Genomic DNA, 108,816 nt, shown 5'->3' on the forward strand with positions numbered 1-108,816 from the left:
CTGAGCTGTCAGCACAGAGCCAGATGTGGGGCTCGAATTCGTGAACTGTGAGATAATGACCTGGGTCAAAGTGGCACGCTCAACTGACTAAGCCACCTAGGTGCCCCTGTAGTGTGGGGTTCTGAATTAGGGGGAATGAAAAGATCATGGAATCACTGCACACAGCCCCGTCCACAGCAGCTGAAATTTCTGAAGCTCCACTTCCACAGGGTTTCCCTGGTGACGTTGGTGGCTGCCTCCTCTGTAGCCTACCCTGGGGTCATGTGGCCTGTGGACCCCCTGACCCAGGGCCTCTTATCAGATACATGATTTGCCAAGATTTTCTCCCATTCTGTAGGTTGGCCTTTTCATTCTGTTGAAGGATTCCTTTGCTCTGCAGGAGCTTTGTAGTTGGATGTAGTCCCCCCCTGCCTACTTTTGCTTTTGGTGTCAGAGTCAAAAACTCATCACCAAGATGAATGTGAAGGAGCTCGCTGTTTGTTTTCTCCTTGGGGTTTTGTGGTTTCAGGCCTTACATTCTCTCTGCCTTCCAGAAACCTGTCGAGACCTCTCGTCACCGATGCTCATACACCCAAGCTCTCCATGACATGGATTCCTGAGGGTTTGTAGAAAGAGAGGATGTCTGTTGTCTACAGTTTCTATTAATCCATTTTTCCACAATGGTTCATGTATGGCCAGTTTGCCATCTTGACTTTGAGATACCCGATCTCTTGTTGAATAGAAATAAAATATAGTGAGAGAGAATGTGCAAACTACTTTGATGTTACTTACATGGTATCATTTGTGCCCATTCACAACTTGGAAAAAGAGAAATCCTAATTCAAATTACCAGTTGTCATTATTTCAAATAAGCAGTAATAAATGGACCTATTAAATTTTCCATAAGCAGCTTGGGCTTTTAAAAGCTCCATTGTCAGGGGGCACCTGGGTATCTCAGTCGGTTAGGCGGCCGACTTCGGCTCAGGTCACGATCTCGCGGTCCGTGAGTTCGAGCCCCACGTCGGGCTCTGTGCTGACCGCTCAGAGCCTGGAGCCTGTTTCAGATTCTGTGTCTCCCTCTCTCTCTGACCCTCCCCTGTTCATGCTCTGTCTCTCTCTGTCTCAAAAATAAATAAACGTTAAAAAAAATTTAAAATCTCCATTGTCAAGACTCTGAACGTCAGAGTCAAGAGGGACAGCCCGCACTGGTCATTTTACTCAGTTCAAGCCAGTCCTTAATTAGGCTTCCATGGCAGGTCTGGGTAGGACCTTGCACTTTAGCCTTATATCCTGTGAGGTGCTCAAAACAGAAGGAGATGTGGCAGGAAATGCTTGTGGTGAAGACAAGAAAGAAGTGTGGCTGTGCACAGGTAAATTTAGAACAAACGTGCTTGTTCTGTTGAGAAGGTTCTGGGTGGGGACTTGGTAACATTAACATCGAAGGTAGACTACAGACTTTCTAAGGACTGAACTGTGAGGTGCATAGGGATCATCTTCTCGTCTGTTTACTATGTCATTTCTAGTAGAGGGTTACAGATATTTTTAGATGCATGGGAAGGAGGACATGGGTTGAAAAAGGTGTCAAATTATAAAGCAGAAACAAGAAATGCATAAAGGAGCTCACATTGTAAAAAGGCAAACTGCAAAACCTTTGAGGCTTTGAGTTCCAAGGGCATAGACTCCATCTGTGGATGAGAAAAGACAGAAATTCTTATTGTAACAGGGCACGGACACAGGTAGTGTGACACCTTGTGGCCAGTTTTATATGATTGTAAATCATGTTGGGGCATCAGGGTGGCTCAGTGGGTTAAATGTGGAATGTTGATTTGGGCCCAGGTCATGATCTCATGGTTTGTGAGTTCAAGCCCTGTGTCAGACTCTGCACTGAGAAAACAAGTAGCAAAATATAAACTTTTCAAATAATTAAAAACTTTTTTAACGTTTATTCACTTTTTAAAGAGAGAGATGGAGTGCAAGTGGGAGAGATACAAAGAGAGAGACACACAGAATCCGAAGCAGGCTCGAGACTCTGAGCTGTCAGCACAGAGCCTGATGTGGGGCTCGAACTCAGGAACTGTGAGATCATGACCTGAACTGAAGTCAGACGCTTAACTGACTGAGCCACTCAACCACCCCACTTTAAAATTAATTAAAAAAAAAAAGAAAATAAAGATACTTGGAAAACTAACATATAGAAAAAAAATAATGGGATCCGTGTCTCTAGGGAACTGGGACCCCCTCCCCCGCTTGACAATACTCTCACAGTTTACATTTTCCTGGCAGGTAGAGTCAGATGTTAATGGTTAGCCTATTGCAAATGGTCTGAACACCATCTCACAGGGTAACTTTGGACCTATCCTAATTAGTTAAGATAAGCTACCTTCTCTGGCTTCAACCAGATAATACCTTGGAAATAACAACTCTCCCCTAGTCCCAGGGAGGAAGGAGAGGACATAGTGGCTGCCTACACTGATATAGACCTAAGCAGTAGGAGCAGACGTTGGTCTGAAAGACCCCTGTTGTGCTGAGACGTGGGGTCAGGGAACACAGGCTTTTCAGAGCTGGCAGCTCTCTAGTTTTGACTCAGCAGTTTTTCCAGAATGTCACAGCATAACCCTTATTTTGTCCTTCCTGGTAGAGTCTGCATGGATGAACATGGTATCTACAAGGCAGATGTGGTTGTCTAACTTTAAATTAGTTCGAATAGAGGTGCTTGGCTGGCTCAGTCAGTGGAGTATGCAACTCTTGATCTCCGGGTTGTGAGTATGAGCCCCATATTGGGTGGAGAGATTATTTAAAAATAAAACCTTTACAAATTAATTCAGGTGAAATAAAATTAAAAATTCACTTCTGCCTTCACACTCATCACACTTCATGTTGTCAACAGCCCGTGTGGTTAATGGCTAACTTATTGTACTGCAAAAATGAAATCATTAATTACAGGAAGTTCTATCTGAGAGGCTAGATGACGAAGTGGGCAGGTCTCTTGCAAGAGCAAGTTTGTACAGCTCCTCCTCTCACATCCTCTCTCCTTTCTCTCAACTTCTTAGCTTAGCATTGTCTTCAAAGTTAGAGAAGGGAGCAGGACCCAAACTTTCCAGGTAAGAGAAAAGGGGTATTTGGGGGAGGGAACAAAGGGTAATGTGTGATTTTGATGGAGAGGGGACCTCTCCCCCGGACGTACGTTTTAAACCTCCGGGCAAACATGCTTTCAGACTGTATCTTTCTTGTTGGTTCCTTTTTCCTGTTTTTTTCTGACTTTAGGTTGTAATCTGTTTTGAGGGCTGAGCCCTACAAATCAATTGTCTTTCAGGGCTTGCTGCCCACAGAATACTTGTACAAATGTTATTCCCCTCATTATTAATAGAAAGTATAATTAAACTTGAAGTTTTCAGGGATAGAGTTGGGTGAGCAGACAGAATGAGCTCTATGGGGAGGAGCAGATGGGAGATGAAGAAGCACAGGTCACTGTCCCTTGCCCCAAAGCCAGCACCCAGGTCAGGATCAGAGGCTCTGCTACCCAGCTGTCTGCCTGCTCAGGGCTGCCCCTTTCTGAGCCTCACTCAGAGTTGGGGAAGAGGAACCTCCCCATGCCTTTAGGAGGCAAGATGAGGGAGATGCCCCTCATCTCTAGGTGACCCTCGGCAGTTGGGGAGGAGCTGGGGACCAATGGATGCCTGTTCGTTAGGCAGTAGGAGAACCCAGCCACCCAAGGTCAGCACCCCAGAAGTGTAGTCTTTTGATCTGACATCTGAGCTGGGATACATAGCCCAGAACTTCAGACTGAAGAGAGAGCCCACAAGCTAGAAGAAGGACCTTATGAAACACCGAAATACTTTTTGTTTCCCTATTTCTGTTATCCTCCCCCTCCCTAACACCCATCACCAGCACCAACGTTGTGCCCAAAAATGATTTTTAAAAATTCTGTGCTTTCTCTTCTTGCTTTACAAGAAGCTCTTTCCTATTCCCTGTCCTTAAGGGATAAAGAAAGAACTCTTCTTACAAGAGAAGGGTCTGTCTTGCTCACAGTGTTGTATATTTGTTTTGATGGCTTCCCATCAGAAGAGCTTGTCCTGAACAACGAGCATTTTCAGCCCATCCTAGTCAAAGTCTGCTCCAGTAATTTTGTTATGAAACAAAATTCAGCCAAAAAATTGGTTTTATGGAAGATTCATGAATCAGGCAGCATCCTATCCTGCAAATTGAGGGGTGCTCCACTGAACTACAGAAGAAAGGTCTTTAAAGGCAGGGAGAGGGCATTAAAAGAGAAGACAATGAAAGGAATTTATTAGCAAGGAATGCGTTGTTTAGGCAAGTCTGGCTTCTTAAGGGGAGTGGAAGGGGTCTGTCAGTAAATCCTCAGTATCCCAGGGGAAGGCCACCCTGAAGGAGTGCTAACAGACCACTGGAAGTGCATGATTGTGTGAAGAAAAGGGAACAATCTGAAGATGAGCCCAAATGTGGAGAGCAGAGAAGTCTTGGGAAATAGGGCAGGGAAACCAAGTGGCAAGTGTGCAGAAGAGAAGAAACTGTTGGCTACACGAGGTTGAGGCTTCCAGTACCACTCACCTCCCTAAAACCACACGTTCTGTTTCTCTATGGCAGGAATTCACACTGCAATGGCAACCCCCAACAGCGATCCGTGCTGCAGCCCCGGTGGCCCCAGGAGCAGCTGCGGTGAGATTGGTGATATCCTGCTTGGGTCCCCCCGGGCTGGGTGGGGGAGGACAGCGAGCAGAGGGGTTCTCTTGTGCTGACAGCCAGCCCTCATCCGGCTGGAGCAAAATGTTTCCACCCCTGTATCTATCTGATCTCCTCTTCATGTCCTCTGCTCTTTCTTTCCTGTCCACCCTGTCCACTCCCTCTGGGTAAAACGCCTTTCTGTTTCTCCTCCCGTGATTTCCCTCCTCCTTGCTAGGCAGATGCCCTCAGGCTGTCCCAAAGTTGGAGCCTTGCATAGGGATGCTAACTAAATGATAATCTGAACTCCCATCCACACGTTTCCTTTGATAATCTTAGCCATTCTGTATTCAGTGTTCTCGGTTTCTGGAAATCTACCTGTCTCAGGCCGGGATCTGGTTATCATGTGTGAACTCTGCACTGGGGATGATTTGCTAATCCTTGGAAGGAGGTGGAGACCAACTACAGATTTTGTGGAACCCAGAGCTGGAGCTTCTGCAATATCTCTCCTCTGCTCCACTGGCATTTTTAAAAGAGTATTCCAATTGACAGAGTAGATGGAAGGGGGCCAAATGGAAGCAGAGAGAACAGCTGGGAGACTCTGGAGGCCTGGATGCTGATGGTAGTGGGAGCTAGTGTGGTGGCCTTCAAAGTGGAGGGAGAAAAGTAGACAGATTTGCAGGTGGAGCTCAGAGAATGTGCTGATATGGAAAGGAAAGGGAAAGCAAGGGAAGGGAAGGGAAGGGAAAGGAAAGGAAGGGAAGAATCAAGGGCAGTTGCTGGATTTTGGGGCTAAGGGACTGGATCAATGCTGTTGCTGTGTCTGACAAATAAAATGCTGTTTATAATAGTGTCTCTAATGTTGTGAGTATGATAACATATGCATTATGTTCAAGCAGAAAAGGATGGCCATAATACAGGATTCCCCATGCAGGAATCAGCCTCACTTAGGGTTATGCTGTCAGGGTCTGTCTCCTCAGAGGTACAGGCTTTCAAATGTGATTTCCACCTATGTTCTATAGGGTGGTGGTGGTGGTGGGGAGTTCTGTGTTTAACAAATCCTGAAGACAGAGACTGTATAGACACCATAAGGAGGTATGCAATGAATTACTGAATACAAATGCATAACAGTTGTATAGATGATTTGTTGTCTAACTGAAGTCACAGTTATTCTGAAAAATGTGAGAATTGCTGTGCTGAGCTGGTATTATCTGTCAACCTTCCTAGGAAGTAGAACGCTTAATCTAGTGAAGCTAAGAAAATATAACTCTACTGATGCTCTCAACTGTATCCATTTTTATTTCATTAAGAAATTTCTTTTATATTTATTCATTTTTGAGAGAGAGAGAGAGAGACAGAGAGACAGAGAGACAGAGTGGGAGCAGAGAGAGAGAGAGAGGAAGACACAGTATCTGAAGCCGGCACTGGACTCTGAGCTGTCAGCCCAGATCCTGGTGCAGGGCTTAAACTCATAGACCTCAAGAAGTCGGACGCTTAACCCACTGAGCCACCCAGGCGGCTCCCCAAAGAATTTTTTTAATGTTTATTTAGTTTTGAGAGAAAGAGAGAAAGAGAGACAGAGACAGAGACAGAGACAGAGACAGAGAGTGAGCAGAGGACAGGCAGAGAGAGAGGGAGACATAGAAACTGAAGCAGGCTCCAGGCTCTGAACTGTGAACAAAGAGCCCGATGGGGGGCTGGAACCCATAAATAGTGGGATCATGACTGGAGTTGAAGTCGGGCACTCAACTGACTGAACTACCCACACGCCCCTCAACTTTTTTAAGAGAGAAAGAGGGAGAGGGACAGGGGAAGAGGGAGAGATAGAGAGGAATAGAGAGAGATAATCTTAAGCAGACTCCATGCTCAGTGTACAGCCTGATGTGGGACTCAGTCCTATGACCCTGGAATCACAACCTGAGCCAATATGAAGAGTCCAATGCTCATCTGACTAAGCCACCCAGGGGCTCTGTTTCTTTTATTTTTTATGTATCAAGAGATTTTCTAATAATTTTAGAGATCTGTTGATATTTCCTGTCTATAACTCTTTAATGTCTTAATTAAGAATATGAAAACTTCACTGGACTCTAAGCTAAGGTTTTTAACCTAAGGTTTTTAACTTTAAGTGTAAATTTTATTGTTCTCTCTCGTTTCACAATCCCTGACAGAATGGTTGCACACAGGAAATAGAAAAAGACACTTTCTCTTTCCACACAAGCATCCCTTTTGTACCCTGCAAGGATGGGTTGGCTTGTGTAACCTGCCTAGCTGGCTTCTTAATGGGAGAAGCAAAGTTCCATTCTGAATATAAATGGGGAGGGGAGTCTCCCACTTAGATGCCCCAAAGTCAGATTTTGTGTTACTTGCTGCATTGCCCTTATGAGGAATAGCTACCAGCAGCAGCAGCAGCTCAGAATTCTCTTTGTAAACTACAATATTTTGTTTCCTCTTCTGTGGGCTACTTAGCTACAAAAAGTAAGAGTAAGAAGCTCCAGGAAATCCTGGAAAGTACTTGGGCATTCCCCAAGTATTGCAAGAGAACTTCAGGCTTTCTATAGACTTTGAATAGGCTTCTCTAGAAGGGCCTTCTATAGAGTTCCTGGGAGTGCAGCAGTCACTTATGGGAGGGGACCCTGGGGCAACAGAGGAGGGGTGTGTGTGAGGGGAAATGGGGGGCCATGCAGGAGAAGCAGCTGGATTACCATCCTAATGCTGTGGCTTTTGTTTCCTGATGTCCCAGGGTTTAGAAACCAAGATGGCAGAGATTCACAGCTGAGACTTGTCTTAGTGGGTAAGACTGGAGCAGGGAAAAGTGCCACAGGCAACAGCATCCTCGGAGAGAAAGCGTTTCGTTCCAGCATTGCGGCAACATCAGTCACCAAGACCTGTAAGAGGGGGAGCAGCAGGTGGCAGGGAAGAGAAATTGTGGTCGTGGATACGCCTGGCATTTTTGACACCGAGGTACAGGATGCTGACACCTGCAAGGAGATTGCTCACTGCATCTTCCTGACCTCCCCAGGGCCCCATGCTCTGCTCCTGGTGGTCCCGCTGGGCCGGTACACGCACGAAGAGCAAAAGGCCACGGAGAAGATCCTGCAAATGTTTGGACTCAGAGCTAGGAGATACATGATTCTCTTATTCACCCGGAAAGATGACTTGGATGGCACCAATTTCCATGATTACTTACAGAAAGCACCCAAAGATATCCGAGAGTTGGTGGGCAAGTTTGGTGATCGCTACTGCGTGTTCAACAATCGGGCAACAGGAGCTGAGCAGGAGGCCCAGAGGAATCAGCTGCTCACCCTGGTCCAGCGCATTGTGGCCGAGAATGAAGGAAGATGCTACACTAACAAGATGTACCAAACGGCTGACAACGAGATTCAGAAACAAATGCAAGAAATGCAAGAATTTTACGCAGCAGAGCTAGAGAGAGAGAGAGTGCTTATAAGAAAGGAGTTTGAAGACAAAATCAGAAAGCTGGAAGATAAACTGGAGCAGCAGAGACAAATGGAACAAATGGAGAGGGAATTGGCTGAGAAAGAGGCATTATATGCTGTAAAGCTGCAAAAACACACAGATGAGAATCAGTATAAGATAGTTGACTTGATCATGAAAGCTCTGCAGATGGTTTTTCCTATCTTCTCTCACCTGTTTATGGAAGATTAACCTGAATGAGAAGATCTCCTTATTTGCTACACATTTTCTGCTGGCCCTGCCAAGCCCCCACCCCAGAACTCATTCACCAACCTTGAAGCACTCTCGATTCTGTCTCTCAGACTCTCAGGACGAAGGGGTATAATCAGATTCACTGGTGGTGATTGGTAGATGTTTGATTGACTTACCAGGGGAGGGACACATTCTCAGTTTGTCGAACTCCAGAGTAGAAGGTATTGATGCTCTTCTAAGAAGATGACCCCAAAATTTCTCTATTTGTCCCGAGTGAAATCCAGATTCCTTCTAGATTGGTGGATCCTCTCCCTTTGTTGCTTCTACTCACTTATTTTTGCTTTTAGGACATGGCAATCACCTTACCCATATGGTTTGTTACAAAGATTGGTTCTTCATGTTAGGTAGTCTAATGATAGAGATGCTATTAGAATTCTTTCCAGATGAATGGAAATTTATTTAGTTACATTTTTACAGAGGGACTCAAGTTGTTCCTTATCAGCTGCCCACTGAAGAACAAAGAGTTGTCTGGAAACTAGACCTCTCAGAACTCAACTAAGTGAAATGCCAGAAAGAGCAGTTGAAAGACAAAGATTCAACACAGAAGAGAACAACGGTTTGCTGTATTCAGATATATCTACAGCAACTCTTTGACAGACTTTAATACAACATATTTGCTGAATAACCAGTTCTCTCCTTTTCATGTGAAACCAACTGTTGCCACTTCACCTCCATCACCTCAGACCTTCATACCTCACTGCACATACCACCCTCTCCCAGCTGAACTGCTTGCTAGTTGGTATTATAATAAAAGTTTTCTGTTCCGTCATATTTCCATAAATTTGCAGTCCACTTCTTCTTGGAAAATACCTTTGATATTTATTTTTCTTTATTATTTTCTTTAAAATTTATTTATTTATTTAGAGGCATGAGCAGGGGAGAGGCAGTGATAGAGAGAACCCCAAGCAGGCTCCACACATCAGTGCAGAGCTTGACGCAGGGCTCAAACCCACAAACCATGAGATCATGACCTGAGCTGAAACTGAGAGTGGGATGCTCAACGGACTGAGCCACCCAGGTGCCCTACGTTTGCCACTTCTTCTAAGACTACAGGTGTGAGTTTCAGTTTTTGGTAACAGTTCAAGATGATTTCAGAGCTAGTCTTGCTCTACCCTCAACACATCTCTCCTCCTTTTCCTTGGAAATTCCCAGCCACATTCTCAACCCCTCTGCCAGTCAAACACCACCTTCTCGTTGGATTCATTCATTATGCACTGATAGAAATTATGTGTAAACAAGGCTTTAGAGACCTTTCTGGTTTTCCTGGAGCAAAAATCCCCTTTAATATATGGATAACAGTAGGAGGTGTCTCTCTCTATCTGTTTTCTACTTTTCTATTTGGTACTTCTCACATAATCCATGCGAAGGTTTCCCAAAGCACATTTCCATGTTCTGCCAATATGTTCTGGTGGTCATATGTGACTCATGGCAACTCTCCTCACTCTGCCATCTTGACATTGGCTTGTCCATGCTCAAAGCCATTTTGCCCAAAGGGACATATACCTCTCCCAGTTTTCCTCAAACACCCATGAGTTTAGACTGTACTTTTAATTAATCTCGAGGATAAAGGAAGCACACCACAAAGAAGCTCACAATCCCTCACAATCCCTTCTCCCCAGGAGAAGGGACCAAGATGGTGGAGTAGCATGGAAGTTTTCTGCTTCTCTCATTCCTGAAATTCAGCCAGATCAGCACAAAAGCATTTTTCACACTAGAAAATTTATCTGAGGATCAACATAACCATCTGCGTAACCTGAGCCACAGAACTTGGCAGGTACACAGCACGAGAGGTGATTTGGGGGAGAGAGAAGCCATGGAGGATAGGGAGTTGTTTTTGCTTGTGGAGATAGGACAGAAACAGGGGGTAGAATACAGGAAAACACTCCCCCAAAAGGCAACTGTAGAGAAAGAGAAAGAGTGGAAACACCCAAAAGGGACTGAACAAGAAAGCAAGAAAGGAGAAAGTAGATTTTCAATACCATTAAGAAGAAGGGCCCTATAAACAAGGGAGCCCAGAGTTGGAAACTCTGTATCTCGCTACCTGGTGGTGATCTGGTGGGAAGGGTGAATCCCCAGGAGCGAGTTCCGAGGGCTCCGAGGGCCACGTGGGGAGAAGCAGTTCCCCTGCTAAGAGAACATTTGGTAGAGGTCGTGTGGCCTCCCCACAGGTAAGTGTCCCAGTGGACCCTGGAGAACAGCTGTTTGTTGGTTTTGGAACAATGGCATTATGGGGCAGTGAAGTCTGGCACCAGATGTGTGTTGTGATTTACCACAATCCCTGAGATGCTGCTGCTACATGACTGGGCAAACGTCTTGTGGGGCACATTGGTACCTGGCTGTAGGCTCTGGGCATCTGCAGCAGGTGGTCCCATGAACGTTCGCAGGGGTGGCGAGCACCTGGCCATTGCTTGGCAAGACCCTCCCACGGAGGGTTGGAGTGGGCCAAGACTAAGGGACCTCAGAAATGAGGGGTTTGGAAACACAGCCCCTTCTGAGATGAAATTCAGAAGGGAGGTGCCACCTCATGGCTTGGTCGCAGATAGTGTAGAAGTGGGGAGTCGATGGATGCTGGAGACAAAGGAAGGTTGCATGTTTTTAATGATCAAATGTTTTCCTACTTTTTATTTCTTTTTTTCCCCCTTTCTTTCCCTTTTTTCTCTATTCTGTCAAGCTTCTTTCAACAACCAGACCAAAACATACCTAGGATCCAGCATCCTTCATTTGATTTTTTTGTGTGCTGTTTTAAATTTTTTAATTTTTTTAATAATTCCTTTTCTTCTTCCAAAATGAAGGAATTCACTCAAAAGAAAGGACAGGAGGAAATGCTTCCGACAAATAAGCAAAATGTCTGAACCAGAATTTAGAGTCCCAATAGTACGAATATTAGCTGGGTTTGAAAAAAGCATAGATTCCCTTTCTGTGGAGATAAAAGAAGTAAAATTTGCCATCATGAAATTAAAAATGCTGGAACTGGGATGCAATCTCATATGGTTGTCACGGTGGCAAGGATGGATGCAGCAGAGCAGGGAATCGATGATGCAGAGGACAAACTTATGGAGGTTAAGGAAGCAGGAAAAAAAGAGGGAAACTAAGGCAAAAGAGCATGATATAAGATTTAGAGAACATGGTGACTCATTCAAAAGGAACAACATCCGATTAATAGGGGTCTCAGAAAATGAAGACAGAGAACACAGAGAAGGTTTATGTGAGGAAATCATACCAGAACACTTTCCTACCCTGAGGAAAGACAGACATCAAAACCCAGGAAGCACAGAGAACTCCCATCAGATTCAAGGAACACCAACTATCAACAAGTCATTTCATATTCAAATTCACAAAATAAACAGACAAGGAAAGAATTGTGAAAGCAGCAAAGGAAAAAAGCCCTTAACCTACAAGTGCAACCAGATCAGGTTCTCAGCAGACCTATCCACAGAAATTGGCAGGACAGAAAGGAGTGGCGGGATATATTCAAAGTGCTGAACTGGAAAAGTAAGCAGCCCAAAGCTCTTTATTCAGCAAGGTTGTTTGTTCAAAATAGAAAGGGAGATAAAGTGTTTCCCAGACACAGGAAAACTATAGACGTTTGTGACCAGTAACCAGCCTGGAATGAAATTGTGTGGGGGACTCTCTCAGGGGAGAAAAGGTGAACCAAAGCAAAAAAGACAAAAGCAACAAAGACCAGAGAACACCACCAGAAACTCAAACTCTAAAGGCAACACAATGGCAATAAATTCATATTTTTCAGAACTCACTCTAAATGTCAATGGACTAAATGCTCTAGTCAAAAGACACAGGCTAACAGAATGAATAAGAAAACAAGTTCCATCTTTAGGCTGTTTCCAAAAGACCTATTTTATTATTTTTATTTTTATTTTTTCTCTCTTGTTTTTAATATATGAAATTTATTGTCAAGTTGGTTTCCATACAACACCCAGGGCTCATCCCAAAAGATGCCCTCTTCAATACCCATCACCGAGCCTCCCCTCCCTCCCCTCCCTCATCAACCCTCAGTTTGTTCTTAGTTTTCAAGAGTCTCTTATGCTTTGGCTCTCTCCCACTCTAACCTCTTTTTTTTTCCTTCCCCTCCTCCATGGGTTTCTGTTAAGTTTCTCAGGATCCACATAAGAGTGAAAACATATGGTATCTGTCTTTCTCTGTATGGCTTATTTCACTTAGCATCACACTCTCCAGGTCCATCCACGTTGCTACAAAGGGCCAGATTTCATTCTTTCTCACTGGTGTGCACATTTTCTTAAGCACCAATTCTCTGATACAGGCTTATGGAAATGAGTCCCTTAGACTTTAAGTCAATTGCTTCTTGTGGAGCAGTGTGGAGCACACGGGGAACAGCCTACGTAGCAAAATTAAACATAGACGCTGCACAGCTACCTCATTCTCACCCTCATGGTGAATTCCCTTGACAATCTCCCAACCAAATTTTCATACAATTCTTAATGCTTCTTCATTCCTCCATGAACTGAGGAAAAGACAATATACCTCTTGCTTTCTGAACCTGGAGAGGTGGAATCTGGGACACATGTCTCATTGGTTTACTCTTTCTTCCTCTCTGTTTTCTTTCCCCTAGAAGAAGACAGAGTGTTCTCAACTTCTATTATCTGGACATGTACTATATAAAATTCTATTTTGCAGCAAGGGAGCCCTGGGCTTCGTCATACAAATTGAACAACTGATAGACTATAGGCAATCCCTTGTAAAGAAACACCAACACCCTGGATTACAAGGCTGTCATGTTTTCACAAATCCTTTTTTTTTTTTTTTTTGTCTAGAAGCTGTTTCTTCAGGTTTTTCTCTATACTGTGTGAAGCATTAGCATGTATCAGAGCTATCGGGAAGGCTTGTTAAAGTACAAAGCCTGATTCAGTAGGCTCAGGGTGGAGCTTGAGAATCTGCATTCCCTACAGGTTGTGTTGTTCGCAGGTGTTTCCCACGCTGCTCATCTGGAACCATACCTTCAGAGTGACCACCTAGTCGCAAATAATCTCACATTTGAAAGGGACAAAGTCATTTCAATCATATTCAAGGCATTTCCCTCGTTCCAAATGTTACCAGCTAGATTCAGGATACCGAAGACTCCTCCTCCCCAAGATTCTCCAGTATACATGCAAAGAACTAAATCATAAAGGCAAAATACCAGATTTCTATCCAAAGTCTAGGACTCCCTAGTAAAGAGGGAGTGGAGACCAGAGCAGGGGCCAAAACCCAAAGTTGGAAAACTTTATTCTTCTCCCTGAATGGAACAGAGCTAGTCGCACATCCTGGGGCCATCTGACAACCAGATTTACTGTCCAAGAAGGTGACTCAGCTGGGACCTGCCAGAAAGAATTTCTTTGGTGTGTATACAGAATGGAATAAGGGACCAAAAGTGTGGGTCACATCTGGCCCCAGTAAGCTAAGACGGAGAAATTACCATCTGTTTCATGTTTTTAAAAAGTAAAACATAATAGGAAAAAGTGGTCTACTGAACTATCCTAAAATTCTCACATTCAGAAACACATCAGTCACTGTCTTTCATGAGGAGATCATTTATGAAGGGCTTGCAGCAGAGTTTCTGCTACCCTGGGGTGAAGGTGGAGGGATCAGCACTTTTTCCTCTGAGCCAGAGAGAGGAGAGTCACCTCTTGTATCCTTCTCTGTGAATTTCAAAAAAAAAATGCTAATGAGGTGCCTGGGTGGCTCAGTTGGTCAAGCATCTGACTATTGGTTTCCTTTGCCTGAGGTCATGATCTCATGGTTTCCTGAGTTGGAACTCTGAGTAGGGGTCCATGCTGACAGTGGAAGGCCTGCTTGGGATTCTGTCTCTCCTTCTCTCTCTGCCCCTCCCCCTTTGTCCTATCTCAGGCTCTGTCAAAATAATAAACTTTACGGAAAAAAGGGAGGTGGGATTATACCAGGTGCGCCTGACCTAATCAAAAAATATTTAAAAGCAAGAGATTCTCCCACTGGAGAGAATATCCATGTTGAATATCCATATGGAGAACTGCCTATCAAGAGGGGCAGCCAGGATGACCCTCTGGGAGGAGGAACTCAGTCCTACAACCACAAGTAACTCAATGCTGTCAACAACTTGAATGAATTTGGAAAAGACCCTGAACTCCACAGAGGACACCACTGAGCAGCTGAATCCTTGACTGAAGCTTCAAGCAACTCTGAGCACAGAACCTAGTCAGGCCTTGCCTAGACTCCAGACCCCCAGAGACGGAGCCAATAAGCATATGTTGTTTCAAGTTGCTAAGTTGGAGGTCATTTGTTAGGCACCGATAAAAAAGTAATGCACTTGTTATCTTTATAGTGAGTTTCTTTTAAATAGCATGTGGTTGGCCTTGCTTTTTAATCCAGTCCTACAGTCCCTGCTTTTTATTCCGGGGTGTTTAGACCATTTATCACAGTCTACATGGAAGTACTATTAGACCACTTCACATGTCGTTTAAGGAACTTACACTAGTGTACTTAACAATTTCTCCCTCCCTGGTGTTGTCATGCCTGACTTTCACGTGCATTGTAGGTCCCTCAATACACTATTACTATTTTTGTTTTAGACAATTATCTTTTAGAGCTATAAAATGTAAGCTACAAAATGTCTTTTGTATTATCTTCCTTTTTGCCATTTCTGGAGCTTTTTATTTCTTTAGGTAAATGCAAATTTCTGTCTCGTATCACCTTCATTCCTTGTGGATGAGGAACTTCCTCCAATATCTGTTGTAGCACAGGTAAGTCAACAGTGAAAACGCTCAGCTTCTGTGAGGCAGCCTTTAGCTCACTTTTATATTTGAACACTATTTTTATTGCTTAGAGAATTCTGGGCTGACACTTTTGTTCTTTCAGTAATTTAAAGATGTCACTCAATTGTCTTCCGGATTGCAAGCTCTGACAAGGAATCATCTGTAATTACAATCTTTATTCCTCTAATATAATATGCCTTTTACACCCCAGTTATTTTTAAGTCTTCCTCTTTATCTTTGGTTTTTAGCAGTTTCAGTATGAAGTGCCTAGATTTTTATTTGTTTGTTTCTGTATTTATCCTGCTCAAGCTTCTCTGGGACTCTTGGATCTGTGTCTTGGTGTCTTCCCTTGTTTTTCGAAACGTCTGAACCATTATCTCTTCAAGTGTTTCTTCTGTTCATTTTCTTTTTTTCTCCTTCTGGTACTTCAGATACATGTGTGTTAACCTGTTTGATTTGCTTTGCAGCTCCCGGATACTCTACTCTCTTTTTCTTTTTCTCACTCATTTTTAACTTTTGTTTTCATTTGAAGAATTTCTATTCTCTCTTCTTCAAATTCACTGACTCATGTTGAGTCAACTGTGTTGATTGATGTACCTGCTAGGGAACACTTCATCTCTGATAGTGCTTTTGACTTCTACCACGTATGTTTGATTCTTATGGTTTTCATCTGTCTGTTGAAATTTCCCCATCTTTTATTTCATGTTGTCCATTTTTTATTCAGTCCTTGTTGTTATTTTAAAATCCCTGTTCAGTTTCTGGACTTTTTGTGAGTCTACCCTGTTGATTGTGTTTTATTTTTGTTCTCCTGCTTTTAAAACAAGTTTCATAATTTTATTAAATTGTAGACATAGGAGGAAAGGAGCAAATGAAATAAAAAATATTGATGCCTAGATACAGAATCCCTTGTCCTCCATCAGGCTGTTAGGGTGGGATTTGAGTCAGCCCACAGGGAATTGGACTGGTTGGGATTGTTGCTACAATTATCGATGGAGCAGCTAAGGCCCCATATTTCTCTAGGGTGCCTTGAGCTTAGTGTGGGCACTCAGATGCCATGTGGTTTTACTCAGTGTTCTCATCCCGTTTACCTTCAGCTTCCAGTCATCCCTACACACTCTGCTTCCCTGAGTCTCTCCAGGCCCATGATGGATGGCTGGTGCTTATCAATCATTGCTCCTATGACGTGTGGGGGCAGGGCAGCACATATATCTGTTGTCCTGGTCCAGCCTGAGTCTTAAGCATGGTCTGTGCACCTGGGCCTGGGGACGTGGACTTTCTCAGTAGGTCTGACTGTACTAGGGTTCTCAAGAGAAACAGAACCAGGTGGAAAGATATCAATATCTATACCTACCTCTCTCTCTCTCTTTTTCTCTCTATCGATGTAGATATATATGTATATCTATAGATATTGGTATCTTTCCACATTTGCACTTTGTATCTGGCATCTAATCATATCCTACCTTATAGTTCCACTAGCTCCCAGGAATATACACACAATAATGTGCAGTATTTATTATTGTGAATAATAACCTGTGGAGTATGTATGAGTGTGAAATGTATCTGTTTACGAAATATTTTATTAATTTATGAGTATTTACTATTACGAAAAGTTTCCTCTTGGATTTGATGATTCTGTATCACAGTTTTATGGAATTTAACCTACAAATGGTTTCATCATATTATTTCATCATACACGAAAGCTATCAAGATGAACATTAATGTGATCATGTCAATAAAGAAACGGAACCCCTTTCGGCCCCACCTCTTGGAGCAGGTGCATAGGGATGGCTCTGAGACAGACACAAGTGCGGGGCCACGTGCCACACCCTGCTCTCTCCGCTACTCCTTCTAACACGCCCTCGCGATGTCCCAAGTAGGGGTTTTTACCTGTGGGTGTCAAAGCCTTCCTTTGATTTAAGCATACATTTCCGTATGAGAATTTAAAAGCCATAATACTTATATTTACTTTAAAACTCATTTCTATATGCAAACAAGACAGAAACAAACAACAATTGGAGGGAGTGTGTGGACACGTGTGCACAAGACAACGTGAAATGAAAGAATGATGGGTTAAAGTCAGCCCCACAGTGAGTGCTCATGCACACGCAGCCCTGGAGGCAGAGCTGGGGACAGCGGCCGTCCCCCCAACCCCGGCCCCCTCCCTGCTGCCCCGCGGGTTCCCGAGTTGCCGGGTTACCGAAGGGATCCCGCATGGCTCAGAGCCCCCATGTGAGCCCCGCAGGGCTGCTGAGGACGCTAAAGACGGAGATTAATGGCGGACTTCCGCCAAGCGGCACTTCACCGAGCCCAGCTCACTGCAAGGGCCACCGGGGCCCTCAGGCCTCCTGACCACAGCTCACCACAACCCCGAAGTCCAACGTGCCACCCCCACTCTGGTGCCCCAGGAGCTAGTGGCATCTAAGCACAGGCGCGTGCGGGCCCTTCTAATCCACGTGGAACTGGGATGGCCCTAGGGGTCCCCCCAACAACCACCTTCTCCACGTGGAGCTGCCCCCCACTTCCCGCCAACACCACCTTCCTTCCAGCCCCTGAACCCTGGGCCGGGTGAGTAGGTGCCTCCTGTTGCAACCACACCTCCGGACTAGAGCATGGCTGATTTGAAGAGAGGAGCCAACTTCCTTGAAAGTGTTTTGTCACATTCTGACAGAGCAATAAGGAAAACCTATGGGTTGGTTACACAACCTAAGGATGTCATCTGATTTTCTAATGATGTGGCGGTCAAGCACTTTCATGGGCTGGCCTTCCCCCATTAAACTCCATGGGACCACCATAGCAGTGGAATGTCGGGGTCTGAGGTTTTCCACCCGTGCACCTGTGGCTCCCACTTTCTCCATTGTGTGAGACGACCTCTGGGTTTTGTTTTCTTTTATTTTGTTTGTTTGTTTTGCTTTTTTGCATAGTAATCCATTTGAGAAGCACAATGAAGACATTCCCCAAATTTCGACTTCACTTTGGAAAGACATCAGCCATAATAAATGCTAGAAACTTGGGAACTGTGTTATTTTCACTATAGTTATTTTTCTTTTTTTGCCAGTAAATTATTGTAAAAGAAATAAACCGATGTATCAGAAGTAAACATTAATATGTATGACCCTGACATCACTTTCACCGGTGATAATAAAACATCCAAGGGTCACAAAGGGCCAGATCTAGCTGGGTATGAGTGCTAGGACAGTATTAAGGAGGGTCAGTGTCTGCTTTGGTTGAATGTTTGTGTCCCCCCGCAAGTTTCATATATTGAAAATTTCGTGCCCAAGAGGATGGTTTTAGGAGCTGGGGCCTTTGGAAGGTGAGTCAGTCAAGAGGGTAGATCCCATATTAGTGAGAATTGTGCCCTTCTACAAGAGGCCCCAGAAAGCTGACTCATCCCTTCCACCATGTGAGGACACAGCCAGAAGTCAGCAGTCTGCAACCCAGAGAGGTCTCTCACCAGATCCTGACTGAAATCACATCTCCATCTTGGACCTCCAACCTCTAGAACCATGGGGAAAATTCTTCTTCTATTTATAAGTGGCCCAGTCTGTGCTTTTTTAAATTTTATTTTTTATTTTTTTAATATGAAATTTATTGTCAAATTGGTTTCCATACAACACCCGGTACTCATCCCAACAGGTGCCCTCCTCAACGCCCATCACCCCCTGCGTCCCTCCCACCCACCATCAACCTTCAGTTTATTGTCAGTTTTCAAGAGTCTCTATTGGTTTGGCTCCCTCCCTCTCTAATGTTTGTTTTTTCCTTCCCCTCCCCCATGGTCATCTCTTAAGTTTCTCAGGGTCCAGATAAGAGTGAAAACATATGGTGTCTGTCTTTCTCTGTATGACTTATTTCACTTAGCATAACACTCTCCAGTGCCATCCGGGTTGCTACAAAAGGCCATATTTCATTCTTTCTCATCGCCAACTAGTGTTCCATTGTGTATATGAGCCACAATTTCTTTATCCATTCATCAGCTGATGGACATTCAGGCGCTTTCCATAATTTGGCTATTGTTGAAAGTGCTGCTATAAACATTGGGGTACAAGTGCCGCTATGCATCAGCACTCCTGTACCCCTTGGGTAAATTTCTAGCAGTGCTATTGCTGGGTCATAGGGTAGTTCTATTTTTAAGTTTTTGAGGAACCTCCACAGTTTTCCGGAGCAGCTGCACCAGTTTGTGTTCCCACCAACAGTGCAAGAGGGGTCCCGTTTCTCCACATCCTCTCCAGCATCTATAGCCTCCTGATTTGTTCATTTAGCCATTCTGACTGGCGTGAGGTGGTATCTCAGGGTGGTTTTGATCTGTATTTCCCTGATGAGGAGTGATGTTGAGCATCTTTTCATGTGCCTGTTGGCCATCTGGATGTCTTCTTTAGAGAAGTGTCTGTTCATGTTTCCTGCCCATTTCTTCACTGGATTATTTGTTTTTCAGGTGTGGAGTTTGGTGAGTTCTTTATAGATTTTGGATACTAGCCCTTTGTCTTATATGTCATTTGCAAACATTGTTTCCCATTCTGTTGGTTGCCTTTTAGTTTTGTTGCTTGTTTCCTTTGCAGTGCAGAAGCTTTTTATCTTCATGAGGCCCCAAAAGTTCATTTTTGTTTTTAATTCCCTTGCCTTTGGAGATGTGTCACGTAAGAAATTGTTGCGGCTGAGGTCAGAGAGGTTTTTCCTGCTTTCTCCTCTAGGGTTTTGACGGTTTCCTGCCTCACATTTAGGTCCTTTATCCATTTTGAGTTTATTTTTGTGAATGGTGTACGAAAGTGGTCTCGTTTCATTCATCTGTATGTTGCTGTCCAGTTCTCCCAGCATCATTTGTTAAAGAGACTTTTTTCCATTGGATATTCTTCCTGCTTTGTCAAAGATTAGTTGGCTATACTTTTGTGGGTCCAATTCTGGAGTCTCTATTCTATTCCATTGGTCTATGTGTCTATTTTTGTGTCAATACCATGCTGTCTTGATGATTACAGCTTTGTAGTAGAGGCTAAAGTCTGGGATTGTGATGCTTCCTGCTTTGGTCTTCGTCTTCAATATTACTTTGGCTATTCAGTGTCTTTTGTGGATCCATACCAATTTTAGGATTGCTTGTTCTAGCTTCAAGAAGAATGCTGGTGCAATTTTCATTGGGATTACATTGAATGTGTAGATAGCTTTGGGTAGTATTGACATTTTGACAATATTTATTCTTTCAATCCATGAGCATGGAATGTTTTTCCTTTTCTTTATGTCTTCTTCAATTTCCTTCATAAGCTCTCTATAGTTTTCAGCATCCAGATCTTTTACATCTTTGGTTAAGTTTATTCCTAGGTATTTTATGCTTCTTGGTGCAATTGTGAATGGGATCAGTTTCTTTATTTGCCTTTCCGTGGCTCCATTATTGGTGTATAAGAACGCAACTGATTTCTGTACATTCATTTTGTATCTTGTGACTTTGCTGAATTCATGTATCAGCTCTAGCAGATTTTTGGTGGAATCTATCGGGTTTTCCATGTATAATATCATGTCATCTGCAAAAAGTGAAAGCTTGACTTCATCTTTGCCAATTTTGATGCCTTTGATTTCCTTTTTGTTGTCTGATTGCTGATGCTAGAACTTCCAACACCATGGTAAACACAGCGGTGAGTGTGGATATCCCTGTCGTGATACTGATCTCAAACCCTCAGAAATACAAGCAATTCTCAGGGAATACCATGAAAAATTATATGCCAACAAATTGGACAACCTGGAAGAAATGGACAAATTCCTAAGCACCCACACACTTCCAAAACTCAAACCTGGAAGAAATAAAGAGTTTGATCAGTTATCAAAAATCTCCCAACAAATAAGAGTCCTGTACCACATGGTTTCCCTGGGGAATTCTACCAGACGTTTAAAGCAGAGATAATACCTATCCTTCTCAAGCTGTTCCAAAAAATAGAAGGGAAGGAAAACTTCTAGACTCATCCTATGAAGCCAGCATTACTTTGATTCCTAAACCAGACAGATACCCAGCAAAAAAAAAAAAAGGGAACTACAGGCCAATATCCCTGATGAATATGGATGCAAAAATTCTCAGTAAGATACTAGCAAATGAAATTCAACAGCATATAAAAAGAGTTATTTACCATTTTCAAGTGGGATTCATTCCTGGGCTGCAGAGCTGGTTCAACATATGCAAATCAATCAAAGTGATACCTCACATTAATAAAAGAAAAGAACCATGTGATCCTGTCAATCGATGCATAAATACCATTTGACAAAATTCAGCATCCTTTCTTAATAAAAGCCATGGAGAAAGTTGGTATAGAAGGAACATACCTAAACATCATAAAGGCCATTTATGAAAAGCCCACAAGTAATATCATCTTCAATGGGGAAAAACTGAGAGCTTTCCCAGTTGTTGTTGTTGTTGTTGTTGTTGTTGTTGTTTTAGCAACTCAAGCGACTAAGGCAGTGTCTACGTTTTGATAAATGCTCACACACGCACAAAAATGTTTGTTTCCCTTTGCCATGAATCCACTTTCTATATAAAACACTACCAGTCAATGCACTATTTTTTCAAGAAGGAAAAATACATCCAAACTACTAAAATGAATTAAGGACATTTGAAAGTTCACCACATTTATTTGAATAGTGTACATATAATCAAAAGTGACATTTGAATGCTAAAAGTGAACTTGAGCCTTTGCAAAGTCGATACAGTGTCCAAGGCGTCCTGAGTCATTAAGACTCCCAGTCTGAAACTCCAGGTTTCCTTTGAAATCAGGTTTAAATTCCCCTCAGCGCCTTGACCCAGCCCCTTTACCCTCCAGGCTCCTCGCATTTGGAAGGGCAGCTCCTTCAATCTGGGCCTGGAGCCCCCCGCTGGAGAAGCAGCAGGACAAGTAACAGTGCGCCCCCCAGCAGCAGGAGCGCCAGCGGCCACCCACGCTTCGCGGCCTCCAGCCAGCGCCGCCCCCGCCCCCACTTCCGACCCCACCCCCGCCCCAGACCGCGGGCCGCCAGCCGCTCGGCCACCAGGCGGAGCGTGTCCTCGGGACGCGCGTGGCGCCGGGCCCAGGCCAGGCTGTAAACGTCGTCGGTGAAGGGCGCGCCGTCGTGCTCCAGCGCCAGCCGCTCCACCAGCGCCAGCAGCTCGCCCACCTGCGCATCGCGCTCGGCGCCCGCCGCTCGGTTGTCCAGGGCGCACACGCGGCCGCCGCACTCGGCCACCAGGGCCCGCAGCGCGCGGTTGTCGGTGGCGCGCACGTAGTCGTGCAGCGAGCCCCCCTCCAGGTCCTCCCGGCGCGTGAAGACGAGCACGGCGCGCGCCAGGACGCCGGCGCCGAACAGCTCGCGGACGCCGCGCGCCGCCTCCTCGTCCTGGGCGGTGAAGCGGCCCAGCTGCGTGACCAGCAGCAGCGCGTGCGGCCCGGGCGCCGAGAGCAGGTAGCAGCTGGCCCGCTCGGTGCAGTCCGGGTCCGCGTGCCGGCCTCGGGCGGTGAAGAGGTCGGGGGTGTCGGTGACCTCCACGCGCCACCCGGCCCAGCTCCGGCTCCCCAGGGCGCAGCTTCTGGTCACCGGGGTGGCCGCGAGCCTGGACGGGAAGAGCCTGTGGCCCAGGATGCTGTTGCCCGTGGCGCTCTTGCCCACTCCGGTCCTGCCGGCCAGGATGAGCCTGAGCCTGCGCTCCTGCGCGACCGGCTGTTGGTCGTCCGAGTCTTCGGAACCTGTGAGGACAGAGTAGGCGTGGGCCGCCGGCTTGAGAGCGAGCGTCCCGCTCCACCGGGGCTCCGGGGTGCCTCCTGAACGGAGGAGGGCACCGACGCCTCCCGCTTCTGCTTGTCCAACCAGGCCTTTCCCAGGCGCTCTGGTTAGAGCTTGTGCGACTCCGGGGGCATCTTTAGCCACCTTTCTTCCATCTTTGGCTCCAGTGCGTGCACCTGCCCCCCAGTCAATGCTCTGGCACCCGGTGCACACTGCTCTGGAGGGTCCCCCTCGACGGTCGCAGGCCATGACTTCAGCTGACATTACCTCTGGTCGTCAGCACCTTGCAGAGCTGCTCTGTGCTTGACGACTTCTTTGGCCTCTGCCAGACTTCTCCCAGGGGCCATCCCAGCGAGGAGATGCGGGAGAGGGCCCAGAAGGCCTGGGAGTGAAGGGCTGTCTGGAGTCCCAGACACCCTGGGTTGGAATCACAGCCCCGCATGTGCCAGCTGTGGAACCTTGGGCGAGTTTAGACTAAGCGTTCAACGTCTTCTGCATAATGGGAGGGGTGACAGAGAGTTGTGTCTCCCAGGGTTGCTCAGAGTATTAGATGACAGGATCTCTTTCCTTCTTCCCTTCCTCCACTTCCCCTCCTCCTCCCTCTTCTCTCTAGTAAACCTGCTTCCAGTAAGACACAGTTGACCCTCCATCCTTGTTCACGGACACAGTCTACCTGGTAAACCGTGTTCCCTCTAGTCCATGATCTCAACCCTCCACATCTTCCGTGGGGATCGAGTAGATGTATTGTCCTCATTGTACCCTTTGGGACCCAAGGCACTTAATATCCTACAGTAGGGCAGGGGCAGAGGTCCAGCAAAAATGCAAAGCTGGGACTCTACCTGTTTCACCACAGCATGGGGACATGTCTGGGATTTGTCTCTGTTCAGTCTTTTTTTTTTTAAATGTTTATTTATTTTTTAGAGAGACAGAGACAGAATGTGAGTGGGTTGGGACAGAGAGATAGGGAGACGAATCTGACACAGGCTCCAGGCTCTGAGCTGTCAGCACAGAGCCCAACGTGGGGCTCGAACTCACGAGCTGCGAGATCATGACCTGAGCTGGAGTCAGACGCTCAACCGACTGAGCCACCCAGGTGCCCCAATGTCTCTGTTCAGTCTTGAGTTAGCCCATGGCCTTGGGACCCAGAGCTGACGCCTAGGGGCAAGTACACACTGAGATCAGTTCTTACCATAGGCATTTTCTTCATCTCTCGCCATTTTGCGTCCTCCCATGCCCACCTGAAAGAGTTCCAAACACAACCTGTTAGTTCCTTCATTCCTTCAATCATTCATTTGTTTATCGAATAGGTATAACTACCTAAGGTGGCTCAGGCAAGGTCCAAAGAGCTGGTGACATCCCAATGAAAGGTCATGCTTCCTGCCCTGCGCTGAACATCAATCAGAATTTGGGGAAGAAGCCTGGAAGGACCTGGTTGGTATTGGAACCAAACCGTGAGAACCTTTGGTGAGCCTCATTGGTTGAAAATTGGGAAAGATACCTATCTCCCATGCTGATCTGAAGAACCTGTGTTCTGCTCTCCGAAGACCAAAGAATTCGGCTTGTGTCATTTGTGTAAATATGACCTGTGTGCTGGAGAGATGGGACACTCCCTTCCGGCTCCTGGTGTTCCTGCCCCGAATCTGAGGCCTCTCAAACTAAGCGATGACCCCAAGTCCGGCAGGATTTACTACAGATAGCCACTCAGTGATGCAGTCTGCTTGATCTCACGAGGACCTGGTCACAAGGGCGCAGCTCTGCTCTGTCTGCTTCTCCAGCCCTGTGTCTCACTCACTCCCCTTCTGGGTCAGCTGCTCCGCAGAGGACAGGTTTCAGGGCCTTTCCAGCCCACCTGTGCGCTCACCCCCATGACCACTCCTTCTCTCCCACGTTTCTGTCTGAGTCCTGTCTGTGCTCCGCCATCCATTTCAAATGCTACCTCTTCATGGCAACACCTGGCTAATGCAGGTGACCGTGCTGTGTCCCATGGGCAACACACAAGGACAAGCAAAGGGAAAGGTTGATTGATAACTTGTCTCTGACCAGTTAGATGACAGGTTTGTCTTCTGCGTAATGCCACTTTCGGCTCCCCAAAGCCCTTGGTAACGTTGATCCCACAGGCCTCAGGTGAGTAGTGATCTTGTGTGTAAAAATTAGCAAACTCCCATAACTGACTGCACAGCAGAACTGAAGAAGCAGCCGGAAGATTCAGTGCAAAGAACAAGAATTTAGCTAAAGCAAGAAGTCCTTATCGATGACAGAACTGACCAAGTGTGCTCTAGGAAATCCACTGGACTCCTGGCCCTTATGGGACTTCTCAAAGGTTTGCGATGGTTTGGGATGGGATTTGAAAAATTCTTCCTGAGTTTCTGAGAGCTGACATCTGGGGTTTAGAGGCTTGGAGTCATTGACTGATGTAGAACATGGAGACTCCTAGCATCTTAAATGCGATTAGATATTATGTAATCCCCTGCGCCCTGAACCTGCTGCCTTTTGGAAGTATCTATGGGAGTCTTTAAAATATATATTTGACATTTTGTTTCATAGATCTGTACTTTAATAAGAAAAAAAGGGGTGCCTTTGTGGCTCAGTCTGTTAAGTATCTGACTCTTAATTTTGGTTCAGCTCATGATCTCATGGTTTGTGGGTTTGAGCCCCTCATCAGGCTCTGTGCTGATAGCACAGAGCCTGCTTCGGATTCTCTCTCCTTCTTCATGTGTGCCTCCCCTGCTCACATGTCTGTCTCAAAGAAACAAACAAACAAACAAATAAATAATAAACTTAAAAAACGGTATCTCTCCCCTCCTCCTGAGGGATGTCTTTTTTAAAAAAATGTTTTTTTTTTTTACTGTTTACTTATTTTCTTTTATTTTTTTTTTTTTTCAACGTTTATTTTATTTTTGGGACAGAGAGAGACAGAGCATGAATGGGGGAGGGACAGAGAGAGAGGGAGACACAGAATCGGAAACAGGCTCCAGGCTCTGAGCCATCAGCCCAGAGCCCGACGCGGGGCTCGAACTCACGGAGTGTGAGATCGTGACCTGGCTGAAGTCGGACGCTTAACCGACTGCGCCACCCAGGCGCCCCAGTTTACTTATTTTCTTGAGAGACGGTGAGACAGAGCACGAGCAGGGAAGGGTCAGAGAGAGAGAGGGAGACAAAGAATCCAAAGCAGGCTCCAGACATTGAACTAACAGCACAGAACCCATCCCAGGGCTCAGAGCTTAATGGACCAAGCCACCGAGGCACCCTCCCCAACCTCCTGAGTGATTCTAATGCATCGGGTCCCTGCTCTGAGTTTCTGGGCCATTCATCCTGTCCAAGCCCTTCATTTATAGCCAGTGTGTGGGGATGAAGCTGGCTCCCAGCGCACAGAGCCCTGGGCAGCTTGGGCGGGGGAAGGGATGTGCAAGGACACACAAGCACGTGTACTGCAGAGGTCTGAAGACCATGTTCATAACTGTTGCTGACTCCTGCAAGTCCCTGGGGGTGCACAGGGCAGAGGAGGTGGAGGGTGTGCGTGGGGTTCGGCTCACAGACACGATTTCCACTCTGCGATGTGTTCTGAGGTTAGACCCACTTGTTTGTCCTCAGAAATGTCTCTCTCCTTGGCTGCACATGCCCTCAGAGGGAGTGTCTGCAGCCTTCTCCAGCGTGCTCAGCCCTGGCAGTGCTTCCAGCAAACACCTTTCTGACCAGGTGAGGAGCGGGGCAGGACGAAGTCCGTAGTCCCAAGTAAAAGTGTGCGCACTCCACGGCTGGAGAAGATGCTTACCATTTCTTCTTCCCTTGCTTGTTCTGAAACTCAGAGCTCCCTGAAAAGCCTGCAAGGGTGAAGTTATTCTTTCTAGATCCCGCTCCCCTTCCTGGGAGGTAGTAGAATGCAGGCACCCACTCAGTGAGCTGCAACCAGGCCCTGAACTCCTTAGAGCCAACCTAATCCCCCCCACTTCCTCCACTGCCCTCTGCCCCAGGTGGCTCCCTTCCTCCCTGTGTGTGCTCACCTTCCAGCAGAAGTGGTGACAGGCTCTGCTGTTGGCTGCAGAAACCCGGGACCTGGTGCTGTGCCTTGGCTTGTGAGTACAGAGGCTGTTCCTGCCAGCACAGCACAGGGAGGAAGTCTCAGAGCCCAGGGAGGGAGGGCCCAGTGGTGCCGATTTAAAGGGACAGGACATGGGCCAGGTGGGCCAGCGAGAGGTGCCTTGGCATTGTTTCCACTGCGCAACCCACACCCTGCTTGGCACTGTGCTGATCCTTTCCGAAGGTCGCTGTGGCACCACATCTTGTTCCCGGGAGGGGCTGTAATCTCAGTGAAGGGCAGTTTAGATTTCTGAGGCCTGTTCTCAGTTTTGGCCTCTGCCCACTACTCTTATGTCCAGTTGCCTTTTGCTTTTTGGGTGTTTTCCTAGAAAATGGCCTCTTGAGAGTCTCCTTCCCCAGGAATCAGGGAGGAATCCTTGACTGGACATCAATGTGGACAAGGCCACCAATGTGGTCCTCTCTGCCATCTCTTCATTCCTAAAGAAAAAGAGGTCTTTTCAGCTATTAAAGATCAGACATGGCCAACTAATCTTTGACAAAGCAGGAAAGAACATCCAATGGAAAAAAGACAGTCTCTTTAACAAATGGTGCTGGGAGAACTGGACAGCAACATGCAGAAGGTTCAAACTAGACCACTTTCTCACACCATTCACAAAAATAAACTCAAAATGGATAAAGGACCTGAATGTGAGACAGGAAACCATCAAAGCCTTAGAGGAGAAAGCAGGAAAAGACCTCTCTGACCTCAGCCGTAGCAATCTCTTACTCGGCACATCCCCAAAGGCAAGGGAATTAAAAGCAAAAGTGAATTACTGGGACCTTATGAAGATAAAAAGCTTCTGCACAGCAAAGGAAACAACCAACAAAACTAAAAGGCAACCAACGGAATGGGAAAAGATATTTGCAAATGACATATCGGACAAAGGGCTAGTATCCAAAATCTATAAAGAGCTCATCAAACTCCACACCCGAAGAACAAATAACCCAGTGAAGAAATGGGCAGAAAACATGAATAGACACTTGTCTAAAGAAGACATCCGGATGGCCAACAGGCACATGAAAAGATGTTCAATGTCGCTCCTTATCAGGGAAATACAAATCAAAACCACACTCAGATATCACCTCACGCCAGTCAGAGTGGCCAAAATGAAGAAATCAGGAGACTATAGATGCTGGAGAGGATGTGGAGAAACAGGAACCCTCTTGCACTGTTGGTGGGAATGCAAATTGGTGCAGCCGCTCTGGAAAGCAGTGTGGAGGTTCCTCAGAAAATTCAAAATAGACCTACCCTATGACCCAGCAATAGCACTGCTGGGAATTTATCCAAGAGATACAGGAGTACTGATGCATAGGGGCACTTGTACCCCAATGTTTATAGCAGCACTCTCAACAATAGTCAAATTATGGAAAGAGCCTAAATGTCCAGCAACTGATGAATGGATAAAGAAATTGTGGTTTATATACACAATGGAATACTACGTGGCAATGAGAAAAAATGAAATATGGCCTTTTGTAGCAATGTGGATGGAACTGGAGAGTGTGATGCTAAGTGAAATAAGCCATACCGAGAAAGACAGATACCATATGGTTTCACTCTTATGTGGATCCTGAGAAACGTAACAGAAACCCATGGGGGAGGGGAAGGAAAAAAAAAAAAGAGGTTAGAGTGGGAGAGAGCCAAAGCATAAGAGACTGTTAAAAACTGAGAACAAACTGAGGGTTGATGGGGGGTGGGAGGGAGCGTAGGGTGGGTGATGGGTATTGAGGAGGGCACCTTTTGGGATGAGCACTGGGTGTTGTATGGAAACCAATTTGACAGTTAATTTCATATATTAAAAAAAAAAAGAGGTCCAACTACAAGCAAAAAAAAAAAAAAAAAAAAAAAAAAGAGTGCACATACTGAACCCAGAAAAAAAAAAAAATAAAAAATAAAGATCAGACAGCAGGAAGAGGATGGAATTTTCATAGGAGACTTAGTCTGGCCTCAAGTTGTTATCTCTGACCCAAGTGTCTGTTTCTCCTCTCAGGAGGTCATGAGAGAGGAAAATACCCGTGAGTAAAACAGCCAGACATTGTGTGGAGAGAAGGCTACAACAGCGTATGGTGCTATGTGCCCTGGACCTGGTTTGTTCTGGAATCAACTCTGCGATCTTCCCTAACTCACTTACAATTTCTGGAGTCCACTCTCCCAATGTGTAGTGAGGGCTTTCACATAATCTGAAGCTAGTGTTCTGGGGCGTGATTTTTACCCAGTCTTGCCAGTTCATTCTCTCTAGTGAAGATACCTAACCCATGGCCCTCCACCTTATCCCCCCACACCCTATCCAGCTTTATGGAGATATAATTGAAATGTAACACTGTGTAATTTTAAAGGGTGCAATGTGTTGATTTGATACACTTCTATATTGCAAAATCATTGCCACCATAGTATTATTAGCTAACACCCGCATCACATCACATATTTACCATTACTCGTTTTGCGTGAGAACATTTAAGATCATCTACTCTCTTGTAACTGTTAAGGTATGATACAGTGGGATGAGCCATAATCAATGTGCTGCACGTTAGATACCCAGAACATATTCATCTTATAACTGGAACTTTGTACTCTTTGACCAATGTCTCCCCATCCCCCCATCCCCAAGACCCTGGTCACCACTGTTCTACTCTCCATTTCTATCAGTTTGGCTTTTTAAAATTCCACATAAAAGTGATATCATACAGTATTTGTTTTTCTCTGTTCGACCTGTTTCGCTTACGATAATGCCCTCAAGTTCGACCCTGTTGTTGCAAATGACAAGATGTTCCTCTTTCTTTTCACAGAGCAATATATATATACCCATAGATGGACCTTTAGGTTGCTTTGACATCTTGGCTATTGTGAACAATGCTGCAGGGAGCTTGTGAGTGCAGATCTTTCTTTGAGATCTTGCTTTCCTTTCTTTTGGATAAATACCCAGAAGTGGGATTGCCGGATCATGTGTAATGCTACGTATAATTTTTGGAGGACCGTCCATACTGTTTTCCACAGTGGCTGCACCAATTTGCGTCCCATGCACAGTGCACAAGGCTTCCCTTTTCTCCTCATCCTCCCTAACACTTGTTACCTCTTGTCTTCTTGATGATAGCCATTCTAACAGGTGTGAGGCGATACCTCATTGTGGTTTTGATTTGCCTTTCCCCTGATGATGGTGATACTGAGCACATCTCCATGCACCTCTGTGCCACCTGTGTGTCCTCTTTGGGAAAATGCCTGTTTACTTCCTCTGTCCTTTTTAAATAAATTGCTCGGGTTTTGCTATTAAATACGTGAGTTCTGTGTGTATTTTGGGTATTAACCCTTTATCAAATATACGATTTGCAAATACTTTCTCCCATTCAGTGGGCTGCCTTTTTGTATTGTTGATGGTTTCCTTTGCCAGGTAGAAGCGTATTAGTTGGATGTAATCTCACTTGTTTATTTTATCTTTCGCTGCCTTTGCTTTTGTGGTCAAATCCAAAAAATTATTGCCAAGACTGATGTAAAGGAGCTTACCCCCTGTTATACTCTAGGATTTCACGTCTCTTAGATTTGTGGAGGCCCATTTTATGACCTATTGGTCATATTAGGAGAACGTTCTCTGTGTACCTGAACAGAATGCATAATCTACTTCGTTGGGTAATGTGCTGTAATGTTAGGTCTAGTTGGTTTATCTGTGGGTCACATCTTCTGTTTCTGTTTTGACCTTCTGATTAGCTGTGGTACGCATTGGTCAACGTGGACATTGAAGTCTACAGCTTGTTGTTGAATTGTCTATTTCTCCTTGACGCCCGTTATTTTTTGCTTCCTGTGTTTTGGGGCTCAATTGTGAAGTTCATGTGTGTTTATAATTATTACATCTTCAAATTCACTGAATCTTTGTTCTAGCCATTCAAATCTATCGTTGAGCCCCACTAGTAAAATTTTCATTTCAGTCATACTTTTCCGCTCCAGGATTTCTATTTTGTTGTTTAAAAAAGCAATTTCTGTATTCTTATGGACACACAGACAGCAGCAAATCAAGGCCTAGAAAGGCATAAAGGGAATCAGTATCCAGATTCACTACACCATGTTACCTAAAATGCCCAGTTTTTAAGAATACCTGCAAGATGTACAGCGAAACAGGAAGGTGTGACCCATATACTGGAAAAACTCAGGCCACAGGAATTGCCTGGCAGAGGCCCTGGATATTGGATTCAGAGACAGGGCTTCCAAAGAGCAATTCTAAGCATGTTGAAAGAACTGAAGGAAATCAGTGTGAAAACTCCCACCACTGGTACCATACTGGATGAAAGGCTGAGAGTTTTGCCCCTGTGATCAGAGATAAGACAAGGATATCTGCTCTGGTGCTTCACTGCAACTTTGTGCATGGGGTTTGCATGTTTGGCTGGACTCTCCTGGTGAAGTCTGCTTCCCCTGCAGGGTGAAACCTCTGGTGTCTCTCCTCAGAGGGTGCAGCCTGGGCCTGCACAGTCCCGGGAGTTGACAGTTGTCTTAGCCCCATTGTGTGTTTCTTTCCCTAACCACTCTGTCTGTACTATACCCGGTGGTTAAACCTACTGACTTCCAGCTGATTCCTCCAAAGATACTGTTCTCTTGCTGGAATGCTGAGGGGACAGGGAGCCCCAGCTTCTTGGCCACACCTACCAGAATGCAGTTTCCTTCCAGAGGAGCTGAGTGTGTGTTGGAAGGGAGGAAGCAGCTTATGGTATGTGTCACAGACTCACTGTTCTTACTACTATTTAGTAGACTTTTATTTTTTGAAATTGGTCTTCTTTGTTTGCTGGATCTTAGAACAACTTTAAGAGAGTTTAATATATTTTAAAAAATATATACGTTGCATCACTTATGGCTGTCCCACCAGTACTAGGTCTGTAGGGTTCCTCCAGGACATATGGAAGCCTGTCCTAGTTTTGGTTCAAACTCTGGCCACATTGCCAACTCCCCTCTTCTTCCTTCCTGCTAGCTGCCTGGAGTTTGCCTCCTTTTGCCTTACCCTTGTGGTGTCTTATTATAGGTAAATGAAACACTGTCAAAAGGGAGACAGGCAGCAGTTACCACCGTCTTACAGACAGCCGTCTTTATACGGAGTCCCGCTGTCCTACTAACTGCAGCTATGGTGAACTTGCAGAGGGTGAGAGAGACGCTGGCCTCTCCCTGTATTTCCAAAGAGTCGTTTATATTCTTTCACAGCTTGGACAGGAGTCATTTCAGTGCAACTTTCACGTTCTATATCTTCCTGATAAATAAATAATAGTCAAAATAATAAGGCTGCCTGGCTGTTTGTTAGCTATTTATGTTTTGAGTGAAAATTTTTTAAAAGGGAGGACCTGGGGGGCTCATTTGGTTGAACATCCAACTCATGGTTTCACCTCAGAGTGGTGATCTTGCGGTTCTTAAATCAAGCCCTGCGTCGGGCTCTGTGCTGGCAGGGAGTGTGCTTGGGATCCTCTGTCTCCCTCTTTATCTGGCCTTCCCTTCCTCACTCTCTCTCTCTCTCAAAATTAACAAATAAACTTTAATCAATCAATTAATCAATCAATCATTCAATGAACAAACAACCAGTAGAAAAATTGGTCAAAATTTTTGAAGATAGCAGCATCCGTGCGCATCTGTTCTAATAAAGAGCAGAACTGACTTGTTCAGCCCACGTCAGGGTCAAAAGATCTAGCTGCTGTGCTTGCTTTGAACGGGTCCTTGTTGGACATTCCCAGGAAGACGTCCACCTCATCTTCAGGCCAGCACTAGCCTGGGGAGAGGTGGGAAAAGCTACCTGTGCAGAGGCCAGTGAGACCTCCGTGGTGGGGTTCCTCCTTGGCCCCGCCTTCCTGCCCCAGTCCCTTTTGAGCACAAGAGCAGCCACAAATGAGAAGACATGAACCTGTGACCTTGCCTTTGTGGCCTGATGAGGAAGACAGACTCGGGAGAGGTGAGGCAGGAAATTGCTGGGGCTGAAGTAAGATGTATGTTTTTCTGTGCATGAGTGAATTTACGAGAAATCACCCTGTTGCCCATTTCTTGAAAATGCAAGGGACTGTGGGAAACAATAACAGAAAAAACTGTGCTGTGATATGGTGCCATAAATATAACAGTCTTTCCTTTATCCCTCGTTAAAGATTTACTTACGGTGTTTATCATTTGTAATAAAGCACTCGAGACACTCCACAAAGATATGAGTGAAGCAATAAAAGATGTCAAGTTGAAACCAAAAGAAAGAAATGAAGGTAACAGCAGAAACCGTGCCAACTTTGTTGTAAATCCCAGAGAGGTCAGATCACTGAATGCTGTCAGCTGGTCCTGGCAGCTTGTGAGTTCTTTCCCTGACCCCCATTCTCCCAAGCCGCCTCTTCCACCATTGGTACCAAGGAATGGCTAAGAATCCAGGGGCCATCCAAGCAAAGGCTGTGGGGTTTGGAGGCGTGGGACTGGAAAGTCTAGGCGGATGAGTGAGGAAGGATGCTGTGTGTGGAGAGTAGCAGAGAACTCGGGGTGAAACATGCCTGTGCCTTTGCTTCTTGTGTTCATGGCTGTTGGTGCTGGCTGGTAAATAAAGGTGATGTCCATGACCATCTGTAACTGTCCATTACTCTGATGGCTCTAGGGACGCCAAAGTCCTGGGGAAAGAAGGTCCATACTCGTATTCACATCTGGGTCCTCCAGCCAGGAGTCTTGGGACTCGGCCCTCCTCAGGGTCTCCCTTTGGGGGCCACAGGCCCCTGTTCCACCAGGAGATTTATACCTATAGCCAACCAACACCTGAGGAGTTGTGTAGGTACATGGTCCCAGGCTCATGAATCATGCGGGGGTCAAAGTCTTGGGATTTGTCCTCAATGGGAGAGGCCCAGAGAGTCTCGCATGATCCTGTTCTGTAGGAGGCATTGAATTGAGACAATCTAGGACTTCTTATCCATAAAGATACTGGGGCACATGGGGATTGTGGTTTTTTGGGGTCTGTTTGTGTTTGGGTTTTCTCCAAGCCATAGATCTTGATCATGGCAGAATCAGGCCCACACACTTTTCCACTGACTGATTTTCATATATTAAGGAAACATTTTTGCTGATTAAGAGAAAATAGTCCTTTTGTGCAGTGTTGGTATTCTCTAAGAGTGAGGGATTGATTGTTGCTGCTGGGACTGGGGCCCGCTTTTACCTCAGACCCCCCAGCTCATGGCACCCTGATAGTCTGCCTGTTTGCCTTAAGAGTTCAGGAGGCCTTAACCGCACTCCCAGGCCTTAAATTCCTGTGTGTCTCTTTAAAAGAAACAATTGTTAGTTTTTGTTTTGATGTTGTATATTTGTTTCCAAAAAGAGAATTCTTTAGAGTACTGAAATCTAAATTCTGAGAAAGCCCCAAGCTCTCTCTCATCAGGGAGACCTGGGGTCCGTCTGGGCCAGAAATGTGGTGGGAATGAGGAAGAACGTAGTCTAGATGATTTGCCCGCTCACACTGTGCCACAGAAGGGGAGACCTTTGGGTTTCTCAGAGGATGGGACAAGAACGCAGGCAGGGGCAAGGTGGAGGGGACATGCTGGATGCCTAGCACTGCACAACAGGTCGGTCAAACACCAGTTGAAACAGCTGAGACATGCATTGTGTGGTAGCTCCTGGAGTCCAAAGTCAAGATGCCAGCAGAGGCGTGTGCTCTCTGAAGCCTTGAGGGGAGGACCTTGCTTGCTTCTTCCTGGGCTCTGCTGGCAGCTGGCCATCTTGGTGCTCTTTGGCTGGCGATAAGCCACCACTCTCTTTCCTCACGCATTTCATTAGAAGCAGCAAGGAGACACCAGGCCACATCTTCCACATTGTTCTTGGAATTCTCCCCAGCTAAATATTCAAGTTCATCACTTACATGGTCTACTCTCCACCCAGCAGCCCACCTCAGTTTAGCCCGCCTCCCTGCCCCCTGCCATTTTATAGCAAGTGCCATCATCCCTCCAATGTCCAGCAGCGTGGTCCCCACCTCTCTCTGGGACCTCACCAGAAAGTGACCTTGATGTTCATCCTACCACCGACATCCTCTTAGGCCTTTCTTTTTATCATATACCTCAGAATTCCTCGAGCCTGCATGCATTACTCAATTTCGAAATGAGTCCTACATTTTAGGTAATTACCAGAGCAGGACTCTACTTCTTGGCCTTAAAATCTATATTAATTCCCCCAGGAGCTGCTGTAACAAATGACCACAAACTGTTGCATCAATATTCCAAACAAATAACCACAATGGCACATTTTGAATCCGTTCACTCAGTCCTATGTCATTACTTCTCACTCTGCTGGATCTTGAGTCAGTCGTCTGATTTCCTGAGGTACATATGCTTCCAGACTGAGAGTCCCAGTAGTCCTGGCTTTGCTCACTGGCACAGTCTGAGCATTGAGTCAGTGCTGCCTTCTTGCAAACCTGCTCTGAAAGTCTCTTTGAGGCAACAGTGGTTCAGAGCACGTCCTACGGTTTTTCCCCTGAAGCTCCAAGATTGTGACCTCTGGTGAAGACACAAATTCTGAGTGGTCACTTTTGGTAGATCTTCGGAGAAGCCTTAGGAGGAAGCAGAGACCTGTTTGAGAACAGGACTGAATGGTTGTGGTTCATAACGGAATATAACATCGTGGAAGACAGTAAAAGGCTCTTTGGGGGGCATGGTCCTTATTTCATGAGGGTTTGGTCAATGTTTCCTTTGAGGGATTCAGCCCCAAGTGCACTGTCACACCTAACACCTATATCTCTTTTGTGACAAGGCTGCTATTAGCCTGCAAGAGGCAGCTCTTCTTGCACATCCGTGGAGCCAGAAGACAATTTCATTAAAGACATGTGAGTGCAGGGCTATAGATAATCCAGATCCCTTATCCTGGTATACAGGCTGTGGAGGTGCTGAGTCTTCCTTTTCATGCAGTGCCCTTGTGGGTGGAGTGAGTGGGGAGAAACCAGGAAACCTTGAGTGATATCCACTTAAAAGAGATTGTTACAAAGGAGAAGTGACTAGTTTTATTTGGCACCAAGAGAGAAGGCTCCAGAATCCCTAACCCCCAACATGATGGTATTTGGGGGTAACGTTAGTGGGTTTCCATGAGTTCATGAATCTGGGGTCCTCTCGATGGGATTAGTGCCCTTGAAGAAGAGATAGCAGAGAGTTGCTTCCTCGCTCCATCATGTATGGACATGGTGAGACAGTGCCATTCGCAAATCAGGAAGTGAGCCTTCCCCAGGGAAACAAGTTGGCTGGCACATTGGGCTTGGGTTGCCCAGACTCCAGAACTGTGAGAGATTAATTCCTGTTGTTCCTGCTCCCAGGCTGTGGAATTATGGCTGTCCACGCTGACTAAGACAGCATCTATGATGTGTAGATGAGCCTCAGGATGGTAATCTATGAGACTAGCATTGAGTGTTGAATTATTACTACTAACTAATACCTATTGATCACTATGGTTTGAGTACCACGTCATGTGTACAAATTTATCTGGTTTCACAATGACCGTCTGAAGTAAGTATTCCATTTTAAAGATTAGGGGAGTGAGTTGCAGAGAGGTTAACTGACCCAAATGTGGCAGGCTGAATGGTGGCCCCCGAAAGATGGCCACACTCTAATCCCCAGAGCCTGTGAATGTTACCTTATTCCATAAGCATCTTTGCAGGTGTGATTAAGTTAATGACTTTGAGATGGGGAGATTATTCCGGATTATCTGGGTGGGCCCCAGAGGTAATCAGAAAGGTCCTTCTAAGGAGAGGCATGTAGGCAATGTGATAAAGGCAGCAGAGATTGGTGTGATGTGGCCACAAGCCCAGGTCAGCTGGCAGCTTCTAGAAGATATAAGAGGCAAGGGATGGATTCTCTCCTGGAGCCTCCAGAAAGAACCAGCTCTGCAGGACCTTGATTTTACCTCCATAAGACTAATTCCATGCTCTTGTTCTCCATAACTGTAGAAGATGAAGTGTATATTGTTTTCAGCTACTAATGTTTTCGGAGTTTGTTATGGAGGCAATAGGAAACGGATCCACCAAGGTTACAAAGACGATATGTAGAAGAAACAGGACAATGGGGGAACGATTCTTTTAAACTACTGTTATTATTTCTGCACTATTTTAATAAGTTGAGCTTTGAGATTATCTAGATCTGAGCATCAGAAAACACCATAAGCCCCACAAGAAGACTCCTATAGAATTCAAAGAATGTCTCTTAATGACCCCACACCTTTTGAAAATTCATTATATCCACATTTCTGTGTGTGTGTGAAATGGAAAGAATCAAAGGAAAACAAAAAAAAAGGAAGCTGTGGCTTTGTCCACATGTATCTCTCTGCTTCTATGTGGAAGGAGCAAGATCCTGGGTGGAAAGTTGTGTTTCCAGGGTTGCAGGAGGAGACAAGCGGTGGAGAGGCCTGTGGCTCACAGCATAGGTGCAAGTGGAAGGAAGCCCTCAATGTTCAGGAGCATGGCTAAGTGAACAATTCAGATATGGGGCTACACTGCTTCTATCCAGAATCTTCTAGAAGGAGATCACTCCTAACTTAGGGCTCAGGATGGGACTGATGGGGGCCACATGCTCCTTTTTGACCAATGATCACAAGGCTGTTACCATTTGAGACCCGCATCTGATTTCTTGTGGCATCCATGGATTCTGTGTCAACTAGTCTCCTGTTCCCTCTAGGGAACTTAACAGTGTACCTGAGCATAATACCTGGAGAAGCAATTAGCTGACCATGGAAACATCCAAGGACAAGTTTCACTCAAGGAATATGTAGCTTGAAATGAAACTAGGAAATGGTAGAGATATTTTGAGCAGGAAATATGATTCTAGCTTTCCTCTAGACTTTTATGTATGCAGCCTCACAAGACCAAGTTCATGGGTATGTGACCTGTGCCGTTGCACAGGGCCTTGTACTTAGAAGGGTTTACTGTTCTGTTGATGTCATCTTGAAATTCTTAATTTTTTTTGTTTGTTTTTGACAAAGGGCCTGGCATATTCCTTTTGTGCCAGACTTTGCAAATTACATAGCTGGTCCCGGTCTGTGTCTTTATTGCAAGTTGGAAAACAGTTACCTGGGGCCCTCCAAGTCATTAGCACCAATAACTGGTCTAATGATATGGACCAATAATATAGTATTAATACAATAATTTCCAAATCTAGCTGCTTCCCTCCATGGGTTGCCTCCCCATTGGCCACTACTTCCTGCCACATTTAGTTCTCTTAGTACCCACCTTCAAGTGTGAGCATCAAGTAATCCCATGTCTCAATGTAGTGAACAAAAATATATAATCAAAAACATTATAATTTTATGATGATGCAACAGACAACTGGAACAGCTGGTCAACCATGAGAGGTTTGACCATCTGCCTATCATCTCAAAGTTTCCAGAGCAGGTTGGAGTGGATGCACTGGCTAAATCTGGGAAAATCTACCTGTGCCTGGGTCTGGGGTAGAGGAACGTAGGAAGGTTGTAGGGGAAAGTTTGATCTCCTCCCTGGGTGCATCTTTTCTTGTCAGGTCATGTATATTTTGGGGCTTGAAAGAACCATATGAAGAAAACCAGAGAAGGTGTACGGTCATTGGAAGACTTTTTCCAGGCCACATCTTCCTTTTTTTCTCTTGGCTCCCAATGGTTTAGACTCTTGGCTTTGTACCTGAAGGCTGGTAAATTCTTAATGAGTAACTTGAGACCTTCATGAAAGACTATCATGAACACCCATATGATACAATCACTGGGAAGTATCTCAGGCTCTAAATTTGGACACATCTAACTATCTTCTTCCTAAAATCACCCCAGAGTCTCCCACGCCATGCAGGGAAGATGATCCAACACCATGCCTGGCTCTGTGTGCATGATTTGTGTCATGTAATAAGGGCCTTTGGGATCCACCAGTATAACCCCAAACAACCAACATAGGTTTGGAAAATTTGGTGTGAGAGCAGGCACATGGAGAAAAAGCTTACACCTTGGTAAAACTAAAGCACTCCTCCAATTATAGGGCAATATTTCTGTCTCTTTAAAGTCAAATAGTTCCTTCACTAGCTCCACCCAATCTGAGCTTCCTGCTTCAGAGGTTTAAAGGGTGCAAACACTTTTTCCTCCCAGTGAAAGCAAAAGCAGCAGCTCAAACAGATTCTTTGGAGAACAATGGGGAACTTATTAGCTCCTTCAAAAGAAGGTGAGCCTGGCCTGGGAGCAATGGAGGCGTGAGGGGCAGCAGGACATAGGGGTGTGCATGGGTGTGGGTTCTGGTCCTAGAAGGGGCTGGGTACTGTGCCAACAGCCCAGCAATGAGGATGCTACCACAGGGGTCTTGGTAGAAGGCAGGGTGGGACTGAGGAGATTGAGTGGCCCATGTCCACACCTCTCCTATTTATCAGGACAAACTTGCTGAACAGCATATCTTCCATCAGTTGCTGTCATGACAGAGTGAGTGCTGCCTGACACCCCATTCATTTCCCTTAGTGGGAAACTAGTGTCCTCAAGGCAGGTCTTTAGAGCTGGAAGGCAATTTAGAGACAAGTCTGGCCCAATCCCTCTCTTACCTGAAAGAAAATCTGAATCCCAGACGGTGTGCATGTGGTATTATCAAATTCCCCGGGATACCCAGGTCACAAATGGCACAGGAAGTCTAGAATTCAGCTGGCGGTGTCCTTTCCCACATTTAAGGAGAGAAATGGTGTGATCGACAGTGTAACAGAGGAGGTAAGGAAGGGGTGCCTTGGGGATAGAATGAGCTATTCTATAGAAAACAAATGTGTGTGAAGCCCTTTGGTTGCCTTCCCTAATTCCAGGGTTGCTACTAGTTCACGTTTCTGGAGAGAGAGTGAAATACCTCCCCTGGCCTCCCATGATCTATTTCTGATCCAATGTAAACAGAAATGTAGAATCAAGGACCTGAGAAGGAACCAGGAAGAGGCCAGAGCTTGCAAGGGTTATGCATGAGCATAGGGGTCAGACATACTTTATATTGGATCCCTCCTCTGCCCAAAGCCCATTAGCGCAGTGACCTTGGGCAACTTTCTCAGCATTTCTGAGCCACATCTATTTCCTCATTTAAAAAACTAGAGTGGGGGCGCCTATCTGACTCTGTGGGAAGAGCATGGGACTCTTGATATCAGGGTTGTGAGATCGAGCCCCACGCTGGGTGTAGAGATAAATTAACTAAATAATTAATACACTTCAAACATTAGAATACTAAAAATTACTAAATTACTAGAATACTAAAAATTTTATCATTTTATCAGTAAATATTTACATATGTATGTCTGGGAGATAAGGTCATTAAAATATACCATGATCAGACTTCAGAAAGCAACTAGAATTTTTAAACAATTACCAGGTGTATTCCAATCCCCAGATTGTCTCATAGATTTTAAAATTGAAATCAGGGGTGCCTGGGTGGCTCAGTCGGTTGTGTGTCTGACTTCGGCTCAGGTCATGATCTCACAGCTCGTGAGTTCGAGCCCCGCGTCGGTCTCTGTGCTGACAGCTCAGAGCCTGGAGCCTGCTTCTGCTTCTGGGTCTCCCTCTCTCTCTGCCCCTAACCCACTCGCATTCTGTCTCTGTCTCTCTTAAAAATAAATAAACATTAAAAAAAATTTTTTTTAAAAATAAAATTGAAATCAGCTCCAAATATGGTTTATAAATTGCAATTATTTTAAGTTTAATTTGATAAATAAGTTTTCACCTTTCTGTTTCTTTTTGTAAAATGTGTCTTTTAAAGAAACGGTTGATCTTTATCCAAGAGAATTGGACAGTGTACATTTTGCTCGTTAAATCCTCAAGATGTCATATGACATGTTCTTCTAGTTTCAGTGTTTGTATAAATTTAAATTTAAGGAGAGGCTTGATCAGATTAAGGCTTGCCTGGTTATTTGGGTGGCAATATTTCATAGGTGCAGTTGTAAACGTCCATGAGAAGGCACCTTATATATTCTTCTGTCTCTTTCTGTAATGTAGCAGACAGTAATGATAGCCTAGACTAACTTTGTTTCATTAACGGTCGCAAATTATAATATTATAATTCTATCATTCTTTCTTCATTGATTGGATGGCATAATCCTTTAAAAATAAAGTTCCCCTGAATCATACTTTCATTTCCATAAGGTGTAGTTAATAAGACAAAAGGAATGCTTGATTCTTTTTTGTCCATGTTCAGACTGATGACATCATTTCCTAGCATACCCCAAAGAGAACACTTCACTTCTTTTGCGATGTTGGTATTGTTATGAATTCATGAACTTCAACATATTTGATGAATTTTAATCCATTGAAATTATTATTCTCATTGGTACTCAAATTACCCCATCTCTGTCTGTCCAGTCAGCCTCTTCAAGTTGGCTCTGTAGTCCTTTCGGTAAGATCCAAACATTTTTTTTGAAAGTGATCTCTGCACACAATGTGGGGCTAGAACTCATGAACGTGGGATCAAGAGATGCATGCTGTATTGACAGAGCTAGCCAGGCGTCCCACGGTCTGAGTAGTTTCTGGTAGAATCCTCGCTTTCTAGTATGAGTAGATAGTCTAGGATCCAAGTGTACATTTCATGGCCCACATCTGGAATCGGTACCTTCTCCTAAGAGTCCTAAAGTTTTTGGTGGGAAATGGCATTTGAAGGGCACAGTATGGGTGCTAAGGGTGTTCATTGCCACTGGGTTTGTCCTTGGGCTTCAAAACTACACATGTGCACAAAAACCTAAGTATAGGACAGGATTCCTGAAAGCAATTTAAGATTTTCTTGACGTTTTTTCCCCCTATTTGGCCTTACACTATATCCCATTAGGACATTAGCCAATGAAGCAACTGCATTTTCAAGTTTCTTGGACCAATTCTTTGTGTGGTTTGTCTATTACACCAATTACTATGTATTTAATTTGCTTTTGATTTTTACTAGTTATCTTAAAATATAGTTTTTGTTTATAATTATGAAGCTATTTACAGATGTTCCTCACTTTCCACAAGCAGAACGTTCCTATGAAATCTTTTATGAAACAAAATGACATAAAGGATAGAAGCCATTACTATCAAAGTACATGGAAAAAGGGTGCGCATTCCCAGATCTCCCCCAAATAACCTCCCTTATGTGTTTCTGATACTTTTAGACACAACTTGTTAACAGATGCACAAATTCAATTGAGAGAAAGCCCACATACTCATCTGGCTCACAGCTCTGGTGGCTGGATGGTGAACCCCTGTGTGAGGTTCCCGGGGAAGGTGATTGGCAGCTGGCGTGGACAACGGCCCACTCGGCCTCTCTATTAGCTCAACTGGCTGTAAAACAAATGCGGAACGCTGTATTCGTGTTCAGCTTTTTTTTGTACAAATGAAAAATCCTCTTTGAATTTATGTCAGCCAGCAACAGCAGGTACACATGTAGGTCTTTCATAAAGGAAAAGAGCTGTAATTCGAACTCTCAAAAAGAAGGAAGTACATGCTTTCAAGACAAATCTATGAAATCGAAGTATATTCAAAACAGTTTCCAGCTTCTACCTTGTCCCCCGCCTTATTCCTCCCATCCCTCTGTCAGTAACTTCTTTGGTGACGGTTCAGATGATCTGCCATTGCTTTTTCATGTGCATGAAATATATGTTGCACTTTGTACCTACAGTTCATGTTCCTCCCCACTAGAGAAATGACAGTAAAGTAAATATTATTTTCTTCACTTTGCCTTTTTTTTTTTTTTTTTTTTTTTTTGCTTAGTGAAATATCCTGGAGATCTCTCCATCCTGGCATAGAGAGGTATTTCTTATTCCTTTCTACAGTTGGATAGTACATCACTGTGTGTATATACCTTAGTTTATTCAACCAGACTCCTACTGGTGGGTATTTGGTGGATTTTTTGTCTTTAATTATTACAAATAGTGACACAGAGAATAAACATATGCCAATGTTTTCCTGTGTTTTTGTCAGTGTAGCTCTGGGACATGAGGAAGGGGAATTTCTTCCTCTACCCTTCAATGTCTTCCAGCTGCACTAAGAATTACATTCACTTGAGGCAGATTAACAAGAGAAAAAAAAAGCAGTGTGCACAAATGCTCAGTAATGAAACTAAGACCAAGAGAATTGACCAAGGCAGGAAGTTTTTATACTTTTTAGGCAAAGAGACGATGGATCTGTGAGGGATTGACAAAACAAGGAAAACTTAACTTTGGGAGCATCTGTTAGGGAGGAATTCTAAGGGGACTTTAGGCTGGGGTAGTAAATTAGTAGAAAGTAGTGGGCTGTTTATACAGTCTTCTTGGCTCTAAATCTCCCATCCCTGGTCATAAGGGTGTCTCTTTACCTCCTGGGACAGGAAGGGCACCTTTTACACGGGAGATTTGTTTCCTGCTTGCAGGGGGACAGAAGAGGGTCTTAGTAATCTTCCCATACAGGCTGTATCTTAAGTTACTTTTATTTAAAATAGTCAGTATGCCGGGGCCCCTGGGTGTCTCAGTTGGTTGAGCGTCCGTCTTCGCTCAGGTCATGATCTCACAGTTTGTGGGTTCCAGACCCGTGTCAGGCTCTGTGCTAACTGATTTTTGGAGCCTGGGGCCTGCTTCAGATTCAGTATCTTCTTCTCTCTCTGCCCCTCCCCCGCTCACGCTTTGTCTCACTCTGTTTCTCCAAAATAAATAAATGTAAAATTAAAAAAAAAAAAAAAGAAATAGTCTGTATGCCAACATTGCACGTTTGGAGGTGATATGCCCTTTACCACTACAGGCATAAATCCTAAAATTGGGACTCACAATCCAAGAATAAATGTATATGTAATTTGTATGATATTGCTAATTTCTCCTCTGTAGGTTTTAGACTGTTTTTCAATTTCATTAGCCATGGAGAAGAGAACCTGTATCCTCTCAACCTTTACTGACTGATTATAGCAGCAAATTTTTGGATTTTTGCCAAATCCGTAAGTGGAGAAATAGTATCTCAGTGTAATTTTAATTTACTATATTTAGTTATTTTCTTTTCCTATGTTGAATTTATTTTTCTCTACTTTAAGGGAGTGTTCATATATTTTTATAGTTGAGGAGCATTGGCATTTCTTTTTTTTCTTTGAACTGTCTATTCCTATGTCTTGCTCCATTTTCTATCGAGCTATTGGAATTTGCCTCTCTGCTTTTAGGTATTCTTTGTGTAAGGGGAGAATTAACCCTCTTTGATATAATCTGACATTCGTATTTTAATTGTCTGTGATGTTCGTTGTCTCCCCTTGTCTTTTAGGTCTTTATGTAGTCAGATGTATGAATCCTTTTCCTTACAATCTTTCAAATCTTAGAAAGAGTTGCCCCGCCCCTAGGTTACAAAGGATTTGTCTGAGTTTCTTCTAGTATTTATGTGGATTGATTTTTAGTGTTTATATTTCTAATGTATTTGGCAAGTGAATGGCGTGAAGACGTGGGTGCAGTTTTGTCTTTTTCTGTGTGGTTTTGTAGTTATCCCAATGCTGGTTATTAGTCCATCTTTCTCCCCATTGCTGTGAGATGCTGCTTTACTGAAGATAAATGTAACGTAATACATTTAACTGGATACTCATGAATATAGTAGACCAATTAGGACTATTTCTGAATTGTCTGTTTTTGTTTTCTGTTCTGTCTCTGTTCACACACATGTCATACTGCCTTAATTATAGGGGTAAAATATTTTACTATCTGGTAGAGATGGCCCTCCCTCATCGTTCTTCTCTTTTTTGACTCTACAGGCTAATTTTCTTTCTTCATTCATCCAAATGAACTTAATAGTCAACTATTTTAGCTGCAGAGAAAAAATGGTGACAAATTTGTTAAAATTTATATTTCTATAAAATCACATTAAAGAAGTATCTGTTAAAACAGCATTGAATTTGGGGAAATGTCTGTTCTGCATCAAAGTATTTTTCTTCTTAACTCTACTAAAGGGGATGTATTGTAACAATCCATTTTCTCATATTGAACCACCCTAGTATTTCTGAAAGAAATCACACTTAATTATGGGGTATTACTTTTTAGTGTCTGACAATTTATTTGGGATTTTTGCATTTGTATTCGCAAATGAGACATGTCTGTAGCTTTATTTATTGGTGAAATCTTTGTTAGCCTTTGGGATCAATATCATACTTGTGGCATAGAAAGAACAGGAAAGATTTCCTTTTGTTTTAAGTCATCAGGAATAGTTTAAGAAAGGTTAAGTGAGATCCCCATGAAACCATCTGGATCTGGTACTCTTTTGTAGGGGAACTCTTTAACTACTTTGTTGTTTCTTCCATGGTGAGTGAATTGTTTCATCTTTTTGTCTTTATGGGACCAACATGGATAGTACACTACTGCAGGTTTTCATGGAGAAACACAAAGGAGATAAGAGGAATGTGATGGTTTCCACTTACCTTAATTGACTCTTTTTCTTCTCCTTCCCTTTTTTGACATGGCAGACCCTCAGGACAACAGTCTGAGGATTGTTTTGGTGGGGAAAACTGGAAGTGGGAAGAGTGCAACGGCAAACACCATCCTGGGGAGTAGAGTCTTTGAGTCTAAAGTTGCTCCCAGTGCTGTCACTCCCAAGTGTCAAAAAGCATCCAAGGAATGGAAGGGGAGAAAACTTCTTGTTGTTGACACCCCAGGGCTCTTTGACACCAAGGAGACCCTGAATACCACGTGCAGGGAAATCAGCCGGTGTGTCCTCTACTCCTGCCCTGGGCCCCACGCCATCGTCTTGGTCATCCCTCTGGGCCGCTACACAGATGAAGAGCAGAAGACCGTGGCATTGATCAAGTATGTCTTTGGGAAGCCAGCCTTGAGGCACATGATCATGTTGTTCACTGGCAAAGATAACTTGGAGGGGCAGAGTCTGAGTGACTTCTTAGCAGATGCAGATGTGAAGCTAAAAAACATCATCAGAGAGTGTGGGAACCGCTGCTGTGCCTTCAACAACAGAGCCTCAGAGGCCAAGAAGGAAGCTCAAGTGCAGGAGCTGGTGGAGCTGATAGAGGAGATGGTGAAGAGAAACAGAGGGGCTTACTTTACTGATGCCATTTACGAGGACACAGAGAAGAGGCTGAGGCAACGGGAAGAAGACCTGAAGAAGATCTACACCGATCAATTAAATAATGAAATTCAACTAGTAGAAAAGGAATATGCTGATAAATCACAGGAAGAACGGGAGGAAAAAATAAAATGGCTAAAGAGGATTTATGATGAACAATTAAAAAACATCAGGGAAGAAGCTGAGAAGGGCATATTTGAACATGTTTTAGATGTGATTATGAGGGTGCTTTCAAAAATATGGCATATGTTTTGGTAGTAAAGAACATTTCATTTTTTCTTTTGAATTTATGATGATTTGCGATAGTGGTAGATTGTAGTTTCCATAGATAGCTGTGACAGTAGCTTCTACTTATTCCTCCTATAACCTGACCCTGTTACTCCTACCACTGACTTGCGGGGCCTGTGTCCTCTACCTTGGAACTGGGCAGATCTGGGACCATTTCAATTAATAGCAGATGGTTGAAGCAACACCTTGTGACTCTAAGGTTACATGTGGGCAATGCTTCCTTGCCCTGTTGGGGTTCTTGCCCTTGGAACTTGACTGTCATGTTGTGAGAAAGCCCAGGCTGTCTCTTGAGAAGCCCCCATGCAGAGGGCCTGAAGTCACTGGCCCACTTCCCAGCTCACCTTTCATTTGTGACTCACACCAACTTGCCCGCCACGCAAATGAGGCAACACAGAAGCGTGCCCTCTGGCTGCCCCGCCATCTCAGGCGAAGTTGCAGAAAGCAAAGATGATCCATTCCCACTGAGTCCTGCCCAAATGGCAGCTTTATGAGAACAAATAAATGATGGTTTTTGTTTTTAACCACTGAGCTTCAGAATGGTTTGTTATGCAGCGAGAACTAACCAGAACGAAGCGTCTTTCCAGCTCTCAGTCCCCACCGCCTCCCCTTGCCACCTGTCCCTCTTCACACAAAGTTGGCATAATCAGGCAATGGCATATAGAGTTCAAAGACTCAGGAAAATTCAAATCAGAAATCCTGCACATGTTAAGCATCTGAACCACTGGTCACATGCGTCGTTGCACCGCATGGCCACAAGTACTATGTTAGGGAGGTATCGGGTTTCTCTGGAAAGATTGTTCTGTGGTTCATGGAGATCTGAAAGTCACAGGATTCTCTTACTGTGTTTCTCTCTTTTCTTTTTTTAGGGACCATCCTAACTTAAAATGTCTCCACTTGTATCTGAAAAATCCCATCTGGGCCACATAGTCTTCATTTGCCTCTGCAGAATCACACTTCACCCAGCTCTTTGCCCCCTGAGGCTGATCTAGTTCCACTACATCGGTGGGATCTCTTGCTCTCTGACTTCTGCCTGGCTGGCCAATGGGAAGTCCAAGTCAGAGGCCCTGTGGAAGTAGAAAAGCAAGGCTGGGGTGTCCATTCTCCCACCTCTATCTCTGCAGGGCCATCTCTGACTAACTGCAACCCTACGCCAAAGCTCACAGCTCCTCCCTTGGTGGCCTTTCTACCCAACTCTTCTTCTGCATTCCAGTCTTTCTTCACCCCTTCAGGTGGGACTCAATTTTCTTATCGATACTATCAACGTCACTGTGGTTTCCAAATTCCCTGTGTCCACAGTGTGTAAGAGGCCCCTTCTCTAAACTTTCTCCAAGTACCTAATGAGAGCAAACTATCTTTTTCCCGTGAGAACCTGATTGATAAATCTTATGGTACCCAGTTCTCTTTCAGAGCATCTTTATTGTTGTTGATGGTTTTACATTCCCTCTAGTGCTTGTTTTCTGACACCAGAAAAATCTCTCCTTACCCTTCCATGCTGTGACATTTGCAGTAAGTAGATGAAAGGTTCTGTCTTGCTAAAATAATAGAGAAATTTCAAAGTTAGATTGGTGACTGTCAGTCACTCACAAGGATTGCAGACATCCCAAATCCAAATTATTAGAATTTTTATTTGTCCTTTGTTTTGTCTGTGAACATGACTGAGAGTATTTACCGTATCAGTGACTTTTCAGGAGACAGATTAGAGATTAACTCTGGAAAACTTAAGAATCTAAATACCCGCTCATTCTAAGATTCATCACCAGTACTCAGAACGCAGTAAAAGCAACACGGAAGAAAAATCCTCTCCTGAGAAAACATGTGTCAAAGACAAAGTGAGACCAAAGTACTCTTTGCCATCATGCAGTTCTTATGTTCAAAAGTACTTCCTTGTAAGTGACTCATCTGTGTGATGGTATCTCTAGAGAGGTAAGTATTCATGCTCTCCTGACTTTTTTCATTTCAGAACCGTTTAAAAGATATTTTCTCTCAGAGATATGCAGAAGCATTCTTAATACAATTAACCTGTGTGAGGGCCGTTTTAATGTGCAGCTTATGTGAGCTAATTTCTTTTTTCCCAACCTTAGGTTCTATTTTGGAAGGCAACACATACCCAGAGAAAAATGAGTAAATCAGATAAATCATTATCTCTTCACTTGACAATTGAAATATTGCTCACTCACTTCTTAACATATTTTATGTCCCAGTTTTCCCTGAAGATGGTTCTATTTCAGTGCTGAAGACTGTGGTATTTCCAGCGTTTAATGTGTGCATGATCCCTGTTGTTGAAATATGTGATAGTCATGACTCATGATGGGGCATTTAAACAAGGATTTATAGAAGAAGACCTGAGGAAGGATTTAGGTGTGAAGTCTTCTGTGAAGGATGTGTAGGATGTGTCCATGTGGGTGATGGGTAGGATGATCATGCTTCTGTTCAGAAACAGGAAAGTTCAGGGTGACAGGTAAGATTTTCAGGGGAAGGGTAGAGTCAGGAGCAACAACGTTCAGTTAGGTTTGTGACAAGTTGAATATCAGATGTCAAAGGTAGGGTCCAATATAAATGACCTGCATTAATTTGAAATCTGGGTCCGAAGGTTATGTGAAAGGCTTGGGGTAAATGTGGCAGGATGTTAACATAAATATCTCCAATTTCAGCTGAATCTTTCTAATTGCCAATACCCCACAGTCAAAAGCTATATGCCAGAAGATCCACATAGGATGCCCAAAGGAAGAAGCGGGAACCAGTTTTGTGAGATTTATTCCTTCAACTAATTTGATAGATATTTGAAGGGGTCAAGAGGAAAGGACTTTTTCTTTTTAGGTTTTATTTAAGTAATCTCTACACCCAACATGGGGCTCCACCTCATGACCCTGAGATCAAGTGTCTCATGGTCTTCCAAATGATCCAGCCAGGCATCCCAGGAGGAATGACTTTTAAAAGAGAACGCTTCAATTATAGGGACAATGACAAATTTGAATTGGTCAATTCTTGGGGCTCATCTGTAGAGCAATCATCCCCCCAGTGCAGAAGGTGACCCAGGTGTAACCGTGTGACTATATAAGGGAAGCCCCACAGGGACTCCTCTCTGCGTGCCATGTCCAGCGAGATGGAGGTTTTCTTTTCCCGAAAGCTAGTGAGGTGGCCTCAGGACTTTGATGCTGCCAGACGGATGTGGGTGGTGTATGTTAAGAGACTTGATGTGTGTCTTTTGGAGTTTGGCTTTGCTCCCTGCTGGTTCCATGGGATACATGAAGGTTATTGCTGTGTTCTGTGGAGGGAGCAGGGTACACACGGTGGTGGCTGTCTTGGAAGCAGTCAAAACTTTCACTAAGGAGCAGGGAGGGGGGGCAAAAGTATAGGTTCCTCATATCAAATGTGGGCCATACAGTAGGGAGGCAGCCAAAGCCAGTTTGAAGGGGACTTGCCCAGGGGCCCAGCAGGGATCCCAACAGCTTCTGTGTGGACCAGAGGTCTGGAAGTCCAGGCACCAGGAACAGACATGGAAGCAATCGGCGGGAGGGGAGAGAGTGGCCGTCTGTTGGACTTGTGATTGCAGATTCCCAGGGAAGACTCTCTAAAGACTCATTAAAGGTCTCCTGGGCGGGGGAAGAGGCACTAAGTATGCTGCCACCATCCCCCACCCCCACCAAGGCCAGACTACACCTGACTGGTCTTCAGTGTTCCTGCCTCTTCTCCCCCAGCCCATGAGCAATCAGAGCCAAGGCAAGGACAGGAGGAGAAGGGCAGGTTGGGGAGAGCTCTAAGCAGCCCTGTCTACACTGCAGGTTCTTCTCCGGGAGCAGGCATATGCCAGGGATTGTAGAAAATGTACCCTTCAGTGAAACTGAATAATTTTTAAAAGTGTTTATTTATTTTTGAGAGAAAGAGAGGGAGACAGAGTATGAGTGGAGGAGCGGCAGAGAGAGAGGGAGAGACAGAATCTGAAGCAGATATGTATTTTGCTGATTAATTTTCATTCTTTCTCTTTCCTAATACACACTGAAAGCTAAATTGTAATTTTTCATAGGCTTTGAAATGCAGTAATTTAATTACACTTCATTCCAAATATTGATCAATTTCTGTTTTTGTCTCTTTTTACCCATCAGTTATTTAAAACTGTGTTCTCCAATTGCTAAACTTATGACATTTTATTTACTTTTCTTTTAATTACATTGTGGTCAGAAAATGTTGTCTATGTTATTTCAAAAATTTTAGAGCATTTCTTCATGGACAAACATAAGAACAACGTTAATAAATTTTTCCTATGTACTTGAAAACAAGTGGCTCAGAAATTTCATGAAATAGTCTACATATGCTCATTAGGTCTAACTTATCAATCATGTGTACTTTTTGATTTTTTTGTATCTGCCTGTTCTAGCAACGAGAGGTGTGTGTTAAAATCTGTCACCATACATGGAGATTTGTCTGTTTCCTCTTGTGATTTGATTATTCCCTTTATACATGTGATGCCTCCCTTTGTGGTGCATATCAATGTAAAACTGTGTTTTGTCTTGATGAGTGGGACTACTTACACCTGATGAACAGGGCAGGTGTTTCGAGACCGTGGTGTGCATTCAACTCATCTTCTCTACTCTCCCCACTCTTTACCCTCCCTCTCTGATTTTCCTTCTTTTACAAGGGAACATCTCATATCTTTTGTAATTTACAAATTTGTTTTTTGTTCATGTTCTGCTCCTTCAAGGACCACTAAACGATTCAGAAAGGCAAGGATCCTTACCAGCTCTAATTGCTGATGTATTCAGTTGCCCAGAACAGTGCCTGGCACATGATAAGCTCTCGAGAATTATTGAATGAAAAGTCTATGTAGTTTGATATTCTGTTCTTATTTATTTAGAATGTGCTTGTAGGTTTACCTACACTTTTGCTTTCAAGTTTTCCCTCACGTAACGTTTTTGACTTGGATTTCTTCTTCAGTCCCCTCCAAAACTCTTTATTTTTTTTTAACTGAAAACATTGGTGCATTTATCATAGTTAAAACTTGTGACTTATGGGGATGCATATTTAAAGTTTTAGTCTTTGCTTTTACTTGTCCAACCTGTTCCATATTTCTTTTTCTTCCCCTTCCTCTGTGTGGTTTAACTTGAATGATTTGGATTTTTTTTTTCACATTTTGTGTTTTTCTCTCCTAGTTTGGAAATTATGTATGCTTTTCCTGTAATCACCCAATGATTACAACATACATTCTTAACTGTTCAAAATCTCAAGAAATCTGTTTTAATCTTCTTCATATACAACAAATTAGAACATTTTAATTCCATTCCCACCCTCAACCCCAATCTATATATTGTTATTGTTGAATATTTAATTTTCTCATTCTCCCCGATTAAACCTTAGGAAGCATTAGTATTATTTTACACAGTTTGCATTTGTTTAAACTTCCTTTTTTTTTTCACCTGTGATTTACTATCTGGATTACTTTCCTCTTGCCTCAGATACATTCTTTACAAATTCCTATAATAAGATTGTGCTATTGTCAAGGAATGCCAGTCTGTGTTGCCTGAAATGGGTGTATGTATTTTGCCCTTAGTTTTGACAGCAATTTTCTCTGAGACTAGGATTTCAGGTTGATTGTCATTTTCTCTCAGCACACTGAAAACCTACCTCCACTGTTTCCTGGCTTCCTCTGTTGAGCACCTGGCTGGCTAAGTTGATATAGTGCTTGAGTCTTACTCTCAGGGTCATGGGTTTGAGACCCATGTTGATGGGTGTAGAGCTTACTTAAAAAAAAAGAGGGGCACCAGGGTGGTTCAATTGGTTAAGTGTTCAGCTCTTGGTCTGGGCTCAGGTCATGATCTCAAGTTCTTGGGATCAAGTTTCACAGTGGGCTTTTCACTGACAATTCAGAGCCTGCTTGGGGTTCTCTCTCCCCCTGCTCCCTCCTGCTCACTCTCTATCTCTCAAACTAAGGCAAAAGAGCATGATATAAGATTTAGAGAATTTGGTGACTCATTAAAAATGAACAACATCCGAATAATAAGGGTCCCAGAAAATGAAGACAGAGAACACAGAGAAGAAGGTTTATGTGAGGAAATCATACCAGAACACTTTCCTACCCTGAGGAAAGACAGACATCAAAACCCAGGAAGCACAGAGAACTCCCATCAGATTCAAGGAACACCAACTATCAACAAGTCATTTCATATTCAAATTCACAAAATAAACAGACAAGGAAAGAATTGTGAAAGCAGCAAAGGAAAAAAGCCCTTAACCTACAAGTGCAACCAGATCAGGTTCTCAGCAGACCTATCCACAGAAATTGGCAGGACAGAAAGGAGTGGCGGGATATATTCAAAGTGCTGAACTGGAAAAGTAAGCAGCCCAAAGCTCTTTATTCAGCAAGGTTGTTTGTTCAAAATAGAAAGGGAGATAAAGTGTTTCCCAGACACAGGAAAACTATAGACGTTTGTGACCAGTAACCAGCCTGGAATGAAATTGTGTGGGGGACTCTCTCAGGGGAGAAAAGGTGAACCAAAGCAAAAAAGACAAAAGCAACAAAGACCAGAGAACACCACCAGAAACTCAAACTCTAAAGGCAACACAATGGCAATAAATTCATATTTTTCAGAACTCACTCTAAATGTCAATGGACTAAATGCTCTAGTCAAAAGACACAGGCTAACAGAATGAATAAGAAAACAAGTTCCATCTTTAGGCTGTTTCCAAAAGACCTATTTTATTATTTTTATTTTTATTTTTTCTCTCTTGTTTTTAATATATGAAATTTATTGTCAAGTTGGTTTCCATACAACACCCAGGGCTCATCCCAAAAGATGCCCTCTTCAATACCCATCACTGAGCCTCCCCTCCCTCCCCTCCCCCATCAACCTTCAGTTTGTTCTTAGTTTTCAAGAGTCTCTTATGCTTTGGCTCTCTCCCACTCTAACCTCTTTTTTTTTCCTTCCCCTCCCCCATGGGTTTCTGTTAAGTTTCTCAGGATCCACATAAGAGTGAAAACATATGGTATCTGTCTTTCTCTGTATGGCTTATTTCACTTAGCATCACACTCTCCAGTTCCATCCACGTTGCTACACAGGGCCATATTTCATTCTTTCTCATTGGTGTGCACATTTTCTTAAGCACCAATTCTCTGATACAGATTTGTGAGAAAGGACAATGAGATAGGGAGATTTTAATTCTATTTTTCATTCCTCTTGAGTTAATAGTTGCTTTTGTAGGAAAAATGCTTTGAGCGGGCTTATGGAAATGAGTCCCTTAGACTTTAAGTCAATTGCTTCCTGTGGAGCAGTGTGGAGTATGCGGGGAACAGCCTACCCAGCAAAATTAAACATAGACGCTGCACAGCTACCTCATTTTCACCCTCATGGTGAATTCCCTTGACAATCTCCCAACCAAATTTCCATACAATTCTTCATGCTTCTTCATTCCTCCATGAACTGAGGAAAAGACAATATATCTCTTGCTTTCTGAACCTGGAGAGGTGGAATCTGGGACACATGTCTCATTGGTTTATTCTTTCTTCCTCTCTGTTTTCTTTCCCCTAGAAGAAGACAGAGTGTTCTCAACTTCAATTATCTGGACATCTACTATATAAAATTCTATTGTGCAGCAAGGGAGCCCTGGGCTTTGTCATGCAAGTCAGACAAGTGATAGACTATAGGCAATCCCTTGTAAAGAAACACCAACCCTGGATTACAAGGCTGTCATGTTTTCACAAATCCTTTTTTTCTTTTTTAAGTCTAGAAGCTGTTTCTTCAGGTTTTTCTCTATACTGTGTGAAGCATTAGCATGTATCAGAGCCATCGGGAAGTCTTGTTAAAGTACAAAGCCTGATTCAATAGGCTCGGGGTGGAGCTTGAGAATCTGCATTCCCTACAGGTTGTGTTGTTCACAGGTGTTGCCCATGCTGCTCTTCTGGAACCATACCTTCAGAGTGACTGCCCAGTCGCAAATAATCTCACATTTGAAAGGGACAAAGTCATTTCAATCATATTCAAGGCATTTCCCTCGTTCCAAATGTTACCAGCTAGATTCAGAATACCGAAGACCCCTGCTCCCCATGATTCTCAAGTATACATTGAAAGAACTAAATCATAAAGGCAAAATACCAGATTTCTATCCAAAGTCTAGGACTCCCTAGTAAAGAGGGAGTGGAGACCAGAGCAGGGGCCAAAACCCAAAGTTGGAAAACTTTATTCTTCTCCCTGAATGGAACAGAGCTATTCTCACACCCTCGGGCCATCTGACAACCAGATTTACTGTCCAAGAAGGTGACTCAGCTGGGACCTGCCAGAAAGAATTTCTTTGGTGTGTATACAGAATGGAATAAGGGACCAAAAGTGTGGGTCACGTCTGGCCCCAGTAAGCTAAGACAGAGAAAGTACCATCTGTTTCATGTTTTTAAAAAGTAAAACATAATAGGAAAAAGTGGTCTACTGAACTATCCTAAAATTCTCACATTCGGAAACACATTAATCACTGTCTTTCATGAGGAGATCATTTATGAAGGGCTTGCAGCAGAGTTTCTGCTTCCCTGGGGTGAAGGTGGAGGGATCAGCACTTTCTCCTCTGAGCCAGAGAGAGGTGAGTCACCTCTTGTATCCTTCTCTGTGAATTTCAAAAAAAAATGCTAATGAGGTGCCTGGGTGGCTCCAGTTGGTCAAGCATCTGACGATTGGTTTCCTTTACCTGAGGTCATAATCTCATGGTTTCCTGAGTTGGAACCCTGAGTAGGGGTCCATGCTGACAGTGGAAGGCCTGCTTGGGATTCTGTCTCTCCTTCTCTCTCTGCCCCTCCCCCTTTGTGCTATCTCAGGCTCTGTCAAAATAATAAACTTTAGGAAAAAAAGGGAGGTGGGATTATACCAGGTGCACCTGACCTAATCAAAAAATATTTAAAAGCAAGAGATTCTCCCACTGGAGAGAATATCCATGTTGAATATCCATATGGAGAACTGCCTATCAAGAGGGGCAGCCATTCCGTGAGTTCGAGCCCCGCGTCAGGCTCTGGGCTGATGGCTCGGAGCCTGGAGCCTGTTTCCGATTCTGTGTCTCCCTCTCTCTCTGCCCCTCCCCCGTTCATGCTCTGTCTCTCTCTGTCCCAAAAACAAATAAAAAACGTTGAAAAAAAAAATTTTAAAAAAAAAAAAGAGGGGCAGCCAGGATGACACTCTGAGAGGAGGAACTCAGTCCTACAACCACAAGTAACTCAATGCTGTCATGCAACCCAGAGAGGTCTCTCACCAGATCCTGGCTGAAATCACATCTCCATCTTGGACCTCCAACCTCTAGAACCATGGGGAAAATTCTTCTGCTATTTATAAGTGGCCCAGTCTGTGCTTTTTTAATTTTATTTTTTATTTTTTTAATATGAAATTTATTGTCAAATTGGTTTCCATACGACACCAGGTGCTCATCCCAACACGTGCCCTCCTCAATGCCCATCATCCCTCGCGTCCCTCCCACCCCACATCAACCCTCAGTTTATTGTCAGTTTTTAAGAATCTCTATTGGTTTGGCTCCCTCCCTCTCTAACGTTTGTTTTTTCCTTCCCCTCCCCCATGGTCATCTGCTAAGTTTCTCAGGATCCACATAAGAGTGTAACCATATGGTAACTGTCTTTCTCTGTATGACTTATTTCACTTAGCATAACACTCTCCAGTTCCATGCGCGTTGCTACAAAAGGCCATATTTCATTCTTTCTCATTGCCAAGTAGTGTTCCATTGGGTATATAAGCCACAATTTCTTTATCCATTCATCAGCTGATGGACATTTAGGCTCTTTCCATAATTTGGCTATTGTTAAGAGTGCTGCTATAAACATTGCGGTACAAGTGCCACTATTCATCAGCACTCTTGTACCCCTTGGGTAAATTCCTAGCAGTGCTATTGCTGGGTCATAGGGTAGTTCTATTTTTAATTTTTTGAGGAACCTCCACAGATTTCCGGAGCAGCTACACCAGTTTGCGTTCCCACCAACAGTGCAAGGGGGTTCCCGTTTCTCCACATCCTCTCCAGCATCTATAGCCTCCTGATTTGTTCTTTTAGCCACTCTGACTGGCGTGAGGTGGTATCTCAGTGTGATTTTGATCTGTATTTCCCTGATGAGGAGTGATTTTGAGCATCTTTTCATGTGCTTGTTGGCCATCTGGATGTCTTCTTTAGAGAAGTGTCTGTTCATGTTTCCTGCCCATTTCTTCACTGGATTATTTGTTTTTCAGGTGTGGAGTTTGGTGAGTTCTTTATAGATTTTGGATACTAGCCCTTTGTCTCATATGTCATTTGCAAACATCATTTCCCATTCTGTTGGTTGCCTTTTAGTTTTGTTGATTGTTTCCTTTGCAGTGCAGAACCTTTTTATCTTCATGAGGCCCCAAAAGTTCATTTTTGCTTTTAATTCCCTTGCCTTTGGAGTGTGTCACGTAAGAATTGCTGCAGCTGAGGTTAGAGAGGTTTTTTCCTGCTTTCTCCTCTAGGGTTTTGATGGTTTCCTGTCTCACATTCAGGTCCTTTATCCATTTTGAGTTTATTTTTGTGAATGGTGTATGAAAGTGGTCTTGTTTCATTCTTCTGCATGTTGCTGTCCAGTTCTCCCAGCATCATTAGTTAAAGAGACTTTTTTTCCATTGGATATTTTTCTTGCTTTGGCAAAGATTAGTTGGCCATACTTTTGTGGGTCCAATTCTGGAGTCTCTATTCTATTCCATTGGCCCATGTGTCTATTTTTGTGTCAACACCATGCTGTCTTGATGATTACAGCTTTGTAGTAGAGACTAAAGTCTGGGATTGTGATGCCTCCCGCTTTGGTCTTCTTCTTCAATATTACTTTGGCTATTCAGGGTCTTTTGTGGTTCCATACAAATTTTAGGATCGCTTGTTCTAGCTTCAAGAAGAATGCTGGTGCAATTTTTATTGGGATTGCATTGAATGAGTAGATAGCTTTGGGTAGTATTGACATTTTAACAATATTTATTCTTCCAATCCATGAGCACGTAATGTTTTTCAATTTCTTTGTATCTTCTTCAATTTCCTTCATAAGCTTTCTATAGTTTTCAGCATCCACATCTTTTACATCTTTGGTTAGGTTTATTCCTAGGTATTTTATGCTTCTTGGTGCAATTGTGAATGGGATCAATTTCTTTATTTGTCTTTCTGTTGCTCCATTATTGGTGTGTAAGACGCAACTGATTTCTGTACATTCATTTTGTATCCTGCGACTTTACTGAATTCATGTATCAGTTCTAGCAGATTTTTGGTGGAATCTATCGGGTTTTCCATGTATAATACCATGTCATCTGCAAAAAGTGAAAGCTTGACTTCATCTTTGCCAATTTTGATGCCTTTCATATCTTTTGTTGTCTGCTGATGCTAGAACTTCCAACACTATGTTAAACACAGCGGTGAGTGTGGACATCCCTGATCTCCTGATCTCCATGATCCTGATCTCATCCCTCAGAAATACAAGCAATTCTCAGGGAATACTATGAAAAATTATATGCCAACAAATTGGACAACCTGGAAGAAATGGACAAATTCCTAACCACCCACACACTTCCAAAACTCAAACAGGAAGAAAGTAAAAATTTGATCAGTTATCAAAAATCTCCCAACAAATAAGAGTCCTGTACCACATGGTTTCCCTGGGGAATTCTACCAGACATTTAAAGCAGAGATAATACCTATCCTTCTCAAGCTGTTCCAAAAATAGAAGGGAAGGAAAACTTACAGACTCATCCTATGAAGCCAACATTACTTTGATTCCTAAACCAGACAGATACCCAGCAAAAAAAAAGAGAACTACAGGCCAATATCCCTGATGAATATGGATGCAAAAATTCTCAGTAGGATACTAGCAAATCAAAATCAACAGCATATAAAAAGAATTATTCACCATGATCAAGTGGGATTCATTCCTGGGCTGCAGGGCTGGTTCAACATATGCAAATCAATCAAAGTGATACCTCACATTAATAAAAGAAAAGAACCATGTGATCCTGTCAATCGATGCATAAATACCATTTGACAAAATTCAGCATCCTTTCTTAATAAAAACCATGGAGAAAGTTGGGATAGAAGGAACATACCTAAACATCATAAAGGCCATTTATGAAAAGCCCACAAGTAATATCATCCTCAATGGGGAAAAACTGAGAGCTTTCCCATTTTTTTTTTTTTTAATAGCAACTCAAGCGAACTAAGGCAGTGTCTACGTTTTGATAAATGCTCACACACGCACAAAAATGTTTGTTTCCCTTTGCCATGAATCCACTTTCTATATAAAACACTACCAGTCAATGCACTATTTTTTCAAGAAGGAAAAATACATCCAAACTACTAAAATGAATTAAGGACATTTGAAAGTTCACCACATTTATTTGAATAGTGTACATATAATCAAAAGTGACATTTGAATGCTAAAAGTGAACTTGAGCCTTTGCAAAGTCGATACAGTGTCCAAGGCGTCCTGAGTCATTAAGACTCCCAGTCTGAAACTCCAGGTTTCCTTTGAAATTGGGTTTAAGTTCCCCTCAGCGCCTTGACCCAGCCCCTTTACCCTCCAGGCTCCCCGCATTTGGAAGGGCAGCTCCTTCAATCTGGGCCTGGAGCCCCCCGCTGGAGAAGCAGCAGGACAAGTAACAGTGCGCCCCCCAGCAGCAGGAGCGCCAGCGGCCACCCACGCTTCGCGGCCTCCAGCCAGCGCCGCCCCCGCCCCCACTGCCGACCCCACCCCCGCCCCAGACCGCGGGCCGCCAGCCGCGCGGCCACCAGGCAGAGCGTGTCCTCGGGACGCGCGTGGCGCCGGGCCCACGCCAGGCCGTACACGTCGTCGGTGAAGGGCGCGCCGTCGTGCTCCAGCGCCAGCCGCTCCACCAGCGCCAGCAGCTCGCCCACCTGCGCATCGCGCTCGGCGCCCGCCGCCCGGTTGTCCAGGGCGCACACGCGGCGGCCGCACTCGGCCACCAGGGCCCGCAGCGCGCGGTTGTCGGTGGCGCGCACGTAGTCGTGCAGCGAGCCCCCCTCCAGGTCCTCCCGGCGCGTGAAGACGAGCACGGCGCGCGCCAGGACGCCGGCGCCGAACAGCTCGCGGACGCCGCGCGCCGCCTCCTCGTCCTGGGCGGTGAAGCGGCCCAGCTGCGTGACCAGCAGCAGCGCGTGCGGCCCGGGCGCCGAGAGCAGGTAGCAGTTGGCCCGCTCGGTGCAGTCCGGGTCCGCGTGCCGGCCTTGGGCGGTGAAGAGGTCGGGGGTGTCGGTGACCTCCACGCGCCACCCGGCCCAGCTCCGGCTCCCCAGGGCGCAGCTTCTGGTCACCGGGGTGGCCGCGAGCCTGGACGGGAAGAGCCTGTGGCCCAGGATGCTGTTGCCCGTGGCGCTCTTGCCCACTCCGGTCCTGCCGGCCAGGATGAGCCTGAGCCTGCGCTCCTGCGCGAGCGGCTGCTGCTGGTCGTCCGGGTCCTGGGAACCTGTGAGGACAGAGTAGGCGTGGGCCGCCGGCCTGAGAGCTCGCGTCCCGCTCCACCGGGGCTCCGGGGTGCCTCCTGAGGGAGGAGGGCAAGGATGCCTCCCGCTTCTGCTTGTCCAACAGGCCTTTCCCAGGCGCTCTGGTTAGAGCTTGTGCGACTCCGGGGGCATCTTTAGCCACCTTTCTTCCATCTTTGGCTCCAGTGCGTGCACCTGCCCCCCAGTCCATGCTCCGGCACCGGGTGCACACTGCTCTGGAGGGTCCCCCTCGACGGTCGCAGGCCATGACTTCAGCTGACATTGCCTCTGGTCGTCCGCACTTTGCAGAGCTGCTCCGTGCTCGACGACTTCCCAGGCCTCTGCCAGACTTCTCCCAGGGGCCATCCCAGCGAGGAGATGCGGGAGGGCACAGAAGGCCTGGGAGTGAAGGGCTGTCTGGAGTCCCAGACACCCCGGGTTGGAATCACAGCCCCGCATGTGCCAGCTGTGGAAGCTTGGGCGAGTTTAGACTAAGCGTTCAACATCTTCTGCATATTGGGAGGGGTGACAGAGAGTTGTTTCTCCCAGGGTTGCTCAGAGCATTAGGTGACAGGATCTCTTTCTTTCTTCCCTTCCTCCACTTCCCCTCCTCCTCCCTCTTCTCTCTAGTAAACCTGCTTCCAGTAAGACACAGTTAACCCTCCATCCTTGTTCACGGACACAGTCTACCTGGTAAACCGTGTTCCCTCTAGTCCATGATCTCAACCCTCCACATCTTCCGTGGGGATCGGAGTAGATGTATTATCCTCATTGTACCCTTTGGACCCAAGGCACAGTCTGGTCAAGGCACTTAATATCCTACAGTAGGTCAGGAGCAGAGGTCCAGCAAAAATGCAAAGCTGGGACTCTAGCTGTTTCACCCCAGCATGGGGACATGTCTGGGATTTGTCTCTGTTCCGTCTTTTTTTTTTTTTAATGTTTATTTATTTTTGAGAGAGACAGAGACAGAATGCGAGTGGGTTGGGACAGAGAGAGAGGGAGACGAATCTGAAACAGGCTCCAGGCTCTGAGCTGTCAGCACAGAGCCCAACGTGGGGCTCGAACCCATGAGCTGCGAGATCATGACCTGAGCTGGAGTCAGACGCTCAACCGACTGAGCCACCCAGGTGCCCCTATGTGTCTGTTCAGTCTTGAGTTAGCCCATGGCCTTGCGACCCAGAGCTGACACCTAGGGGCAAGTACACACTGAGATCAGTTCTTACCGTAGGCATTCTCTTCATCTCTGGCCATCTTGCGTCCTCCCATGCCCACCTGAAAGAGTTCCAAACACAACCTGTTAGTTCCTTCATTCCTTCATTCATTCATTTGTTTATCGAATAGGTATAACTACCTAAGGTGGCTCAGGCAAGGTCCAAAGAGCTGGTGACATCCCAATGAAAGGTCATGCTTCCTGCCCTGCGCTGAACATCAATCAGAATTTGGGGAAGAAGCCTGGAAGGACCTGGTTGGTATTGGAACCAAACCGTGAGAACCTTTGGTGAGCCTCATTGGTTGAAAATTGGGAAAGATACCTATCTCCCATGCTGATCTGAAGAACCTGTGTTCTGCTCTCCAAAGACCAAAGAATTCGGCTTGTGTCATTTGTGTAAATATGACCTGTGTGCTGGAGAGATGGGACACTCCCTTCCGGCTCCTGGTGTTCCTGCCCCGAATCTGAGGCCTCTCAAACTAAGCGATGACCCCAAGTCCGGCAGGATTTACTACAGATAGCCACTCAGTGATGCAGTCTGCTTGATCTCACAAGGGCCTGGTCACAAGGGCGCAGCTCTGCTCTGTCTGCTTCGCCAGCCCTGTGTGCCACTCACTCCCCTTCGGGTCAGCTGCTCCGCAGAGGACAGGTTTCAGGGCCTTTCCAGCCCACCTGTGCGCTCACCCCCATGACCACTCCTTCTCTCCCACGTTTCTGTCTGAGTCCTGTCTGTGCTCCGCCATCCATTTCAAATGCTACCTCTTCATGGCAACACCTGGCTAATGCAGGTGACCGTGCTGTGTCCCATGGGCAACACACAAGGACAAGCAAAGGGAAGGGTTGATTGATAACTTGTCTCTGACCAGTTAGATGACAGGTTTGTCTTCTGCGTAGCGCCCCTTTCAGCTCCCCAAAGCCCTTGGTAAAGTTGATCCCACAGGCCTCAGGTGAGTAGTGATCTTGTGTGTAAAAATTAGCAAACTCCCATAACTGACTGCACAGCAGAACTGAAGAAACAGCCAGAAGATTCAGTGCAAAGAACAAGAATTTAGCTAAAGCAAGAAGTCCTTATCAATGACGGAAGTGACCAAGTGTGCTCTAGGAAATCCACTGGACTCCTGGCCCCTATGGGACTTCCCAAAGGTTTGCGATGGTTTGGGATGGGATTTGAAAAATTTTTCCAGAGTTTCTGAGAGCTGACATCTGGGGTTTAGAGGCTTGGAGTCATTGACTGATGTAGAACATGGAGACTCATATCATCTTAAATGCGATTGGATATTATGTAGTCCCCTGCTTCCTGAACCTGCTGTCTTTGGGAAGTATCTATGGGAGTCTTTAAAATATATACTTGACATTTTGTTTCATAGATCTGCACTTTAATAAGAAAAAAGGGGTGCCTTTTTGGCTCAGTCTGTTAAGTATCTGACTCTTAATTTGGGTTCAGCTCATGATCTCATGGTTTGTGGGTTTGAGCCCCTCATCAGGCTCTGTGCTGATAGCACAGAACCTGCTTCGGATTCTCTCTCCTTCTTCATGTGTGCCTCCCCTGCTCACATGTCTGTCTCAAAAAACAAACAAACAAACAAACAAACAAACAAATAAATAAACGTTAAAAAAACGGTATCTCTCATCCCTCTTCCTGAGGGATTTTTTTTAATAAAAAACTTTATTTTACTGTTTTCTTATTTTATTGAGAGACGGTGAGACAGAGCATGAGCAGGGGAGGGTCAGAGAGAGAGAGGGAGATGAAAAATCCAAAGCAGGCTCCAGGCATTGAACTGACAGCACAGAATCCATCCCAGGGCTCAAAGCTTAATGGACCAAGCCACCGAGGCACCCTCCCCAACCCCCTGAGTGATTCTAATGCATTGGGTCCCTGCTCTGAGTTTCTGAGCCATTCATCCTGTCCAAGTCCTTCATTTATAGCCAGTGTGTGGGGATGAAGAGGGCTCCCAGCGCACAGAGCCCTGGGCAGCTTGGGCGGGGGAAGGGATGTGCAAGGACACACAAGCACGTGTACTGCAGAGGTCTGAAGACCATGTTCATAACTCTTGCTGACTCCTGCAAGTCCCTGGGGGTGCACAGGGCTGAGGAGGTGGAGGGCGTGAGTGGGGTTCGGCGCACAGACACGATTTCCACCCTGCGATGTGTTCTGAGGTTAGACTCACTTGTTTGTCCTCAGAAATGTCTCTCTCCTTGGCTGCACATGCCCTCAGAGGGAGTGTCTGCAGCCTTCTCCAGCGTGCTCAGCCCTGGCAGTGCTTCCAGCAAACACCTTTCTGACCAGGTGAGGAGCGGGGCAGGACGAAGTACGTAGTCCCAAGTAAAAGTGTGCGCACTCCACGGCTGGAGAAGATGCTTACCATTTCTTCTTCACTTGCTTGTTCTGAAACTCAGAGCTCCCTGAAAAGCCTGCAAGGGTGAAGTTATTCTTTCTAGATCCCGCTCCCCTTCCTGGGAGGTAGTAGAATGCAGGCACCCACTCAGTGAGCTGCAACCAGGCCCTGAACTCCTTAGAGCCAACCTAATCCCCCCCACTTCCTCCACTGCCCTCTGCCCCAGGTGGCTCCCTTCCTTCCCCTGTGTGCTCACCTTCCAGCAGAAGTGATGACAGGCTCTGCTGTTGGCTGCAGAAACCCGCGACCTGGTGCTGTGCCTTGGCTTGTGAGTACAGAGGCTGTTCCTGCCAGCACAGCACAGGGAGGAAGTCTCAGAGCCCAGGGAGGGAGGGCCCAGTGGTGCCGATTTAAAGGGACAGGACATGGGCCAGGTGGGCCAGCGGGTGGTGCCTTTGTGTTCTTTCCACTGCGCAACACACCCCCTGCTTGGGACTGTGCTGATCCTTTCCAAAGGTCGCTGTGGCACCACATCTTGTTCCCGGGAGGGGCTGTTACCTCAATGAAGGGCAGTTTAGATTTCTGAGGCTTGTTCTCAGTGTTGGCCTCTGCCCACTACTCTTATGTCCAGTTGCCTTTTGCTTTTTGGGTGTTTTCCTAGAAAATGGCCTCTTGAGAGTCTCCTTCCCCAGGAATCAGGGAGGAATCCTTGACTGGACATCAGTGTGGACAAGGCCACCAATGTGGTCCTCTCTGCCATCTCTTCATTCCTAAAGAAAAAGAGGTCTTTTCAGCTATTAAAGATCAGACAGCAGGAAGAGGATGGAATTTTCATAGGAGACTTAGTCTAGCCTCAAGTTGGTATCTCTGACCCTAGTGTCTGTTTCTCCTCTCAGGAGGTCATGAGAGAGTAAAATAGCCGTGAGTAAAATAGCCAGACATTGTGTGGGGAGAAGACTACAACAGCGTATGGTGCTATGTGCCCTGGACCTGGTTTGTTCTGGAATCAACTCTGCGATCTTGCCTAACTCACTTACAGTTTCTGGAGTCACCTCTCCCCGTGTGTAGTGAGGGCTTTCACTTAACCTGAACCTAATACTCTGGGGCCTGATTTTTAGCCAGTCTTGCCAGTTCATTCTCTCTAGTGAAGATACCTAACCCATGGCCCTCCACCTTATCCCCCCACACCCTATCCAGCTTTATTGAGATATAATTGAAATGTAACACTGTGTAATTTTAAAGGGTGCAAGGTGTTGATTTGATACACTTCTATATTGCAAAATCATTGCCACCATAGTATTATTAGCTAACACCTGCATCACATCACATATTTACCATTACTCGTTTTGCGTGAGAACATTTAAGATCAACTACTCTCTTGTAACTGTTAAGGTATGATACAGTGGGATGAGCCATAATCACTGTGCTGCACGTTAGATCCCCAGAACATATTCATCTTGTAACTGGAACTTTGTACTCTTTGACCAATGTCTCCCCATCCCCCCATCCCCAAGACCCTGGTCACCACTGTTCTACTCTCCATTTCTATCAGTTTGGCTTTTTAAAATTCCACATAAAAGTGATATCATACAGTATTTGTTTTTCTCTGTTCGACCTGTTTCGCTTACGATAATGCCCTCAAGTTCGACCCTGTTGTTGCAAATGACAAGATGTTCCTCTTTCTTTTCACAGAGCAATATATATATACCCATAGATGGACCTTTAGGTTGCTTTGAGATCTTGGCTATTGTGAGCAATGCTGCAGGGAGCTTGTGAGTGCAGATCTTTCTTTGAGATCTTGCTTTCCTTTCTTTTGGATAAATACCCAGAAGTGGGATTGCTGGATCCAATGTAATTCTACCTATAATTTTTGGAGGACCGTCCATACTGTTTTCCACAGTGGCTGCACCAATTTGCGTCCCATGCACAGTGCACAAGGCTTCCCTTTTCTCCACATCCTCCCTAACACTTGTTACCTCTTGTCTTCTTGATGATAGCCATTCTCACAGGTGTGAGGCGATACCTCATTGTGGTTTTGATTTGCAATTCCCCTGATGATGGTGATACTGAGCACATCTCCATGCACCTATGTGCCACCTGTGTGTCCTCTTTGGGAAAATGCCTGTTTACTTCCTCTGTCCTTTTTAAATAAATTGCTCAGGTTTTGCTATTAATTATGTGAGTTCTGTATGTATTTTGGGTATTAACCCTTTATCAAATATACGATTTGCAAATACTTTCTCCCATTCAGTGGGCTGCCTATTTGTATTGTTGAAGGTTTCCTTTTCCAGGCAGAAGCGTATTAGTTGGATGTAATCTCACTTGTTCATTTTATCTGTCGCTGCCTTTGCTTTTGTGGTCAAATCCAAAAAATTATTGCCAAGACTGATGTAAAGGAGCTTACCCCCTGTTATACTCTAGGATTTCAAGTCTCTTAGATTTATTGAGGCTCATTTTATGGCCTATTGGTCATATTTAGGAGAACGTTCTCTGTGTACCTGAACAGAATGTATAATCTACTTCGTTGGGTAAAGTGCTGTAATATTAGGTCTAGTTGGTTTATCTGTGGGTCACATCTTCTGTTTCTATTTTGACCTTCTGATTAGCTGTGGTACGCATTGGTCAACGTGGACATTGAAGTCTACAGCTTGTTGTTGAATTGTCTATTTCTCCTTGGTGCCTGTTATTTTTTGCTTCCTGTGTTTTGGGGCTCAATTGTGAAGTTCATGTGTGTTTATAATTATTACATCTTCAAATTCACTGAATCTTTGTTCTAGCCATTCAAATGTATCGTTGAGCCCCACTAGTCAAATTTTCATTTCAGTCATACTTTTCCGCTGCAGAATTTCTATTTTGTTGTTTAAAAAAGCGATTTCTGTATTCTTATGGACACACAGACAACAGCAAATCAAGGCCTAGAAAGGCAGAAAGGGAATCAGTATCCAGATTCACTACACCATGTTCCCTACACCCAGTTTTGAACAAGAACTGTAAGGTGTACAACGAAACAGAAAGGTGTGACCCATATACTGGAAAAACTCAGGCCACAGGAATTGCCTGGCAGAGGCCTTGGATATTGGATTCAGAGACAGGGCTCCCAAAGAGCAATTCTAAGCATGTTGAAAGAACTGAAGGAAATCAGTGTGAAAACTCCCACCACTGGTACCATACTTGATGAAAGGCTGAGAGTTTTGCCCCTGTGATCAGAGATAAGACAAGGATATCTGCTCTGGTCGCTTCACTGCAACTTTGTGCAGGGAGTTTGCGTGTTTGGCTGGACTTTCCTGGTGAAGTCTGATCCCCTGCAGGGTGAAACCTCTGGTGTCTCTCCTCAGAGGGTGCAGCCTGGGCCTGCACAGTCCCGGGAGGTGACAGTTGTCTTAGCCCCACTCTGTGTCTTTCCGTAACCTCTCTGTCTGTCCATACTATACCCGGCGGTTAAACCTACTGACCTCCAGCTGATTCCTCTCAAGATACTGTTCTCTTGCTGGAAGGCTGAGAGGAAAGGGAGCCCCAGCTTCTCGGCCACACCTGCCAGAATGCAGTTTCCTTCCAGTGTTGGAAGGGAGGAAGCAGCTTATGGTCAACTGTCACAGACTCGCTGTTCTTACTACTTTTTAGTAGACTTTTTTTAAATAGGTGTTTCTTAGTTTGCTGAATGATCTTAGAACAACTTTAAGAGACTTTAATATATTTTTAAAATTATATACGTTGCACCACTTATGGCTGTCCCACCAGTACTAGGTTTGTAGGGTTCCTCCGGGTATATGGAAGCCTGTCCTAGTTTTGGGTCAAACTCTGGCCACATTGCCAACCCTCCCCTTCTTCCTTCCTTTTGGCTGCCTGGAGTTTGCCTCGTTTTGCCTTCCCCTTGTGGTGTCTTATTATAGTTAAACGAAACAGCATCAAAAGGGAGCCAGGCAGCAGTTACCACCGTCTTACCGACAGCCGTTTTTATACGGAGTCCCGCTGTCCTACTAACTGCAGCTATGGTGAACTTGCAGAGGGTGAGAGAGATGCTGGCCTTTCCCTGTATTTCCAAAGAGTCGTTTATATTCTTTCACAGCTTGGACATGAGTCATTTCAGTGCAACTTTCACGTTCTATATCTTCCTGATAAATAGGTAATAGTCAAAATAATAAGGCTGCCTGGCTGTTTGTTAGCTATTTATGTTTTGAGTGAAAAATTTTTAAAACGTGGGGGGACGTGGGTGGCTATTTGCTTGAGCATCTGACTCCTGGTTTCAGTTCAGGTCATGATCTCACTGTTTGTGAATTCAAGCCCTGCATCGGGCTCTGTGCTGGCAAGGAGTGTGTTTGGGATCCTCTCTCTCCCTCTTTATCTGTCCCTCCCCTCTTCACTCTCTCTCTTTCTCTCAAAATTAGTAAATAAACTTTAATCAATCAATCAATCAATCAATGAACAAACAACCAGTAGAAAAATAGGTCAAAATTTTGGAAGGTAGTAGCATCCGTGTGCACCTGTTCTAATAAAGAGCAGAACTGAGTTGTTCAGCCCACGTCAGGGTCAAAAGATCTAACTGATGTGCTTTCTTTGAACGGGTCCTGGTTGGAGATTCCCAGGAAGACGTCCACCTCATCCTCAGGCCAGCACCAGCCTGGGGAGAGATGGGAAAAGTATCCTGTGCAGAGGCCAGTGAGACCTCCATGGTGGGGTTCCTCCTTGGCCCCGCCTTCCTGCCCCAGTGTCTTTTGAGCACAAGAGCAGCCACAAATGGGAAGACACGAACCTGTGTCCTCACCTTTGTGGCCTGATGAGGAAGACAGACTCAGGAGAGGTGAGGCAGGAAATTGCTGGGGCTGAAGTAAGATGTATGTTTTTCTGTGCATGAGTGAATTTACGAGAAATCACCATGTTACCCATTTCTTGAAAATGCAAGGGACTGTGGGAAACAATAACAAAAAAACTGTGCTGTGATATGGTGCCATGAATATAACAGTCTTTCCTTTATCCCTCGTTAAAGATTTACTTACCGTGTTTATCATTTGTAATAAAGCACTCGAGACACTCCACAAAGATGAGAGTGAAGCAATAAAAGATGTCAAGTTGAAACCAAAAGAAAGAAATGAAGGTAACAGCAGAAACGGTGCCAACTTTGTTGTAAATCCCAGAGAGGGCAGATCACTGAAGGCTGTCGGCTGGCCCTGGCAGCCTGTGAGTTCTTTCCTTGACCCCCATTCTCCCAAACCGCCTCTTCCACCATTGGTACCGAGGAATGGCTATGAATCCAGGGGCCATCGAAGCAAAGGCTGTGGGGTTTGGAGGCGTGGGACTGGAAAGTCTAGGTGGATGAGTGAGGTAGGATGCTGTGTGTGTGGAGAGTAGCAGAGAACTCAGGGAGAAACATGCCTGTGCCTTTGCTTCTTTTGTTCATGGCTGTTGGTGCTGGCTGGTAAATAAAGGTGATGTCCATAACCATCTGTAACTGTCCATTACTCGATGGCCCTGGAATGCCAAAGCCCTGGGGAAAGAAGGCCCATACTCATATTAAACCCTGGGTCCTCCAGCCAGGAGTCCTGGGACTGGGCCCTCCTCAGGGTCTCCATTTCGGGACCATAGGCCCCTGTTCCACCTGAGATTTATACCTACAGCCAACCAACACCTGAGAAGTTGTGTGGGTAAGTGGGCCCAGGCTCATGAATCATGCCGGGGGGGGGGGGGAGAGTCTTGGGATTCGTCCTCATTGGGAGAGGTCCAGATAGTCTCCCATGATGCTGTTCTGTAGGAGGCATTGAATTGAGACAATCTAGGACTTCTTATCTGTAAAGATAGTGGGGCTCATGGGGATTGTGGTTTTTTAGGGTCTGTTTGTGTTTTGGTTTTCTCCAAGCCATAGATCTTGATCATGAGAGAATCAGGCCCACACACTTTTCCACTGGCTGATTTTCATATATTAAGGAGACATTTTTGCTGATTAAGAGAAAATAGTCCTTTTGTACAGTGTTGGTATTCTGTAAGAGTGAGGGATTGATTATTGCTTCTGGGACCAGGGCCCACTTTTACCTCTGACCCCCCAGCTCATGGCGCCCTGACAATCTGCCTGTTTGCCTTCAGAGTTCAGGAGGCCTTAACCGCGCTCCCAGGCCTTAAATTCCTGTGTGTCTCTTTAAAAGAAACAATTGTTAGTTTTTGTTTTGGTGTTGTATAATTGTTTCCTAAAAGAGAATTCTTTAGAGGACTGAAATCTAAATTCTGAGAAAGCCCCAAGCTCTCTCTCATCAGGGAGTACCGGGGTCTGTCTGGGCCAGAAATGTGGCGGGAATGAGGAAGAATGAGTAGTCTAGAAGATTTGGCCTGTTCACACTATACCACAGAAGGGGAGACCTTTGGGTTTCTCAGAGGATGGGACAAGAAAGCAGGCAGGGGCAAGGTGGAGGGGACATGCTGGATGCCTAGCACTGCACGACAGGTCGGCCAAACACCAGTTGAAACAGTTGAGACATGGATTGTGTGGTAGCTCCTGGAGTCCAAAGTCAAGATGCCAGCAGAGGCATGCGCTCTCTGAAGCCTTGAGGGGAGGACCTTGCTTGCTTCTTCCTGGGCTCTTCTGGCAGCTGGCCATCTTGGTGCTCCTTGGCTGGCAGATAGGCCACCACTCTCTTTCCTCACACATTTCATTAGAAGCAGCAAGGAGAAACCAGGCCACACCTTCCACACTGTTCTCGGAATTCTCCTCAGCTAAATATTCAAGTTCATCACTTACATGGTCTACTCTCCACCCAGCAGTCCACCTCAGTTTAGCCTGCCTCCCTGCCCCCTGTCCCCTGCCCCTTTCCATTTATAGCAAGTGCCATCGTCCCTCCAATGTCCAGCAGCGTGGTCCCCACCTCTCTCTGGGACCTCACCAGAAAGTGACCTGGATGCTCATCCTACCACCGACATCCTCTAAGGGCAATCTAGGCCTTTTTTTTATCAAGTACCTCAGAATTCTTCGAGCCTCCATGCATTACTCAATTTTGAAACGACTCCTACATTTTAAGTAATTACCAGAGCAGGACCCTGCTTCTTGGCCTTAAAATCTATATTAGTTCTCCCAGGAGCTGCTGTAACAAATGACCACAAACTGTTGCTTAAAGGGCAGAAAATTACTTTCTCATTGTTATGGCTACTGTCTCACTGGCACAGGCTACAAGTGCCAAACCGAGACGTTCCCAGGGCCATACTCTCCATGAAGTCTCTGGGGAAGGATCCTTCTTTGCTGTTTCTTAGCTTCTGGTGCTGGCTGGCCTGCTTTGTTCTTTGCCTTCTAGGTGCTTCACTCCACTCTCTGCCTCTTTTGTCACTTGGTGTTCTCTGTGTGTATCTGTGTGTAAACTTCCCTCACTCTGAATGAAACGATTCCAGGCATCGGAGTAGGGCTCAACCTTAACTTCATGACATGACATCACAGAGACCGTCCTCCAAAGAAGGTCACATTATCAGGTATCAGAGTTAGGACTTCTTTAGGAGGACACAATTCAACCTAGGATGGATGGTAAGAGAGGGACAGTGTGTGCAGTGTGAGGGTACAGTACCCCTGATCTCTTCCTCTCCAGTCCTAGTTGCAGTTACCAGGTTAAGCCCATTGGGATAGTTTTCTTAGGTTCTGCTTCTTGGAAATCTTCTACTGCCTAGGGCTTAGAATCCACATTCCTTGGCCTGGTATTCAACAGTCATTATAATCAGTCTCAACTCCTCTTCCAAGAATGAGATTCTTCTAGATATCATTGTTCCCGTTAATATCCGTTTTACACTTTTGTAAGGAACGAAGGTTATAATGATGGAGAGGCAAGTGCCAGGGACACAGTAGGCTCTCAGTAAAGGCTGGTAATGATTCCTGCACTCCAAATTGTTAGCTGTTCTCTGCCTGTGTCCAGTGTTATTTCCACCTCCAAGGGTTGAATCATGCTATTTCTGCCTCTCTTTCTTATCTGCAGTTTTCAAAAAAAGCAAACTCATGACTCCTGGGCAAGTATAAACACATCAAAGATTTTGCTCAACTCATGGCTTAACTAGAGAACCAGTATGATTCTATAATTGGTTCAAAGTTCCTTTGGGTGGCTCAATCAGTTAAGCGTCTGACTCTTGATCTCAGCTCAGGTCTTGACCTTAGGGTCTTGAGTTTGGGCTCCATGCTGGGTGTGAAACCTAGTTAAAAACAAACAAATAAGCAAAGAATAAAACAAAAAACACAAACAGAAGCACAAAGTTCATTTGAAATCAAGGGTTGATGTGTTTAAGAGGGTAGGAAAATGTAATTTTTGAGTTCTGTATTCCACCAGACAGAAAATTCGCTGAGTATCTCCAAGGCAGAGATGTGCAAAAATTCTCTCTGTCCTTAAAGTGTTGTAAAGTATCACAGCTGATCATCAAGCACAGCACCACACAGAACAATAGAACACTCCAATAATCTCTCTTGCCTATTTCTAAATTTTGGATCATTTTCATAGCATTCTCTACTTTGTGATCATAAACAGTCTCCAACAAGTATTGTTGATCCTTGAAGATTATTTTTACCATGCATGGCCTGATTATTTATACAGATGCAGCAAGAATCTTAATTAACTGGAAAAGCCTCCTTGACTTTGCTCGTGAAATCTAGAGCCTAATCATATGAAGCAACTATCAATTCCAAAGGATAAACTTCTTTTGGAAATTTTCAAAATGAGTTTTGAATCAGACGTTTCAAAGCCCCTGCCATTCTTCTATCCTAGGAGTAGGAAACCAAGGCTTAAACACTTTCTCAAGTAAACTTTGCATGCTGTACCCATAAATCTCAATGAATTTCCCTCTTCCTGAGGTCTCCAAAATTTGCCTGGGTTTCTGGACTACCTGGGAGTGGACTTCCTTACTCCCAGAGATTGGGATCCTGGAAGCCAGACATCATATTCGTTTTCTTATGAAGGTTTTGGAGACATTAGCTCCACATGTAACAACAACAATTGCTCCTTAGCAGTGGTCTGATGGTCTTTGATGAAACAACAATCACTCTCATATATCACCCTGTACATATGGCTTTGCTGCAGAATCAATTTTTCCAGTGGTATCTTTGTAAACAAGAGGACAGAATTTTATTAAACCTATGCAAATGGTTCTATCATCATCAAAGTGAATGAAACTCAGTAGAAGCATTTGTTTCTCAATTTTGAGGGTAGGTGAAGATGAGGTAATGTTTAAAGATGGTTGTTGTGGGTTTATAGATACACAGTCTACTAATTCGTTTAAGGAGAAAGAAATAAGGTTTCCACAAATAGTCATACAAGTAGAACATCAAACAGAATGCCATCAATATTCCAAACAAATAACCACAATGGCACATCTTGAGTCCGTTCACTCAGTCCTATGTCATTACTTCTCACTCTGCTGGATCTTGAGTCAGTCGTCTGATTTCCTGAGGTACATATGCTTCCAGACTGAGAGTCCCAGTAGTCCTGGCTTTGCTCACTGGCAAGAGTCTGAGCATTGAGTCAGTGCTGCCATCTTGGAAACCTGCTCTGAAGAGTCTCTTTGAGGCAACAGTAGTTCAGAGCACGTCCTACAGTTTTTCCCCTGAAGCTCCAAGATTGTGACCCTCTGGTGAAGACACAAATTCTGAGTGGTCACTTTTGGTAGATCTTCGGAGAAGCCTTAGGAGGAAGCAGAGACCTGTTTGAGAACAGGACTGAATGGTTGTGGTTCATAACGGAATATAACATCGTGGAAGACAGTAAAAGGCTCTTTGGGGGGCATGGTCTTTATTTCATGAGGGTTTGGTCAATGTTTCCTTTGAGGGATTCAGCCCCAAGTGCACTGTCACACCTAACACCTCTATCTCTTTTGTGACACGACTGCCATGAGGCTGCAAGAGGCAGCTCTTCTTGCACATCCGTGGAGCCAGAAGACAATTTCATTAAAGACATGTGAGAGCAGGGGTGTAGATAATCCAGATCTCTTATCCTGGTATAGAGGCTGTGGAGGTGCTGAGTCTTCCTTTTCATGCAGTGCCCTTTGGGGGTAGAGTGAGTGGGGAGAAACCAGGAAACCTTGATTGATATCCACTTAAAAGAGGTTGATACAAAGTAGAAGTGAGTAGATTTATTTGGCACCAAGAGAGAAGGCTCCAGAATCCCTAACCCCCAACATGATGGTATTTGGGGATAAGGTAAGTGGGTTTCCATGAGTTCATGAATCTGGGGTCCTTTTGACGGGATTAGTGTCCTTGTAAGAAGAGATAGCAGAGAGTTGCTTCCTTGCTCCATCATGTATGGACACGGTGAGACGGTGCCATCCACAAATTAGGAGGTGAGCCTTCTCCAGGGAAACAAGTAGGCTGGCACATTGGGCTTGGGCTGCCCAGTCTCCAGAACTGTGAGAAATGAATTCCTGTTGTTCCTGCTCCCAGGCTGTGGTATTATGGTTGTGCAAGCTGATTAAGACAGCATCTCTGATGTGTAGGTGAGCCTTAGAAGGGTAATCTATGAGACTAGCATAGAGGGTTCTATTACTACTTCTAAATAATACCTATTGATCACTATGGTTTGAGTACCACTTCATGTGTACAAATTTATCTGGTTTCACAATGACTGTCTGAAGTAAGTATTCCATTTTAAAGATTAGGTTAACTCTAATCTTTAGAGAGGTTAACTGACCCAAATGTGGCAGGCTGAATGGTGGCCCCCGAAAGATGGCCACACTCTAATCCCCAGAGCCTGTGAATGTTACCTTATTCCATAAGCATCTTTGCAGGTGTGATTAAGTTAATGACTTTGAGATGGGGAGATTATTCCGGATTATCTGGGTGGGCCCCAGAGGTACTCAGAAAGGTCCTTCTAAGGAGAGGCATGTAGGCAATGTGATAAAGGCAGAGAGATTGGTGTGATGTGGCCCCAAGCCCAGGGCATCTGGCAGCTTCTAGAAGATGTAAGAGGCAATGGATGGATTCTCTCCTGGAGCCTCCAGAAAGAACCAGCTCTGGAAGACCTTGATTTTATCTCCATAAAACTAATTCCATGCTCTTGTCCTCCATAACTGCAGAAGATGAAGTTTATATTGTTTTCAGCTACTAATGTTTTGGGAATTTGTTATGGAGGCAATAGGAAATGGATCCACCAAAGTTCCAAAGACGATATGTAGAAGAAACAGGGCAATGGGGGAACGATTATTTTAAACTACTGTTATTATTTCTGCACTATTTTGATAAGTTGAGCTTTGAGATTATCTAGATCTGAGCATCAGAAAACACCCTGAGCCCCACAAGAAGACTCCTATAGAATTCAAAGAATGTCTCTTAATGACCCCACACCTTTTGAAAATTCATTATATCCACATTTCTGTGTGTGTGTGAAATGGAAAGAATCAAAGGAAAACATAAAAAAGGAAGCTGTGGCTTTGTCCACATTTATCTCTCTGCTTCTGACTATGTGGAAGGAGCAAGATCCTGGGTGGAAAGTTGTGTTTCCAGGGTTGCAGGAGGAGACAAGCGGTGGAGAGGCCTGTGGCTCACAGCATAGGTGCAAGTGGAAGGAAGCCCTCAATGATCAGGAGCGTGGCCAAGTGAACAATTCAGATATGGGGCTACACTGCTTCTATCCAGAATCTTCTAGAAGGAGATCACTCCTAACTTAGGGCTCAGGATGGGACTGATGGGGGCCACATGCTCCTTTTTGACCAATGATCACAAGGCTGTTACCATTTGAGACCCGCATCTGATTTCTTGTGGCATCCATGGATTCTGTGTCAACTAGTCTCCTGTTCCCTCTAGGGAACTTAACAGCGTACCTGAGCATAATACCTGGAGAAGCAATTAGCTGACCATGAAAACATCTGAGGACAAGTTTCACTCAAGGAATATGTAGCTTGAAATGAAACTAGGAAATGGTAGAGATATTTTGAGCAGGAAATATGATTCTAGCTCTCCTCTAGACTTTTATGTATGCAGCCTCATCAAGACCAAGTTCATGGGTATGTGACCTGTGCCGTTGCACAGGGCCTTGTACTTAGAAGGATTTACTGTTCTGTTGATGTCATCTTGAAATTCTTAATTTTTTTTTGTTTGTTTTTGACAAAGGGCCTGGCATATTCCTTTTGTGCCAGACTTTGCAAATTACATAGCTAGTCCTGGTCTGTGTCTTTATTGCAAGTTGGAAAACAGTTACCTGGGGCCCTCCAAGTCATTAGCACCAATAACTGGTCTAATGATATGGGCCAATAATATAGTATTAATACAATAATTTCCAAATCTAGCTGCTTCCCTCCATGGGTTGCCTCCCCATTGGCCACTACTTCCTGCCACATTTAGTTCTCTTAGTACCCACCTTCAAGTGTGAGCATCAAGTAATCCCATGTCTCAATGTAGTGAACAAAAATATATAATCAAAAACATTATAATTTTATGATGATGCAAGAGACAATTGGAACAGCTGGTCAACCATGAGAGGTTTGACCATCTGTCTATCATCTCAAAGTTTCCAGAGCAGGTTGGAATGGATGCACTGGTTAAATCTGGGAAAATCTACCAGTGCCTGGGTCTGGGGTAGAGGAAAGTAGGAAGGTTGTAGGGGAAAGTTTGATCTCCACCCTGGGTGCATCTTTTGTTGTCAGGTCATGCATATTTTGGGGCTTGAAAGAACCATATGAAGAAAAGTAGAGAAGGTGTATGGTCATTGGAAGACTTTTTCCAGGCCACATATTCCTTTTTCTCCTCTTGGCTCCCAATGGTTTAGACTCTTGGCTTTGTACCTCAAGGCTGGTAAATTTTTAATGAGTTACTTGAGACCTTCATGAAAGACTATCATGAACACCCATATGATACAATCACTGGGAAGTATCTCAGGCTCTAAATTTGGACACATCTAGCCACGCATTTGAGTTTCTTCTTCCTAGAATCACGCCAGAGTCTCCCACTCCATGCAGGGAAGATGACCCAACACCATGCCTGGCTCTGTGTGCATGATTTGTGTCATGTAATAAGGGCCTTTGGGATCCACCAGTATAACCCCAAACAACAAATATAGGTTTGTAAAATTTGGTGTGAGAGCAGGCACATGGAGAAAAAGCTTACACCTTGGTAAAACTCAAGCACTCCTCCAAGTATAGGGCAATATTTCTGTCTCTTTAAAGCCAAATAGTTCCTTCACTAGCTCCACCCAATCTGAGCTTCCTGTCTCAGAGGTTTAAAGGGTGCAAACACTTTTTCCTCTCAGTTAAGCAAAAGCACCAGCTCAAACAGCTTCTTTGGAGAACAATGGGGAACTCATCAGCTCATTCAAAAGAAGGTGAGCCTGGCCTAGGGCAATAGAGCCGGGAGGGGCAGCAGGACACAGGGCTGTGCATGGGTGTGGGTCCTGGTCTGAGAGGGGACCAAATACCGTGCCAGCAGCCCAGCAAACAGGATGCTGCCACAGGGGTCCCGGGGGAGGAAGAGTGGGAGTAAGGAGATTGATTGGCCCATGTCCACACATCTCCTATATAGCAGGACAAACTTGCTGAACAGCGTATCTTCCATCATTGCTGTCATGACAGGGTGAGTGCTGCCTGACACCCCATCCATTTCCCTTAGTGGGAAACTAGTGTCCTCAAGACAGGTCTTTAGAGCTGGAAGGCAATTTAGAGACGAGTCTGTCCCAATCCCTCTTTTTTCCTGAAAGTAAATCTGAATCCCAGACGATGTGCGTGTGGTTTTATCAAATTCCCCGGGATACCCAGGTCACAAATGGCACAGGAAGCCTAGAATTCAGCTGGCTGTGTCCTTTCCAACATGTAAGAGAGAAATGCTGTGATCGACAGTGTAACAGAGGAGGTAAGAAAGTGGTGCCATGAGGAAGAGAATGAGCTATTCTATAGAAAACAAATGTGCGTGAAGCCCTTTGGTTGCTTTCCCTAATTCCAGGGTTGCTACCAGTTCACGTTTCTGGACAGAGAGTGAACTACCTCCCCTGGCCTCCCATGATCTATTTCTGATCCAATGTAAACAGAAATGTAGAGATAAGGATCTGAGAAGGAACCAAGAAGAGACCAGAGCGTGCAAGGGTTATGCATGAGTGTAGGGTCAGACATAATTTGCATTGCATCCCTTCTCTGCCCAAAGCCCTTTAGCGCAGTGACCTTGGGCAACGTTCTCAGCATTTCTGAGCCACATCAATCTCCTCATTTCAAAAATTAGAGTGGGGGTGCCTATCTGGCTCAGTTGGAAGAGCATGGGACTCTTGATCTCAGGCTTGTGAGTTTGAGCCTCATGCTGGGTGTAGAGATTAAATACATACATACATACACTTTAAACATTAGAATACTAAAAAGTATTACATTACTAGAATACTAAAAATTTTATCACTTCATCAGTAATTATTTACATATGTATGTCTGGAAGATGAAGGTCGTTAAATATACCATAATCAGTGTTCAAAAAACAATTAGAATTTTCAAAAAATTACCAGGTGTATTCCAATTCCCAGATCGTCCTCTAGAATTTAAAACTGAAATCAGCTCCAAATACGGGTTCATAAATTTCGATTCTTTCATATCTCTTAAGTTTAATTTGATAAATAAGTTTTCACCTTCCTGGTTTTTTTTTTTTTGTAAATTATTTTTGGTTAAGAAATGGTTGGTCCTTTTTCCAAGAGAATTGGACAGTGTACATTTTGCTCATTAAATCCTCAAGACGTCATATGACATGTTCTTCCAGTTTCCGTGTTTTGTATAAATTTAAATTTAAGGAGAGGCTTGCTCAGATTAAGATTTGCCTGGTTATTTGGGTGGCAATATTTCATAGGTGCAGTTGTAAACGTCCATCAGAAGGCACCTTATATATTCTTCTGTCTCTTTCTGTAATGTAGCAGACAGTAATGATACACTAGAGTAACTTTGTTTCATTAATGGTGGCAAATTATAATATTATAATTCTATCATTCTTTCTTCATTTATTGGATGGCATAATCCTTTAAAAAGAAAGTTCCCCTGAATCATACCTTCATTTCCATAAGGTGTAGTTAATAAGACAAAAGGAATGCTTGAATCTTTTTGTCCATGTTCAGACTGATGACATCATTTCCTAGCATACCCCAAAGAGAACACTTCACTTCTTTTGTGATGTTGGTATTGTTATGAATTCATGAACTTCAACATATTTGATGAATTTCAATCCATTGAAATTATTATTCTCATTGGTACTCAAATTACCCCATCTCTGTCTGTCCAGTCAGCCTCTTCAAGTTGGCCCTGTACTGCTTTCGGTAAGATCCAAACATTTTTTTTGAAAGTGATCTCTGCACACAATGTGGGGCTAGAACTCATGAGCATGGGATCAAGAGATGCATGCTGTATTGACAGAGCTAGCCAGGCGTCCCACGGTCTGAGTAGTTTCTGGTAGAATCCTCGCTTTCTAGTATGAGTAGATAGTCTAGGATCCAAGTGTACATTTCATGGCCCACATCTGGAATCGGTACCTTCTCCTAAGAGTCCTAAAGTTTTTGGTGGGAAATGGCATTTGAAGGGCACAGTATGGGTGCTAAGGGTGTTCATTGCCACTGGGTTTGTCCTTGGGCTTCAAAACTACACATGTGCACAAAAAGCTAAGTATAGGACAGGATTCCTGAAAGCAATTTAAGATTTTCTTGACGTTTTTTCCCCCTATTTGGCCTTACACTATATCCCATTAGTACAATAGCCAATGAAGCAACTCCATTTTTAAGTTTCTTGGACCAATTCTTTGTGTGGTTTGTCTATTACACCAAATACTATGTATTGCATTTGCTTTTGATTTTTACTAGTTATCTGAAAGTATAGTTTTTGTTATATAATTATGTAAGCTATTTACAGATGTTCCTCACTTTCCACAAGCAGAACGTTCCTATGAAATCTTTTATGAAACAAAATGACATAAAGGAGAGAAGCAATTACCATCAATGTACATGGAAAAAGGGTGCGCATTCCCAGATCTCCCCCAAATAACCTCCCTTATGTGTTTCTGATACTTTTAGACACAACTTGTTAACAGATGCACAAATTCAATTGAGAGAAAGCCCACGCGCTCATCTGGCTCACAGCTCTGGTGGCTGGATGGTGAACCCCTGTGTGAGGTTCCCGGGGAAGGTGATTGGCAGCTGGCGTGGACAACGGCCCACTCGGCCTCTCCATTAGCTCAACTGGCTGTAAAACAAATGCGGAACGCTGTGTTCGTGTTCAGCTTTTTTTTGTACAAATGAAAAATCCTCTTTGAATTTATGTCAGCCAGCAACAGCAGGTACACATGTAGGTCTTTCATAAAGGAAAAGAGCTGTAATTCGAACTCTCAAAAAGAAGGAAGTACATGCTTTCAAGACAAATCTATGAAATCTAAGTATACTCAAAGTAGTTCCCAGCTTCTACCCTGTCCCCCGCCTTATTCCTCCCATCCTTCTGTCAGTAACTTCTTTGGTGATGGTTCAGATGATCTGCCATTGCTTTTTGATGTGCATGAAATATATGTTGTATTTTGTACCTGCAGTTAATTTTCCTCCCCATTAGAGAAATGACAGTAAACTAAATATTATTTTCTTCACTTTGCCTTTTTTTTGCTTAATGAAATATCCTGGAGATCTCTCCATCCCAGCATAGAGAGGTATTTCTTATTCCTTTCTACAGTTGGATAGTACATCGCTGTGTGTATGTACCTTGGTTTATTCAATCAGACCCCTACTAGTGGGCATTTGGTAGATTTTTGGTCTTTAATTATTACAAATAGTGACGCAGAGAATAAAATATGCCTAATATTTTCCTGTGTTTTGTTAGTGTAGCTCTGGGATAAAAGGAAGGGGAACTTCTTCCTATACCCTTCAAGGTCTTCCAGCTGCACTAAGAGTTACATTCACTTGAGGCAGATTAACAAGAGAGAAAAAAAAGCAGTGCGCACAAATGCTCACTAATGAATCTAAGACCAAGAGAGATGACCAAGGCAGGCAGTTTTTATAATTTTTAGGCAAAGAGACGATGGATCTGTGAGGGATTGACAAAACAAGGAAAACTTAACTTTGGGAGCATCTGTTAGGGAGGAATTCTAAAGAGACTTTGGGCTGAGGTAGTAAATTAGTAGAAAGTAGTGGGCTGTTTATACACTCTTCTTGGCTCTAAATCTCCCATCCCTGGTCATGAGAGTGTCTCTTTACCTCCTGGGACAGGAAGGGGACCTTTTACATGGGAGATTTGTTTCCTGCTTGCAGGGGGACAGAAGAGGGTCTTAGTAATCTTCCCATACATGCTGTGTCTTAAGGTACTTTTATATGAAATAGTCAGTATGCCAAAGTTGCACGTTTAGGGTGACCTGCCCGTGACCACTACAGGCATAAATCCTAAAATTGGGACTCACAATCCAAGAATAAATGTATATGTGATTTGTATGCTATTGCTAATTTCTCCCCTGTAGGTTTTAGACTGTTTTTCTATTCTCATTAGCCACGGAGAAGAGAACCTGTTTCCTCTAAACCTTTACCGACTGATTATAGCAGCAAATTTTTGCACTTTTGCCAAATCTGTAAGTGGAGAAATAGTATCTCAGTGTAATTTTAATTTGTTACATTTAGTTTTTCCTTTTCCTTTGTTGGGTTTATATTTCTCTACTTTAAGTGAGTGTTCATATATTTTTACATAGTTGAGGAGCATTGGCATTTCTTTTTTTTTTCTTTGAACTGTTTATTCATATGTCTTGCTCCATTTTCTATCGAGCTATTGGACATTTGTCTCTGTACCTTCAGGTATTCTTTGTATAAGAGGAGATTTAACCCTCTTTGATATAGTCTGACATTCGTATTTTAATTGTCCATCGTGTTCGTTGTCTCCCATTGTCTTTTAGATCTTTATGTAGTCAGATGTATGAATCCTTTTCCTTACAATCTTTCAAATCTTAGAAATAGTTCCCTGCCCCTAGGTTACAAAGGATTGGTCTGAGTTTCTTCTAGTATTTATGTGGATTGATTTTTAGTGTTTTTATTTCTAACGTATTTAGCATGTGAATGGCATGAAGACGAGGGTGCAGTTTTGTCTTTTTCTGTGTGGTTTTGTAGTTATCCCAATGCTGGCTATTAGTCCATCTTTCTCCTCATTGCTGTGAGATGCTGCCTTACGGAAGAGAAATGTAACACGATACAATTGAACTGGATGCTCATGAATATAGTAGACCAATTTGGTCTATTTCTGAATTGTCCGTTTTTGTTTTCAGTTTCTCTATGTTCACACACTCTTCATACTGCCTTAATTATAGGGGCTAAAATATTTTGCTATCTAGTAGAGCTGGCCCTCCCTAATCGTTCTTCTCTTTTTTGACTCTACAGGCTAATTTCCTTTCTTCATTCTTCCAAATTAAGTTTACAGTCAACTATTTTAGCTGCAGAGAAAAAAATGGAGACAAATTTTTAAAATTTATATTTTTATAAAATCACATTAAAGAAGTATCTATTAAAACAGTGTTGAATTTGGGGTAATGTCTGTTTTGCATCAAGGTATTTTTCTTCTTAAATCTACTAAAGGGGATGTGTTGTAACAATCCATTTTCTCATGTTGAGCCACCCTACTATTTCTGAAATAAAAAATCACATTTAATTGTGGGGTTTTACTTTTTAGTGTCTGACAATTTATTTGGGATTTTTGCATTAGTATTCGCAAATGAGACATGTCTGTAGCTTTATTTATTGGTGAAATCTTTGTTAGCCTTTGGGATCAATATCATACATATGTCATAGAAAGAACTGGAAATATTTCTTTCTGTTTTAAGACATCAGGAATAGTTTAAGAAAAGTTAAGTGAGATCCCCATGAAACCATCTGGGCCTTGTACTCTTTTGTAGGGGAATTCTTTAACTACTTTATTGTTTCTTCCATGGTGAGTGAATTGTTTCATCTTTTTGTCTTTATGGGACCAACATGGATAGTACACTACTGCAGGTTTTCATGGAGAAACACAAAGGAGATAAGAGGAATGTGATGGTTTCCGCTTACCTTCGTTGACTCTTTTTCTTCTCCTTCTCTTTTTTACACCCCACAGCCACTGGTAGTGACATGGCAGACCCTCAGGACAACACTCTGAGGATTGTTTTGGTGGGGAAAACTGGAAGTGGGAAGAGTGCAACAGCAAACACCATCCTGGGGAGTAGAGTGTTTGAGTCTAGAATTTCTCCCTATACTGTCACTGCCAAGTGTCAAAAAGCATCCACGGAATGGAAGGGGAGGAAACTTGTTGTTGTTGACACCCCAGGGCTCTTTGACACCAAGGTGACCCTGGATACCACGTGCAGGGAAATCAGCAAGTGTGTCCTCTACTCCTGCCCTGGGCCCCACGCCATCATCTTGGTCCTCCAGGTGGGCCTCTACAGGGAAGAAGAGCAGAGGATGGTGGCATTGATCAAGGCTGTGTTTGGGAAGCCAGCCTTGAAGCACATGATTGTGTTGTTCACTCGCAAAGATGACTTGGAGGAGAAGAGCCTGAGTGACTTCTTGGCAGATTCAGATGTGAAGCTAAGAAACATCATCAGCAAGTGTGGGAACCGCTACTGTGCCTTCAACAACAGAGCCTCAGAGGCCGAGAAGGAAGCTCAAGTGCAGGAGCTGGTGGAGCTGATAGAGGAGATGGTGCAGAGCAACGGAGGGGCTTACTTTACCGATGCCATTTACGAGACGCCATTTACACTTGAGAAGTTGTGTAGGTACATGGGCCCAGGGTCATGAATCATGTGGGGGGGAAAGTCTTGGGATTTGTCCTCATTGGGAGAGGCCCAGATAGTCTCGCATGAGGCTGTTGTGTGGGAGGCATTGAATTGAGACAATCTGGGACTTCTTATCCATAAAGATACTGGGGCACATGGGGATTGTGGTTTTTTGGGGTCTGTTTGTGATTGGGTTTTCTCCAAGCCATAGATCTTGATCGTGGCAGAATCAGGCCCACACACTTTTCCACTGACTGATTTTCATATATTAAGGAGACATTTTTGCTGATTAAGAGAAAATAGTCCTTTTGTGCGGTGTTGGTATTCTGTAAGAGCGAGGGATTGATTGTTGCTGCTGGGACTGGGGCCCGCTTTTACCTCAGACCCCCCAGCTCATGGCACCCTGGTAGTCTGCCTTTTTGCCTTCAGAGTTCAGGAGGCCTTAACCGCACTCCCAGGCCTTAAATTCCTGTGTGTCTCTTTAAAAGAAGCAATTGTTAGTTTTTGTTTTGGTGTTGTATAATTGTTTCCAAAAAGAGAATTCTTTAGAGGACTGAAATCTAAATTCTGAGAAAGCCCCAAGCTCTCTCTCATCAGGGGGACCCGGGGTCCTTCTGGGCCAGAAATGTGGCTGGAATGAGGAAGAATGTAGTCTACAAGATTTGCCCTGTTCACACCGTGCCACAGAAGGGGAGACCTTTGGGTTTCTCAGAGGATGGGACAAGAAAGCAGGCAGGGGCAAGGTGGAGGGGACATACTGGATGCCTAGCACTGCACGACAGGTCAGCCAAACACCAGTTGAAACAGTTGAGACATGGATTGTGTGGTAGCTCCTGGAGTCCGAAGTCAAGATGCCAGCAGAGGCGTGCGCTCTCTGAAGCCTTGAGGGGAGGACCTTGCTTGCTTCTTCCTGGGCTCTTCTGGCAGCTGGCCATCTTGGTGCTCTTTGGCTGGAGATAGGCCACCACTTTCTTTCCTCAATCATTTCATTAGAAGCAGCAAGGAGAAACCAGGCCGCACCTTCTACACTCTTCTCGGAATTCTCCTCAGCTAAATATTCAAGTTCATCACTTACATGGTCTACTCTCCACCCAGCAGCCCACCTCAGTTTAGCCCGCCTCCCTGACCCCTGCCCCCTGCCATTTTATAGCAAGTGCCATCGTCCCTCCAATGTCCAGCAGCGTGGTCTCTACCTCTCTGGGACCTCACCAGAAAGTGACCTGCATGCTCATCCTACCACCGACATCCTCTTAGGCCTTTCTTTTTATCATGCACCTCAGAATTCTTCGAAGCTCCATGCATTACTCAATTTCAAAACGACTCCTACATTTTAGGTAATTACCAGGGCAGGACTCTACTTCTTGGCCTTAAAATCTATATTAGTTCCCCCAGGAGCTGCTGTAACAAATGACCACAAACTGTTGCTTAAAGAGCAGAAACTTACTGTCTCATTGTTATGGCTACTGTCTCACTGGCACAGGCTACAAGTGCCAAACCGAGACGTTCCCAGGGCCATACTCTCCATGAAGTCTCCGGGGAAGGATCCTTCTTTGCTGCTTCTTAGCTTCTGGTGCTGGCTGTCGTGCTTTGTTCTTTGCCTTCTAGGTGCTTCACTCCAATCTCTGCCTCTTTTGTCACTTGGTGTTCTCTGTGTGTATCTGTGTGTAAACATCCCTCACTCTGAATGAAACGATTCCAGGCATCGGAGTAGGGCTCAACCTTAACTTCATGACATGACATCACAGAGACCGTGCTCCAAAGTAGGTCACATTCTCAGGTATCAGGAGTTAGGACTTCTTTAGGAGGATACAATTCAACCTAGGATGGATGGTAAGAGAGGGACAGTGTGTGCAGTGTGAGGGTACAGTACCCCTGATCTCTTCCTCTCCAGTCCTAGTTGCAGTTACCAGGTTAAGCCCATTGGGATAGTTTTCTTAGGTCTCTACTTCTTGGAAATCTTCTACTGCCTAGGGCTTAGAATCCACATTCCTTGGCCTGGTATTCAACAGTCATTATAATCAGTCTCAACTCCTCTTCCAAGAATGAGATTCTTCTAGATATCATTGCTCCCATTAATATCCGTTTTACACTTTTGTAAGGAACGAAGGTGATAATGATGGAGAGGCAAGTGCCAGGGACACAGTAGGCCCTCAGTAAAGGCTGGTAATGATTCCTGCACTCCAAATTGTTAGCTGTTCTCTGTGTCCAGTATATTTCCACCTCCAAGGGTTGAATCATGCTATTTCTGCCTTTCTTTCTTATCTGTAGTTTTCAAAAAAAGCAAACTCATGACTCCTGGACAAGTATAAACACATCAAAGATTTTGCTCAACTCATGGCTTAACTAGAGAACCAGTATGATTCTATAATTGGTTCAAAGTTCCTTTGGGTGGCTCAATCAGTTAAGCGTCTGACTCTTGATCTCAGCTCAGGTCTTGACCTTAGGGTCTTGAGTTTGGGCTCCATGCTGGGTGTGAAACCTAGTTAAAAACAAACACATAAGCAAAGAACAAAACAAAAAACACAAACAAACAGAAACACAAAGCTCATTTGAAATCAAATGTTGATGTGTTCAAGAGAGTAGTAAAATGTAATTTTTGAGTTCTACATTCCACCAGACAGAAAATTCGCTGAGTATCTCCAAGGCAGAGATGTGCAAAAATTCTCTCTGTCCTTAAAGTGTTGTAAAGTATCACAGCTGATCATCAAGCACAGCACCACACAGAACAGTAGAACACTCCAGTAATCTCTCTTGCCTATTTCTAAATTTTGGATCATTTTCGTAGCGTTCTCTACTTTGTGATCATAAACAGTCTCCAACAAGTATTGTTGATCCTTGAAGATTGTTTTTACCATGCATGGCCTGATTATTTATACAGATGCAGCAAGAATCTTAATTAACTGGAAAAGCCTCCTTGACTTTGCTCGTGAAATCTAGAGCCTAATCATATGAAGCAACTATCAATTCCAAAGGATAAACTTCTTTTGGAAATTTTCAAAATGAATTTTGAATCAGACGTTTCAAAGCCCCTGCCATTCTTCTATCCTAGGAGTAGGAAACCAAGGCCCAAACACTTTCTCGAGTAAACTTTGCATGCTGTACCCATAAATCTCAATGAATTTCTCTCTTCCTGAGGTCTCCAAAATTTGCCTGGGTTTCTGGACTACCTGGGAGTGGACTTCCTTACTCCCAGAGATTGGGATCCTGGAAGCCAGACATCATATTCGTTTTCTTATGAAGGTTTTGGAGACATTAGCTCCACATGTAACAACAACAATTGCTCCTTAGCAGTGGTCTGATGGTCTTTGATGAAACAACAATCACTCTCATATATCACCCTGTACATATGGCCTTGCTGCAGAATCGATTTTTCCAATGGTATCTTTGGAAACAAGAGGACAGAATTTTATTAAACCTATGCAAATGGTTCTATCAACATGAAAGTGAATGAAACTTAGTAGAAGCATTTGTTTCTCAATTTTGAGGGTAGGTGAAGATGAGGTAATATTTAAAGATGGTTGTTGTGGGTTTACAAATACACAGTCTACTAATTCGTGTAAGGAGAAAGAAATAAGGTTCCACAAATAGCCATACAAGTAGAACATCAAACAGAATGCCATCAATATTCCAAACAAATAACCACAATGGCACATCTTGAATCCGTTCACTCAGTCCTATGTCATGACTTCTCACTCTGCTGGATCTTGAGTCAGTCGTCTGATTTCCTGAGGTACATATGCTTCCAGACTGAGAGTCCCAGTAGTCCTGGCTTTGCTCGCTGGCAGAGTCTGAGCATTGAGTCAGTGCTGCCATCTTGGAAACCTGCTCTGAAGAGTCTCTTTGAGGCAACAGTAGTTCAGAGCACGTCCTACAGTTTTTCCCCTGAAGCTCCAAGATTGTGACCCTGTGGTGAAGACACAAATTCTGAGTGGTCACTTTTGGTAGATCTTCGGAGAAGCCTTAGGAGGAAGCAGAGACCTGTTTGAGAACAGGACTGAATGGTTGTGGTTCATAACGGAATATAACATTGTGGAAGACAGTAAAAGGCTCTTTGGGGGGCATGGTCCTTATTTCATGAGGGTTTGGTCAATGTTTCCTTTGAGGGATTCAGCCCCAAGTGCACTGTCACACCTAACACCTCTATCTCTTTTGTGACATGGCTGCTATTAGCCTGCAAGAGGCAGCTCTTCTTGCACATCCGTGGAGCCAAAAGACAATTTCATTGAAGACATGTGAGTGCAGGGCTATAGATAATCCAGATCCCTTATCCTGGTAGACAGGCTGTGGAGGTGCTGAGTCTTCCTTTTCATGCAGTGCCCTTTGGGGGTGGAGTGAGTGGGGAGAAACCAGGAAACCTTGAGTGATATCCACTTAAAAGAGATTGTTACAAAGTAGAAGTGACTAGTTTTATGTGGCACCAAGAGAGAAGGCTCCAGAATCCCTAACCCCCAACTTGATGGTATTTGGGGGTAACATAAGTTGGTTTCCATGAGTTCATGAATCTGGGGTCCTCTTGATGGGATTAGTGCCCTTGGAAGAAGAGATAGCAGAGAGTTGCTTCCTCGCTCCATCATGTATGGACACGGTGAGACAGTGCAATTCACAAATCAGGAAGTGAGCCTTTCCCAGGGAAACAAGTTGGCTGGCACATTGGGCTTGGGCTGCCCAGTCTCCAGAACTGTGAGAGATTAATTACTGCTGTTCCTGCTCCCAGGCTGTGGTATTATGGCAGTCCACGCTGACTAAGACAGCATCTATGATGTGTAGATGAGCCTCAGGATGGTAATCTATGAGAAGAGCATTGAGGGTTGAATTATTACTACTAACTAATACCTATTGATAACTATGGTTTGAGTACCACTTCATGTGTACAAATTTATCTCGTTTCACAATGACTGTCTGAAGTAAGTATTCCATTTTAAAGATTAGGGGAGTGAGTTGCAGAGAGGTTAACTGACCCAAATGTGGCAGGCTGGATGGTGGCCCCCGAAAGATGGCCACACTCTAATCCCCAGAGCCTGTGAATGTTACCTTATTCCATAAGCATCTTTGCAGGTGTGATTAAGTCAATGACTTTGAGATGGGGAGATTATTCCGGATTATCTGGGTGGGCCCCAGAGGTACTCAGAAAGGTCCTTCTAAGGAGAGGCAAGAAGGCAATGTGATGAAAGCAGCAGAGATCGGTGTGATGTGGCCCCAAGCCCAGGGCATCTGGCAGCTTCTAGAAGATGTAAGAGGCAATGGATGGATTCTCTCCTGGAGCCTCCAGAAAGAACCAGCTCTGGAAGACCTTGATTTTATCTCCATAAAACTAATTCCATGCTCTTGTCCTCCATAACTGCAGAAGATGAAGTTTATATTGCTTTCAGCTACTAATGTTTTGGGAATTTGTTATGGAGGCAATAGGAAATGGATCCACCAAAGTTCCAAAGACGATATGTAGAAGAAACAGGGCAATGGGGGAACGATTCTTTTAAACTACTGTTATTATTTCTGCACTATTTTGATAAGTTGAGCTTTGAAATTATCTAGATCTGAGCATCAGAAAACACCCTGAGCCCCACAAGAAGACTCCTATAGAATTCAAAGAATGTCTCTTAATGACCCCACACCTTTTGAAAATTCATTATATCCACATTTCTGTGTGTGTGTGAAAAGGAAAGAATCAAAGGAAAACATAAAAAAGGAAGCTGTGGCTTTGTCCACATGTATCTCTCTGCTTCTGACTATGTGGAAGGAGCAAGATCCTGGGTGGAAAGTTGTGTTTCCAGGGTTGCAGGAGGAGACAAGCGGTGGAGAGGCCTGTGGCTCATAGCATAGGTGCAAGTGGAAGGAAGCCCTCAATGATCAGGAGCGTGGCCAAGTGAACAATTCAGATATGGGGCTACACTGCTTCTATCCAGAATCTTGTAGAAGGAGATCACTCCTAACTTAGGGCTCAGGATGGGACTGATGGGGGCCACATGCTCCTTTTTGACCAATGATCACAAGGCTGTTACCATTTGAGACCCGCATCTGATTTCTTGTGGCATCCATGGATTCTGTGTCAACTAGTCTCCTGTTCCCTCTAGGGAACTTAACAGCGTACCTGAGCATAATACCTGGAGAAGCAATTAGCTGACCATGAAAACATCCAAGGACAAGTTTCACTCAAGGAATATGTAGCTTGAAATGAAACTAGGAAATGGTAGAGATATTTTGAGCAGGAAATATGATTCTAGCTCTCCTCTAGACTTTTATGTATGCAGCCTCACAAGACCAAGTTCATGGGTATGTGACCTGTGCCGTTGCACAGGGCCCTGTACTTAGAAGGGTTTACTGTTCTGTTGATGTCATCTTGAAATTCTTATTTTTTTTTTGTTTGTTTTTGACAAAGGGCCTGGCATATTCCTTTTGTGCCAGACTTTGCAAATTACATAGCTGATCCCGGTCTGTGTCTTTATTGCAAGTTGGAAAACAGTTACCTGGGGCCCTCCAAGTCATTAGCACCAATAACTGGTCTAATGATATGGACCAATAATATAGTATTAATACAATAATTTCCAAATCTAGCTGCTTCCCTCCATGGGTTGCCTCCCCATTGGCCACTACTTCCTGCCACATTTAGTTCTCTTAGTACCCACCTTCAAGTGTGAGCATCAAGTAATCCCATGTCTCAATGTAGTGAACAAAAATATATAATCAAAAACATTATAATTTTATGATGATGCAAGAGACAATTGGAACAGCTGGTCAACCATGAGAGGTTTGACCATCTGTCTATCATCTCAAAGTTTCCAGAGCAGGTTGGAATGGATGCACTGGCTAAATCTGGGAAAATCTACCTGTGCCTGGGTCTGGGGTAGAGGAACGTAGGAAGGTTGTAGGGGAAAGTTTGATCTCCTCCCTGGATGCATCTCTTCTTGTCAGGTCATGCATATTTTGGGGCTTGAAAGAACCATATGAAGAAAACTAGAGAAGGTGTATGGTCATTGGAAGACTTTTTCCAGGCCACATCTTCCTTTTTTTCTCTTGGCTCCCAATCCTTTAGAGTCTTGGCTTTGTACCTGAAGGCTGGTAAATTCTTAATGAGTAACTTGAGACCTTCATGAAAGACTATCATGAAAAAACCCATATGATAGAATCACTGGGAAGTATCTCAGGCTCTAAATTTGGACACATCTAGCCATGTATTTGAGTTTCTTCTTCCTAGAATCACCCCAGAGTCACCCACTCCATGCAGGGAAGATGATCCAACACCATGCCTGGCTCTGTGTGCATGATTTGTGTCATTTAATAAGGGCCTTTGGGATCCACCAGTATAACCCCAAACAACAAATATAGGTTTGGAAAATTTGGTGTGAGAGCAGGCACATGGAGAAAAAGCTTACACCTTGGTAAAACTAAAGCACTCCTCCAATTATAGGGCAATATTTCCGTCTCTTTAAAGCCAAATAGTTTCTTCACTAGCTCCAACCAATCTGAGCTTCCTGCCTCAGAGGTTTAAAGGGGGAAACACATTTTCCTCACAGTGAAAGCAAAAGCAGCAGCTCAAACAGGTTCTTTGGAGAACAATGGGGAACTCAGCTCCTTCAAAAGAAGGTGAGCCTGGCCTCAGAGCAATGGATCTGTGAGGGGCAGCAGGACATAGGGGTGTGCATGGGTGTGGGTTCTGGTCTGAGAGGGGACCAAGTGTCGTGCCAGCAGCCCAGCAAAAAGGGGTCCCAGGGGAGGAAGAGTGGGAGTAAGGAGGTTGTTTGCCCCATGTCCACACGTCTCCTATTTAGCAGGACAAACTTGCTGAACAGCATATCTTCCATCAGTTGCTGTCATGACAGAGTGAGTGCTGCCTGACACCCCATCCATTTCCCTTAGTGGGAAACTAGTGTCCTCAAGGCAGGTCTTTAGACCTGGAAGGCAATTTAGAGAGTAGTCTATCCAAATTCCTCTTTTTTCCTGAAAGAAATCTGAATCCCAGACGATGTGCATGTGGTTTTATCAAATTTTCCGGATACCCAGGTCACAAATGGCACAGGAAGCCTAGAATTCAGCTGGCTGTGTCCTTTCCAACATGTAAGAGAGAAATGCTGTGATCGACAGTGTAACAGAGGAGGTAAGGAAGGGGTGCCATGGGGAGAGAATGAGCTATTCTATAGAAAACAAATGTGTGTGAAGCCCTTTGGTTGCCTTCCCTAATTCCAGGGTCGCTACCAGTTCATGTTTCTGGACAGAGAGTGAACTACCTCCCTGGTCTCCCATGATCTATTTCTGATCCAATGTAAACAGAAATGTAGAATCAAGGATCTCAGAAGGAACCAAGAAGAGACCAGAGCGTGCAAGGGTTATGCATGAGTGTAGGGTCAGACATACTTTGCATTGGATCCCTTCTCTGCCCAAAGCCCATTAGCGCAGTGACCTTGGGCAACGTTCTCAGCATTTCTGAGCCACATCAATCTCCTCATTTCAAAAATTAGAGTGGGGGTGCCTATCTGGCTCAGTTGGAAGAGCATGGGACTCTTGATCTCAGGGTTGTGAGTTTGAGCCTCATGCTGGGTGTAGAGATTAAATACATACATACATACATACATACATACACTTTAAACATTAGAATACTAGAAAGTATTACATTACTAGAATACTAAAAATTTTATCACTTTATCAGTAATTATTTACATATGTATGTCTGGAAGATAAAGGTCATTAAAATATACCATGATCAGAGTTCAAAATCAGCTCCAAATATGGTTCATAAATTTCGATTCTTTCATATGTCTTGTTTAATTTGATAAATAAGTTTTCACTTTCCTGTTTCTTTTTGTAAAATGTTTTTGGTTAAGAAATGGTTGGTCATTTTTCCATAGAATTGGACAGTGTACATTTTGCTCATTAAATCCTCAAGACATCATATGACAGGTTCTTCTAGTTTTCGTGTTTTGTATAAATTTAAATTTAAGGAGAGGCTTGATCAGATTAAGGCTTGCCTGGTTATTTGGGTGGCAATATTTCATAGGTGCAGTTGTAAACGCCCAGCAGAAGGCACCTTATATATTCTTCTGTCTCTTTCTGTAATGTAGCAGACTGTAATGATAGTCTAGAGTAACTTTCTCTCATTAACGGTCACAAATAATAATATTATAATTCTATCATTCTTTCTTCATTTATTGGATGGCATAATCCTTTAAAAAGAAAGTTCCCCTGAATCATACCTTCATTTCCATAAGGTGTAGTTAATAAGACAAAAGGAATGCTTGATTCTTTTTTGTCCATGTTCAGACTGATGACATCATTTCCTAGCATACCCCAAAGAGAACACTTCACTTCTTTTGCGATGTTGGTATTGTTATGAATTCATGAACTTCAACATATTTGATGAATTTCAATCCATTGAAATTATTATTCTCATTGGTACTCAAATTACCCCATCTCTGTCCAGTCAGCCTCTTCAAGTTGGCCCTGTACTCCTTTCGGTAAGATCCAAACATTTTTTTTGAAAGTGATCTCTGCACCCAATGTGGGGCTAGAACTCATGAACGTGGGATCAAGAGATGTATGCTGTATTGACAGAGCTAGCCAGGCGTCCCACGGTCTGAGTAGTTTCTGGTAGAATCCTCGCTTTCTAGTATGAGTAGATAGTCTAGGATCCAAGTGTACATTTCATGGCCCACATCTGGAATCGGTACCTTCTCCTAAGAGTCCTAAAGTTTTTGGTGGGAAATGGCATTTGAAGTACACAGTATGGGTGCTAAGGGTGTTCATTGTCACTGGGTTTGTCCTTGGGCTTCAAAACTACACATGTGCACAAAAAGCTAAGAATAGGACAGGATTCCTGAAAACAATTTAAGATTTTCTTGACATTTTTCCCCCTATTTGGCCTTACACTATATCCCATTAGGACAATAGCCAATGAAGCAACTGCATTTTCAAGTTTCTTGGACCAATTCTTTGTGTGGTTTGTCTATTACACCAAATACTATGTATTGCATTTGCTTTTGATTTTTACTAGTTATCTGAAAGTATAGTTTTTGTTGTATAATTATGTAAGCTATTTACAGATGTTCCTCACTATCCACAAGCAGAATGTTCCTATGAAATCTTTTATGAAAATAAATGACATAAAGGAGAGAAGCAATTACCATCAATGTACATGGAAAAAGGGTGCGCATTCCCAGATCTCCCCCAAATAACCTCCCTTATGTGTTTCTGATACTTTTAGACACAACTTGTTAACAGATGCACACATTTAATTGAGAGAAAGCCCACGTGCTCATCTGGCTCACACACTGGTGACTGGGTGGTGAACCCCTGTGTGAGGTTCCCGGGGAAGGTGATTGGCAGCTGGCGTGGACAATGGCCCACTCGGCCTCTCCATTAGCTCATTTGGCTGTAAAACAAATGCGGAACGCTGTGTTCGTGTTCAGCTTTTTTTTTTGTACAAATGAAAAATCCTCTTTGAATTTATGTCAGCCAGCAACAGCAGGTACACATGTAGGTCTTTCATAAAGGAAAAGAGATGTAATTCGAACTCTCAAAAAGAAGGAAGTACATGCTTTCAAGACAAATCTATGAAATCTAAGTATATTCAAAGTAGTTTCCAGCTTCTACCCTGTCCCCCACTTTATTCCTCCCATCCCTCTGTCAGCAATTTCTTTGGTGGCAGTTCAGATGATTTGCCTTTGCTTTATCATGTGCATGAAATATATGTTGTATTTTGTACCTACAGTTCATGTTCCTCCCCATCAGAGAAATGACAGTAAACTAAATATTATTTTCTTCACTTTGCCTGTTTTTTTTTTTTTTTTTTTTTTTTGCTTAATGAAATATCCTGGAGATCTCTCCATCCCGGCATAGAGAGGTATTTCTTATTCCTTTCTACAGTTGGATAGTATATCGCTGTGTGTATGTACCTTAGTTTATTCAACCAGACTCCTACTGGTGGGTATTTGGTGGATTTTTTGTCTTTAATTATTACAAATAGTGACACAGAGAATAAACATATGCCTAATGTTTTCCTGTGTTTTTCTCAGTGTAGCTCTGGTACATAAGGAAGGGGAACTTCTTCCTCTACCCTTCAAGGTCTTCCAGCTGCCCTAAGAATTACATTCACTTGAGGCAGATTAACAAGAGAGAAAAAAAAAAAAGCAGTGTGCACAGATGCTCAGTAATGAAACTAAAACCAAGAGAAATGACCAAGGCAGGAAGTTTTTATACTTTTTAGGCAAAGAGACGATGGATCTGTGAGGGATTGACAAAACAAGGAAAACTTAACTTTGGGAGCATCTGTTAGGGAGGAATTCTAAAGAGACTTTGGGCTGGGGTAGTAAAATAGTAGAAAGTAGTGGGCTGTTTATACAGTCTTCTTGGCTCTAAATCTCCCATCCTTGGACATAAGGGTGTCTCTTTACCTCCTGGGACAGGAAGGACACCTTTTACACGGGAGAATTTGTTTTCTGCTTGCAGGAGGACAGAAGAGGGTCTTAGTAATCTTCCCACATAGGTTGTATCTTAAGTTACTTTCACTTAAAATAGTCAGTATGCCAGGGTGCCTGGGTGTCTCAGTCGGTTGAGAGTCCGTCTTCGCTCAGGTCATGATCTCACAGTTCGTGGGTTCGAGCCCTTCAGGCTCTGTGCTAACAGCTTGTTGGGAGCCTGGAGCCTGCTTCAGATTCTGTGTCTCCTTCTCTCTCTGCCCCTCCCCCGCTCACGCTTTCTCTCACTCTGTTTCTCCAAAATAAATAAATGTAAAAAAATTAAAAAAGAAATAGCATGCCAAAATTGCACGTTTAGGAGTGAGCTGCCCTGACCACTACAGGCATAAGTCCTAAAATTGGGACTCAGAATCCAATAAATGTATATGTAATTTGTACAATATTGCCAATTTCTCCTCTGTAGGTTTTAGACTGTTTTTCAATTTCATTAGCCATGGAGAAGAGAACTGTTTCCTTTAAACCTTTACTGACTAATTATAGCAGCAAATTTTTTGATTTTTGCCAAATCCGTAAGTGGAGAAATAGTATCTCAGTGTAATTTTAATTTACTATATTTAGTTATTTTCTTTTCCTATGTCAGATTTATTTTTCTCTACTTTAAGTGAGTGTTCATATATTTTTACATAGTTGAGGAGCATTGGCATTTCTTTTTTTTCTTTGAACTGTTTATTCCTATGTCTTGCTCCATTTTCTATCAAGCTGTTGGAATTTGTCTCTCTACTTTTAGGTATTCTTTGTATAAGAGGAGAATTAACCCTCTTTGATATAGTCTGACATTCATATTTTAATTGTGATGCTCCTATCTCCCATTGTCTTTTAGGTCTTTATGCAGTCAGATGTATGAATCCTTTTCCTTACAATCTTTCAAATCTTAGAAACAGTTGCCCCACCCCTAGGTTACAAAGGATTGGTCTGAGTTTCTTCTAGTATTTATGTGGATTGATTTTTAGTGTTATGTTTCCAATGCATTTAGCATGTGAATGGCATGAAGACGTGGGTGCAGTTTTGTCTTTTTCTGTGTGGTTTTGTAGTTATCCCAATGCTGGTTATTAGTCCATCTTTCTCCCCATTGCTTTGAGAGGCTGCTTTATGGACGATAAATGTAACGTAATACAATTGCACTGGATACTCATGAATATAGTAGACCAATTTGGTCTATCTCTGAAATGTCCCTTTTTGTTTTCCATTCTGTCTCTGTTCACACACACGTCATACTGCCTTAATTATAGGGGTAAAATATTTTACTATCTGGTAGAGATGGCCCTCCCTCATCGTTCTTCTCTTTGTTGACCCTACAGGCTAATTTTCTTTCTTCATTCATCCAAATGAAGTTTATAGTCAACTATTTTAGCTGCAGAGAAAATATGGTGATAAATTTGTTAAAATTTATATTTCTATAAAATCACATTAAAGAAGTATCTATTAAAACGTCGTTGAAATTGGGGAAATGTCTGTTCTGCATCAAAGTATTTTTCTTCTTAACTCTACCAAAGAGGATGTATTGTAACAATCCATTTTCTCATATTGAACCACCCTAGTATTTCTGAAAGAAATCACATTTAATTATGGGGTATTACTTTGTAGTGTCTGACAATTTATTTGGGATTTTTGCAATAGTATTCGCAAATGAGACAAGTCTGTAGCTTTATTTATTGGTGAAATCTTTGTTAGCCTTTGAGATCAATATCATACTTGTGGCATAGAATGAACAGGAAAGATTTCCTTCTGTTTTAAGTCATCAGAAATAGTTTAAGAAAGGTTTAAGTGAGATCCCCATGAAACCATCTGGACCTGGTACTCTTTTGTAGGGGAACTCTTTAACTACTTTGTTGTTTCTTCCATGGTGAGTGAATTGTTTCATCTTTTTGTCTTTATGGGACCAACATGGATAGTACACTACTGCAGGTTTTCATGGAGAAACACAAAGGAGATAAGAGGAATGTGATGGTTTCCACTTACCTTTGTTGACTTTTTTCCTTTTCCTTCTCTTTTTTACACCCCACAGCCGCTGGTAGTGACATGGAAGACCCTCAGGACAACAGTCTGAGGATTGTTTTGGTGGGGAAAACTGGAAGTGGGAAGAGCGCAACGGCAAACACCATCCTGGGGAGTAGAGTCTTTGAGTCTAAAGTTGCTCCCCATGCTGTCACTCCCAAGTGTCAAAAAGCATCCAAGGAGGGGAAGGGGAGGAAACTTGTTGTTGTTGACACCCCAGGGCTCTTTGACACCAAGAAGACCCTGAATACCACGTGCAGGGAAATCAGTCGGTGTGTCCTCTACTCCTGCCCTGGGCCCCACGCCATCGTCTTGGTCCTCCAGCTGGGCCGCTACACGGAGGAAGAACAGAAGACCGTGGCATTGATCAAGTATGTCTTTGGGAAGCCATCCTTGAGGCACATGATCGTGTTGTTCACTGGCAAAGATAACTTGGAAGGGCAGAGTCTGAGTGACTTCTTAGCAGATGCAGATGTGAAGCTAAGAAACATCATCAGCGAGTGTGGGAACCGCTACTGTGCCTTCGACAACAGAGCCTCAGAGGCCGAGAAGGAAGCTCAAGTGCAGGAGCTGGTGGAGCTGATAGAGGAGATGGTGCAGAGCAACGGAGGGGATTACTTTACTGATGCCATTTACGAGGACACAGAGAAGAGGCTGAAGCAACGGGAAGAAGACCTGAAGAAGATCTACACCGATCAATTAAATAATGAAATTGAACTAGTAGAAAAGGAATATGCTGATAAATCACAGGAAGAACGGGAGGAAAAAATAAAATGGCTAAAGAGGATTTATGATGAACAATTAAAAAACATCAGGGAAGAAGCTGAGAAGGGCATATTTGAACATGTTTTAGATGGGATTATGAGGGTGCTTTCAAAAATATGGCATATGTTCTGGTAGTAAAGACCATTTCATTTTTTCTTTTGAATTTACGATGATTTGCGATAGTGGTAGATTGTAGTTTCCATAGATAGCTGTGACAGTAGCTTCTACTTATTCTTCCTATAACCTGATGCTGTTACTCCTGCCACTAACTTGCGGGGCCTGTGTCCTCTACCTTTGAACTGGGCAGATCTGGGACCATTTCAATTAATAGCAGATGGTTGAAGCAACACCTTGTGACTCTAAGGTTACATGTGGGCAATGCTTCCTTGCCCTGTTGGAGTTCTTACCCTTGGAATTGACTGTCATGTTGTGAGAAAGCCCAGGCTGTCTCTTGAGAGGCCCCCATGCAGAGGGCCTGAAGTCACTGGCCCACTTCCCAGCTCACCTTTCATTTGTGACTCAGATCAACTTGCCCGCCATGCAAATGAGGCAACACAAAAGTGGGCCCTCCGGCTGGCCGCCATCTCAGGCGAAGTTGCAGAAAGCAAAGATGATCCATTCCCACTGAGTCCTGTCCAAATTGCAGCTTTATGAGAACAAATAAATGATGGTTTTTGTTTTTAACCACTGAGCTTCAGAATGGTTTGTTATGCAGTGAGAACTAACCAGAATGAAGCCTCTTCCCAGCTCTCAGTCCACACCGCCTCCCCTTCCCACCTATCCCTCTTCACACAAAGTTGGCATAATCAGGCAATGGCATATAGAGTTCAAAGACTCAGGAAAATTCAAATCAGAAATCCTGCACATGTTAAGCGTCTGAACCACTGGTCACATGCGTCATTGCACCACATGGTCACAAGTACTATGTTAGGGAGGTGTCGGGTTTCTCTGGAAAGATTGTTCTGTGGTTCATGGAGATCTGAAAGTCACAGGATTCTCTTACTGTGTTTCTCTCACTTCTTTTTTAGGGACCATCCTAACCTAAAATGTCTCCACTTATATCTGAAAAATCCCATCTGGGCCACATAGTCTTCATTTGCCTCTGCAGAATCACACTTCACCCAGCTCTTTGCCCCCTGAGGCTGATCTAGTTGCACTACATCGGTGGGATCTCTTGTTCTCTGACTTCTGCCTGGCTGGCCAATGGGAAGTCCAAGTCAGAGGCCCTGTGGAAGTAGAAAAGCAAGGCTGGGGTGTCCATTCTCCCACCTCTATCTCTGCAGGGCCATCTCTGACTAGCTGCAGTCCTACACTAAAGGTCACAGCTCCTCCCTTGGTGGCCTTTCTACCCACCTCTTCTTCTGCATTCCAGTCTTTGTTCACCCCTTCAGGTGGGATTTAATTTTCTTATCGATACTATTAATGTCCCTGTGTTTTCTAAATTCCCTGTGTGCACAGTGTGTAAGAGGCCCCTTCTCTAAACTTTCTCCAAGTACCTAATGAGAGCAGACTATCTTTTTCTTGTTAGAACCTGATTGATAAATCTTATGGTACCCAGTTCTCTTTCAGAGCATCTTTATTGTTGTTGATGGTTTTATATTCCCTCTAGTGCTTGTTTTCTGACACCAGAAAAATCTCTCCTTACCCTTCCATGCTGTGACATTTGCAGTAAGTAGATGAAAGGTTCTGTCTTGCTAAAATAATAGAGAAACTTCAAAGTTAGATGGGTGACTCTCAGTCACTCACAAGGATTGCAGACATCCCACATCCAAATTATTAGAATTTTTATTTGTCCTTTGTTTTGTCTGTGAACATGACTGAGAGTGTTTACCGTATCAGTGACTTTTTGGGAGACGGATTAGAGATTAAGTCTGGAAAACTTAAGATTCTAAATACCCGCTCATTCTAAGATTCATCACCAGTACTCAGAACGCAGTAAAAGCAACACGGAAGAAAAATCCTCTCATGAGAAAACATGTGTCAAAGACAAAGTGAGACCAAAGTACTCTTTGCCATCATGCAGTTCTTATGTTCAAAAGTACTTCCTTGTAAGTGACTCATTTGTGTGATAGTATCTCTAGAAAGCAAAGTATTCATGCTCTCTCCTGACTTTTTTCATTTCAGAACCATTTAAAAGATATTTTCGCTCAGAGATATGCAGAAGCATTCTTAATACAATTAACCTGTGTGAGGGCTGTTTGAATGTGCAGCTTACGTGAGCTAATTTCTTTTTTCCCAGCCTTAGGTTCTATTTTGGAAGGTAACACATACCCAGAGAAAAAACGAGTAAATCAAATAAATCATTATCTCTTCACTTGACAATTGAAATATTGCTCACTCACTTCTCTTAACATATTTTATGTCCCAGTTTTCCCTGAAGATGGTTCTATTTCAGTGCTGAAGACTGTGGTATTTCCAGCGTTTAATGTGTCCATGATCCCTGTTGTTGAAATATGTGATAGTCATGACCACGATGGGGAATTTAAACAAGGATTTATAGAAGAAGACCTGAGGAAGGATGTAGGTGTGAAGTCTACTGTGAAGGATGTGTAGGATGTGTCCATGTGGGTGATGGGTAGGATGATCATGCTTCTGTTCAGAAACAGGAAAGTTCAGGGTGACAGGTAAGATTTTCAGGGGAAGGGTAGAGTCAGGAGCAACAGCGTTCAGTTAGGTTTGTGACAAGTTGAATATCAGATGTCAAAGGTAGGGTCCAATATAAATGACCTGCATTAACTTGAAATCTGGGTCCGAAGGTTATGTGAAAGGCTTGGGGTAAATGTGTCAGGGTGTTAACATAAGTATCTCCAATTTCAGCTGAATCTTTCTAATTGCCAATACCCCACAGTCAAAGCTCTATGCCAGAAGATCCACATTGCATGCCCAAAGGAAGAAGCGAGAACCAGTTTTGTGAGATTTAGTCCTTCAATTAATTTCATAGATATTTGAAGGGGTCAAGAGGAAAGGACTTTTTTTTTTAGGTTTTATTTAAGTAATCTCTACACCCATCATGGGGCTCCACCTCATGACCCTGAGATCAAGGGTCGCATGATTTTCCAACTGAGCCAGCCAGGCACCCCAGGAGGAATGATTTTTTTTTTCAATGTATGAAGTTTATTGTCAAATTGGTTTCCATACAACACCCAGTGCTCACCCAAAAGGTGCCCTCCTCAATACCCACCACCCACCCTCCCCTCCCTCCCACCCCCCATCAACCCTCAGTTTGTTTTCAGTTTTTAACAGTCTCTTATGCTTTGGCTCTCTCCCACTCTAACCTCTTTTTGTTTTTTTCCCTTCCACTCCCCCATGGGTTTCTGTTAAGTTTCTCAGGATCCACATAAGAGTGAAAACATATGGTATCTGCCTTTCTCTGTATGGCTTATTTCACTTAGCATCACACTCTCCAGTTCCATCCACGTTGCTACAAAGAGCCAGATTTCATTCTTTCTCACTGGTGTGCACATTTTCTTAAGCACCAATTCTCTGATACAGATTTGTGAGAAAGGACAATGAGATAGGTAGATTTTAATTATATTTTTAATTCCTCTTGAGTTAATAGTTGCTTTTGTAGGAAAAATGCTTTGAGCAGGCTTATGCAAATGAGTCCCTTAGACTTTAAGTCAATTGCTTCTTGTGGAGCAGTGTGGAGTACACGGGGAACAGCCTACGTAGCAAAATTAAACATAGACGCTGCACAGCTACCTCGTTCTCACCCTCATGGTGAATTCCCTTGACAATCTCCCAACCAAATTTTCATACAATTCTTAATGCTTCTTCATTCCTCCATGAACTGAGGAAAAGACAATATATCTCTTGCTTCCTGAACCTGGAGAGGTGGAATCTGGGACAAATGTCTCATTGGCCTATTCTTTCTTCCTCTCTGTTTTCTTTCCCCTAGAAGAAGACAGAGTGTTCTCAGCTTCTATTTTCTGGATATCTACTATATAAAATTCTATTGTGCAGCAAGGGAGCCCTGGGCTTTGTCATGAAAGTCAGACAAGTGATAGACTATAGGCAATCCCTTGTAAAGAAACACCACCACCCTGGATTACAAGGCTGTCATGTTTTCACAAATCCTTTCTTTTTTTTTTTTTTTAGTCTAGAAGCTGTTTCTTCAGGTTTTTCTCTATACTGTATGATGCATTAGAATGTATCAGAGCTATCGGGAAGGCTTGTTAAAGTACAAAGCCTGATTCAGTAGGCTCAGGGTGGAGCTTGAGAATCTGCATTCCCTACAGGTTGTGTTGTTCGCAGGTGTTGCCCATGCTGCTTGTCTGGGACCATAGCTTCAGAGTGACCCCCAGTCGCAAATAATCTCACATTTGAAAGGGACAAAGTCATTTCAATCATATTCAAGGCATTTCCCTCGTTCCAAATGTTACCAGCTAGATTCAGGATACCGAAGACTCCTCCTCTCCAAGATCCTCAAGTATACATGCAAAGAACTAAATTAAATAAGGCAAAATGCCAGATTTCTATCAAAAGTCTAGGACTCCCTAATAAAGAGGGAGTAGAGACCAGAGCAGGGGCCAAAACCCAAAGTTGGAAAACTTTATTCTTCTCCCTGAATGGAACAGAGCTATTCGCACACCCTGGGGCCATCTGACAACCAGATTTACTGTCCAAGAAGGTGACTCAGCTGGGACCTGCCAGAAAGAATTTCTTTGGTGTGTATACAGAATGGAATAAGGGACCAAAAGTGTGGGTCAAGTCTGGCCCCAGTAAGCTAAAACGGAGAAAGTACCATCTGTTTCATGTTTTTAAAAAGTAAAACATAATAGGAAAAAGTGGTCTACTGAACTATCCTAAAATTCTCACATTCTGAAACAGATCAATCACTGTCTTTCATGAGATCATTTATGAAGGGCTCGCAGCAGAGTTTCTGCTTCCCTGGGGTGAAGGTGGAGGGATCAACACTTTCTCCTCTGAGCCAGAGAGAGGAGAGTCACCTCTTGTATCCTTCTCTGTGTCTTTCAAAAAAAAATGCTAATAAGGTGCCTGGGTGGTTCAGTTGGTCAAGCATCTGACTATTGGTTTCCTTTGCAGAGGTCATAATCTCATGGTTTCCTGAGTCTGAGCCCTGAGTAGGGGTCCATGCTGACAGTGGAAGGCCTGCTTGGGATTCTGCCTCTCCTTCTCTCTCTGCCCCTCCTCCTTTGTGCTATCTTGGGCTCTCTCAAAATAATAAATAAACTTTAGGGAAAAAAGGGAGGTGGGATTATACCAGGTGGGCCTGACCTAATAAAAAAATATTTAAAAGCAAGAGATTCTCCCACTGGAGAGAATATCCATGTTGAATATCCATATGGAGAGCTGCCTATCAAGAGAGGCAGCCAGGGTGACCCTCTGGGAGGAGAAACTCAGTCCTACAACCACAAGTAACTCAATGCTGCCAACAACCTGAATTAATTTGGAAAAAGACCCTGGACTCCACAGAGGACACGAGTGAGCAGCTGACTCCTTGACTGAAGCTTCAAGCAACTCTGAGCACAGGACCTAGTCAGGCCTTGCCTAGACTCCAGACCCCCAGAGACGGAGCCAATAAGCGTATGTTGTTTCAAGTTGCTAAGTTGGAGGTCATTTGTTAGGCACCGATAAAAAAGTAATGCACTTGTTATCTTTATAGTGAGTTTCTTTTAAATAGCATGTGGTTGGCCTTGCTTTTTAATCCAGTCCTACAGTCCCTGCTTTTTATTCCGGGGTGTTTAGACCATTTATCACAGTCTACATGGAAGTACTATTAGACCACTTCACATGTCGTTTAAGGAACTTACACTAGTGTACTTAACAATTTCTGCCTCCTGGGTGTTGTCATGCCTGACTTTCACAAACATTGTAGGTCCCTCAATACACTATTACTATTTTTGTTTTAGACAATTATCTTTTAGAGCTATAAAGTGTAAGCTACAAAATGTCTTTTGTATTATCTTCCTTTTTGCTATTTCTGGAGCTTTTTATTTCTTTAGGTAAATACAAATTTCTGTCTCGTATCACCTTCATTCCTTGTGGATGAGGAACTTCCTCCAAAATTTGTTGTAGCACAGGTAAGTCAACAGTGATTCCGCTCACCTTCTGTGAGGCAGCCTTTAGCTCACTTTTATATTTGAAAGCTATTTTTATTGCTTAGAGAATTCTGGGCTGACACTTTTGTTCTTTCAGTAATATAAAGATGTCACTCAATTGTCTTCCGGATTGCAAGCTCTGACAAGGAATCATCTGTAATTACAATCTTTATTCCTCTAATATAATGTGCCTTTTACACCCCAGTTATTTTTACGTCTTCCTCTTTATCTTTGGTTTTTAGCAGTTTGAGTATGAAGTGCCTAGATTTTTATTTGTTTGTTTCTGTATTTAGCCTCCTCAAGCTTCTCTGGGACTCTTGGATCTGTGTCTTGGTGTCTTCCCTTGTTTTTACAAACGTCTGAACCATTAGCTCTTCAAATGTTTCTTCTGTTCATTTTCTTTTTTTCTCCTTCTGGTACTTCAGATACATGTGTGTTAACCTGTTTGATTTGCTTTGCAGCTCCCGGATACTCTATTCTCTTTTTCTTTTTCTCACTCATTTTTAACTTTTGTTTTCATTTGAAGAATTTCTATTCTCTCTTCTTCAAATTCACTGACACATGTTGAGTCAACTGTGTTGACTGATATACCTGCTAGGGAGCACTTCATCTCTGATGGTGCTTTTGACTTCTACCACGTATGTTTGATTCTTATGGCTTTCATCTGTCTGTTGAAATTTCCCCATCTTTTATTTCATGTTGTCCAGTTTTTATTCAGTCCTTGTTGTTATTTTAAAATCCCTGTTCAATTTCTGGACTTTTTCTGAGTCTACCCTGTTGATTGTGTTTTATTTTTGTTCTCCTGCTTTTAAAACAAGTTTCATAATTTTATTAAATTGTAGACATAGGAAGAAAGGAGCAAATGAAATAAATAATATTGATGCCTAGATACAGAATCCCTTGTCCTCCGTCAGGCTGTTAGGGTGGGATTTGAGTCAGCCCACAGGGAGTTGGACTGGTTGGGATTGTTGCTACAATTATCGATGGAGCAGCTAAGGCCCCATATTTCTCTAGGGTGCCTTGAGCTTAGTGTGGGCACTCAGATGCCATGTGGTTTTACTCAGTGTTCTCATCCCGTTTACCTTCAGCTTCCAGTCATCCCTACACACTCTGCTTCCCAGAATCTCTCCAGGCCCGTGATGGATGGCTGGTGCTTATCAATCATTGCTCCTATGGCATGTGGGGGCAGGGCAGCACATATGTCTGTTGTCCTGGTCCAGCCTGAGTCTTAAGCATGGTCTGTGCACCTGGGCCTGGGGATGTGGACTTTCTCAGTAGGTCTGACTGTACTAGGGTTCTCAAGGAAACAGAAACAGGTGGAAAGATATCAATATCTATACCTACCTATCTCTATCTATCTCTCTATCTCTCTATCTCTCTATCTATCTATGGATGTAGACATATATCTATAGATATTGGTATCTTTCCACATTTGCACTTTGTTAACTGGCATGTAATCATATCCGACCTTATACTTCAACTAGCTCCCAGGAATATACACACAATAATGTGCAGTATTTATTATTGTGAATAATACCTGTGGAGTATGTATGAGTGTGAAATGTATCTGTTTATGAAATCTTTTTTTTTTTTAATTCATGAGCATTTACTATTACTTAAAGTTTCCTCTTGGATTTGATGATTCTGTATCACAGTTTTATGGAATTTAACCTACAAAGTGGTTTCATCATATTATTTCATCATACACGAAAGCTATCAAGATGAACATTAATGTGATCATGTCAATAAAGAAATGGAACCCCTTTGGCCGCACCTCTTGGAGCAGGTGCATAAGGATGGCTCTGAGACAGACACAAGTCCGGTGCCACGTGCCACACCCTGCTCTCTCTGCTACTCCTTCTAACACGCCCTCGCGATGTCCCAAGTAGAGCTTTTTACCCGTGGATGTCGAAGCCTTCCTTTGATTCAAGCATACATTTCCGTATGCGAATTTAAAAGCCATAATACTTATATTTATTTTAACGTCCCTTTTCTATATGCAAACAAGACAGAAACAGACAACAATTGGAGGGTTTGTGTGGACACGTGTGCACAAGACAACGTGAAATGAAAGAATGACGGGTTGAAGTCAGCCCCACAGTGCGTGCTCATGCACACGCGGCCCTGGAGGCAGAGCTGAGGACAGCGGCCGTTCCCCCAACCCCAGCCCCCTCCCTTTCGCCCCGCGGGTCCCCGAGTTGCCGGGTTACTGAAGGGATTCCCCCCTCACTCAGAGCCCCCGTGTGAGCCCCACAGGGCTGCTGAGGAGGCTAAAGATGGAGATTAATGGCGGACTTCCGCCCAGCGGCACTTCACCGAGCCCAGCTCACTGCAAGGGCCACTAGAGCCCTCAGACCTCCTGACCCAGCTCACCACAACCCCGAAGTCCAACGTGCCACCTCCACTCTGGCGCCCTAGGAACTAGTGGCATCTAAGCACAGTCGCGCGGTGTCTTCTAATCCACGTGGAACTGGGATGGCCCTAGGGGTCCCCCCAACAACCACCTTCTCCACGTGGAGCTGCCCCCCACTTCCCGCCAACACCACCTTCCTTCCAGCCCCTGAACCCTGGGCCGGGTGAGTAGGTGCCTCCTGTTGCAACCACACCTCCGGACTAGAGCATGGCTGATTTGAAGAGAGGAGCCAACTTCCTTGAAAGTGTTTTGTCACATTCTGACAGAGTAATAAGGAAACCCTATGGGTTGGTTACACAACCTAAGGGTGGCATCTGATTTTCTAATGATGTGGCAATCAAGCACTTTCATGGTCTGGCCTTCCCCCATTGAACTCCATGGGACCACCATAGCAGTGGAATGTCGGGGTCTGAGGCTTTCCACCAGTGCACCTGTGGCTCCCTCTTTCTCCATTGTGTGAGACGACCTCTGGATTTTGTTTTGTTTAGTTTTGTTTGTTTTGTTTTTTTGCATAGTAATCCATTTGAGAAGCACAATGAAGACATTCCCCAAATTTCGACTTCACTTTGGAAAGACATCAGCCATAATAAATGCTAGAAACTTGGGAACTGTGTTATTTTCGCTATAGTTATTTCTCTTTTTTGGCAGTAAATTATTGTAAAGGAAATAAACCGATATTTCAGAAGTAAACATTAATATGTATGACCCTGACATCACTTTCACGGGTGATAATAAAACATCCAAGGGTCACAAAGGGCCAGATCTAGCTGGGTATGAGAGCTAGGACAGTATTAAGGAGGGTCAGTGTCTGCTTTGGTCTGAATGTTTGTGTCCCCCCGCAGGTTTCATATATTGAAAATTTCATGCCCAAGATGGATTTAGGAGCTGGGACCTTAGGAAGGTGAGTCAGTCAAGAGGGTAGATCCCATATGAGTGAGAATTGTGCCCTTCTACAAGAGGCCCCAGAAAGCTGACTCATCCTTTCCACCATGTGAGGACACAGCCAGAAGTCAGCAGTCTGCAACCCAGAGAGGTCTCTTACCAGATCCTGACTGAAATCACATCTCCATCTTGGACCTCCAACCTCTAGAACCATGGGGAAAATTCTTCTGCTATTTACAAGTGGCCCAGTCTGTGCTTTTTTAAATTTTATTTTTTATTTTTTTAATATGAAATTTATTGTCAAATTGGTTTCCATACAACACCCGGTACTCATCCCAACAGGTGCCCTCCCCAATGCCCATCACCCCCTGCGTCCCTCCCACCCACCATCAACCTTCAGTTTATTCTCAGTTTTTAAGAGTCTCTATTGGTTTGGCTCCCTCCCTCTCTAATGTTTGTTTTTTCCTTCCCCTCCCCCATGGTCATCTCTTAAGTTTCTCAGGGTCCAGATAAGAGTGAAAACATATGGTGTCTGTCTTTCTCTGTATGACTTATTTCACTTAGCATAACACTCTCCAGTGCCATCCGCGTTGCTACAAAAGGCCATATTTCATTCTTTCTCATTGCCAACTAGTGTTCCATTGTGTATATGAGCCACAATTTCTTTATCCATTCATCAGCTGATGGACATTTAGGCGCTTTCCATAATTTGGCTATTGTTGAAAGTGCTGCTATAAACATTGGGGTACAAGTGCCGCTATGCATCAGCACTCCTGTACCCCTTGGGTAAATTCCTAGCAGTGCTATTGCTGGGTCATAGGGTAGTTCTATTTTTAATTGTTTGAGGAACCTCCACAGTTTTCCGGAGCAGCTGCACCAGTTTGTGTTCCCACCAACAGTGCAAGAGGGGTCCCGTTTCTCCACATCCTCTCCAGCATCTATAGCCTCCTGATTTGTTCATTTAGCCATTCTGACTGGCGTGAGGTGGTATCTCAGGGTGGTTTTGATCTGTATTTCCCTGATGAGGAGTGATGTTGAGCATCTTTTCATGTGCCTGTTGGCCATCTGGATGTCTTCTTTAGAGAAGTGTCTGTTCATGTTTCCTGCCCATTTCTTCACTGGATTATTTGTTTTTCAGGTGTGGAGTTTGGTGAGTTCTTTATAGATTTTGGATACTGTCCATTTGTCTCATATGTCATTTGCAAACATTGTTTCCCATTCTGTTGGTTGCCTTTTCGTTTTGTTGCTTGTTTCCTTTGCAGTGCAGAAGCTTTTTATCTTCATGAGGCCCCAAAAGTTCATTTTTGCTTTTAATTCCCTGCCTTTGGAGATGTGTCATGTAAGAAATTGTTGCGGCTGAGGTCAAAGAGGTTTTTCCTGCTTTCTCCTCTAGGGTTTGATGGTTTCCTGTCTCACATTCAGGTCCTTTATCGATTTTGAGTTTATTTTTGTGAATGGTGTACGAAAGTCGTCTCGTTTCATTCATCTGCATGTTGCTGTCCAGTTCTCCCAGCATCATTTGTTAAAGAGACTTTTTTCCATTGGATATCCTTTCCTGCTTTGTCAAAGATTAGTTGGCCATACTTTTGTGGGTCCAATTCTGGAGTCTCTATTCTATTCCATTGGTCTATGTGTCTATTTTTGTGTCAATACCATGCTGTCTTGATGATTACAGCTTTGTAGTAGAGGCTAAAGTCTGGGATTGTGATGCTTCCTGCTTTGGTCTTCGTCTTCAATATTACTTTGGCTATTCAGTGTCTTTTGTGGATCCATACAAATCTTAGGATTGCTTGTTCTAGCTTCAAGAAGAATGCTGGTGCAATTTTGATTGGGATTGCATTGAATGTGTAGATAACTTTGGGTAGTATTGACATTTTAACAATATTTATTCTTCCAATCCATGAGCATGGAATGTTTTTCCATTTCTTTATGTCTTCTTCAATTTCCTTCATAAGCTTTCTATAGTTTTCAGCATCCAGATCTTTTACATCTTTGGTTAAGTTTATTCCTAGGTATTTTATGCTTCTTGGTGCAATTGTGAATGGGATCAGTTTCTTTATTTGCCTTTCCGTGGCTCCATTATTGGTGTATAAGAACGCAACTGATTTCTGTACATTCATTTTGTATCTTGTGACTTTGCTGAATTCATGTATCAGCTCTAGCAGATTTTTGGTGGAATCTATCGGGTTTTCCATGTATAATATCATGTCATCTGCAAAAAGTGAAAGCTTGACTTCATCTTTGCCAATTTTGATGCCTTTGATTTCCTTTTGTTGTCTGATTGCTGATGCTAGAACTTCCAACACCATGGTAAACACAGCGGTGAGTGTGGATATCCCTGTCGTGATACTGATCTCAAACCCTCAGAAATACAAGCAATTCTCAGGGAATACCATGAAAAATTATATGCCAACAAATTGGACAACCTGGAAGAAA

At 43.8% G+C, this 108,816-nt stretch overlaps 4 protein-coding genes across 6 annotated transcripts; 3 read left to right on the forward strand and 1 right to left on the reverse strand.

Annotated features, from left to right (window-relative positions):
* The first annotated feature begins 2,974 nt into the window (after window positions 1–2,974).
* Window positions 2,975–9,166, forward strand: LOC122212993 (GTPase IMAP family member 4-like). The gene is made up of 3 exons (XM_042927049.1): window positions 2,975–3,080; window positions 4,585–4,656; window positions 7,400–9,166. The coding sequence occupies exons 2-3, from the start codon at window positions 4,599–4,601 to the stop codon at window positions 8,323–8,325; spliced, it is 984 nt and encodes a 327-aa protein (XP_042782983.1). The 5' UTR covers window positions 2,975–3,080; window positions 4,585–4,598; the 3' UTR covers window positions 8,326–9,166.
* A 12,538-nt stretch (window positions 9,167–21,704) lies between these two features.
* On the reverse strand, window positions 21,705–63,595 carry LOC122213241. Its single transcript, XM_042927365.1, has 6 exons — window positions 63,410–63,595; window positions 60,831–60,879; window positions 58,726–59,591; window positions 26,852–27,064; window positions 24,040–24,088; window positions 21,705–22,813 (listed from the first exon to the last, which is right to left on the reverse strand). The coding sequence occupies exons 1-6, from the start codon at window positions 63,578–63,580 to the stop codon at window positions 21,945–21,947; spliced, it is 2,217 nt and encodes a 738-aa protein (XP_042783299.1). The 5' UTR covers window positions 63,581–63,595; the 3' UTR covers window positions 21,705–21,944.
* On the forward strand, window positions 45,250–46,676 carry LOC122213000 (GTPase IMAP family member 7-like). Its single transcript, XM_042927063.1, has one exon. The coding sequence runs from the start codon at window positions 45,250–45,252 to the stop codon at window positions 46,123–46,125; it is 876 nt and encodes a 291-aa protein (XP_042782997.1). The 3' UTR covers window positions 46,126–46,676.
* A 10,086-nt stretch (window positions 63,596–73,681) lies between the features above and the next one.
* Window positions 73,682–99,986, forward strand: LOC122212984 (GTPase IMAP family member 7-like). 3 transcript variants are annotated; one of them, XM_042927031.1, is made up of 3 exons: window positions 73,682–73,749; window positions 87,728–90,379; window positions 96,269–99,986. In XM_042927031.1, exons 2-3 carry the CDS (start codon window positions 90,352–90,354, stop codon window positions 97,156–97,158), a joined length of 918 nt encoding a protein of 305 aa, XP_042782965.1. In that variant the 5' UTR covers window positions 73,682–73,749; window positions 87,728–90,351; the 3' UTR covers window positions 97,159–99,986. The 3 variants fall into 3 exon arrangements, with proteins under 3 accessions (XP_042782965.1, XP_042782964.1, XP_042782966.1); XM_042927030.1 differs by lacking the exons at window positions 73,682–73,749; window positions 87,728–90,379 and adding exons at window positions 76,321–76,406; window positions 82,141–82,794; XM_042927032.1 differs by lacking the exon at window positions 73,682–73,749 and having other exon boundaries at window positions 85,282–90,379.
* The last annotated feature ends 8,830 nt before the right edge of the window (window positions 99,987–108,816 follow it).

Source organism: Panthera leo, chromosome A2 (assembly GCF_018350215.1).
Source record: "Panthera leo isolate Ple1 chromosome A2, P.leo_Ple1_pat1.1, whole genome shotgun sequence".
Classification (NCBI taxonomy): Eukaryota; Metazoa; Chordata; class Mammalia; order Carnivora; family Felidae; genus Panthera; species Panthera leo.

What these genes read in the sequence shown, in the direction of transcription:
- LOC122212993 (XM_042927049.1), top strand. Translation starts at nt 4,599, where the DNA reads ATGGCAACCCCCAACAGCGATCCGTGCTGCAGCCCCGGTGGCCCCAGG. An exon ending in TGGCCCCAGGAGCAGCTGCG is followed by an intron (nt 4,657 to 7,399) that starts GTGAGATTGGTG and finishes CTGATGTCCCAG; the next exon opens with GGTTTAGAAACCAAGATGGC.
- LOC122213000 (XM_042927063.1), top strand. Translation starts at nt 45,250, where the DNA reads ATGGCAGACCCTCAGGACAACAGTCTGAGGATTGTTTTGGTGGGGAAA.
- LOC122213241 (XM_042927365.1), bottom strand. Translation starts at nt 63,580, where the DNA reads ATGTCCTGTCCCTTTAAATCGGCACCACTGGGCCCTCCCTCCCTGGGC. An exon ending in GTCACCACTTCTGCTGGAAG is followed by an intron (nt 24,089 to 26,851) that starts GTGAGCACACAC and finishes GAACTCTTTCAG; the next exon opens with GTGGGCATGGGAGGACGCAA. An exon ending in AGATGAAGAAAATGCCTATG is followed by an intron (nt 22,814 to 24,039) that starts GTAAGAACTGAT and finishes CTGTCCTCACAG; the next exon opens with GTTCCGAAGACTCGGACGAC.
- LOC122212984 (XM_042927030.1), top strand. Translation starts at nt 76,376, where the DNA reads ATGGGGAACTCATCAGCTCATTCAAAAGAAG. An exon ending in ATCAGCTCATTCAAAAGAAG is followed by an intron (nt 76,407 to 82,140) that starts GTGAGCCTGGCC and finishes TACACCCCACAG; the next exon opens with CCACTGGTAGTGACATGGCA. An exon ending in ATTTACACTTGAGAAGTTGT is followed by an intron (nt 82,795 to 96,268) that starts GTAGGTACATGG and finishes TACACCCCACAG; the next exon opens with CCGCTGGTAGTGACATGGAA.